This window comes from Myxocyprinus asiaticus, chromosome 33 (assembly GCF_019703515.2).
Source record: "Myxocyprinus asiaticus isolate MX2 ecotype Aquarium Trade chromosome 33, UBuf_Myxa_2, whole genome shotgun sequence".
NCBI lineage: Eukaryota > Metazoa > Chordata > Actinopteri > Cypriniformes > Catostomidae > Myxocyprinus > Myxocyprinus asiaticus.
Genome location: NC_059376.1, coordinates 2,241,719 through 2,385,897, shown reverse-complemented (window position 1 = coordinate 2,385,897; position 144,179 = coordinate 2,241,719). Strand labels below are relative to the sequence as shown.

At 40.7% G+C, this 144,179-nt stretch overlaps 2 protein-coding genes across 2 annotated transcripts; one reads left to right on the top strand and one right to left on the bottom strand.

Annotated features, from left to right (window-relative positions):
* Window positions 1-34,904: 34,904 nt before the first annotated feature.
* LOC127424027 (rhodopsin) lies at window positions 34,905-36,449 on the top strand. Its single transcript, XM_051668804.1, has one exon. The coding sequence runs from the start codon at window positions 34,994-34,996 to the stop codon at window positions 36,056-36,058; it is 1,065 nt and encodes a 354-aa protein (XP_051524764.1). The 5' UTR covers window positions 34,905-34,993; the 3' UTR covers window positions 36,059-36,449.
* A 3,347-nt stretch (window positions 36,450-39,796) lies between these two features.
* On the bottom strand, window positions 39,797-115,080 carry LOC127424521 (membrane-associated guanylate kinase, WW and PDZ domain-containing protein 1-like). Its single transcript, XM_051669826.1, has 23 exons — window positions 115,023-115,080; window positions 113,272-113,391; window positions 112,158-112,367; window positions 108,467-108,662; window positions 105,797-105,879; window positions 103,001-103,036; window positions 102,564-102,621; window positions 95,445-95,548; window positions 91,878-91,997; window positions 91,580-91,765; window positions 89,201-89,836; window positions 88,947-88,997; window positions 75,981-76,015; window positions 73,655-73,916; window positions 68,248-68,339; window positions 67,590-67,794; window positions 62,085-62,396; window positions 57,090-57,293; window positions 54,786-54,873; window positions 52,594-52,636; window positions 52,325-52,468; window positions 52,003-52,141; window positions 39,797-43,429 (listed from the first exon to the last, which is right to left on the bottom strand). Exons 1-23 carry the CDS (start codon window positions 115,078-115,080, stop codon window positions 42,474-42,476), a joined length of 4,338 nt encoding a protein of 1,445 aa, XP_051525786.1. The 3' UTR covers window positions 39,797-42,473.
* Between the last annotated feature and the right edge of the window lie 29,099 nt (window positions 115,081-144,179).

The following is a 144,179-nucleotide window of genomic DNA, read 5'->3' as shown; positions in this document are numbered from 1 at the left end:
TGGCATGAGGGTGAGTAAATATTGAGAGAATTTTAAATTTTGGGTGAACTTTTCTTTTAATAATTGCCACCAATAATAATTATTATTAATAATTGATCTCAACTCCATTCCTTTCCCTTCATACTTGCCCTTCCACTGTCTGTTCTACCACTCAGTTCACTCATCATCCATATGCAAGCCATGTCCACATCTCAGCTTTTACCTCATGTCAAACCTAATGATGCTAAACAATATGTGATTTAACTGGGATGAATACTAGTGGAGTACATGTGTAGTTGATAGTAAGTTTATAATGATGTGCCCCACTAAGTAAAGTCATGACATGATGATTCATTAACAAGTCATCAGTTGATGATAGTTCATGAGTAGTTAACAATGAGTTAATAATGATGTGCCCCACCAAGTAAAATCATGACATGACGATGCATTAACAAGTCATGGATTCATGGCTAGTTAATCCTGAGTTAGTAATGATACACATGCACTAAGGTGATCTTTACCATTTTAAACCAGCAAAATTAATATTACGAAATCTGATTTAATCCTTAATTCAGTCCAACAAAACAACCAATAATTTTAGATTAAAAATGTCAGCATTACCATAGGAAATAGTGGCAAGCAGCCAGCCAACACCTGGAGAGTGCCGCTTATAAGTGCCCCATCAGAAACAAACTGTCCACATACTGTAGTTCATGGCAGAAATGTAGCGAACTATCTGCACTTGAAATGGATGAAGTTCACACAATAAATTATTGAATGTTTACATGCACAAATGTCCACAGAATAATGGACAAAACAAATTACTATTATTAACAACGATGTTGTTGTTGTTGTTGTTGTTGTTGTTGTTGTTGTTGTTGTTGTTGTTGTTGTTGTTGTTGTTGTTGTTGTTGTTGTTGATGATGATGATCCAATCACCAACATTTTGAATTTTGATTTTGAGTGCTGATGAAACTCACAAAGTAACCATGAAAAATATAGAGAAATATATATATAACAAAAACAATGTTGATCCAGCAACATAAAGACAACCTTTCCTATTTCTATGGTCTGGAAGATGAGTGAATTGAGTGGTAGGGTAAGTATGAAACAAAAGGGACAGAGAATAAGTAAAACGGGTTGAGATCAAATTATTGTTGATCATTATTATTTTAGTGTTTTTCTAAGTTTTTTTATGTCCATTTAAAAAATGGCAGAATTATACTGCGTCATTGAATGATGTTTGTGTCAAAACTGCAGACAGTTAAAAGTATAAAATATTTTAATTATGACAATATTAAATATGAATGTTTAATTCAAGGTTAAAGTACTTAAAATTCTTTCTTATAAAGGCTGTTTGATTTAGTTTATTCCCTAATATTAATTAATGCATTAACTATCAAACATGTACTAACATGTAATAAAGGTGGCTGTTATTAAAGCATGAATTCATAAAATTCATGTTGTAGTTAATGTTAGCTCTTCATTAGTTCCTCATTAGTCCATTCTTTAACTCATCATTAATTTATGCGGAAGTAACTATTAATTCATGATTATTCATGTACTGTTATTTTAAAGTGTTACCAATTTATAAAACTACATTTCAGGGTTAACAGAACATACAGCCAACACATTTCATCTGAATATATCAAAATGATCCCTAAAGCACAGCAGTTATCAAACAGTCATGACATTTGAAACATTCTTGGATTAAATTGTGAATTCACGGGTCCGCTAATGTTTAACTGCCCCATCTTTCAATAACAGTTCCTTTGTAATGCTTGAATCATATTGTGACTGTTTCACAAGCAGTCCTCGCTTGTGAATACGCAAACATAATACAATCCACGGTGATGTTTGGTGCTTCAACATGCCAAAGCAGAGACGCTGGTCTTCACGTCTCACATCTTCCGTGTTTGTTTACACACAGGACTGCATGTGTTTCTCCCAGTCAGTGGCAGCAGCAGAATGAGATGCGTTTTTAAAAGTTGTGCTTGTACCACTCTTAAAATGCAGCGCACATTGCCGGAAATGCATCAAAACTATCAAAGATGTGCATATAGTGCATGTTTACAAAAGACCAACAATTAAAAATAGCACAGATGGGTGCAAAAACAGTCCAGGACACCTTCAAAACAACAGAAAACGGTGCAGCTGAATGAAACAGAATGGAGGTATCCTTTTTAGAGTTATAACTTGACATCGCGTCTTCTAAAAGAGGTGTATGACAGCGGTCAAAGCCTAGTGTAGAAAAACATTTCAATCCAGATGGCACATGAAGGTGTCCTGTGTAAGTCCCTTTGCTGTAGATCAGTGGTTCCCAAACTTTTTACAGTGGGGTACCCCTCCAAACATTCAACATCCATTCGTGTACCTCCTTTCTAACACACAGATAACATTCACACAAGGTATTTTGAAAATATGTATATTTAACACAATTATCTTTGTAAACCTTCTCCCTTATATTAAATATGTTACATTTGGACATGTTTTGTACATGTTTTATTAATCATAGACATACTGAATAAATAGCTTACCGATTGAGATGGATATGCTAGATATGTTATAACTGCATAACTCGAAAAGTCCCCCCTCATCGTGTCGCGGTACGCAAGAATAGCATTCAGTTACAGCATTGTCAGCCGACTTCGAGCATTGCGGGTAAGTATCTGTGCAATTGCGCGGTCAGCTAAAGGTGCTCTTTTGTCACATTTGACACTGTTAGCAAGTTTGAGCTCATATGCTGAAAAAACATCATGCAACAATGTAAAAACCAGTCTCTAACGTGCAAATAAATGTGAGTGAAAATTACTGTATGTGAATGTGAAAATGATTTGGCTACACCGGATGTCTGACACCTGTCATCAAAGCTTATGAACTTATACCATCAGACTCAAAACTACCTATGCATCTAACCTTAAATACAAATTAAGTTTTAAACTGCAAAAAAACAAAAAAAAACCAAACAGACAAACTAAAATCATGGACGACTGACATGTGCAAGTCATTGAAGTATCAATTTGACCTATCACTAAGCTATGTCACCTAGCAGTATGCTGGACTGGCGAAAAAAGGTACTTATGTGATGCATGACACATGAGTAGATGCATTTTTTAAACGCTAAAGATAGTGTTATTTCATTGCATTTTTATCTGATCTTTATGATGCAATCATTTGGTGTTTCTACACTAGAGGGCACACAAGATTATTTTTGCCAGTGAGAAATACATGAACTGGGTTTGAATGTTATTTTAGACAGTGATGAAATCAAAAGAATGGTAAATCTCAGAATTTTATTTGTGTACCCCCAGGGGTATGCGTACCCCAGTTTGGGAAACACTGCTGTAGATGAATCTCCCATGACAGACCCAGCTATCTTCTCTTCATCCTTTTAAGCACCTTATTTTCATGCTAACTTCATATAAAGCCTCTGAGAGCAACATTTTTCAGCTTTTGTATACATCCATTGATTCTCAATGTGATAATGCACAGTGAATAAAGGATTTTTAAGGAGAAAAAGAGCTAAAGTAAACTTTAGTGTACATTGTATTTAGCAGCATGGCGTTTCTCTATAAATAGCTCAAATTTTAAAAATGACAAATTGGATTAAACTAGAGACTGTAATCTTTTGACTCAAACAGGTTTCAATGTCAAAACGTATTGAGGTTTCTTACCAGATGTAGTTTTGTTGCCATTTCTCCAAAAGTCAAACTACACTGTGATCAGCGCCATGTTGTTTTGTCACATGGCTTGGTGTGTCAAAAGTTTAACCCTTTACTGACAGCCCAGAGTCTTCTGAACTAAGATCAGTCAGTTTAAATAAAATGAAATTATGCATTGTGTATAGTGAAGCCAAAATACATTGTGTATAGTGTAGGGTCACACAAGGTTAATGGCACTGTTACTGTTGGTACATAAACAGTGGCTGCTAAAAGTATTTGGATAATTTAATGCCACAATTTTAAAAAGTCTGAAAGTCTTTGCATTATATGACAAAATATCAAACCAAGTTGCACTTTTTTTTTTTTAAACAAAATCTAGTAATTGATTTATAAGAGAAAATGTGTAGCTTGGCTGACTGCTTTTCTAGTGAGATGGGACATGATGTAAGCAACCTCAGCATGATCAGTGGGAAACATGAGCACTGTCAGTCAAACCAGAACACTGGGTCACTTACCTGTGTAGCATATCATCACTTTGGGGGTGCCAGGTGTAGTTCATGGGACATCTCACAAGCTATAGAGAAGTGTTGCCATGGAAACTGGAGTCACCAGTGTCAGAGGGAACGTACACGTTGACTTTGCTTGATGTTTTTCAAACATTTATTCATGACTCCCAACTGAAACACCTAGCAGCTGCTTAGTGCAGTACAAAATCACACCCTTGTAGCACAGTCAGCTTTGTTGTTTATAACAATCATGTCACATAGTCGCTGGCATGCAGTATAGATATTGTGTAAAGCCGGTTTCACACTGTGAGGTCTGAGACAAATTTCAGGAATCATAAGAGATTAATCTTGTCCTAGGGAAAATGTTGCAGTCTTTGAGAACTATTATAAACATAACTGTCATGAAATCTAATTTACGAGGAAAGTATTGCAACTTTTTTCATTCAATGGGTGAGTAGGCAAGATCAGTAAAATATTTTATGTTGAGTCATAAAAGCCGTTATTGTAAAAGATTGTGTTGATAAATAGGTTGATAGTGCATTTTCCACTGAGTTCAGCATGTGCTGTGTGGTTAAAACAGGTGCCTCATCTTTCCTCTCACTTTGACTTAAGGGATGCAGCACTGCATGCACTGCTCACGCGGCCAGTGTAAAGACTGTAACCTGCAGACAGAGTTTGTTTAAAACAGCCCTAACAAAAGTGTAGATCTGATCCCAGAGCTAGACATTAAGCTTTGTGATGTGCTTGTCCTTCAGTCAAGTAAATTGGTCATTCACTTGTCCAAGTAAAAAAGTTCCTTGTCCGGAGATTAAAATAGGGCATTTAAGTAATTGTTACATGCTCAAGTAACATATCAAAGTTTCTGTTGTATGTTTTCTAAAATAGTGACAGTACAGTATTAGTATTCAACTTAATAGTATTATACAATCAACTCAATTTTCTGTGACAGAAATGTAAACTGCACTGGGTAGGGGCAGAGGTGGGTAGTAACACGCTATATTTACTCCGTTACATTTACTTGAGTACATTTTTGGAGAAAATTTACTTTTAAGAGTAGGTTTAATAGTGGGTATTTTTTACTCCTACTCAAGTAAATTTCTAATGGAAAAAATTACTTTTACTTCGTTAGAATGAACGACGTTCCTTTTGTTACATTAATGATTTTAATTAAATATGTTTTAATAAATGTGTATTTTATTGAGAGATTTTTGAATGGGACTTTTACGGCAGTGGAACTTTACATATGTGCACTGTCACTTGAGTCTAGTTCATCACTGCCGCAGCAGCAAGCGCTCAAAATAAACACTTTCTTTCGTCAAGCAATGCCTTCATTTTACACCAAGACAAGTGGATATTTCAAGATTAGAATTGCAGCTCCAACTTAAGAAAACTCGTTGCATCTATTGTCTATTTACTGTATAAATCCATGTAAACATCTGCGTTAAAGTGTGAATGCCTTTTGCTCTGCCTATCGCGTGCCTGCGTGACTACTGGAGGGCATCTCTGCGCGTGCACACTGCACAGCAACTTTGCGTTTCACAGATGCACAGTGTTTTTCTCATGGACAACAGAGAACAAGCTCTTAGCTTAAATAAGCCTAATACACTTCCAAATGCAGAGATGAGGTGCAGTTTACCCTTACTGTACAGAACTAATGATCTATATTCTTTCTACATTGAAAATACTGTAACTGACCTAAGAATCCATGCAGGACTTTGAAATATTGGAGGACTGTGGAATATTGTTCACATTTTTCACCGTAATAGAATGTAATAATGACTAGAAACTGGTTTGCAAACTTCTCTTCTAATTTGCAGATTCGTCAACATCTGACAAGCATCCTTAAAGTGATAGTTCAACCATAAATGAATGTTCTGTCATCATTTCACCACCCTAATGTTGTTCCAAACCTGTGTGACATTGTGTATTTTGTGGAACCCAAAAAATGATAGACAGAATGTTCTGGCAAAGAGCCTTTTGAGTATCAGCCTGGTCACCATTCCATTTTAAAATATAGAGGAAAAAACATGCAGTGAAAGTAAATGGTGACTGAGGATAACATTCTGTCTTACATCTCCTTAATTGTGTTGCATTGAAGAAAGTCATACAGGTTTGGAACAACATGATGATGAATAATGAAAGAATTTACAATAATAATAATAACTAGATAGGGTACATTTTCTGAAGAAAATGTGAGTGGTGCTTGCCATGGCAAAATTCATTACCACAATGTCCCAGCATCTGCCCCAAGTTGAAAGAGGCCAAACCCACGACAGTAGTATATTCAGTTGCAGAGATATGGGTGTTGTTTTATGGTTTCTAAGGTGTTCCATTTGGTTGCTAGGCAGTTGCCAGGGTAATAATAAAAAGGCTGCTTTTTATAATGAGTCAAATGAGTCAACCCAGAAGTCTCTACAATGTTCTGGTGCAGAGATATGTGTTTTGCTCCTTGGTTGCTAGGGTGAGCTCATTTGGTTGCTAGGCAGTTGCCAGAGTGATACTAACAAGGCTCCTTGCTAGCATGAGTCAAACGAGCCAACCTGGAAGTCTCTACGATGTTCTAGTGCAGACATAGGTGTTTTGCTACTCGGTTGCTAGGATAACACCAATTGGTGGCTAGACAGTTACCAGGGTAATTCTCAAAAGGCTCCTTAATAGCCTGAGTCAAATGAGCCAACCCGAAAGTCTCTAAAATGTTCTGGTGCCGATATATGTTTTGTGATACTCAGTTGCTAGGGTAAACCCAACTGGTTGCTAAGCAGTTACCAGGGTTATAATTAAAAGGCTCCTTGTTAGACTGAGTCAAATGAGCCAACCCAGAATTCTCTATGGTGTTCTGGTGCAGAGATATGTGTTTTGCTACTCAGTTGCTAGGGTAGCCCCATCTGGTTGCTAGGCAATTACCAGGGTGATACTCAAAAGGTTCCTTGCTACCCTGGGTCAAATCAACCAAACTAGAAGTCTCTAAAATGTTCTGGTGTAGAGATATTTGTTTTGAACTCGGTTGCTAGGGTAACCCCATTTGGTTGCTAGGCAGTTACCAGGCTAATACTAACAAGGCTCTTTGCTAGCCTGAGCCAAATGATCCCACCCGAAAGTCTCTACAATGTTCTGGTGCAGAGATTGTAATTTTGCTACTCGGTTGCTAGTGTAACACCAGCTGGTTGCTAGGCAGTTACCAGGGTGATACTCAAAAGGCTCTTTGCTACCCTAAGTCAAATGAGCCAACTCAGAAGTCTCTACAATATTCTGGTTCAGAGATATGTGTATTGCTACTTGGTTGCTAGGGTAAACCCATCTGGTTTCTAAGCAGTTACCAGGGTTATACTTAAAAGGCACCTTGTTGACTGAGTCAAATGAGCCAACCCGGAAGTCTCTACGATGTTCTGATGCAGATATATGTTTTGTGATACTCGGTGGCTAGGGTAAACCCAACTGGTTGCTAAGCAGTTACCAGGGTTATAATTAAAAGGCTCCTTGATAGACTGAGTCAAATGAGCCAACCCAGAAGTCTCTATGGTGTTCTGGTGCAGACATATATGTTTTGAACTCAGTTGCTAGGATAACACCACTTGGTTGCCAGGCAGTTACCAGGGTGATACTCAAAAGGCTCTTTGCTACCCTGAGTCAAACGAGCCAACCCAGAAGTCTCTACGATTTTCTGGTTCAGAAATATGTGTTTTGCTACTCGGTTGCTATGGTAACCCCATCTGGTTTCTAGGCAGTTACCAGGGTTATACTTGAAAGGCTCCTTGCTACCCTGAGTCAAACAAGCCAACCCGGAAGTCTCTAAAATATTCTGGTGCAGAGATATGTGTTTTGATACTCGGTTGTTAGGGTAACACCATCTGATTGCTAGGCAGTTACCAGGGTTATACTTAAAGGCTCCTTGCTAGACTGAGTCAAATGAGCCAAACCAGAATTCTCTACAATGTTGTGGTTCAGAGATATGTGTTTTGCTACTTGGTTGCTAGGGTAACCCGATGTGGTTTCTAGGCAGTTACCTGGGTGATACTCAAAAGGTTCCTTGCTAGACTGAGTCAAATGAGCCAACCCAGAAGTTTTTATGATGTTCTGGTTCAGAAATATTTTTTGCTACTCGGTTGCTAGGGTAACCCGATGTGGTTTCTAGGCAGTTACCTGGGTGATACTCAAAAGGTTCCTTGCTAGACTGAGTCAAATGAGCTTACCTGGAAGTCTCTACGATGTTTTGGTGCAGAGATATGTGTTTTACTACTTGGTTGCTAGGGTGAGGTTCATTTGGTTGCTAGGCAGTTACCAGGGTGATACTCAAAAGGTTCCTTGCTACCCTGAGTCAAATGAGCCAACCCGGAAATCTCAATGATATCAGCAGGGTTGCCCTCTTTCCCCATTATTGTTCTGTCTTGCACTGGAACCATTAGCAGCCACAATAAGAAAGGAAGATGATTTTCCAGGGGTTGTGGCGGGAGTTGTTGCGCATAAACTTTTGCTTTACGCAGATGATATTTTATTATTTGTCTCCGATTCTACTAGATCTATGCCTTGCCTCCACAGAATTATTCATTTCTTTTCTAAGTTCTCAGGATACATAGTTAATTGGTCTAAATCCAAAGCTTTGGCTCTGACAGCATACTGCCCCATAACGGCTTTTCAGCCAGGTACCTTCCAGTGGCCCAAACAGGGCATTAAGTATTTGGGTATTTTATTCCCAGCAAATCTGTGTGATTTAGTTAATTTTGACCCTTTAATAAAAAGGTTTTTGAGCGATGTGGGCAGGTGGGCTTCATTACATTTATCTATGATTGGGAATGTTAATGTTATTAAATATTAAATGTTGCCTCAAGCATATGGCTGAACCCAAAATTACGTAATAATAAGTCCCCTTTCTGCTGGACAGAGTGGATTGTGAGGGAGGTAAATATGCTTGGTGACCTATATGAGAGTGGATTGTTGGAGTGCTGACTCATTGGCCATGGCAGGTGTAAGCACTGGCTCGTAGAGCGTAGGCGGGCCTGGAATGTGGACATGGCATGTAGTTGACTCTGGCGTGGTTGTGACATGGCATGGAGCTGACTCTGGCGTGGCTGTGACATGGCATGGATCTGACTCAGGATCAGGGGCAGAAGGTCCCTTGGCTCGTCGGCCATGACATGGGATGCTGGCTTGGCGACCATGACGTGGGACCCTGGCTCGGCGGCCATGACATGGGACTCTGGCTCGGCGGCCATGACGTGGAACTCTGGCTCGGCAGCCATGATGTGGAACTCTGGCTCGGCGGCAATGACGTGGGACTCTGGCTTGGCGTCCACTTCCCCTACAGTGAACGATGAACCACATATCAGTAGGGCAAGGTTGATAAATTGAGTCAGGCTGTAGGTACTCCAGCTACCTGACATCAAGGAGGAGATTGACTCATTCAGCCCAAAGCGAAAACAGTCCTTGAGGGCAATCTCATTAAAATCAGCCCTGCTTGCCAGAGCACAAAAGTCCTCTACAAATTCCTCCAGGGGACGATTCCCCTGATGTAAATGAAGAAGCTGAACTGCTGGGTTAATTTTGCGGTCAGGTATTCTGTAATGATGCTGGCAATGACAGGCAGACAATGATGATGAAGTGAAGAACCCAGGTGCAGTTTATTTACATGAAGCGTGAAAACCAAAAACGTGACTACAAATGTGAAACAAAACATAAACATAAACTAGACTTGACTTGACTTGACTTGGCGACAACACTAACCCAACTCATCCTGGCCTCTGCTATAACTACGTTTGTTTGAGGGCTGGCCAAAGTAGCCCTTAGGCGGGCATTATGCAAATGTATTACATAGTGACGTAGATACTTTACGGAAGAAATGGCTGGACTACAATCCAGCCGTTTCTTGTAGTTCTAGAACAGTGTTGTTTGTGGGAGAGAATAACTCCCTTTTGCATGGACTTTGTGCTGTGTAACTTTGCAGAACGTTTACATGCACAAAGAGCTATGTTACACACTAAAGGAAAGGCATAATAGGGCCTCTTTAATGGATGCATTTCCTTTTTTATTTCTTTTACTTTCACTTCTGTGAATAAATATATTCTTACCTGTAAATAATTGAAAAAATGTGAATTTGGAAGCGCATACTTTTTTGCTAGGATTGAAAAGGGTCCTCATAAAATTCTTAAGTTTTCAAAAAGGCTTGGAGGACTGGAATTCCAAATGTAACAAATTATTATAAAGCTGCCCAAATTCAAACTGGTTGCCCCTATATATATATACACACACACACACACACACACACATACATACACACACACACACATACACACACACATACATACATACACAGACACACACACACACATACATACACACACACACACACACACACACACACATACATACGTATACACATACGTAGTGCAAATCTAAATACAAATCTGTTATATACAGTGCAAGGGAATGTAATGGCAGAAGATGCTGGATGTGTTGGATACATATAAAAAGACTAAACTGTGAATTGCACATAATTATTGCTCAATGGGGCAGTTTTAACTGTTCATGAGATGGATAGCGTGAGGGAAAAAACTGTTCCTGTGCCTGACGGTTCTGGTGCTCAGAGCTCTGTAGCGTCGGCCTGAAGGCAACAGTTCAAAAAGGTAGTGGGCAGGGTGAGTGGGGTCCAGAGTGATTTTTCCAGCCTTTTTCCTCAATCTGGAAGTGTATAGCTCTTGAAGGGAGTGACAGGGGCAACCAATAATCCTCTCAGCAGTCCGAACTGTCCTTTGTAGTCTTCTGATATCTGATTTCGTAGCTGAACCAAACCAGACAGTTACTGAAGTGCAGAAGACAGACTCAATGACTGCTGAGTAGAACTGAATCAGCAGCGCCTGTGGCAGGTTGAACTTCCTCAACTGGCAAAGGAAGTACAACCTCTGCTGGGCCTTTTTCACAATGGAGTCAATGAGGGTCTCCCACTTCAGGTCCTGTGAGATGGTAGTGCCCAGGAACCTGAATGACTCCACTGCTGCCACAGTGCTGTTTAGAATGGTGAGGGGGATCAATCAATGTTGGGGTGTTCCTGCTAAAGTCCACAATCATCTCCACTGTTTTGAGCGTGTTCAGCTCAAGGATGTTTTGACTGCACCAGACAGCCAGCTGTTCAACCTCCCTTCTGTATGCAGACTCATCATCATCTCGGATGAGGCCGATGACAGTGGTGTCATCTGCAAACTTCAGGAGCTTGACAGAGGGGTCCTTGGCGATGCAGTCATTGGTGTAGAGGGAGAAGAGTAGTGGGGAGAGCACACATACCTGAGGGGCACCAGTGCTGGAAGTGAATTTCCCCTGTCTCACAAGCTGCTGCCTGTCTGTCAGAAAGCTGGTAATCCACTGACAGATAGATGTGGGAACAAAATTAATTTTGTATATGTTTATTCTATTTTCTAAAAACACTTTTTGATATACTAACTGATAGATATTGAAAAGGAAAATAATCTTAGGGAGAATATTCATTTTTGTAGTCTCTATTCATTTTGTAATCAATAGTAGCCTATATTTATTTGTAATAGTTTTGAATGATATATAATGTTTTTAATTCAAATAAATGTAAAAGCTTTTATATTTTAAATAAATTTAAGCTTTTAAAATTAATAAGCCTGTGTGTTCTTGTTGTGGGCCTATATGAATTCACTTACGCACTGATATACCAGCTGTTTTATATATATATATATATATATATATTGATCACATTAAGAATGTGTTTGCAGCAATCCTCTTGAGCTCTCTTAGCAGCTGCTGTTTCATCTTGTGTAAATGTCTTTAATTGCTTCATAATTTTACAGTTATCCCTTGTACTGTGTAAATCATGTGTTTCAAGTCTTCATGATTTCATGCTGATCTCTTGAGCAGTGTAAATGCATTTTAATTTTTTTATATTTTTAAAACAATGATTTGTGCATAGTTTAAATGAATTTACTGTACATTTTTATTTTCATAATCATCAGCTTTCAGCAGAGAGGTAAATCCCGCTGAGTATCCTGTGAGAAGTGAATCGCGTTCTCTCACACAATCGGTTGTGCACTGCAAATGTCACTCATTCATGTGCACAAGCTCGTAATCTAATCTTAAAGTCAGGATCGAAGCCTGAGTTGACAGAGAAAGTTGATGAGCTGCATCATGGTACCAATTAAGCCTGATTGTATTGGTTTGAATTTGTCAACCAGAAACCAATCCTGAAACCTTGAGTTCGTTCAGCGACCTTCATGGTACAGGCCTCAGGGTTCGAATCCCGTGTTGAGACTCAAGACAAGGGAGTTATTGCGATCACATAATAAGTGACGAGCACGATTCGGACATTGCATTTTCACCTCTAACATTATGTTTTTGCTCTACTAATGGTTAGGGTTAGGCATAGATTTGGCTTGGGTAGTAGACTTTATAAAACAGGCATTTCTCTTCACTGTATTACAAACTGTACAGCTGAAAACAGCTTGCTTCACATCTTACTTTTGGTGCCCCTACGTGAACATTACACCCAGAAAATGGAGCTCACACGTACCCATACGCCCAACAACACTTACCGCTTTGGCCACGGTGGGCGGTGTTATAAATTTTGGTAAGTATATGCCAATTTTAGTTAAAGAAAAGTCGACCTACACTTTCCAATCTCACTGTGAGATCAGTCTGACATTTTAATTCAAATCCTCTTCTCAAATCAGATCCGTGCTCCACAGGAGATTAAGAGATAATTATGAAATATAAAGAATTTAAAGACATTTATACAGCAAGAAGAGACAGCACTGCTGCTGTAAGAGCTGCTGGATGTAAATGTAGCTGATATATCACTGCATAAGTACATTTACAAGTCCACAAAAAACATTCAGGCTTATTCATTTGAAAGCTTAAACACGTATGTGTTAATTTAAAATGACAAATAGGGATGTACATGAGTAATCGTGTAATTGAGTATTCCTTCAGCATTAAAGATATGACTAGTAAAAACACTACTACTACTACTACTACACCACTACTACAAATTGCTGAAAAGTCTTTAAACACAAATAACAAAAGTGCAAATAGCTCTGCAAATATTATTTCTGATAAGGTTCTCTGCATCACTCACTGAATAATAGTTAGCAATATTTACAAAAAAGTGCAAAGCAATTATATAGTTCATTTTTACTATGTGGCTTAAAATCCAGACAAAAATAATTGACTCAATCTGATGAAAATATATCTTTTGAATAATTATCACATACATAAATATGTCTCTTTGTCCACAGCTGACTGGTCCATATTATGTTTGGTGACACTAAATTACACACAGAAATTACACATTTCAGCTTTAACAGAGACAAAACACATTCTGTCAAGTGTGTCCAAACTTTTAAATGGTAGTGTACTGTAAGTTTACAAACAGTTTGTGGTTATAAAAGATGTCCTTGGCTCAAAAATATGGCTTGGTCATTTCAGCTTTTTATGGAATGATCACGTTTTGTGGCACCTCCTCTATTACAATGTCAGCTGCAGTGTCCCGGACTGCTCTAGTTCATCATCACTGTCAGTCCGACCGGGGGCAGCGTGAAAACTCACACTTGTGCAGACTGACATCACTTGTGCTGCTCTCAATGACACATATATAAGTTTTTAACTTTTGACAACAGTTACAATTTAGCGCCTGTCATTTTCTTTCTTAACTTTTGAGCCCTTTCTTTTCACTTTTAAAAAGGGGAGTTATTTCACCCCAAAATGAAAATTCTGTCATCATTCTGCCATTACCCTCATGATGTTCCAAACCTGTATGATTTACTCTCTTCCATAGAACACAAAGCCAAATATTTTGCAGAACATCCACATTGCTCTTTCTCATATACTCTAGATTTGTTCAAGGAGGTAAACAATAACAAAGGAATTAGAACGCTACTGCGCATGTCTGGTCCTAAAGCATTTCCGCTAGCATCAATTTTTAACTCATAACTGTCAAAATAAAATGAATAGCGCATACTATTAGAGTCAAACAGAAAAACTGAAAATAAACAATGGGGTGTCATTACTGGATCCTTAAAAGAAGTCAACGTATTTTCTCAAAGAACATCAAACGTTTACCTGAAGTGACTTATCCAGACGTGTTGTTGATACTGAGCGTCTACACGAAAGAGGAGATGAAAGTGTATCCATTAGACCTTGGTTAAATCCATATTCTCTGAAGTGACATGATAGATCTGGGTGAGAAACAGATCAATATTTAAACTGTAAATCCCCACTTTCTTCTTTTGTTTTTTGGCAATACGTATTCTTTGTGCATATCGCCACTAAAAGGTCAGAGCTGGTCAATGGTGGAGATTTATAGTAATAAATGACTTAAGTAAAGTTGCTTCTGAATACATGAAATTAAACACAGGAGTCATAGTAATTACTTTTATGTTTCCTTTATGTGCTTTTTGGGCCTTCTGAGTTCTAGTCACCATTCACTTGCATTGTATGGACCTACCGAGCTGAAATATTATTAATATTATATCTAAAAAATCATCATTTGTGTTCAGCAGAAGAAAGTAAGTCATACACATCTGGGATTGCATGAGGGTGAGTAAATGATGAGAGAATTTTCATTTTTGGGTGAGCTATCCCTTTAACCCCTAAATAAAGACTGTCTGACTGCTTTAGCTTCTCCACTTTTAATTTAAAAAAGATAGATATTTTTAAATCACAATAATGCAGTGGCCCAGATGGCTAATCATCACCACACACTGTTACTTTAAGGAGCTATTTCTAATTGATTTAACCTTTAAAGTTTGTTTTGTTGGTGCTACTTACGTATTCAGGTTGATTTAGTGAAGACAAATAATATTTTTGACCAGTTAATTTAGCTGTTAAAAGTCTAGGATCCATTATTTCCTTCGATATACTGTAATATCAACTTTGTAAAAGATAAAGACGCCTAATATGAAGTGGGTCCGATTTATCTACATTCAAAGTATGTATTTAATACAATGTACTTGTGTATAAGTGTGTTGTTACATTATACTTTCATTTAAAGTACCTTCATGAAAAAGACACAATATAAATTGGGATGGAAAAATCTTCTCTTTCTAGGAAAACATTAAACTCCAAAGACCAAAGAAGTAGAGAAAGCTGCAGCCTCATAACTGTTCTGCACTGTGATAAAAAAAAAAAAATTTTTTTTAAAAAAAACACAGTCTTGTAAAAAACACAGTCACTGTACCTTAAGTGCTGTCTTCTTTCCTGTTTTGATGTATTTCCTATAGAAAAAGGAAGTCTGGGACAAGCCCTTTGAAGTCAAACTTTATTTACAGTATTCATATTCATATTGTGCATTTGCATACTGTTGGTAATTATTAAGTTAAACTAATGAACTACATGTAAGTGCTGTGTAATTATTTTGTAGAGCTGCTTGTACTTGCATATTGTTATTGTTATTACTATAGTAATTAATAATAGTAACATGTAATATGTGTAAAATGGACAGTGTAAAATAAAGTGTTGATATGCCCCTCCAATTGCCTTTAATTCAGGTCAAATTCAGGCCAACAAAAGCAAACAAAGCCACTTGATTTGCACTCAATATTTGATGAAAAATAAAATAAAGTGAATAACTGAAGTATGAGTGTTGGCAGCACAACTGGAGGTGGTGGTGGAATTTGTAATTCAGTATAATCATTCTGGAGTCTATTTGATTTGTTTGGCAATTATTTGCATAAAATCTGTAGAGAAAGTGTGTCAGTTTTAAATTGTTTATTTCTTTATTTATACATTTATTCATATTTTCATTTAGTTATTAATACATTTATTTTGTTAACTTTTGGGAGTAAATTACAGTTGGCCTCAAAGCTAACAGACATGGACTAAAGTCTTCAAGACTCTAATTTTGATTTCATGGGTCTATAAGGAGTTTTTCTAACTAATCTGACACTTAAATGACTGTTGTTGATATAACCCAAAGTAATCAGGTTTATTCGGTCGTATTAAATATGTTTGATTTGAATAAGAAACAGTTAATGTTTTCACATGAAGCACATTCTTTAGATTACCTGAGAGACATTTTTTACAGTGCAGCCCTACATTATTTGTGAATTTGTGTAATAAGCATGCATGACGTGAAGAATTTATCTGTTCCATCCCACCACATTAGTGAATTGATTGAACTTTAAAGAAGCACCTGCTGGTGTGGCACATCCTGAGTGAGACTCGTTCCTGGGTCAACAAGGGAGGTGCTTAAGTTAATATTTATCAACCAGTCAGAACTGACTATGTGACATCATCCTGTTTCTGCTGAATGTGTTCCAACAGACTGCAATCAACATCTGAAATCGTTCAACTGGTGAAGGTAAGGACATTTATTTTAAATATTTACTTATATTTCTACTTTAATTTTACCATAACATAATGAATAAAGAGATTATTAGCAAACATGCTCACATGTACAGATTTTGCCAACTTGCTGTCACCCAATGCTAGCATGCTTAATGTCATTTGACAGGTATGCTACATTGTTCTTTTGTCTAATAACCATAACTATTTTCATGAAGGTAAAGTTAAGATAAAATTAAACTGGATATCCTTTTGTAGGATTTTGCTTTTTAGCCTATATGTCTGCAACAGCTAAACCTGTGATATGTTGACCTAGGGACATCATTATTTTTTTCATCTCAGGACAAACTACATTTGATTTAGAATGTCTAACTGTGTTATGTATCACATTTAATATTTTAGTTCTTCCACTGTTACAATTGGTTATACCATGGTTTAAGTCTTTTATGTGGTTAAATGTGAAGCACTCAGCAGTTTAGTCTCACACCATGTCTATGGGTACGTCCAACGCTTCAGGCTGTTTATACTGGACGCATCAAAGTGAACGTTATGAACAGGTCCATTTGTTGGACCGGTGCAGAACGGAATACAACGTTTCTTGTCTGCGCTCCGCAACACAACGCGCTGCAGTGGACGCTTCATTGATTATAATGGGGTTTTATTGCTTTTAATACAACGCAACGCTTGTGTCCGGTGTTGACAGGCTGTCAGGAACATGTGACGTTGACCTAGGGACATCATACAGTTGTGTTGTGTTATTCAGTTATGTTGACCTAGGGACATCATACAGTTATGTTGTGTTATTTAGTTATGTTGACCTAGGCACATCATACAGTTATGTTGTGTTATTCAGTTGTGTTGTATTATTCAGTTATGTTGACCTAGGGTCATCATACAGTTGTGTTGTGTTATTCAGTTGTGTTGACCTAGGGACATTATACAGCTGTGTTGTGTTATTCAGTTGTGTTGACCTAGGCACATCATACAGTTGTGTTGTGTTATTCAGTTGTGTTGACCTAGGGACATCATACAGTTATGTTGTGTTATTCAGTTATGATGACCTAGGTACATTATACAGCTGTGTTGTGTTATTCAGTTATGTTGACCTACGGACATCATACAGTTATGTTGTGTTATTCAGTTATGTTGACCAAGGGACATCATCCAGTTGTGTTGTGTTATTCAGTTATGATGACCTAGGGACATCATACAGTTGTGTTGTGTTATTCAGTTGTGTTGTATTATTCAGTTATGTTGACCTAGGGACATCATACAGTCCGATACCTGGATCAGTATCAGCTCCGATACTAACGTTTTTAAACGGATCGGGTATCAGTCCGACAAACCCGATCCAAATCCGATACTGTGTGTTAGTCATGTTCCTTACTGTCAAGCTAAAAAAAATGTAATAAAAGAACCATTAAAACACAATTAAAGAAGTTCAGATGACTTATGCATTTTATTCAAAGCCACTTGAAGACATGCGATAACTGTGTGAATCACAAAAGGCTGTATAATTAAATATATAAAATGGACACGCAGCTCCAGCGCATTACTGAATGGCGCTGCTCTGTTGACACACACGCCCCTATTTTAAGCCTTCACGCAGTGCGCAATAGATGCTCAATAGTTCGGTTCACTTATAATATGAATTTTTACCAGAATTTGAATAAGAAGCGAATTAAACTACTGTGAACCTTCCTATAAACAGACACATACAGGACTTCCTGGAGAGTTCAGAATGTCATAATAAAAGCATGAGGGTTTTAAAAGTTAAAGGTGTCATGGAGAGACTCACGGAGGCAGAGATATGAACTCAGTAGCAGGGTTTATTGAACAGATGAGTGAAACATTGATGTAAAACATTGTGAGTAAATACAGTTGAGCAGAGTGGCAAACAACATGTGAATAATATCCAGACAGTGTATAGACACGATGAACAGATAACTCACAATAGTCTTATGATACGTGCAGGCAATAATGAAGACACAGGTATGTTTGACATAGTAGAAAGGTTTGGAGTCTCAGAGATACTATTGATGAGAACAGACAAAGAGTACCTCCGTGAAGTTGGCACCCCATATAATTAAATAATTACCAAAACTATTCCTTTCGTTTGTGCTGTGTTTGTGCTGATTTGTGCCGCAAAAAAGAACGTTTGTGCTGGTTTAGTATTTGAGATGTTAAGCATTCTTTTTTGGGCTGTGTGACGTCACTCTCCACCCCATCTCGCTCAAATTGATCCAAACCGGTGCTGGTCGTTTGTGCTCGGTTTGTGCAGTTAAAACAAACGTTGTAACTATTTCCCTTGATTAGATGTAGCAAGAATGTTTTCGGGAGTGGTGTCTCTCGAAGACTCCCATTCTCCACCCCATGTTGTCTAAATCGCTCCAAACCGGTGTCATTCGTTTGTGCTCGATTTGTGCCGGTTTGTGCTGTTGAAATAAACAATCTAACTAATTCCCTTACATAGAAATAACAAAGTTATCTCCCGGACGGATCTGTGACGTCAGTCATGCATTTGCCTCATCTTGTCCAATGCTCTCATTTTCTGACTCATTCCTTTGTGCTCGCTCGGTGCAGGTTTCTTACCGTTGCTGTCATTGTTTTATTTTATTTTTTTATTTTTGTTATATTGACAGTTTGATCATTGACAGTAACTTCAAGCTTCAAATCCAAATCACATATGCCCTGTATTTGTGCGCGTGTAGCATTTGTTTGAATTCACCTTGTGTATATTGGTACTTAATATAATGTTGTTTGTGTTCTGGTTCATCGCTGAACCAAGTATTACATCTCGTTTATTACCATTATGTTTTAGGAGTTTATTCAAAGTAAAAAGTAGCCTAACTTTACCTCAGTAAATATATCGTTAAGGCCACTGCGTTATAATAACCGTTTGCTCGATTAGTTAGTGTGTAACTTGATGTAAGTGCAGTTTATGTTCAAAATGGTTATTGCATTATGCAACGACGATGATGAAATGATTTTATACGATAAACAGTTTCATAAGAAATTGAGACAGTTGAAGATTTTTATCTTCAAATTTGGGTCGTCTCTGCGTGCATTTCTGGTGAGGTGTATGTTTTTTAATGTTTCAAATATTTTAAACCTGTTTTAGTTACCTGTCAAAAGTAATAATAATAATAATAATTAGTTTGATGAAAAAACACTAACCATATGAAACCAACCTATGCTGGTTTTCTAGACTTAGCTGGTTTAACCTGGTTTCCCAGTCTGACCACTTGAAAAGTGCACAAACCCCTTTAAAGGCAGCTGAAAGACAAGGCTGGCAGACCAGTTAAGACCAAATAAACATCTTATGCTTTTGTAATTTCTTTTTTTTCAGCACGGTATCCATCTGAAATATCATTAATGCCAAATAATTTAGTTATTAGTTATGTTTAAATTCCATCATGTAATCAGTATTGAAGATTAAGGTATCAAGCAGAATGCAGCTTACAGCATTGCTATTTAAAGATGGAACAAAGAACAGACAACACCCAATGCTTGTGTATACTTTCAAATGCAAAGATGAAATAATTTACAAAGAACAGAACAGAATTGTGAAAATGAAGAGATCTATGTATAAACAGAACAGAACAATTACTGATAAGAATTGCTGTTCAAAAAACATGGAACTGTTTAAATGTGTCAATAGGCTAATAGAAATTGGTCTACGGACTATTTCTGTTATTGACTAACTTATTTCAGCAGAGGCCAGAACAAGATATTGATTAACAAAACGTTTTAGTCCTCTTTAGAGAACAATATGACAAGGGGTTGTATTTTGGTTTTTGCTGATACTGTTGTGACGCGGTCACACAGGTCATCATATTTCTCCCAGCCAACAGATGTTCTCCTGCAGTGAGCCACATAATGTCTGAGAGAATCCCTTGTGGGTCCTGGAATGAATGTGACAACACCTCGCAATGTGAACAAATGATTGTCCCGGTCCATGTTCACAGGGATTTCACACAGTGGATGGTTTGTATTAGCACTTGTTTCAACACAAAGTAGTTGTCCAGTGATGCATCTGTGTGTGACTGATCCATTGTAGAGGAATTTCATTGATGAAACATCCTTTATTTTCAAGTTATCTGGGCACTCTTGAGGAGACTTCAGTGGCTTCAGACACTTGGACCTATTGAGGTGTAGTCCATCTTCCAGTGCTGCTTGGAGTTTACCCAGTCCCATCAGTTTGGAGAATATCCACATTGACTGGTAGGAGAGAGATGGTCCTTGAAGATTTTGTATTTCGACTGCAGCATGGAGAAGAGCACTCAGTCGTAATTGTTGCACTTGGTACTTGTTTCACTGTTGATGTTACTATGTTAGCAACATTGCACTCAGCATTGATTTGCCTCACACCTGATTTAAGGTGAACACATTGAAACGTTCCCAACAGCATTTTTGCCCTCTTTGCATAAGCATCTTTTCCAACTCCTTTTGTGACAATAGTCTTCACCAAATAAAACATTTCAGTTTTTGTGTGCTCTTTAGTTAGATAATTGCAGAATGATCCACTGTCACAGAATGCAGAGCAAAGGCACTGGCAAAATGAGTCAAATGTACAAGTATTGTTGACACCTACAAGTATTTTGTCTACTCTAATAGGCATTTTAGCCTGGTAGTTTCCATTTTTTAAGAGATTAATTTTGGTCTTTTTTTCTTTTCAGGTTTGTGTCTGCATGCAGCCACTCTGCGCAAGGGGTCAGGTAGGACAGACGCTTTTTGGGAGGAACACTGAGGCCTTTCAAGTTTTCAACAGGATCTTCTTCCAGTGATTGTGGTTTAATCTCTGTATCCTGCTCAATACAGTCAGTTTTTGGCTCAGTCTTTGTCTTGGTGTGCTCACGTGGCTTCCCTGGAGCAGAAGAAAGCCTCATGTTGCCCTCGAGGAATTCAAGGTGACGTATGATAAAGCGGTCAATTCGGATAGGGAGGCTTTCATGTTTGAAGAGACCATGCTTTATGTTTTTAAATTCAGCCTCAACATTTGCAGAGCTTGCTGTATTGTGTACACTTTTGAAGTGTGGAACCATCACAGCTGTCCAGAGAGGTAGGTAGCATGCCATTCTTGTGATATTTGGGACAAGCTCTGGGAGGAAATGAAGATTGTCTCTGTTGCCATGATGTGCTGCAGTCATCTGACTCTCTGCACAGATTTCTGTTACCCATGTTTTCAGATCTGTGTGGAGTGTCTCCTCATGCTCCATCACCTCTGTGAAACTGTCATCTTCATTGACACATGGCAGCACCCCCTCTGCAATTCATCTCTTCAGTTGTGCTTTGCATGTTTCAGAAACAACAGGTATGCCTTTTTCGTCATTGCCTTCTGATTCACTGAAGGCAACAACTGTAATTGAGTGAATGAGCTCCCTTGCATCTTCCAGTGAATCAGATTGTAAAAGTTGTGCCATTGCTCTGAGGTAGAATTCTCTAACTCTGCTTCCTCTTTGTCTTAAGCATTCCAACCGGCTAATGAGCTTGATGCAGTGTGCAACATCAACCCTGATGAAGCAAGGTGGTAGCTTTGAGTCATTCCTCGTCAACAATCCAAAGCACTCATTGATGTATGTTTTCAAGTCTGAGTAAGGAGTGAAGGTCTTAACTAATGCTCCAAGCAAAGTCAGGGAGAAATCACAGACTGCCTCTTCGGACACAGCAGCACCTGCTCGTTGCCATTCTATGAGCCAGTATGCAATGGAATTGATGGTGTGGTTCTCAGAAAGCATTTGCACTACTGGAACATGGTCTCCCTGTGAACACAAAACTCCTTGGTACAGAAACACATGTCCAGAACTGCCACATGGTCTTCTCAGTTTTTTAATGACTGTACCTGTTGCATCAAAACTCACAATGGAGCCTGAGTCCTTGGATTTTCTTTTATAAATTTGCATCTGAGATGGAATCCAGTAATGGCAAAAAAAACGTATCAAGGACTATATCATGAATGCTTCCATTGTGGGGCACACTGTATTTCAGCAGATGCAATGACATTAATGGGTCCCTGTCGCCAAGCTCTTTGTCACCCATCTCCTGTTTGGCTTTTCTTAGTGTTGCCAGATTTGGTAGGTGGCTAGGCTCTGGGTCACCAACATCCATCATTTTGTAAGCCTCAGCTACTCGCCATACATGTGCTGGTTTTTGTCCTTTCCAGAGTTCTTTAGACACTTGTGTTCTCAGATTTCCAGATAACTTGCATTTTGCTTTCCCAGTATGGAGACTGTCATCAACATTCCGGATAACACACTTAAGCACTACTGGTTCGTTAGCCACTGGCATATCTTCAACTGTTATAGACAGTTGTGCGTCACACTCAGTGCAGTTCCCAATTATGTCTGTATAGTTAGATGTAACAGTTGGATAGATTTTTGCTCTCCTATATCTAAGAGTGCATGAGGTCTTGATATTTTTCCATATTTCTTCATACAAAATATGAGTCCATGCACCACATTTCTAGATGGTGTATTCTCTTTTACACGTGTTGAGTGATTTGTCGTTGTAAACAACTTTATCAGGCCAGATTTCTACCCATCTCTGATAAGAGAGACTAATCTCAAACTGAATGTCATAGCATTGACTGCTGATTTGTGACTGAGTTTGACATGGATAAATGATCTTCTGAGCTGCCTTCTGAGCTGTCACTGTTTGGATGTTCATCTTGGATTTTTTTGTCATTTTTGCAAAGGCCAAGAACTTGCCATATATTGTGCCTGTTTGTCTTGACAAAAGTGTAAAGGTTTTTTGGTGAAACATTTTTGTTGAGTTTCTGACTTAAATCTACCCACACCTTCTCTGAGGGAACTGCTATGTTCCACCCTGTAATAATCTGATCTTTTGAAGCACTGATGACTTTGATGATGTCATCACTTCCACAAGCTGGCCTCCTTGGCATCTAATCAAAACAAGAATTATTTTTAATGTAATCCCTAGGTCAAGGGCACTAACTAATTTCTAACAGCCCACATAGTAAATGCTGAGGTTGCATGCTTATTCTTAAATGGTAATATAAAAATATTTTCAAATGTAACTTTCTTTCTGCCTTGGAACACAAGGAAATTATGTGTTGAGAATGACAGCCTCAGTTACCGTTCACTTACGCTGCATCTTTTTCAAATCAATGTAAGTAAATGGTGGCTTTCAGTTCCTTACATTCTGCCTAGCATCCACTTTTGTGTTCCACATAAGAAAGAAAGTCATGTGAGTTTGGGATGTCATGAGGGTGAGTAAATGACAAAAAATACAAATTCTGTCATCATTTACTCACCCTCATGTCAGTCCAAACCAGTATGACTTTCTCTCTCCCATGGACCACAGATTAAAGTACATGTTTGAAGAATATCCTGGCCACTGTTGTCAAGTGCCAAAAAAATAAATAAAATAAATAAGCCATATATTATTATCATATATTTATTATCATATATTAACTTGTGCACTTTATTTGTGTGATAAACAGACTGAAATTTTAGTCATCATTCTCTGAAAATCTTGCCATCCGTCTAGATCACTTTGCCGTTTTCATAAGAGACATAGCAATGACTTTTTAATGAATTGGTTTATTCAGCTCACAAAACAGTCTTAATGATTTGTTCATGAACTGGACAAATTGCTCTTAACTTTCTAACTAAACGATTCAGTTCATCGGAAAGGCAGATTATCAAAAAAATAATAATTTTATGAAATTTTGAAATTCCAGTCTGTTTCTCAAAGCTATAATGTGACTTGAAATATACTGCACGAGTGGTATGGACCACATTTATGGTACTCATATATATATTGTCATTTTGAAGCTTTGCAGCACTAGTCCACATTTACGGAAGCTCTGAACCGCAAGGTGGAAAAAAAAATAATAATTTCTCTCTTCAAAAAAACTTGTTTTCTCTCTTCAAATTTTTTTTTTCTCTCTTCAAAATTGTTTTTTTTTTCTCTCATCCAAAACATTTTTTTTTCTCTCTTCAAAAAAATGCATACGGTACCAACCTTGGCCACCAGGTGCCACTATCAGTAAACATGTAATCTCATGCTTTTAATGCTTTCTCTGTTGCTATATAGCTGAATAATACATTTATTATTTATTAAAGGGTTTGCAAACCTTAAGACAAAATCAGGTTACATATGTTTGATATGGCATTTGTTGTCGTGTAACAACTGGAGTTATTGTTTTGTTTGAAATTGTTGGTCTTTCGAAACCATGCCGTTTGCTCAGTGTTACATGGTGGAAGCGAAGGAATGTATTGAGGAAAACAGGAAACATGGGGAAATAATTATTGTGTCTGTCACTTTTGAAGTGTTAGGGGTACATCTGGTAATGTTAATATTGTTGTAAGTAATCTAATTTCTAAACGAAAAGATAATTTATAAATTAAATCCTCGCGACTGAACGGGGATGTCATGTGCAGAAATTTCATGGTGGAATTTAATTATAATAATATATTTTAATATAACAAGTTGTCTATGCTTTTGAAATACACTGTCTACTGCAGAAGTGAAGAGTTCAAATAAATATCCAAATATTGTTGGTCTGTCTAAACATGAGCTAGACAGTTACGCCGATGTAAAATGCTCATCCCAAACAAATTGGTGAGGGGTGAGGAATCACCTATAGTATCACTCCCCGGGTTCCGCCGGGGGGAAGAATAGTAGGCTACACACACCTGTTTTGTATTAGCAGTATGGGCGTGAAGCTATAAAAGTATAATGATTTCTGTTGTTAGGGGGGTTTGGTACTGCTAATTTTTTTTGCCGGAGTTGCCGTGCCGGTAGGTGGGATACAGCATTCGTAGAACACATCAACAGCAGCCGCCTAAACCTCGAGTTCAAGATTACCCCGAAGTCGCAAATAACCCCCCCAAATTTACTCACGGCTTTTTCGCAATAACAGCCAGCCCACGTCCTGGCAAGGCAGCTCCGGCAAAAAATTAAGAGTACCAAAATCCCCCCTAACAACAGAAATCATTATACTTTTATAGCTGAGCAAACGGCATAGATGGTTTAGAAAGACTAACAATTTCAAACAAAACAATAACTCCAGTTGTTACACGACAACGAATGCCATATCAAACATATGTAACCTGATTTTGTCTTGATTGAGGTTTGCAAACCCTTAAATAAATAATACATGTATTATTCAGCTATATAGCAACAGAGAACGCATTAAAAACATAAGATTACACGTTTACTGATGTAATCTTATGTTTACTTGGCAACTGGTAGCCAAGATTAGTACTGCATGCATTTTTTTGAAGAGAGAAAAAAACATTTTTGAAGAGAGAAAAAAAAAATGTAAAGATAGAAAAAACATTTCCAAAGAGAGAGATTTTTTTTTTTTTTTTTTTTTTTTTGAAGAGAGAACATTTTTGGAAGAGAGAGAAAAAAAATTTTTAGGAAGAGAGAAAAAAATGTAAGACTTTTGAAGGGACTGAGACACTATTTTTATTTTATTTATTTATTTTTCCACTGTGCGGTTCAGAGCCTCCGTACACATTTACTTTAATTATATGGAAACATGTGGCTAGGATGTCCTTAAAAAATTTACCTTTTGTGATCAAAGAAAGAAAGAGGTTCAAGTTTGAAACCTCATGAGTATAAGGGGGATGGGTTTATGACTGAATAATTTGGTTTTTTTACTTTCACAAAATGTGCATCATTAATGTATTTTATGGCAGGGAACAAAGATGTCCTACCCTTATTTGTGTGACCAGTGCAGGATAATATTATTCATGAGGATGTTCATGTGAGTTTCTATTGAATTCCAAATACTAATAAAAATATTCTGAATCTCTCTGAAGTATGTGCTTAACAATTAGTTGTAATGTTTTTAATGTGCTATGTATTTTCCTACACACATGCTCTGAGTTTTTTTTTGTTTTGTTTTTTTTTTTTGTTTTTTGGAGCATTGTAACTCAAGCACATGTTAATGCTTACTTTTACCCACAGCCAGACGTTATTTCCTGTTATTTTCCGCGATGCAGTGCTTAGGGTAAATACATGTTTTTAAAGGGGCAGAAACTACATCTATAAACTGTTAAGTGTTCAGATAACTTAAGACACCACACACTGAGATGTTTAATCATTATTTATTGTAAAAATTAAATTGTTACTCCTACTACAGCAGTATCAGTACAGTTACAGTAATTACAGTACATTTTTACAGGTAAATGAGATCACAGAGTATTGTGTCGATTATCTTAAACATCAGTCATTACAAACGACAATCTGCGGCACAAATACAGGGCATATGTGATTTGGATTTAAAGCTTGAAGTTATTGTCAATGATCAAACTGTCAATATAACAAAAATAAAAAAATAAAATAAAACAGTGACAGCAACGGTAAGAAACCTGCACCAAGCGAGCACAAACGAACGAGTCAGAAAATGAGAGCATTGGACAAGATGAGGTAAATGCATGACAGACGGAGATAATTTTATGTAAGGAAATTAGTTAGATTGTTTCTTTCAACAGCACAAACCGGCACAAATCGAGCACAAATGAATGACACCTGTTTGGAGCGATTTAGACAACATGGGGTGGAGAATGGGAGTCATTCTCAAAACATTCTTGCTACATCTAATCAAGGGAAATAGTTACAACGTTTGTTTTAACGGCACAAACCAAGCACAAACGACCAGCACCGGTTTGGATTGATTTGAGTGAGATGGGGTGGAGAGTGATGTCACACAGCCCAAAAAAGAATGTTTAACATCTCAAATACTAAACCAGCAGAAACGTTCTTTTTTTGCGGCACAAATCAGCACAAATGGTGCTGATACCCGGTGCTCACGGCCGTCATCACAGCCACCGTCCACCATTCCATTTTGGCAGGTTTGGCGCTCCAGCGGCGGTCACCCCGCCCCGCGCACCCAGCTGTGGCACAAATCCGCCCCCGATGTGAAGGTCTCTACGGGTCACGAGGACAGGCCTCTTCCTCCTCCGTCCCAGGCTGTTCCGGAAGTGATCACAAGGAGCCAGGTAAGTGCTTCGATGTCCCTGAACTCAGCATGGCCACGACACGGTGTGGCACCTCAGGCTCCGCCCCGCCGTGAGGCCCCACCCACCAGTACATCTGATGAGATTGTCCCCTTGGTCCCCCTCGCACGGAGCTTGAACGCATGGCTTAAGCTTTCCAACCCATCGCGATGGCTGGTCCGGACCGTCCGACTCGGCTACGCGATTCAGTTCACCAGGCATCCGCCCAGGTTCAGCGGCATCCACTTCACCTCGGTGAAGGGCGAGAATGCCGCTACCTTGCGTGCAGAAAACGCTACCCTCCTACGGAAGGGTGCGATAGAGCCTGTCCCTCCGGCCGAGATGAAGAATGGGTTTTACAGCCCCTACTTCATTGTACCGATGAAAGGCGGTGGATTGCGGCCAATCTTGCAAAATGCAAAAACACATTCTAGCGAGCGTCCGGCATCAAGATTGGTGCGCAGCGGTAAACCTGAAGGACGTGTACTTCCACGTCTCGATTCTACCTCGACACAGACCCTTCCTGTGGTTTGCATTCGAGGGTCGGGCGTATCAGTACAAGGTCCTCCCTTTCGGCCTGTCCTTGTCCCCTCGCTTCTTCACGAAGTTCGCAGAGGCAGCCCTTGCCCCGTTAAGGGAAGTGGGCATTCGCATCCTCAACTATCTCGACGACTGGCTAATCCTAGCTCACTCTCGGGATGTGTTGTATGTGCACAGGGACCTGGTGCTCTTGCATCTCAGCCGACTAGGGCTTCGGGTCAACTGGGAAAAGAGCAAGCTCCTCCCGGTTCAGAGCATCTCTTTTCTCTTGGAGTTAGACTCAGTCTTGATGACGGTGCGCCTCACGAACGAGCGCGCACAGTCGGTGCTGACCTGTTTGAAGGTGTTCAGACAGAAGACAGCGGTTCCACTGAAACTGTTTCAGAGGCTCCTGGGGCATATGGCATCCTCAGTGGTGGCCACTCCGCTCGCGTTGATGCATATGAGACTGCTTCAGCACTGGCTCCAGACTCGAGTCCCGAGATGGGCATGGCGCCGCGGGACACATCGCATGGCCATCACGCCAGTCTGTCGCTGCCTCTTCAGCCCTTGGAACGACCTCACATTTCTACAGGCAGGCGTTCCCTTAGAGCAGGTCTCCAGGCGCATCGTGGTTACGACAGACGCCTCGAAAATGAGCTGGGGCACTATATGCAACGGGTACACAGCCGCCAGCTCCTGGATGGGCTTGCGGCTACGTTCGCACATCAACTGCCTCGAGTTTTTGGCAATTCTGCTCACCCTACGGAGGTTTTGGCCATTGATCCAGGGCAAGGATGTGTTAGTTCAGACAGACAACATGGCAATGGTGGCATACATCAACCGTCAAGGCGGTTTACGCTCCCGTTGTATGTCAAAACTCGTCCGCCATCTCCTCTGGAGTCAGCAGCACCTCAATTGCTGCGAGCCACTCACATCCCAGGCGACCTCAACACTGCATCGGACGCGCTGTCAAGACAGGTTACCCTCAGGGGAAAGCGGAGACTCCACCCTCAGGTGGTCCAGCTGATTTGGAGTCGATTCGGGCAGGCACAGGTAGACCTGTTCGCTTCCCGAGAATCCTCCCACTGCCCGCTCTGGTACACCCTGACCGAGGCACCTCTCGGAATAGACGTGCTGGCACACAGCTGGCCCCCTGAACTACGCAAATATGCGTTTCCCCCAGTGAGCCTACTTGCACAGACCCTGTAAAAGGTCAGGGAGGATGAGGAGCAGGTCGTCCTGGTAGCACCCTACTGGCCCACCCAGACATGGTTCTCAGACCTCACGCTCCTCACGACAGCCCCCCCTCTGGCGAATTCCCCTGAGGAAGGACCTTCTTTCTCAGGGACGGGGCACCATCTGGCACCCACGACCAGACCTCTGGAATCTCCATGTCTGGCCCCTGGATGGGACATGGAAGACTTAAGTGGCCTACCATCTGTGGTGGTAGACACAATCACTCAGGCTAGGGCCCCCTCTACGAGGCACCTGTATGCCTTAAGGTGCCGTCTGTTCGCTAAGTGGTGTTCTTCCTGACACGAAGACCCCCAGAGATGCGCAGTCAGGTTGGTGCTTTCCTTCCTGCAGGAGAGGTTGGAAGGGCGGCTGTCCCCCTCCACCTTGAAGGTGTATGTAGCCGCTATAGCGGCACACCACGACACAGTGGATGGTAAGTCCTTAGGGAAGCACGACCTGATCATCAGGTTCCTGAGAGGCGCCAGGAGGTTGAATCCCTTCAGACTGCACCTCATTCCCTCATGGGACCTCTCCGTAGTTCTTCAGGGACTACGGAGAGCCCCCTTTGAGCCCCTGCAGTTAGCTGAGCTTAAGGCACTTTCTTTAAAGACTGCCCTCCTAACTGCGCTCACTTCCATCAAAAGGGTAGGAGAACTGCAAGCATTCTCTGTCAGCGAAACGTGCCTGGAGTTCGGTCCGGGCTACTCTCATGTGATCCTGAGACCCCGACCGGGCTATGTGCCCAAGGTTCCCATGACCCCTTTTAGGGATCAGGTGGTGAACCTGCAAGCGCTGCCCCAGGAGGAGGCAGACCCATCCCTGATGTTGCTGTGTCCGGTGCACGCTTTATACATCTATTTAGATCGCACGCAGAGCTTTAGAGTCTCTGAGCAGCTCTTTGTCTGCTTTAGTGGACAGCAGAAAGGAAGCGCTGTCTCCAAGCAGAGGATCGCCCACTGGGTCACTGACGCAATAACAATGGCATATCACACCCAGGACGTGCCGCCCCTGGCAGGGCTATGAACCCATTCTACCAGGAGTGTGGCGGCCTCCTGGGCCTTGACCAGTGGCGCCTCCCTAACAGACATTTGCAGAGCAGCGGGCTGGGCAACACCCAACACCTTTGTGAGGTCCTACAATCTCCGGGTGGAACCGGTTTCATCCCGTGTAGTGGCAGGCACAAGCAGGTAAGTCCGGGACAGCTGGCCGGGTGTATCGCTTGCACATAGTGCCTTTCACCTCCCCTGAGCTGAAGATGTGCTGTTGACTCCCAGTATTGTTCACAAACTGTGTTCCCTGGATGATTTCCTCCGAGCTCTGTGGCAGACGAGATTGTGGAGAAACTCGCTGCTGGCTCAGTACATGTGCTAACTAAGCCCTGTACTGGGGTAGGTTCTCTGCATGTGTTGGTTCCCCATAGGTAACCCCATGTGACGTATATCTTCCGCTAATTCGTTTCCCTGTTGGTAAACTGCATCTTCCTTGGGCAGAGGCCCCTCTGCCCCAGTCACCATGTTTGTAGGAACTCCTCCCACATAGGGTAGGACCTACCATGGGACTTCTCCACATACTTCCGACAAAGCTCGGCAAGACCATGTTACGTATTTCCACTCAAAATACCCCCCCTCTTCTCTGGGCGGGGCGTGGCCTCCGCAGTGTCTTCCCCTTGGGAGGGAAACCCCCCCTGACGTAGACATGGTGGCCCCAGTCGGTTAACAAATTTCACTCTTTTTTTGGGGAGAAAAAAAAGAAAGGATAAGAGGCCACGACTGGGCTAGTCTGTCTCTATCTTTTGGACAGTCGACTTGTTCCCGAAGGGCCGTTCGACATTCATAACAGTGTTGGGGGAGGTTACGTGTCGGCCTGGTGTGCTGGCTACGAGGCACACAGTGGTCTGCCCGTCACACACCGCCAGTTCACGTAACACAGTTCAGCCAGTTGTGGCATTTTGTATAGGGACCCCTAGTGTCACTACATCGACACAACGTCCAGTGAGTGACAGATAGGGAACATCCTGGTTACTTGCGTAACCTCCATTCCCTGATGGAGGGAACGAGACATTGTGTCCCCCCTGCCACAACACTGGACTACCTGCTGAAATGGCTGGGACCTTGTCTCGGCTCCTCAGCACAAAACCTGAATGAGTGGTTGCATACTAGCTCCTTTTATACCCATATGTTCAGGGGAGTGGTATGCAAATACCACTCGCCAATTTTCATTAGCCTTTTTTCAAAGACCAGAAGTGTTTCGGGCTCCCAAGAGTCACTACATCGACACAACGTCTCAGGGAACGGAGGTTACGCAAGTAACCAGGACGTTCTTGTGTGTTGTATCCAGTGTTCTTGTATACTCTCGTCTGCCCAAATTTCCAGTAAACACTGCACCTCTGCCGTAGACCAAAATGACCCCTTTGCCAAGTCGCATCATTGACGTTATGCTTCGAGTTCCGTGCTCAGTCACGGTTAGCGATCACACTAGATGCGTACTGTGCCTGAGCCCACCTCTTCAAGCGGGCCAAGGCACAGTTCAGCGTACCGTGCCCAGGCACACTAGTCAAACGAACTGGACTTTGGGGGTCAAACGTGCTCAGGCACAGTACAGAAAGCCTAGTGTGAGTACACCCTAAGAGTGAAACCAGTGTACAATAAAAAGCTAGTGTCATTCTTGAGAATGGCAAGGGCTAATGATTCTTCTTTATAGCATTGTGTTGCCCTGAAGCATAACTGTGGTCTGTCAATGCCTGAACCATCCACTGAGTTCAGGCATCACTATGATGTGGGGAAAGCTGCACTGTCTGTGCAGTCTCTATGTCACCTTGCTCGTCATCTGCAAAATACAACACAGAACAGTAAGTTTAGCAAAACGTCTCACAATTCAAAAATTCTCACGAAAGTACTCCAATAAAATATCTACCTAGCTGGTTACACTGCATGCACTCAATAAAAAAAATTATAAATTCCCCCTACCCCCCACATATTTGAGAATGATCTAGACGGTAAGTACTAGTTGAGGTTTCACTTACAAAAAAAAGGATCAAAAAGTATTTTGGATATGGTACTATGGTACTACCACAAAGATACCATGGTACTCAAGTTTCAGTACCATAGTATTACCATCTGTTACCATCACAGTACCAACATAATACTTTTTTGTAAGGGTCAACACTGTTTGATATTGCTATCAACAACCATAGCTTAGCGTTAGCTTAATATTAGTTTGCCCGAACGAGGTGCCATTCTGAAATGCTGAAATAGCTAAAAATAATGCTGTTTGAGGATGTTTGATCTGAGCTAAAGACAACTATCTAGTTAACGTTAGAGATTATAATTGTTCACACACAGCTTAACCATAAAACTTAGCAAGATACTGTGCCTGTTTGCGCCTCTGAGTTTTTACTGGAGCATCTAGCCCAACCACTTCTTGGGGAAAGGATGATCTTCCGTGGGTCTTCCATCAATGAAGTGGAATGAGCAAACATGCTGGTGTTGTGGAGTATTTTTCAAGTTTAAAGCCTTTAATCAAAGCCGACGAGCTTCTTCACCCTTCGGAGGTGGATGCAGATTATTGGGAGCCCCACATCCAGATTCAGCTCTGGTGCATGGATTATGGTCAAAACAAGTCTTTTGCAGGTACGTTTTACATTTATACCAGTTATTATGGCAGCCCCTAACTGCACAAATGATGCCAGTCTTTCTGGATTCCATAATAAATGTAAGCTAGCCAGTCAAAACTACACACTCGTCTCAAAACTATGGGTACACAATACAACTACGATTAGCGGAAGTGACTTACCTAGCGCCCTCTCTTACGTCAAAAATGAGGTGAATAATAACACAATAATTAACATGAACCAATGATAGACAATACTTTTACAGCATTTCTTAATATGGAGAAATTTTAATTTCTACATAATAGGCTACTAATATCTTTACATATACATTTATTTACATATACAGTATGTTGACACTAGTTAATGCATTATGAACCAACATGAACTAACAATGAAAAATAATATAGTATAGTATAGTATAAATGAACATTAACCAAAATTAATAAATGCTGTAAAAAACAATTTATTGTTCATTATAAGTACATGATACCTAATGCATTAACCAATGTCAACAGACAGAACCTTATTCTAAGTTGTTATCTGGTTTATTAAGTTTTAAACATAAGACATTTTGACACAAAATTTTAACTGAGCATACTTGCAGTACACCACCACAATCACATTACTGACTAAACAAATCCTTGTTATTATACTGTATTTGAGGGTGTATAAACATTTTGTGTGGAAATAATTCAAAAGTATTACACAGGATGCTGATCATACCTATACAGAGCAATTAGGGACAATTTCAGCTACATTTCCCTACAGCCCATGCAGGGTGGATTGGACTAGCAAGCAGCTAATGTACTTAAGGCTCCTCAATGTAGAGTAACTCTCCGGTAATCTGAAAATCCTCTTCATACAACCCACCTGTGTGAAATATGCTGAGCATTGAGCATAGCCAGGTCTTTCAAAGTGTCAAGGGTAGCATTAGTCCTCCTGGTACTGCAAATAAGACATAAATGCTCAGTGTCATACTGGAAATAAGGTTTATAACAGGTGTTCTTGTGTGTAATGCACCGGTTTTAAAATACAGCTTTAAAAAAAGACATGCTGATAGAATGTTTCTTTATTCTTCAACCTATATATGCTTGCGATTTAACAATATTCAACTAGTGGAATTCACTAACTGATTTATAGTTAATTTTTGACTGATATTGTCGCAATGCCACTAAAACCACTTCCAGCATTTTGGTCCCTGTAACTCAGCTATAACTGTATTAACAATACCATGTCATGGGTCAAATTTCCAGGGAACACAAAAACTGCTCAAATGTTTTGAGCATCTTTCAAATGTCAGCATGTCTGTTCCGGCATTCTTTATTGGGACAACTGAGAATGGCAAAATTGTTACTAGTGATACATGAACAGAAACCCATTCCTGATGGCCATAGCCCTAGTTTCAATGTAATGAATGCACTAACAGTGGCACTCACTCCTGAGTTGAGTAACCTTGGCTGTGAAAGTGTGATTCAGACCAGACTGATCTTACAGTGAATTCAAAAACAGTAGGTTGACTTATCTTGTGCTAAACTCGGTCAGTGCTTACCGAAATTCAATGCACTGCCCCCAGTTGCTGAAGAGGAATGTGTTTTTTTAGATGTACAATGTATGGGAACGTGTGAGCTCCAGTTTCCTGGGTGAAATGTCCACAGAGGGGCACCTAAAGCAAGGAAAAATGTAATGTTAAAGGGACAATGGAACCTCTGAAAGTTTTAACACTATATTCATAGACTTTTCACTTGGCTTGAAAAGTGCACGTTTGCTTACTTTTTGATGTTTTGTTATTTAATTAATAGACATTCGTACATTTTAAGTGTGCCTTAAGTGTCCAAAGACTTTTTGGGGCCACTGTACTGTCGACTGTATCAGCAACCCAACAAAGGAACAGTCGAGGTACGAGTGCACCATTGTGCTGCAAATGTATTTTATCATTGAAAGTACTGGTCATCAGCTGGTCAGGTACAACCTTAATAACTGGATAAGTTGCCAGATATGCAGTGCAATAATGGCTGGGATTATTTTATTAGCTGTGGCCTAAATAGACTTGTGCTGACGGCCTGGAAACATTGGTTAATCCCAGGTGACTCTCTATAAAGCATGGTGCACACACGCCCCATCCATTCACAGCACGGCCCTGCCTCGTTCCTCCTCAGTCCTCCCAAACCAAGCAAAGACTACCACAGAAGGGGCTGACCACACCATCCAACCGCAGCCATGAACGGTACAGAGGGACCGGCATTCTACGTGCCTATGTCCAATGCCACCGGCATTGTTAGGAGCCCGTACGACTATCCCCAGTACTACCTGGTGGCACCATGGGCTTATGCCTGCCTGGCTGCTTACATGTTCTTCCTCATTCTCACCGGCTTCCCGGTCAACTTCCTCACTCTGTATGTCACCATCCAGCACAAGAAGTTACGTACGCCCCTCAACTACATTCTGCTGAACCTCGCCATTTCCGACCTCTTTATGGTTTTCGGAGGTTTCACCACGACAATGTACACCTCGTTGCACGGCTACTTCGTTTTCGGCCGCCTGGGATGCAACATCGAAGGCTTCTTTGCTACTCTGGGTGGTGAAATGGGGCTCTGGTCCCTTGTCGTGCTGGCCATCGAGAGGTGGATGGTCGTCTGCAAACCCATGGCCAACTTCCGCTTTGGAGAGAACCATGCCATCATGGGCGTTGCCTTCACCTGGATCATGGCCTGCTCTTGCGCCGTACCACCCCTCCTCGGCTGGTCCCGCTACATCCCCGAGGGCATGCAGTGCTCATGTGGAGTTGACTACTACACTCGCGCCCCCGGTTTCAATAATGAGTCCTTCGTCATCTACATGTTCATCGTCCACTTTACAATTCCGCTCATCGTCATCTTCTTCTGCTATGGTCGCCTGGTCTGCACGGTAAAAGAGGCCGCTGCCCAGCAGCAGGAGTCCGAGACCACCCAGAGAGCCGAGCGTGAGGTCACCCGCATGGTCGTCATCATGGTCATCGGCTTCTTAGTTTGCTGGCTCCCCTATGCCGGCGTTGCCTGGTACATCTTCACCCACCAGGGCAGCGAATTCGGCCCTGTCTTCATGACACTGCCGGCCTTCTTTGCCAAGACCGCTGCCGTCTACAACCCCTGCATCTACATCTGCATGAACAAGCAGTTCCGTCACTGCATGATCACCACCCTGTGCTGTGGCAAGAACCCCTTCGAGGAAGAAGAGGGTGCCTCCACCACCGCATCCAAGACCGAGGCTTCATCCGTGTCTTCCAGCTCCGTGTCCCCTGCGTAAACGTGTGCAAACAACATACTCGAAGCAGCGACGTGCACTGGGCTTCACGGCAACTGACACCACGAAGAGTTCAGCCCAGGGAACCGAGCGACCGCTACCATTTGCAGAAATAACGTCTCTGTCATTTTTTCTTTTTGTATTTTTAGAAACCCAATTGGTTCGACCTAAAGACAGTTTTGAGAGAGGACAGATCATGTCCCAGTTTCTGTACATTCAGCGAGTCCAACGTAATGGTGCATACCATTCTTTTTGTTCTCCTTTCCAAAATGCAGCAAAAGGAAAAATATGTTAACTCTCTTACTGTTGGATTCCTTCTTTTACTGGCTTTGTTGTGATTGTAGAGGCATGTATTCAAGGCAATGTAACAATAAAAAGCACTTTGCAAATTAAATCGCTCTGTTTATGTTTTAATTGAGCTGTGTTGTTCACGAAATGTCAATATAGTATTTTATATTGAATAAAAGATACTGACTTGAGATGAGAGCTTTAATGTGGTGTACTGTGTATATATTCCCACCACCACTGTTTTAATTGAAAACAATGCACTGAACATTAAGACATTAATGCCTTTTCTAATTCCTTAAACAGTTACATTAGCACAGGTTTATTCTGATTTGACATTATTCAATGCAAGTCCCACTGTCACCTTGGATTAAAGCTTTATGAAGGATTATATGACACATATGTATGCGTGAATTAGGCAGGATCAGGACTGACGTGTAAATCTTACTGCAGGTCAAAGTGGTGAAAGATGGATAAGTAGATTATGATTATGGACAGTTACCTTTCACTGGCATCTGTGTAGGGACTAACTCATGCTCACACAACAACACTTTAGTGTCTTGGGAAATTGCTACTGTAGTACTGGAGTAGGTTGACAATAGAACCAGTAACCAATGGCAACATTAATGCTTATACAGTCGTATCCTTAATAACAACATAAAGTTGGACACATTACAGTATTTAGACTGAAAAAAATATTAATTGGCAAAGAGTTTTTTTATTTTGTCGAGACGTAAAAGACGCATCATGACGATGATAAAAAAATGGTTTTAATGAAAACATAGGCCTACTTTTATTTCATTTTCATTAATTTCCCCACTGAACATCTGTACAATGAAATTTACTAATGGGTTAATTATCTCATTTAAACACATCCTATATCATGTGACATTAATCATTAAATCCACAACATAAACCTCATATTACAACTGACATCTGCACAGACAGTGAAGACAATGACCAGGCGAACTTGAACTAAGTTATGCGAGTCAGAATGACAACGCCATTTCCTTAAAAATACGCTACACGTAGCACAGAATCCGTAACCGTCTAACTGTCTTCAGTCAGAGTAAATTATATGACAAAATACTGACTAAATTTAAAGGATATTTTCATAAAAAGACAAAAAATGATGACCGTGTGAAAATTAAAACTTGTGTTGTACGTACATTGCTACTATGAAATCCAAACTGACTGTTCATACTGAAACCCCTTTTCCAAAAAATAAAGATTTTAATTGGATTTCAAAACACCTATTAATGTGGTTTGGATTGAGTTCGGTTGAACTGGTGCTGAAATACTGATACCACATACATACAGAACATGCAAAGCATCAAATCATCAAACACGCAAAGCAAAAACAAGCATTTTGGCTAAATCAAGTCTTTAAACCAAATAGCTTTTTGTTTTGTCCCAGAAGTTTCTCCTTAATGATTAAAGCAAATGTTCGAATTCATCAACAACAATGCACAGGAGCTCATTCATCTGTTTCCATGACAACCACTCTTCCATGTGAGGTGTCTCTGGATGTTTTCCAAACTGCATTTCTGTGCCCTTGAAGGGCGCTTCAGGAAGGGGACGCCACTCAATGGGTTGTTCCAAACAAAAGTAAGAAATAAAAATGTTTCACAGAGGGCCCTTTCATAAGATTTTAGTGAAGGGTACATTCAAATTGTACTGCCATGCTCCCGTCAAAGTACCTATATCAAGAGCTCTGTCCCTCATAGTAAGTAGGGCATTGGGATGATCACTTTCAATTGGAAATCGCCCTCTGTCATCCCTGGTGGAATGTTTGCTCCCAGATGATGTCATGCTCTCATGTAGCACAAACAATGTAAACCTCTTGTGTGTCGTTTGTGTCTTGTACATTCAATGTGGTCACATTCAGCACAATATGAAATCAAATCTGACTTAATGCACATTCCTGGTATTGTTGTTGACGACTGAACCTCTCCCTTTTCGCCATCCAATCAATTCCCCATAGATGAAATCAAATCTCATCATATAATTCTTGTCACCAAATATCCTGTTTTACTCAGAAATACTGTACATTACAAGTAAAATGGGTTGCAAATGTTGTTTCATGTTGACTTAATTTGTGGGGCTGTGCAATATACATAATTTATATGGTATCAGAACAGTAAACATGAGTCTTCTCGCACAAAATTCATTCTTACATCCCTGCAGCTCAATTGTTGGAGCATTGCACTAGTAATGACACAGGGTCAGCAGCAGGTCATGGCTTTGATTGCCAGGGAATACACACACTGATAAAATGCAAACCTTAAAGGGATAGTTCTCACAAAAATGAAAATTATATCATCCTTCACTCACCCTCATACCATCCCAGATGTGTATATCTTTCTTTCTATTCTATTTATTCCTCTAAAAATCTAAAGTTTTTAAAAGAATATCTCAGCTCTGTTGTTCCATACAATGCAAGTGAATGGTGACCAGAACTTTGAAGTACCAAAAGGCATCATGAAAGTAATCCATAAGACTCCAGTGTTTTAATCCATGTCTTCTGAAGTGATATGATAGGTATGGGTGAGAAACAGAACAATATTTAAGTTTTTATTTATTTATTTATTTATTTTTTTACTATCAATCTCCACCTTTGACCAACCAGTAGGTGGCTGAATGTGAAAGTCACTTAAACACCAGAATATGGAAGTGAAAGTGTATATTTACTTAAATATTGATCTGTTTCTCACCCACACCTATCATATCACTTCTGAAGATGTTGATTAAACCACTGGAGTCTTATGGATTACTTTTATACTGCCTTTTGGGCCTTCAAAGTTCTGGTCACAATTCACTTACATTGTACGGACCAACAGAGCTGAAATATCCTTTTAAAAATCTTCATTAGTGTTCTGCAGAAGAAAGTCAGTCATACACATCCGGGATGGCATGAGGGTGAGTAAATGATTAGAGAATGTTCATTTCTGGGTTAACTATCCCTTTAAAGTTGCACTTCGGAAGATTTTTTGCTTAATAATTAAAGTCAATAAAATAAAATTGAGACATTTCAGCTGAACAGTGTTTGGGGGAGTATTCATTATTATTTAATATTTAATGACATACTCCTGGGCAAGGTACAGTATGGTTGCTTATATGAAGCATAAATAGTTGTTTCTGGTAATTAATAAGGGTTGTAGTTGTGTTTACAGTTCGATTTAGTGTTTCACATGCTGTTTTGTGTTCAATTATGGTGTTTTATATGAAGTCACCATTATGGAGATTAGTGTTCCTTCTAAATGAGCTAAACCATTTTTCACCATTCCCCTACCATTAATTAGCTATAAACACTAAACAAACATGAAAGGGGCAGATAATATGTAGATTACTACAGGCACATATTCATTGCTTCGTTATTTGCCTGTTTGTTACATATAGTTTTTTTTTTTCTACTGTGTAATTTCTTAATGAACACAGAATTGTGAATTTGTATGGAAAACTTTATTTGATAATAAAAATAGCATTCACAGACTTCTTTTTTGATAGCTACATATACATTGTGATCCATCCAAACAAGGAAAAAAAGCTTTACTGGGTAAGTCCACATCTACTTTAACTTATAGACTAATGTTATGTATAGCTTCATGAGTTAAATAAAGCTATAGACAATGCAGAACTTTTATATATATGCATAGTTTCATAAAAACAAACAAACAAACAAACAAAAAACATTGGCCCATATACATGTACTGCTTTTATCAACACAGAAAAAAAGCATTTAAAGTCCAGATAACATTGCAGAGAGACCACAGACAGTATACAAGAGCTTTAGAATAAAAAGGCAGGCTATACATTACAACAGACCTCCCAAAATTACATCCAATCAGTGTCCAATTTCAATTCCCACCCACCCTGAAAAAACCCAAATATCTTTACACATGCCTGATTTTCTGAGTACAAATTACACATTATCTACAGTCCCTGTGTGCAGAGTATAAACATGTTAGCATCTTCCTCTAGGTGGACATCTTTCATAAATTCTCTTTTGTACAAAGGCAACGTTATCATTACTACACAGGTCAGAAGTACATACAGTAGTAAAAGTCTGTACAAAAGATTGCAGTTGATTCGTTCGTCATTTTGATACAGTACTATTAAGATGACTGTTAAGGAATTCCCTGTTCTTTTAACTGTTTGAGAAATTACGGCCCTGTCAAAATGGGTCATTTCAATTTACGAAGCAAATTGTGTGTAGAAACAAACATGTATTGCGTATACATATAGCTTTACCTCTGTCGCTCTCAATCGCGAGACAGAAAACATGGTACGGCTCAGTATGGCAGATTGCGGCAGGTGACATTTTTGCAAAGCTGTCTTGCAGTATTTTTAATTGCCATTGGCAACCCAAATCTTGCAGAAATCGTATGCTGCATGGACGTACCACATCATTAACACATTTCTAGAGATGATTATCTCAATCAGGCCTGCCTTTGGTTCTACACTTCATAGAGGTAAAAGTGTCCGTTTTGGGCGATAGCCAACATTTGAAAGCAACCATGATGTAAAAATACTGCGAACTGCCACTAAGAATTGCAGGTACTAAAATTAAACAGTACACTCACTTTTGAAATACTGTATTTCATTGATAAGGTTGAGTATCGTCAATGATTTTGATTTGATTGAAAAGTTTGCGATTCAGTTCAGATTTTGATTTAATTTGATTCAACAGGTCTGTTTTAATTAGTACATAGTTCCTTCTTGCCAAATGAATAAAAAAAAATATATCTGATTTTCATTCAAAAATGGCCAGAAACACACTAAACGCAAGTAAGTATGCAACACAGACTTGAATGCTTGGCTGGTGCATTGCCAGTGTGGAGTCCTGTTGTAGATATTTAACAGACAATTACAAACCTCAGTACTCAAGGGGGCGATAAGGTCACCTTCAGATCTGAGCAGTTAATCCAGATTAATCTGGTACCTTGGTATGATTCAGGTTGCTAGCTGTAAACTTGTTGACAGTTTAACTAACTTTAACTAAATTGCTCAGCAAGATTCTATTTAAAACCGTTACTCTGTTATGACATTATTTGACCAGAAAGAGACGAAACTGACCACAGAAGAAGATAGTTTCCACTATAGTGCCCCTTAAGACAGTGGCATGCTGAGAATGCAATATATACTTGCTTTGTGTTATATCTGACACATCAAAATGCAATAATGCATGAAATTGATCTTGCGTAGCTAGAAGTGCTAGCATTCACGTACTAGTGTTAAGTATATTTTTGGGCCTAAAAAATATACTAGTGCGTGAGGGTTGGTGTGTCAGGATCCGCCACTGAATCATGCTACAAATAATCTAAACTTTTTACGCATCCACTAAAAATGGCAATTTCTTAAAGACTGATCACTGGATTGTAAGAATCTTTCAATAATTCAAATGAAGATTGATATTTTTACCTGGCTCTATTAATGATCAGATGTTTGTTTAGCTAATCCTACATTATAACTGGCATTAATGCTAAAGTTGGGTCAAGTTCTCTCAGCTGTGCACAAGTCTAAATTCTAATATAGCAAACCTGCAAAATAAAACGTATTTGTGCCACAAAGGTATTATCCTCCCACTTTGTCATTTTTGCTGTTGCCCGGCCCCGTGCCGTAGTCCAGTGCAGTGTGAAGACAAATGCAGTCAGATATCGTACAGTAGACTAAGAACAAATGATAAGTTTTCATCTGAACATCCCATCAAGTTATGTTTAAATTTTTCAAAATAAATATACAGCTTAAATATATTACTTCATTAAACAGTAGCATCGCAGTTTGAGTTCAGATTTTGCAACACATAAATTTGTCCATAAAATGTACAAAGATACAAACGATGAATGCTTGTGCTCTGCTCGTCAATAATTTGAATAGGAGACACAAAGTAGTTCTGGCGCATTTGAGGAATGTAAAACTGGGGAACAAAACGAAATAGCCTTCAACAAAAAAAGCTTCTTCAACAAAACACGGATCTCACTCGTGACAACATAAAAACAAAGGAACAAATGGAAACTAGAAAGAGGGTTGTTCAGCTATGGTGAAGCTCATCCCTGTGGAGTGCTCAGATGCTGAGGTCCGCATGGTTCTCTTTGTAAATCCGTCTCTTAGACTGAGGGTTCTGGGTAAGGCCTCAGCCCAAATAGATCCCGTTTGCACTGCTGGGTTTCAATGCATTGTAATAATCCCTAAATTGTGGAGTTGCACCCTCTTCCAGGTAACTTCCATCACTGCTGCTCTCTGATTTCCTGTGGAATTGTCTTTCCGAGCTTCCATTGGCGAAATAACCTGGTCTTTTGGCCTGACCGGAAGGAGAGCTGTCGTGCAAGAGGTTCCTGTTTTTTAAACTGTGCTCGGGCGTGCATCCGAGAACGAGTGCCTGGGGTTTGAGGGATCTCTCGGGAGTGGACGTAAAGTAACCCTCTTTCCTGAAGCTCTTGCTGGGCGTTTGGGGGACCTGTTGAGTTTGGAAGTGCCTTTCTGGAGTGGACGTTTGCCAAAGCAAGTCCTGGGAAGAGGCTTGCGAGCTTCGTTCCGGTGACTGATCTTTATATGACCGCTGTGTCCGGCGGTCCATGGACTTGGCCCTGCGGCGTTCTGGAGAGGTGTTGCGCTTACGGGTGGTGGAGCGATCCAAGGATCCGCTGCGCACTTGAGATCCAGTGCTGCTTCGCGTCTCGGCAAGTTTGATGCCTCGCCCCGCTAGATCCTGACTGGACGCTTTCCTCCCAAATCCACCCTCCTTCCTCAATGTTTTGAAGAGCTTAGCGATGCCACTCTCAGACTCAGACTTCTTGACCTTGCGATGGGAGTTGTTTTTGCTGTCGGGGGAAGGGGAGGGTCTGGGATTATTGTTCCAGGTGTGAAGTTGAGCGCTGGAGTAAAGGTCTGTGTTGTCATCCTTGCCTCGGTTTCTTGCTCGCTCAGGCTCTCTGCCTTTCCGTTGGTGCTCTGTGGTTTGGGGTGGAGTGTGAAATTCTGATGTATAGTTGGACTCGGATGGACGATGAAACAGGCCACTCAGTTGGGTTCTCACTTCCGAATAATTTTGTGGCCCGGGTGAGGGAGGGTAGCTGTCATTGGACCTGTCTGAAAATGAATGACGAAAGGCATTATGTTAGACACCCCCCGAAAAAAAAAACACTTTACTAATAAAGCCCAAAGTATAGTTCGGTTTTGATGCATATGCTTAGCGTCTACGTACAGTCGAGCGCACGCCTTTCAAAGTATACTTCATTTAACTGTGCATGCATACACAGGCAGTTGGTGCATGCGTGCTATGGCTGCTAAGAAAAGCTGGACTATTTCTCTTCAGGAGTTTAGACCTATAAAGATATCTTTAAGGTCCTTCAGACTTGAGTGATACAAACGCAGATATCTCCTGACCTGCTCAAACACGTGCTCTTGACATGCACATCAACTGTGTTTGTTTTTACCTTCGTATCCTATTGTTTAGCGGTGATTACATCATCTTCTAGTGCTTCTTCATGACAGCAACGGCTCAACGGTCAGTGTTGCCACCTTGTGGTCCCTATAATTAGTGCAAATAATTCCAGGCACATACTGCACCTTCAAAGCGCAGTTAGAAAAATCAGGCCACACACGTTCAGTGCTAGAGCACTCTGCTGATGATTAAATTTGCTTCATATGTCCGTTATGCAGACACCTAGCATTAGCGTCTGACCGAAGTATACTTTGGGCTTAATGATGATGTCTTAGCATTAGACTACAACAAATATGGGCCACTTATTGATACAAAACATGAAAATGCCAAACATCTACAAATATATGACTTAAATATTAACAAGCCAACAAGTATTTGGGCTATTTAATTTGAATTTAAAGGTAAAGTGTGTAATTGTTTTATAGTGAAATACTTTCTCCTATCCAATCTTAATATGCAGGGACAACTGGGAAAAAGAAAGTACACTCTCCTTGAATTCTATGGTTTTACATATCAGGACATACTAAAAATCATCTGGTCCTTAGCAGGTCTTAAAATTACATAAATACAACCTCAGATGAACAACAACACATGACATATTACACCGTGTCATGATTTATTTAACAAAAATAAAGCCAAAATGGAGAAGCCATGTGTGAAAAACTAAGTACACCTTATGATTCAATAGCTTGTAGAACCACCTTTAGCAGAAATAACTTCAAGTAATGGTTTTCTGTATGACTTTATCAGTCTCTCACATCGTTGTGGAGGAATTTTGGCCCACTCGTCTTTACAACGTTGCTTCAGTTCATTGAGGTTTGCGGGCATTTGTTTATGCACAGCTCTCTTAAGGTCCCGCCACAGCATTTCAATCAGGTAGAGGTCTGGACTTTGACTGGGCCATTGCAACACCTTGATTCTTTTCTTTTTCAGCCATTCTGTTGTAGATTTGCTGGTGTGCTTGGGATCATTGTCCTGTTGCATGACCCAATTTCGGCCAAGCTTAAGCTGTCGGACAGATGGCCTCACATTTGACTCTAGAATACTTTGGTATACAGAGGAGTTCATGGTCGAATCAATGACTGCAAGGTGCCCAATTGCAATTTCTCTGAGCATTACACGGTCTGACCTTGGGGTGAATTTGTTGGGACATCCACTCCTGGTAAGATTGGCAACTGTCTTGAATGTTTTCCACTTGTGAATAATCTTTCTCACTGTAGAATGATGGACTTTAAATTGTTTGGAAATGGCCTTATTACCCTTCCCAGATTGATGGGCAGCAACAATTGCTTCTCTAAGATCATTGCTGATGTCTTTCCTCCTTGGCATTGTGTTAACACACACCTGAATGCTCCAGACCAGTAAACTGCTAAAACTTCAGCTTTTATAGAGGTGGTCACACTTGCTGATGATCAATTAATCAAGGGCATTTGATTAGCAGCACCTGGCTATTACTTAGCCTCTTAATTCCCATGGAAGCAATAAGGGTGTACATTTTGGCTTTATTTTTGTTAAGTAAATCATGACATGGTGTAATATGTCATGTGTTGTTGTTCATCTGAGGTTGTATTTACCTAATTTTAACACCTGCTAAGGACCAGATGATTTTTATTATGTTCTGATACATAAAACCATAGAATTCAAGGAGAGTGTACTTTCTTTTTCCCATGACTGTATATGTAAACCATTGTATGTTGATTTCTATGAACACTGAGGCACTTTGAAAACACTGCTGTTAATTTAAGCAGTAAAAATGAAAATAATAAGTATTATGGTAGTTTTCTTTTTTATGGGTCACGTTTCTCAGGCTTTAGAAGTCTGTTAAGTGTGTGAGGATGTGTATTTATCTACCTGTTAGAGGCTACGACTAAATCATAAAGGCCTATTTAACTAAGTTACAACTTATTTTGCCTTTAGTTTAGAAAGAACCTACATGTATTTCCTCATTGTAAACCATAGATAACCTTTTATGTTTTTATTAACATCAACAAACTTTATTAACTTATATAATGCTTAAAAAATTATTAAAACTTCAGTGCTGCTCATTTCTACTTTTGAAATCTGCTGCTCAAAAGAACCTGGAAACATGGTTTATAGCGTGAGTTTGGGACAGGATATTTCTTTTTACCTGACCAATGGCAGACGAGGGGAGTTTTTTGCAATTCTATTTGGTACAAGTGGCACAGAAATGACAAAGTTCACCTTTAATACAGAATGAAACACATCTAATGATGCATAAAACTAAAATCATACAGCATTACATAATGATATAATAATAAACTTTTGCACCCATTACTTAAGTATAAAGTGTATTTGGCAGCACTCTGTATAATGTTGATATTTGGTGGTAACACAATTATCAAGATTTGTTGCGGTGACCTTTTAACACAACAGTGCCAACAAAGGTTTGCAAACAATTCATGCAGTGTAGGCAAGAGTGCAGAGCAAACTTTAAACATATGCCTACAAGTAAACTTCCAAGAGGACTTTCAACCATGTTGGAATTTTAAAAATGTGTCTGAAAGTTTTTGTTCCCTATCAGTCACTCACTCAACATTGTGTCAATGTAGTGACACTAGGGGTCACCCTTGGGAGCCCCAAAAACCTCTGATCTTTGAAAAAAGGTCAATGGGAATTGGTGAGTGGAATTTGCATGCCACTCCCCCAGACATACGGGTATAAGAGGAGCTGGCTCGCAACCGCTCATTCAGATTTTCTCTTCGGAGCCGAGCCGTTGTGTTCAGCGTGCTGAATTCCTCTGCCGATCCATTCACCTCAAAAAGCTGTTGGATTTACGGTGCATTACAGTGGTTTCTCCCCCTCGTGCACCGGTGGAGTGCAGAGAATGCCCCTGGGTGCTTCAGCAGCCTAAAAGAGCATATATTATTCCATTAAAATAGTATATTTTCCTACTAAAAGAGTGGCACTGACGGAGAGCGTCTTTTTAAAGATGTCTTTCCGTCTGTGTATATTTCCTGGTTGCGGTCGTTATCTCTCCGCTTCCGATGGCCACGTTCGCTGTCTTACGTGCTTGGGCCCTGCCCTTGCGGAGACAGCGTTCATGGACGGGTCATATCCTCACTGTGAGAACATGACCATGGCAACGTTGCGGTCGCGGCTTTCCTTCCTCAGAGGGAAAGCCACCCCAGCAGCTCCCCGCCGCAGTCCTTCTACCTACGGGTTTGAGGCCACGTCAGTTAGCAATGGGGGCGATTTGGAGACCCCAATGGAAGCTGCTCCGCTGGGTAACCCCCACGGACCTCCCATTCCCCAGCATGCTCCTTCGTCCCGGTCGAGTTCTGGGATGAGACTGCCGGCTCGTCTCAGGGCGAGTTTGCAGTCTCATTCGGGGCTTGCGAAGCAGATGAGCTTTCAATAGCAGCATTGGAGAGTGGGCTGGTTCAGTCTGATGCCGAGGACTCGACTGGGCTTCCACCTTTGGGTATGGTCGCAGTCCGATGTGGAGCTGGCGGTCATGCTTGCCCAGGCGGCTGCGAGTGTCGGGCTGGAGTGGAACCCTCCGCTCCTCCCTGAACCCTCGTGGCTTGATGACTGGTTTCTGGGCTCAGAACGCCGCACACAGCTGCGCACCGCCCCGGTCCCTTTATTCCCGGAGGTGCATGAGGAGATGGCAGGCACCTTTTACTGCCCGAACCCGGTCTCTGAGCTCCTCCGCTCCACCCTCGATGGTGGGGCTGCCAGGGGGTACTCTGTGATTCTCCAGGTGGATAAGGCGGTTGCGGTGCACCTGTGCCCACAAAGCGCCACCACCTGGCGGAACCGTCTGAGACTCACGTCCAGGGCCTAGACTAAGGCTTACGGTGCCGCTGGACAGGCCGCCTTCGCCCTGCATGCCATGGCTCTCCTGCAAGTGCACCAAGCCAAGGCGCTAAGAGAACTGCACGAGGGTAGTTCTAACCCGGTCTGATGCTGGAGCTGCATTCTGTGACCGATCTCGCTCTCCGGGCGACAAAGGTCACGGCGCGGACTCTCGGGCAGGCGATGTCCACCCACGTGGTCCACGAACGCCACCTTTGGCTCAACCTGGTCGAGATGAGGGAGGCTGACAAGGTACGGTTCTTTGACGCCCCCATCTCCCAGGTTGGCCTATTCTGCGACACCGTCGAGGACTTTGACCCAGCAGTTCTCGCCAATTAAAAAGCAGACGGAGGCTATTCAGCACATCCTGCCCCGGCACGGATCAAGATCCCGCACCCCGTCTGCTCATCGCCAAGGGTGTCCCCCTGCGGCAACAACACCGGCTCCGCCGCAGTCCGCCCCAGTGGCCCGGCCCCAGCGTTGAGCCGCCCGCAGGAAGCAGACGCCCCCCCATCTCACGGACCGCCGCCAAGACCCCGAGGAAGGCTTCGAAGCACCCCTGAGATGGGCGACCCAGGGATGGGGAGACCCACTGCATTGGAGGTGGTAGACAGACCACTCCATCCCCCGGTGGAGGGCCAGGAGGAGAATCCTTGGTTTCCTTTTCATTTGATTTCGCTGCATGCCCGAAGGGCTGCGGTACCCAAATAAAAAAAAAAAAAAAAAGAGCGGTTTCCTCATTCCCTGGATCACATATCCGATGCTCACGGCCGTTGTTATCACGACCTTTACGGCAGGCACGGTGCTGCGGAGGCGGGCCCTCCACCTCTGTGCGCCCAGCTGTGGCACAAACACACCCATGCCAGGATGGTTGTGATGGACTATGAGGATGGTTTCCCTCCTCCCCTGTCCCTGACCAGTCCCTGACCGTCCCTGACCAGGTGGGTACCCGGAGCCAGGTAAGTGCTTTGATGTCCCCAGACTCAGCACGGACATGAGCTCAGGATTCAAGCCCCCTCAACGTGGTGCCACAGGCTCCGCCCCGCCGCGAAGCCCCACCCACCGGTATGTCTGACACGATTGTCCCCTTGGTGCCCCTCGCCCAGAGCTTGAAGGCGTGGCTTGCACTCTCCAACCCGTCGCGATGGCTGACCAGGACCGTCCGACTCGGCTATGCGATTCAGTTCACCAGGCGCCCGCCTGGGTTCAGTGGTGTCCGTTTTACCTCAGTGAAGGACGAGAACGCCGCTGACCTGCGTGCGGAGATCGCGACCCTTCTGCGGAAGGACGCGATACAGCCTGTCCCTCCAGCCAAGATGAAGAAGGGGTTCTACAGCCCCTACTTCATCATACCAAAGAAAGGCAGTGAATTGCGGCCAATCTTGGACCGGCGAGTACTGAACCGGGCCTTGCACAGACTCCCGTTCAAGATGCTGACGCAGAAATGCATTTTAGCGAGCGTTCGGCATCAAGATTGGTTAATGGTGGTAGACCTGAAGGACACGTACTTCCACATCTCAGTGTTACCTCGGGACAGGCCCTTTTCTGCGGTCTGGCTACGAGGCACGCAATGGTTTGCCCATCTCGCACCGCCAGTCCACGTAACACAGTTCAGCTAGTTGTGGCATTTCGTATAGGGACCCCTAGTGTCACTACATCGACACAACGTCCAGTGAGTGACAGATAGGGAACGTCCTGGTTACTTTCGTAACCTCCATTCCCTGATAGAGGAAACGAGACTTTGTGTCCCTCTTGCCACAACACTGAACAACCCGCTGAAATGGCCGGGACCTTGTCTCGGCTCCTCAGCACAAAACCCGAATGAGTGGTTGCGAGCCAGCTCCTTTTATACCCGTATGTCCGGGGGAGTGGCATGCAAATTCCACTGGCCAATTCCCATTGGCCTTTTTTCAAAGATCAGAGGTGTTTGGGGCTCCCAAGGGTGACCCCTAGTGTCACTACATCGGCACCCATGTCTCGTTCCCTCCATCAGGGAATGGAGGTTACGAAAGTATCCAGGACGTTTTCCTTTATTAAACTGGACAGAATTGTCCTGTTCTGATCTGTTCAGCCTTTCTCTGACCTCATGATGCTATAACCTGAACATATGGATTAATAACAGTTTATAGATTAATGCCTATGTGAGATCTAAAGCTAATCTAAACATTATTAAAGTTATGTCTTTATATCACAAGTTCAGCACACAAATCACACTCAGCTGCAGACATACAGTACATTGAGTCTGATTTGTGTTAATGAACATGACATATTAAGGAATTTCATTATTGTGCTTATGATCATGAGGTGAATCGCAGGAAAACAATCACGTCACATTTCACCCCAAAATTATATATCATATCATATACTGTGTATATATATATATATATATATATATATATATATATATATATATATACACACACACACACAGAATATTTCACATAAAGACAATGAAGCCTATTTTAGTCCATTAGAGCGAATGGGCCCTAATTTAAGAGCGCTGTGCCTTAAGCGCAGTGCTATGCGATACATCATACCCACAGTCAGTGGCCATTGCCATGAAGTTTTGATATTTTCATGCAAGCATATGCTTAGTCTTAGGTATTGGTTGGAAAACAGTGTTCGCAAAATGCTAGTGGGCTGGGTCAAATGCAATTTAATTCTGAGGTTCTTCTCCGGTTATTGCGCCATATGCATCCTATTATATAGTACATTTCCTGTCAAGCAACGTTGATATAAACGAAGACAGCCCATTCGCAAGAATTTACTAGTGGACTGTATGCAATGTAATTAGAAGAATGGAAATATGGACTTATGTTCTTTTGTGCATTAACTGTAGCCTTGTTGAATGTCAGGTATATCTCTATTACAGTGACACGCTCCTTGTATACACATGGAAAATGTGGTGCTCACCAGGAATAATTGGATGTGGGCTCCGTTAAATTATCAAGAATGTAAGTAATGTAACACAAATCATGTCTAGTATTAAAAAAGATCGATAGCGCTTTGATATCATCTGCTGGTGGAATCTCCAAACTGCAAATGCAGGAACTGATTTTAGACTTTGTGCTGAGATTAGACCTGATTCTCAAACGTCATAGCGCAATGAACTATTTATCAGAAAATAGCAAATTGCAATTTGCGCCTCTTCATTAACATGCGATATGCCCACAGTTTGCGTGCATACACTCACAGATAGCGCAAACACTCCCACCAACGCCCACCTGCGCATTGCGCTGGCGTGAAAACTTTGCTTTGAATTAGTGTTCTTATGAAAATTAGATAAGACACAGCGCACAGTCGTTGCACATAGCACTGGCTGCACCTAGTTAAAATTCTATCTCATCGTAATATACAGTGTCAACTATAAGTAGACTCTCATGACTGTAATACAGTTCTTGTTTATTATTTTACATATAATTACTATAATGCAATTTTTTAACTTAAGGGCAGTACAACAAAAACTATATATATTATTATTATTATTATTATTACAGTAATGAGTGAAAGTGCTTCATTATCATGAGCTGTAATGTAAAAATCTTTAAGTAAATATAAGTCTTTACTTTATTCTTTTATATTTTGGGATGAAATATTACCTGGACACATTCTTGACAGTTTTCATGATATTCACCCATCCATGTTATTAACAGTCATTAACAGCAGTAATAACTATAACAGCAGCAATGCATTAACAGTTTCAGTCCACTTCCATCACACATGCATCATAGCATTCCCGCAACATCAGCCATCAGAAATATTAAATCATTGAGCATGAAGTCAGAGGTCAGCAGGAGAATGGATTCACTGGGGTGAGATGAAAGCATGGTATAAATAAGGTACAGCACAGGGTGACGTTCAGCCAGTGAGGGTACAGCATATGAGCCTATACAGGGCTTATATAGTGTAACGGGGTGATGGGGGGGAGGGGTGACACACACAGATTGTGCTCTACAAACCGTGGCTTGGTTTTGACCCATAAGGTAGAAGCAGGGCTCGCCCAGCTTATCATTCCTCAGACAGGCTGAGAGATGGGGGCCCATCATCGCTGACGAGGTCACCCGAGAATCAGCAAGAGAGAGAAACAGACATAAAAAAACAGAGAAAGACCGATGTGTAACAGACAAAAGAAATATTTTTTTTATCTGTAGAGTTTCGCTGACTGAAGACTTCAGAAGAGCTAGAAGATCTCACTCTCTAGATGAAAAGAGCAGACTTCAGTAAAATAGAGCCTAGATGATTGCTGAGAAGTAACGAAAACAAAAAGTGAAGTAATAAAAGCAAAGCAAAACAAAAAGCAAAACAAAGGAAAACAAATCGAAGCAAAACAAAAAAGCAAAGCAAAACAAAACAAAACATAACATAACAAAAACAACTCTCTCTGTTGTTTGATACCTACCATACTCTGGGACAGATCCATCTCCTCTCTTCAGCACCAGACGAGCTTGTCTGCCTCCGTTCTTGATCAGCTCGATGGCGCGAGAATGCTTCATATTTTTTGTGCTCTCACCATTGATCTCCAAAATTTCATCACCAACCTGAAAACAAGGTGGACACCCCAATTAACGCACAGACACACACACTAGACACATTACACAACATAGATATCATCTAAAAAATTTTAGCTTGTCACAGATAATTATGTAGTCAGAAACAGTAAGATGTGGTGGTGTAGAGAATTAAAGTATGTCAGAATGTGTCTTAATGTGCTGTGGTCTTACCCTCATCTTGCCGTTTCTGGTGGCGGCTCCATCCTCAGCCAATCTGAGCACATAAAGATCCATGTTGTACTCCTTCCCTCCTCTCAGACTGAAGCCGAAACCTTTACTGTCTCTTTCCAGATCCACAGAGTAAAACTCTGCTTCCTAACAAAGCACACAAACACAAACAAATACATCAAATAAAATTACAAGCCACAAACCACAATTATAACCATAAAAAAAGTTGCATCCCATTTCAACTCTTAAAGTTAAAATGTACAAGTTCTAACCTGATTGAATGTTGCTGGTTGGATTTGTTTAGGTTTGTTGTTCCTGTTTGGAAATAAGAATGGATGAATACAAAGTGGCAAACTGAAATGAATGCAGTATTTGTTATTTGTGTTTTCAGAGCATCTTTAATCAAGCGCTCTGTTTTTATGATGCTGTGTCAAGTTAAACATAGTCTGAAGCATTGTTAAACATGTCTCAAGATCCCTGAATTCTGTTGTGTTCAGTTCAAGAGCTTGTCATCTGTGGAAGGCTGTGCTGACGAGGCATGATTTCTGTACAGGTGGAATCGCGCTGACTGCCCACTACAGCCACAGATTCACTAAAACATCAAGGTGGCACTTCAAGCTTGAATTGCTTGGTAGAAACATTCCCTATAACGGAATTTATTTACAGGTCAAGGGCATTCGATTGTTAATTTTTTAACGTGTTATTTTTCATATAATTAATTGCGCTAAATTAACATGTTAATTGACAGCCTTATTAAAGATGTATGTACATGTATGTATGTACAGTAATACATCTATAGAAATATTCTGACAATTCAAATTGAAGTCAACATGAAATCAGAATTGATCCTGTTCTTCAGTGCACAATGTTCCAAATAATTATTCTTTTTTTTTTTTTGTATTTATAATCTTTTATCAAAATGTCATAACAAAATGTAATAGCTTGCTCCTCCTCTGAACTGACTTTCCTTTCTCAGCTGATGCCATCAAGCCCTCTTATTTTTTAACACTCCCCTCCAATCACCTGTCATATTTCTTTTTTATCATTCAATAAACTTTCCATTGATTAAATCAATTCCTGGTATATACTGTTTCTAGATGAGTATCCACTGTGAATTCTGGCCTGTTAATAATACCTAGAATATCAAAATCCACAAAAGGAGGTAGATCCTTTTCCTATTTGGCTCCTAAACTATAGAATAGCCATCCTTTCATTGTATGTGACTCAGACACACTCACTCAGTTTAAGTCTAGACTAAAGACTCATCTATTCAACCAGGCATACACCTAATTTATCCATCAAATCATAGTTATGCTGCTTTAGTTAAGTCTGCCGGAACTGGAAACACTTCTATTATTCTGTAACTCTGCAATAAATTGAATGGCATCTATGCTAATTTTATTCTATTTGTTTCCCCCTGTCTCAGACTTGGGAGACATATCCTAAGGTTACCAGAGCCTGCCAGATCCATCTCTGGTCTTGCCTGTTGTCCTGACTCCCACTGCTACGTGTCACTGAGTGATGACTACTAACTCCAGTCTGTGCCAGCCAGATATCACTTCAATCTACTGCGATGGTCTTCACAGAGGATGAATTGATGCCAGCACCAACCATAAGGCATGGGATACTTCATTGGCCACTGCCTGAACCTTGGACTTAGGATAGACCTCACCGAAATGAGCTGCCAGTCGAACTGCGATGCACCTCACTGATCTCTGTCTGCATCACCTTTGTCTATTGATGGACTACACTCTTGAAATGGAATACATATACTATCATTTAATTGCCAACAAAAGTCTTCATCAGCCAACTAACAAAGGACAATGCATCTTTGTGAACTTCTGCAGTTAATCCAGGATGGACTTCAAAGACATTAGTCATTAATCTTACAGTTCATACAAAATCTTGTTGTTTAAAACAAGTGTTGGCCCTTCATAGTAAGTTTACTAATTATAAACCATGACTTGCACTACATAAGTAATATTATCATTATATTCATGATGTTTAGCCAGAGGGGAACTGGCCCCCACAGTGAGTCTGGTTTCTCCCAAGGTGATTTTTCTCCATTAATCAACATCTGATGGAGTTTTGTGTTTCTTGCCACAGTCGCCTTCGGCTTGCTCACTGGGGTTCTAAATAAAATTCGTATTTATTATTTATTTATTTTTAAACACAATTAGCACTCATATTTTTTTTTATAAAAATGTACAGTGATCACTCTAAGACTTTATAGATATTACAGTTTTAATTTTCTGTTAATGTATGATTTTCTGTAAAGATGCTTTGAAACGATGTGTGTTGTGAAAAGTTTTATACAAATAAAAATGACTTATCCTGTTTTACTCGGCTATAAGTCACATTACAAAAATAAAATCAGTTGTGAATGAAGTTTCATATTGACTTTAAGGAGCGTTTATGTGTGTTTACCAATGCTCTGTGGTGTGTGTGTGTTTGTGTGTCTCACCTGGGCTCTGTGCTGCTCTGTGGTGTGTGTGTGGTGGTGATGGTGGCGATCTTCTCAGCATTGGTCAATAGTGAGGCGTTTGACGACTCTGTTAAGCCGCAGAGACAGACAAGATGTTATTATCACTGCAAACACATCACAAAATCACAGATAATCCATTAAAGTGATCATTTCACTCATAGACAATATAAAAACGTTTCTGCAGTTTGTAGCAGTACCATGTTCAGTGATGGTATCAGACGGTAATAATAGAACACTTTGCTTTACACTACCAGTCACAAGTTTGGACTGTCATTTTGTATTATTACTATTTTCAACATTTTAGAATAATAGTAAACTGGACATTTTTGAACTTTTGTTGACAGCTTTTCCTTTATTAACCGCTCCAACTTCATCCGTAAAAATAAATAAATAAATACATTTAAAAAAACTGAAAAAAAGTACGCATTTCGGTTTTGTTGAAAAATTCATTCATAGGCACAATTTATCTTTGTCTACAAAACAAATTTCAAATCTTAAAAGGTTAATTCAGTCAAGTGTGTCCAGATTTTTAACTTCTAGTGTATACCATGGTACTGTTATCATGTCCATACACCGTCATTGTGTTTATATGGTACTCTAAGGTCTTTCAAATAATGCTATGGTCCTACCATGGTACGTCTGATAAAACAGTGGTAGTACAATGTTAAATTTTGGTACTTGGTTAAGTGTTTTTTATTGGAATCAGAGCAGTTCCTCTCTCTTCATCATCATTTATCATCATCTTGTGCTCTTTATCTGTGTGTTTCTCTGGTGATGAGGTAAAAATAGCTGCTCCTGTCATCTTAAATCAAACTTGCACCCTGTGCATGTGTGTTGCATGCGTGGGATGCATACGCACATCTTTATTTCTTTTATTGATTTACTGAGCTACAGCACCCTGCACTGTGATTGGATCATGGCTTTTTCAGCGCAACAAACCTGTATGGATGATAACTAGTGAGAGCTCGGGCTACACAATGAATGCAAAAACACGATATGGCCTTTGTGTGATTATTAAACCACAAAAGACTGCAATTAAAGTAAATAAATGCACTGAATGCTGCAGAGTGAAGGGGAGGCACTCCATCTATTCTGTCATCTACTAAACATACTCCAAGTGTGCATGAAATCTTGCTTCCTAAACTTTGTGGGGGTGAAAGAGCCTCTTTAGTTCTTCATAGGGAAAAAAATGCCCATGAGTTGGCACAGTTTCTATGGTGGACAAATGTTTAATTCAATAATTGATGGCTGTTCTGTTGCCAATTTGTTTCCCCCTGGTTTTATGCATTGACAATTCACCAACAAATGGGTGTTTGAGTTGATTTTTAGCAAAATATTTCAAGATTTCCTTTTTGTTATATAAAGGTCTCATTAAAACTGATGTGGAAACATGTTACCAGGCCTTCATCATTTCTTTTTGGTCTTTTTCAAATGTCTTTTATATGTAGATTTTTCTGTTTTAGTCTTTCAATATTAAACTACTAAAATCTATTATAAAAAAAGTTTAAAACTATGATAATCTAAACAGAGTGAAATAAACCATTTCAATATTTATTATGTAGTCACATCATCCCACTCTTGATCTCACTCCACTGTTGAGGTCTTCTCAACATTAAAAAACAGATGAAGACTGTGTTCCATAAGGAACTTGCGCTTTATTTATATACAAAAAAATGCCAAACTTTCTTCTCTGTCTTTCTTCTGCTCTAACTTCTGTACTACCCCAGCTACGATAAGACCTTAGTAGTGTGATACTGCGGATATTGTTGGCTTTTGTATGACAAATTGCTTATGTTCCTTGTTTTCTAAGTCGCTTTGGATAAAAGAGTCTGCTTAATGACTACATGTAAATATAAAAGTAATTTCCATCACAGAATTCTATTAAACAGTACAGAATTTGAGAGGTGATGGAAATGACACTGTGGGAAGAATTTTCATGACTTTCAGAAAATGACAAAAATGACATCTCCTGTGATGCATGTACACACTGTGTTGGAAATTGTTGGTAGACAAATAAGAGAAACTATCAAGTGTGAGAATTTTTTTTTTAATGAGACTCTACTTTCCAGAAATCCACAGTGATGAAAAAAACACACACCCATTTATGATATCTTAGACCTGAATTCATTTGCTTTGTATGCCATATATACTATCTTATAGCATTTCAATGATTATCATGTGCATCTGTCCATTACAAGCAACTGTAAATGATGGGCACTTTCTAAAAATATGGTCACATGACATCAATTGTGCTCTCTGCTCTTGGCTTGCCCACTAACTCACCATCCCCGGGTATGATTCGCAGCGTGACAGTGTTGCCGGCCTCTTTGATCAGGTTGACGATGTCAGAGTGAGATTTGTTGGTGATGGAGCAGCAGTTGACAGCCAGGATCCGATCACCCACCTTCAGCTTTCCACAGCGGTCCGCGGGACTGCCCTCGATGATGCGACCTATTTTATGAGGCATGGCCACACACGAGTTTCCAGCTAAGCAGTCACAGTGTGTGTGAATCAGATACGAGACAAAAAGAGAAATGAGACAAATTTGGGAGACAAAGAGAGAGAAAAGGATAAATAAGCCCCAATTTATAGAATCAACCGAATGAGAGTCAGACTGTGAACATATTCATGTGCAGATAACAGATAAAAGGAGAATAGAGGAATTAATTTATAGTGGCAGCAAGCCAGACATTCAGTCAAATTAGAACACAGAACCAGATCAATTGATAGTGACGTAACAGCTTATTGAAGATTAAAATAAAGTCATATCATTTATCATGGACAGTTTCCTCATTACAGTACTGTATTTCACAGAGTATTGAGTGTATAAAGCGTGAATGCCATTCGGATGCTGGGGTCTCGAGATGTGTTTTTCAAACTGTATTTAAATTGACAGCATCCTATAAACACTTTGTTTATGACGTGATGGAACCAAAGTGAGATGCTACAAAAGCATCTGTCTGAAGCATTTGTACATAGATGTGTCCTTAGAAGACCCCTTATAATAATTCTACCTTGAAGAGATTGATGAATTCAACTGCAAATTGAATTGCTGTGGACTGTACAGTAGGCCAATGACAGACTTGTGTTGAATGATATGGAAATAATATACTGCCTTCTAAAGCCATTTTATGTCTAATCAATGCTTTACTCGTCTGCCACGAGGAAAAATACTTTGCGGGGGCAACCATCCTCTGCTTCGCGTCGGGTGGTTCTTCGCCTCCACGTCATGCACTTAAAATCATTTAACGCACACCCAGCCGTGGATTATCCCGCTCATACCATGGCTACTTGCCAGAATTGATAAGCTACAGCTGTAATTTTGACTGGAAGAATAAAAAAACCAGTTAATTTTATCTAAGGGCTGTTAGTTCTGCAGCTCCGCCTCTTCGAAATCAGATAGAGAAAAAGTAGTGTGAACGCACTTGGTCAAAACTGTGAATTTAAATGCACAATCTAGAAATAATAACATTCACAGAATGTAGAGGGGTTGGCACTCCAGATAAAATTTATTATTTAATTTTTATTCATGGTCATTTTCACATTAATGTGGAAAAACCGACATTACAAACATGGCAGTGACAGTAAAAGTAGCACTTACTGTATAATAAGAGGAAAACAATTCAAATCATTCTGGAACCTGCAGATTTTGACCTCTGAGACATCGGTATGGTATCCATCAAGGCTGCATGATTGACTAAATTAATGAAATCGCAATTTGTCCTTTTGGGGGCTGTAATGGCTATAGGGGTCACTTCAGCACAGCAACTTAACATACTACACAACACATTGCAAGATTATTTCAACTGCATCGCCTTGCTGGTCAGTGAAAGACGCATTTAATAGGTCCTTATTTCCCTCCGAGCAAAACAAGTTGAATTCCATTATATTAGCAATGCTGATAAAAGTTGTTAGGAAATGTTTTCAATTGCTATTACTCACTCTGCTTGCTCTGTAATGTTATGTTGCTATGGTTACAAACAGCCCATTAATATCGAACTGACCGGAACTTCCTGTGCATTCAACAGTTTGAACCGCATGCATTCCAGCCAATCAGAATGAAGTATTAGAACAGACCACGGTATAAACTAATGTAATGTATTTTAATTATGTATTGTGAATGATTTTATTTATTATGTATAATATTCATAATTATTCAAGTATAATTATTTACAATTATTTAATCATTATATATTCAATTATTTTATTTGGGGGCCCTTTCTCAGCAAATATTGTTATTTGCAATTAATTCTTACTAATGTGATTAATTAATCAGCATAGTATGTCATTATTTGACTTAAAATAGTAATCAATTGACAGCCATAATTAAAACATATTCTTGAATAAAATATGACGAGAAAACAAGAATACTGCAAGTGAAATACTGTTTTTAATTTATTTATATTTTTTAAAGGATTCACAAACATCAGTGGTATTTGCTCAATGTAATTTAAGTCACGCTATCTCTGCCCACAGAAAGCTAGCAGTAAACGGAAGGGAATTTAATGTAAAAGGGAATTTATGTAAAAAGTAACTTCAGTAAATCATGAGCTAAAACAACACAGGCAGCGCATGCAAAAAACAATGAGTGGACACAACTCATTCTTCAATATCTCGGTACTCAGTTCTCTTGATGGTGGGCTATTTTATGCTTTAATATTCATAAGTGTAGGTTTCTGCAAAACAGATATAAATGTTGAATTCCCAGTTTGAGTGATTGGATTGCTATCCGTCTTGGATGGCATTTACACTGACATACACTTTTCATGATCGGATATGTGATCAATTAAAATGCAAAGTGACCAAGTGTAAATACCCCCTTAGTGAAAAATATCTGTTAGACGTTGGGGCCCGAAAAAAGCTCGATTTCACAGGTTGTAGTGTTCTGAAATGTGTCAGAATACAATTCATAACGCAACACAAGTACACGTAGCATTCGCAGCATAGTTATCGTAAACTTTCTTCTACTACGGTCAGTTTTCTATTTCAGGATCGACTACTGTCATGACAGAGGAATACTTTGAAGAGAATCTTGCTGAGCATGTTTATAGCTAACTACCAGAATAATAACACATCCGGTTCAATGGCTCAGACATTTGAAGGACACTCTATCGCCCACTTAAGTACTGAGGTTTGTTACCACCACAGTAATGCAAGAATGCACAATAAGTACAGTAGGGCTGGACGGTATGACGATCTATATCATGCCGATAATATAAAGTGTCAATCGACTGAGATTTTGCTGATGTTAGATATTAGGAAACAAACCAGCCATGTTTGCCTTCAGATATTCTTATATTCTCTATAGAGATGACTTTAATCATTAAGTGTCTATATTCACTGGATATTTTTTTTACTTATGTATTAGTTTCTTTGTTGCATTGCTTTGAGAAGATGTTGAGTTTCTTGAGGAAAGTTTATAATAATATTATTAATAAATATAGCCGCAAGCGGCAATTATCAGGGTCCAAGCACATATGGATAGGTGACAAAATAATCAAATTTGACAGAAAAGATCCTGTGGATGCCATCGACAGTTGTTTTGGTGTTGGTTAGGTAAACTTAACCCTAACCTTAATTGCCTTACAGTAGCACAAAAAGTTTTTTTTTTGTTATGTTATATCGCCCCCTAACATCACAAATTGATTACATTTTGCATGTGACCACAGAATGGTCTACTGTCCAGGTGTATTAAGTTTTGTTAAGTTTGGATACTGCGCTCACAAGATACAGGCCACACCCAAAAAACTTATTTGCTTATATCTTCAGAATGATTTGACATATCAAAAAGTTATCTTTTGATAACTTTTTGTCAGAAGGGTCTGTAGATGATTCTGTAGATGATGTATACCATGTTTCATGCAAATTAAATGATTTCGAAAAAGTAGGCTTTTCAAATAAATCGAAATTGTAGAAAACATTTCGTGCGGAAATTCATGTGACCATATAATTTGGGGGCATTGATGGTTTAAGAGAAGCGACAACATTTTAATCTAGCCTATACGGTTCCCGAGTTATTAAAAACATTTTTGAATTAGCTAATTATAGCGTCACCTTATGGACAATTCTCACACAATTTTATATACCGCATCACTCAGTTACCCTGCTTGTGTATAATACGTTTCTTGACCATCGCCCATTCACAATATGAGTTCTTAGGTGCTGAAATTTGATTGGCTGTTAGTGGCCATTTTTGTTGATTTGTCTAAATGATTTTTTTAACAGTATGTTAGCACTTGAACCAAAGAAGAGAAATATTTAATTTGAACTATGTCGATCATACGGCTGCAGCTGTAGCGCCCTCTATGGGTAGAATTGTACAAAATTTTGCGTGCATCCTCAGAATGTCCTGTAGACTACATATACTGAGTCTGGTTACAGTCTTTGCATTTAACCGGAGGAATTGTACTGCTAATATCTTCGGAACGAATTGAGATATCAAAATTATTTTGATAACTTTTTGTCAGGAGGGTCTGTAAATGATGTGTACAAAGATTCATGCGAATCAGAAAAATGGCCTAGGAGGAGTTCGAAAAAGGTGGAAAATCTGTATAGACAGAAATTAAATCAGAGATATACGTTATGTCACAGGAAAAAAAGATTTTTATTTTAGCCTTTGTGGTTGCAGAGATATATGCGAAAATGTAAAAAATGGTTTTATAGCGCCACCTACAGTTGGATGGGTGTGTTTGTGTGCACCTGAGTAGCGGTGGGGATTTGGGACCATCCTGCCAAGATCTGGATCTCTAGGAGTTACGGTTTTTGCTGCCCATACGCTTTTAGGGCAGAGAAAGAATAAGAATAATATTTTGACCCCTAAATATTGGTCAACAACATATCAAACTGAAATGTGGCATTAATGTGATATTTAGTAGTATGGAGCGGTTGATTTAAAACCAAGTTGAGTGTTGTTTTTTTGTTTTGTTGTTTTTTTACTTTAAATATGTTTTTCAAGTTCCAAATAAAGAGAAAATTATAAAAGAGGAAATAGTTATCTTTAATTCACTGACTGGATTATCATAGACATTGAAATACAGTTATTTAAAATAGAAATCAAATTTAAATAGATTTTCCAGCAAAAAATATTTTATTGTTACATATTGTTATCGTGATATAAAATTATTCATATCGTGATATAAGATTTTGGTCATATTGCCCAAGCCTAAAGTACAGTAGGACCTTACGTGTGCATTGTGTTTGCCATGCATTCACATCGAGAACGTTTCTGGCTTTTCTCACACTAACTTATTCTAAAATATTCACACACACATATCTTACCAAATGTAGTTCCAGAGTCAGGCCGCGACACGGACGACACAATGACGAAGCCGAAACCTTCGTTCTCACCACGTTGGATCTCAACATCATAGGGCTGTAGGGCGGCTGGTGCCATGGCAACCACAGTGCTCCCGCTGCCACCCCCGCCTCCACTGCCAATCCCACTGGTGCTGCCCGACCCAGAGCTGACAGTGTTGAGCGAGTTCTGGCTGCCCTGCGGTGTCCGTTTCTCCTCCGTGAGCGACGGCGCCTGTGTGCTGCTGTGATGAGACGACGCAGGAGATGGGGGGACATCAACCTCCCCCTTATAAGCTACACAAATACAATGAGAAAAAGAAGTGTTATGTGCATTTACACTGACAAATAAAAACATTAATTAATGTGTCTTCAGCTAGAGCCAAAATGTGTGTTGGGAATTTAGGGTATGATGAATAATTTAGCCGCACTGCTTAAAATTCTTACAAGTTCTTGGAAATACAACACCTTAAAACTTTGAGCATGAAATCAAAATTGGAGTTCTTAAATGGGCTCTTATTCAATGTCTGAGATAATCTTAGCAGATATCAGTCTTCTAAATGGACAGGCAATACTGACGGCATATACAAGTTTTTGTCCAGTAAAATGCTCTCTAAAATGTGAAGGCCCCTAGAGAAGTAGCCAATCATAGTCTTGTATGTCCTGTGCTTGACATCTTATGTACAGGTGCATCTCAATAAATTAGAATGTCGTGGAAAAGTTCATTTATTTCAGTAATTCAACTCAAATTGTGAAACTCGTGTATTAAATAAATTCAATGCACACAGACTGAAGTAGTTTAAGTCTTTGGTTCTTTTAATTGTGATGATTTTGGCTCACATTTAACAAAAACCCACCAATTCACCATCTCAAAAAATTAGAATATGGTGACATGCCAATCAGCTAATCAACTCAAAACACCTGCAAAGGTTTCCTGAGCCTTCAAAATGGTCTCTCAGTTTGGTTCACTAGGCTACACAATCATGGGGAAGACTGCTGATCTGACAGTTGTCCAGAAGACAATCACTGACACCCTTCACAAGGAGGGTAAGCCACAAACATTCATTGCCAAAGAAGCTGGTTGTTCACAGAGTGCTGTATCCAAGCATGTTAACAGAAAGTTGAGTGGAAGAAAAAGATGCACAACCAACCGAGAGAACCGCAGCCTTACGATTGTCAAGCAAAATCGATTCAAGAATTTGGGTGAACTTCACAAGGAATGGACTGAGGCTGGGGTCAAGGCATCAAGAGCCACCACACACAGACATGTCAAGGAATTTGGCTACAGTTGTCGTATTCCTCTTGTTAAGCCACTCCTGAAACACAGACAACATCAGAGGCGTCTTACCTGGGCTAAGGAGAAGAAGAACTGGACTGTTGCCCAGTGGTCCAAAGTCCTCTTTTCAGATGAGAGCAAGTTTTGTATTTCATTTGGAAACCAAGGTCCTAGAGTCTGGAGGAAGGGTGGAGAAGCTCATAGCCCAAGTTGCTTGAAGTCCAGTGTTAAGTTTCCACAGTCTGTGATGATTTGGGGTGCAATGTCATCTACTGGTGTTGGTCCATTGTGTTTTTTGAAAACCAAAGTCACTGCACCTGTTTACCAAGAAATTTTGGAGCACTTCATGCTTCCTTCTGCTGACCACCTTTTTAAAGATGCTGATTTCATTTTCCAGCAGGATTTGGCACCTGCCCACACTACCAAAAGCACCAAAAGTTGGTTAAATGACCATGGTGTTGGTGTGCTTGACTGGCCAGCAAACTCACCAGACCTGAACCCCATAGAGAATCTATGGGGTATTGTCAAGAGGAAAATGAGAAACAAGAGACCAAAAAATGCAGATGAGCTGAAGGCCACTGTCAAAGAAACCTGGGCTTCCATACCATCTCAGCAGTGCCACAAACTGATCACCTCCATGCCACGCCGAATTGAGGCAGTAATTAAAGCAAATGGAGTTCCTACCAAGTATTGAGTACATATACAGTAAATGAACATACTTTCCAGAAGGCCAACAATTCACTAAAAATGTTTTTTTTATTGGTCTTATGATGTATTCTAATTTTTTGAGATAGTGAATTGGTGGGTTTTTGTTAAATGTGAGCAAAATCATCACAATTAAAAGAACCAAAGACTTAAACTACTTCAGTCTGTGTGCACTGAATTTATTTAATACACGAGTTTCACAATTTGAGTTGAATTACTGAAATAAATGAACTTTTCCACGACATTCTAATTTATTGAGATGCACCTGTATATTCTATTGGTAACACTTTACAATGGTGGTTCTCTTAGTCAATATTAGTAAATGCTATAGGTATCGTAATAATGTTAATGTTAACGATTTGTGTTACGTAAATGCTTTAAATGATGTTAATATATATCCACTTTTAATTTTTAAGTATGTGGTAGTATAGAGTATGTAGAAATTAACATTAACCAACATTAATAAGTGCTGTGAAAGTATATTGTTCATTGTTCATGTTGACTAATGTAGCAAACTTATGTTAAAGGAATATTCCGGGTTCAGTACAAGTTAAGCTCAATCGACAGAATTTGTGGCAAAGTTGATTACCACAAAAATTAATTTTGACTCGTCCCTCATTTTCTTAAAAAAAAAAAAAAATGTCTGTGTTACAGTGAGACACTTACAATGAAAGTCAATGGGGTCCATTTTTGGAGGGTTTAAAGACAGAAATGTGCAGCTTATAATTTTATAAAAGCACTTGCATTCATTATTCGGTTAAAACTCATGTATTATTTGAGCTGTTCACTTGTAGCATTTTCTGATAAAGAATTGTGTCAAATGCAGATGGTACATTAGCTGGGTTTTCATCCATGTATCTTTAATATGAATCTTTGGATATCACATTAAACACCACGATGCAAATAAAATCCCCAAAATGCGCGTTAAAATGTATATGCTCATTTGAGGTAGATACATTTTTGATGTGATAAAAAGATGTGTATAAAGTATAATGATATTGGGATACTGTATTGATACACATTAAAAAAGTAATGTGAATACAATATTCCCTCTAAGAATCTCATCAATAGCATCACAAATAGCATCTCAAATGTTGTTCTGGTGATTGTGAAATGTCAAAGTCTGTCATCAAAATGATTGTCTACTATTACCTCCCAGAACTGTGACAGACAGAAGACATCTGCCACTGAACGCTAGCAAACATGAAGTTCGTCAGAGCGTTTCATCTGCACGCTCTAAACCGCAAATCATTTATTACATTTAATAAAAAAGCCACAGTGGCTGAGAATTTGGGTCATCATTTTGGAATTCCCAGATCTCAGTTTTATAGGTATTTACAGCTGCGCCACATGCTCTGTGCGGTTTTTGGGAGTAGCACACACCCCCCTAAGGCGGCAAATGCTTTGGGAGAGGTGATTACTGCTTTTGGAAAAGGTCATGAGGCATCAGTGTATTACTCCCTGTTAATTCAGAGTCTGGGGGACGGAGCTTCAACTTCTCTGAAGAGATTATGGGAGAAAGATTTATACTTGGTATTGGAGGAAGGAGTGTGGGCTAGGATTCTAAAAAATGTCAAACCTGTATCCAGAGATGCAAGGGTTCACCTTATTCAGTTCAAGATTTTACATTGATTCTATTGGACCCCCTCTAGACTGTATAGGCTTGGTCTTAAAGACACACCTACCTGCTGGCGATGGCAATCAGAGGATGGAAATACAACCCATGTTTTTTGGGGGTGTGCTAAGATCCAAGGGTTTTGGTTGAGTATTCAGAATATTGTATGTGACGTCTTGGGCACTTGGGTTTCGTTTTGCCCCAGACTCTGTATTTTGGGAGATGGGCCAGAAATCAATGTGGAGAATAAACATGTGGAGGATTGGGTCCTGACCTGTGTTATGGTCGCCAGACAGGTGATTTTGAGGGGTTGGAAGTCAGTTGGAGCACCCCCATTTCAGGAGTGGTGCTCGGAGATGGGGAGAGTGGCAGCCTTAGAGGAGGGGTATTATAGAATTCTAGGGAATCCGGATTTGTTTGTAAGAATATGGGGTGGATATTTAGCATTCTTGGAGGGTTCTCGGGTTGAATAGTGGAGAGAGAGAGGGGTAATTGTCAGTGTGTGTGATTTTTATATTTTTATATACACTATATTGCCAAAAGTATTCGCTCATCCGCCTTTAGACGCATATGAACTTAAGTGACATCCCATTCTTAATCCATAGGGTTTAATATGACGTCGGCCCACCCTTTGCAGCTATAACAGCTTCAACTCTTCTGGGAAGGCTTTCCACAAGGTTTAGGAGTGTGTTTATGAGAATTTTTGACCATTCTTCCAGAAGTGCATTTGTGAGGTCAGACACTGATGTTGGACGAGAAGGCCTGGCTCGCAGTCTTCGCTCTAATTCATCCCAAAGGTGCTCTATCAGGTTGAGGTCAGGACTCTGTACAGTGTGCACCCGCCTTTAGAGTCATCATTGTGTAGTTTGATTAAATATGATTGTAAATTGTGTATAAAAATAAATAATTAAATAATTAAATAATTGTCTTTAGAACCCTGTGAGCAAGCTGAAGATGTCTATGGCAAGGAACACAAAACTCCACAAGATGCATTCAGTAATCATTCCAGCAGACGTTGAAAAGACTGTCTATATAGTCATCTGCCTCTAGAGGGCGCACTGCCGCTTACACACTGCATGTCACGTTTTGTCAGCATCACAGGAGAAGAACTACATAGACACACAGATGAAGATGAAGCGGGCTCAATGTAATCAGCGTTGGAGCTTTCTCTATAAATTAACATTATGTTTTCTACATAAACTGTGATAGCATGTGAAAGTACACACAGTACATACAGCCGGTCTCCTTGTTTCATCCCAACCTACAATTATGTCAGCAATCATCAGAAAAGCACAAAGACACATTCAGCTGACCAGAGAAGGGGAATGTTATGTGCTGTATTCACACAGTGTGTTATGATATTACTTAATTTAAAAGAAATAAAATATGTCCAAAGGTCCGAAATATCGTAACATGAAGTTTAAATGAACTCAACTATGTATCTTGTATCCAAGTTATTATTAACTGTAATTCATTAACAGTAATTAAACAATAAACAAATTGGCACTAAACATAGCCTAAATGTATTAAAATACACTGAACTAAGAATATTTTAAGAGGAAAATGCCAATAGTTGCATTTCTTAAGTATATTAATTTAAATTATATTTAAACAGTAGGCTACATGCACATATTATTTGGAATCCTCCATGTGCACTTTGCGATATTAACGTTAACAATTAATCGATTAATTGACCTTTACTTTCCAGGATATTATGAAAATATCTGAAAATGTACTTCCTAGTGTTAAGGTATGAAAACTAAAACTATTCTAAAACAAAACAATGAACGATTAAAAGTAAGAAAAAATAAAGTGAAATTGTAAATACAAAATGAAAGAAATATTTTAACTAGCATAATATTCAAAACCATAATAATCCTAAAGTATACTGTACATGTGTGTTTACCACCATAACTAGTCTTGCGTCGCACAGTGAGGTTGACATGGCCCTGTTTAGCTGCTTGCTGCATGAGTTGAACCACCAGTTGATGAGACTTGCCCACCACAGTTGTGCCATCAACACAAATGAGCTCGTCTCCAGACCGCAGACGCCCGTCCTCATCCGCCGCCCCATACTTCACTATGTGCCCGATGTAGATCTGCAATACATATTGGGAAATTTTGAGGATGAAAGGAAAGAGGAGGAGAGTAGGGCAGAAGAACAGTTTCTGAATATTAGCATACAAAGCAGGACAGTTTCTGGATGCTGATTGGCTGGAGCAAACATCATACTCAATTTAATACAAGTGAATCAAGTCTCCTGTGTACTTCACGTGAGGAGCGCTATTAGCCAATGTTGAACTCTCCAAATCAGTCACTTATGAGGGTCCATGTTGGCTAAGATGCTGCCTATGAAGACATCAGACAGCAAGGCAGCTAACTTGGTTTTGCAATAGAGCATTTGAGGCTGTCATTGACTGTAGCAAAACTCCAGTGCATACATAACAAATGTTTCTGCACTTTTTATTTAGGTAACGATGCACAGCTCTACACTGTATAAAAGGTAGTGCTGTTTTATTTGTTGTTGGGTGTGTGTGTGTGTTCTGACTCACTGGTTCTCCAGGTTCATTTCCTCCCAGGATCCTAAAACCAAAGCCAGTGTCTTTCCTCCACAGGAAAATGTCCTGCTCTTGAGAATCCGGCACTGCATATAAAAACAACTATTAATAAGCTACAAACAATTAGTGGTACGATCAAAATACTATAACACAATATGAGTAATTTTATATTATGACAACTGTATATATCACAATTAGTGCTATCAATTTAGCATGATTAATTATATACAAATAATAATAACACTACTGTACTACTTCTAAAAGTACTGTATAGTAATACATTTGCAAATTGAAGATAACCAGAGCAGATGGGTGTGTTGTCTAACACCTCACCCATCTACTGTGCCCTCTTCCTGGCCCAGTCACATTTCATGCTGACTTAGACAGACTAACCCTTGGCCAATCAGTGAGCCTGAACAGCGCATGGCTCCCACACAGGAAACAACATAATGTTCACCACAGACGCTTAGCATGAAACATTTAACTGTCCTGCCCATGTCAGGAAGCCACACATGGATTGTTTAAAGGTCTGGCTGGCCTGTTTACTCCATGTGGAGCAATTAACAGGCCTGACTGGGAATTGGCACTATGAACGGGAGCCACCAGGAGTCACGGTTCAATCTGCCACCAAACACGCCTGTGTGCATATGCACAAGCAATCACAAGCACATAAATACCATGGTTGGGAATCTTTGGTACATCACGATTTCATTTCAGGGGGTTGCAATCATATACCAAAACAATTATCTATACATATAAATCAGGGCTTTCAATCGATTAAAAATGTTTAGCAAAATAATTGCAAGACATGTCAATTAATTCATCATTCTAATCTCATACCTGTATATGAATATTTGCATAGAAAGGACCTCAAATACAGTATATAATATTTTTTATATATATATATATATATATATATATATATATATATATATATATATATATATATAAACAGTATACATACAGTATCTACTATATTGAAATGTATGATTATTATTTTTTGCAGACGAGTAAAGCATTGATTAGACAATAAAAATGTGGCTTTAGAAGTTCATATATTGTTTGTTTTATTCCCATATCGTTGAACATAAGCTAATAGTCAACAGCAATCATTTTTGCATTAGAGTTTGTTCTGTTCTCAAATGATGCATTCTTGTGTTCTCTCTGCACTATTTTTAATTATTTTACGATTTATGTATACATATGCATCAGACGGACACTTTTGAAGCATCTCACTGGTTTTCAGCATCATAAACGCTACGTTTTTAGGACGCTGTGCCAAGATAAAAGTAGTAAAAACTATGAAAGTGGTGTCTGGAGATTGTTGTGTTTCATCCAGCTGTCAAGAACGCATCCTGTGTGAATGGCTCTCATTCTGTGGCTGCGCTGCTTGTAAGATTTGTTGAGGCGCCCTGACTGCCCCCTGCTGACACACCTCAGAAAAAATGTCTTGGTTACTGCCGTAACCTCCGTTCCCTGATGGAGGGAATGAGACGTTGTGTCGATGTAGTGACACTAGGGGTCGCTCTTGAGAGCCCCGAACACCTCTATTTTTTTGAGAAAAGGCCAATGAGAATTGCCGAGTGGAATTTGCATGCCACTCCCCCGGGCATGCAGGTATAAAAGGAGCAGGAATGCCCACTCTCATTCAGGTTTTATGCTAAGGAGCCGAGACAAGGTCCGGCCATTTCAGCGGCTAGTACAGCATTGTGGCAACAGGGACACAACGTCTCATTCCCTCCATCAGGGAACGGAGGTTACGACAGTAACCAAGATGTTCCCCTTCTGTCACTCACTCGACGTTGGAGCACCAAGGTGGACATCGCGATCAGGACTACCCACATGCAGTTCTTTTAGTGCCTTGGCCTGGTGTACCTGCAGGAGGGCCATGGCATGCAGAGCGGAGGCGGCCTGTCCAGTGGCACTGTAGGCTTTGGTTGCCAGAGACGACGTAGTCCTACAGGCTCTGGAGAGGAGCGCCGGATGATCCCGCCAGGTGGCAGCGTTTTGCGGGCACAGGTGCATCACAACTGCCTTATCCACCTGAGGGACCTCCGTGTACCCGTGAACTGCCCCGCCGTCGAGGGTAGTGAGAGTGGACGAACCCGGAAGTCTGTTTCAGGCAGCGAAAGGTGCCTTCCACGACCTCGTCAGTTCGTCGTGCACCTCCGGGAAGAAAGGAACGGGGGGGGGGGGGGGGGGATGGCGTGGCCGTGAGCGGCGCCCCAATCCCAGGAACCAATCATCAAGCCGCGAGCGCTCAGGGGAGGGTTCCAGTCCAACCAGATACTCATGGCGGCCTGGGCAAGCATGGCAGTCAGCTCTGCGTCAGCCTCAGACTGGGCGGGCAGACCCGGAGGAGGCAGCCCAGTCGAGTCCTCAGTGTCCGACATCGCCAGTGCGCTCTCCGATGCAGCGATCGAAGACTCATCCTGCTTGCAGGCCCCAAAAGAGACGTCAAGCTGGCCATGAGGCGGGCTAGTCTCATTTCGGAACCGGACGGGAGCAAACGAGCGTGCTGAGGAACGGGAGGTCCGCGGGGAATTACCTGGCGAGACCGCGCCCATTGAACTCCCTAAATCGCTTCCAGCGCCAGCCGGACCGGCCTCATACCCAGGGGTAGAAGGCACAGCGCGGGGGGCGGCTAGAGTGGCTTTCCCGCTTCGGAAGAAGGAAAGCCGCGACTGCAACGTTGCCATGGTTATATTCTCGCAATGAGAACATAAACCATCCACAAACGCTGCCTCAGTGTGATCGCTGCCCAGACACGTGAGGCAGCGCCCGTGGCCATCGGAGAGATGACGAACGCATCCAGGAATCACACAAAGACGGAAAGGCATCTTTATAAAGACGCGTCTTTAAAAAGACGTTCAACGTCAATGTGTGTGCTCTAATAGAGAAAATATACTCTTTAGGAATATACGCTCTTTTAGCGCTGTCGAAGCGCCCAGGGGCGAAATCTGCACTCGTCGTGCAGAAGGAGAGAAAGCCACTGGAAATGTTTTTCAGCGGCAGGAACTGGGAGACTAGTCAGGATCGAGGGAAAGATGAATGCAGCAATGTAAAGAGACATCCTTGATGAAAACCTACTCCAGAGCGCTCTGGACCTCAGACTGGGGTGAAGGTTCATCTTCCAACTGGACAACGACCCTAAGCACACAGCCAAGATAACAAAGGAGTGGCTATGGGACAACTCTGTGAATGTCCTTGAGTGGCCCAGCCAGAGCCCAGACTTGAACCTGATTGAACATCTCTTTAGAGATCTGAAAATTGCTGTGCACCGACGCTCCCCATCCAACCTGATGGAGCTTGAGAGGTCCTGCAAAGAAGAATGGGAGAAACTGCCCAAAAATAGGTGTGCCAAGCTTGTAGCATCATACTCAAAAAGACTTGAGGCTGTAATTGGTGCCAAAGGTGCTTCAACAAAGTATTGAGCAAAGGCTGTGAATACTTATGTACATGTGATTTGTTTTCGGTTTTTATTTTTAAAAAATATGCAGAGATTTCAAACAAACTTCTTTCACTTGTCATTATGGGGTATTGTTTGTAGAATTTAGGAAAATAATGAATTTAATCCATTTTGGAATAAGGCTGTAACATAACAAAATGTGGAAAAAGTGAAGCGCTGTGAATACTTTCCGGATGCACTGTACCTATGGGTCAGGAGTCATGATTAATAAAAAAAATTACCATGCTATTTTTTATACACTGTAATTTATCGCACCAAATTAACACGTTAAATCGACAGCCCTATCTGCAACAGTATCGTGGTGCACATCTTTGTCAAGTTGCAAAATTCTGTGACAATTCCATAATAAACAAACATGGTTGACCTGGCAATAAAAATAGGCTGAAAAATCATGAAACATAATAATTAAAAATGATTGTAAAATTCTGTTTATTAATTTTTGTGGATCGATCCAGAATCATTTCAGAAAGAATCACAATCATCCACTCCTACATTAAGCTGAAAGGTTTTTGGTATCATCTTTAGAGCGCAAGTCAAACTACAGCTTTATTTTCATACTAATGACAATAAATATAATGAAGACTGTGGGTGCAGGTAACATCTGAAGGTGGCTAACAATGCAGTGTGCTTACATCAGAGTCCTGAACAGCATCACTCTTCAAATATTCCATAACTGTGTGTAGCCAGTGAGAATGACTCAAACATAATGGATAAACGTTTAAGACCTCATCTTTTAAAGGGAACTGCACATTTGCACAATTGTTAAACATCATAATGAAATTGGTCAAATTTGTTTATATTATAACAAATGGTATGACGATCATATTTTTGAAATTAACAATTAGAGGAATACTTCAACTAAACATGCTAATTCTCTCATTGTTTACTCACTGTCATGCTGTTCCAAACTCGCATGACTATTTTTTCTGCAGAACACAACTTTCTTCTACAATGCAAGTCAACAGGGATCAAAACTTTCAAGCTCCAAAGAGCACATAAAGGCAGCATAACTGTAATCCATACATATATTTCACATCTTCTGAAGTTATATGATTGCTTTAGGTGAGAAACAGACCAAAATGTAAGCTCTTTTTCACTATAAATCTTGAAATGTGCCCAAAAGGAGCACAGTGCAGATTTCAAATGGTTGCCATGAACCAATCCCTGTTTCACTGTGTACATCAATAAGATGTTGCATTTTAATTTTCTAGTCTTTACCATCAACATTTTGGTGACCGCAGCCCATTTTACAGGAAGCAAAAAACAACTCATCCTGTGACTATTATTTCAACTCGAGTCTGCATTTTCAAAATAGCCAAACTGGGCATGGAAACCGTGAACCTGGCGACACTGTGTCTGGTTTGTGTACAGGGCTTTGCGCATATGTCAAGTATGAAAAAGTGTAATCGAGCTTTTCTCATTAATGTGAGAACAAGAGACTGCAGATGTCAAAATCTATAGTGAAAAAGGAGTAACATTTTGGTCTGTTTCTCACCCAAAACTGACGCATCGCTTCAGAAGACATGGATTGAACCACTGGAGTCATATTTGGATTACCTTTATGCTGCCTTAACATACTTTTTGGAGCTTGAAAGTTTTGGACCCCATTGACTTACATTGTATGAAAAAAAAAACACTTATACATTCTTCAAAATATCATTGTTTGTGTTCCACAGAAGAACGTCATCCGAGTATGAAACAACATGAGCATGAGCAAATTTGATTTTTGGTTTAAGAAGAAATGCACTAGGAGAGTGGCTGTAACAGCCATGTGAGAGAAGAGCTTGTTAACTCGTTACTCCTTAATGCTAAAAAAAGCAATGTTGTGAAAAATGCATGAGAGTAAGTGTCTGCTCTGATATGTAAGGCTGCCAGCTCAACTGATAAAGTTCAGGGCTGTAATCACTGTGAGAATGAAGGTGGGCTACTTACTGCGGCTCTCGTACATGCTCCTGGACTGAGCCCAGATCTTGAAGGGGTCCGGTTTCTTCTGGAGCGTCCCATTGGCCGCTGGAGGGTCAAAGGGTGGCAGCACGGGCAGAGGCTGGTTGGGAGGTGGCGGTACAGGTGGGGGGGCCACCAGCGTGTCGCTGGGCACGACAGGAACTGGACGAGCAGGCGAGTCTGTGTGTGTGCTGCGGTGACTGCACACACTGTGCTGAGAGCTGCTCTGACTGTCCTTCCTCTCCAACTGCTGAGAGACACACACAACAAATATTTTCGTCATCATTTACTTCTTATCACTGTATGGAAAAGAGCAGCGTGAATATGCTGCTAAACATCTCCCTTCGCGTTCCACAGAAGCAAGGATTTGGAATGACATAAAGGCGAGCAAATGATGACAGAATTTTCATTTTTGGTTGAACTATCCTTCAAAATTGTATGGGAGTAAGCACCATGGAATCATTGGAAAAGTGAATTATGGATATGGGATGGAGAGATACAGTCATATTTATACCACTGCCCAACATGACAATGACATGACTGTGTCGACCTAGAAACAGGGAATGACATGTGACAGAGAGAAAGGGTAAAAAGACAAATGAAGAAAGGAAAATGGAATTTAGTGCAGGATGGGGGCGGGGAGGAAAAAATGAACAAATAAAGAGGACAGAACTAAAAAAAGACAGCTTAGGGAGGGAGAGGGAAAGCGAGAGGAGGTACAATCACACAAGGTCGAATGATGAGTGTATGACTGAAATGCACACAATGCTTTGTGGTTGTTAGGGTGTTCTGGGTGGTTGCTAGGGCAGTGCGACGTGGCAATGAGTTTTGAGCGGTTATAGCACATTTCTAGATGGTTGCTAGGGTGTTCTGGGTGGTTGCTAGGGCATTGTTATGTGGTCACTAGGGTGTTCTGGGTGGTTTCAGGGGACGCTGCTATATGGCTATGAGTTCTGAGTGGTTTTAGCACCTTGCTATTTGGTTCTAGGGTGTTCTGGGAGATTACTAGTGTACTCTGGGTGGTTGCTAGGGCATTGCTACAGTATGTGGTCACTAGGGTGTTCTGCGTGGTTTCTAGGGTGTTGCTATGTGGCTATGAGTTCTGAGCAGTTTTAGCACATTGCTGTGTGGTTGCTAGGGTATGCTGTGTGGTTGCTTGGGTGTTGCTATGTGGTCACTAGGGTGTTCTGCGTGGTTTCTGGGGTGTTGCTTTGTGAGTTCTGAACGGTTTAAGCACATTAAGCATAGATGAAAATTATCCTATCACTTAGAAATGTTTAGCACATTGCTATGTGGTTCTAGGGTGTTCTGGGAGGTTGCTAAGGTACTTTGGGTGGTTGCTAGGGCGTTGCTATGTGGTCACTAGGGTGTTCTAGGTGATTTATTGGGTGTTGCTATGTGGCTATATGTTTTGAGTGGTTTTAGCACATTGCTGTGTGGTTGCTAGGGCGTTGCTATGTGGTCACTATGGTTTTCTGGGTGGTTTCTGGGATTATGCCATGTGGCTATGAGTTGTGAGTGGTTTAAGCACAATAGGCATAGATGAAAATGATCCTATCACTTAGAAATGTTTAGCACTACACCTGTTTACCTCTCCTGTGTGTTCTGTGGATTATTTTTATGGTCTCAGCTTATTATATTGCATTGTCTCATTTATATATATATAAATCATGGGTCAGAAAAGTTCTAAGCATATAAAAAGGATATATACTTTTTATTATTAATAACTCAAAAAGCATTTATTGCTAAAACTGTGAAGGATATGGTAAGGGACCATCTAAATTCATGGTCAATTTCTTGGTATTATTCATCTTCACTCTAGTATTACTGACCGGTACTCTCACTCTATTTGTATATTACGCAGACTGCATGGTGCACCTACTCCCTACGGGGACCATCTTACCCTAAGGGGGCACCAAAAACTCCACTGGCTGCCGTTCCTCGCACTACGACCCCTCCTCGCACATTATTTGAAAAATGTGTATCATCCATTTGCAATACTGTCAGTAGACACCATGTGAAATTAACACTGCTGCTACTGAGCCAATCAGACATGCTTATCGACACATGCTGATCAACTCAAAATGACCAAATATCGACCAACTAATTGGTCTGGCCTATATCACGAAACATCGGTGAGCTAGTTAGGGAAGTCAAAGGAAAAAATGTGTGAAATAGACACTGACAAGCAGAGAAAGTTCAAGACTAATATCACAAGACAGACATTCTCACGCATGAGATGCGAGGAGAGGAAATAAAGGAGCGATCGGTAAATGAGAAGAGAGAAAGACAGACACAAATGAAGTTGTCTTACCAGCACTTTAGGGCTTCTCTTGGGCTGCAGGACTCCTGTGAGACAGCGGCAGAGAGACAGAGAGATCATCACATTATACGAACACAAAACCTTTACACAACACACAGAGGAGCACAGCTTCAGTTTCTCTCCTGCATCACTCGCTGGATGCAGGTGCAGTCCCGTAGCTTGTGTGTGTGTGTCTGTGCTGGAGTGGATGTGTGATTAGCTGCTGCCTGAGGATGCTGCTCCACTCACCCGCCTGTGTGTGTGTGTGTGTGTGTGTGTGTGTGCATTTCAGTTTGTCCCGCCCCTTTCTTTCTGTGACATCCACCGCCTTCTCATGCATACAGGCACACACACACACATGCAAGTGTTGTTTTTAATCTTACACCTACTCTGCCCCTGTACACACACATTTGAGCTCATTAATACTGCAGTCAATTCAATTCACACAATCTCTTCTACATGTTGCCGTGCATGAATACAAATATAATGTTAATTTAGGGCTGTCAAGTGATTACAATTTTTAATCAAATTAATTACATGACATCTTCAAATCTGATTGGATTGGATCAGCACTCGGACGCTATACTGTTTGTATCACTCCGCTTGTGTTTGTGGTGTTCTAAATTAAAGTGTAAGAGCAGCACAGATGTGTAAAAGAGCTATAGTATGTGTGTCTTTTCCTTTATCCCTGTGACATTTAAGATTTTAGCCAGCAGGTGGTGACAGAAGACCATTTTTATGTGTTATGAGCCAGTTAAGTTTGACGTTCATTGAGTCAGCGTACGTGACAGCGAGCGGTTTCTGTGAAGTCATCGGCAGTGTCTCTCACTCCATGATCGCTCGGATTACTACTACACTACAGCTGCGAAGTAGAGTTGAACTAACAGCTTCAGCATTAAGGCTTATCACAGCTGAGAAACACACTGAACGGTGTCTTTTAACGCGCAGAATGCGCATGCACATGGAATTATTTGCACTAATTAGTGGGTCCACAAGGTGGCAAAACTCACATTTGAGCCATTGTTGTCACGAAGATGCAATAGAAGAAGATGTAATCGCCGCTAAACAACAGGAGACAAAGGTAAAAACAACAACAGTGGATGTGTACATCAAGAGCGCATATGTGAGGAGGTCAGGAGATACCTGTAATTGTATAACTTGAATCTGAAGGACTACAAAGACATCGTTATAGGTCTAAACTCCTGAAGAGAAATAGTCTGGTGTCTTGTACAGTCGTAGCGCGTATGCGCCAACCGCCTGTGTATATGCACACAGTTATATGAAGTATACTTTCACAGGCTCGCGTTTGAATGTCCACAGACGCTGAGTGTTCACATCAAAATCAATGTATACTTTGGGCTTTACTGTTCATTACTGCTTGGGAGTCGCAACAGACGCAGGTTATTGCACACGCTCAATCACTCTCTCTCTCTCTCTCTCTCTCTCTCTCTCTCACAAACACATCCTTGTTTCTCCAATAACTTGCTAGAAACAGCCTAAGCCATTGTTACTAGTTTTAAAGTTATATATTTTATTAGTAACAGGAACTTGATCGTATCTTTTAAACTAGCAATGGCAGATCCTGAACCATGGCGTAAGAAAGAAGTCCCATGCACTAGTTCGTTTTTTTGTGACAGTACTTCGTTTTCCCAATTTTTTTTATTTACTTATTCATTGAATTGTTGTATAAAAGCAATATCACACACGCAAGCTTGTTGTATGGCCCTAAATCAGCATGGTTATGATTACATATGGCACTCAATATATAGACATACAGCACTCTTGCTTGTGTGATATTGCTTTAAGTGTGTGTGTGTGTGTGTGTGTGTGTGTGTGTGTGTGTGTGTGTGTGTGTGTATATATATATATATATATATATATAGAGAGAGAGAGAGAGAGAGAGAGAGAGAGAGAGAGAGAGAGAGAGAGAGAGAGAGAGAGAGAGATACACATTCAGATAAAAATATATTGCATTATTGTGGCAGACAAGTAAAGCATTGACTAGACAATTCAAAAAGTGTCTTTAGAAGTAAATATAATGTTTTGTTTCGATACTTATGAAACATTTGTGCTTTATGCCAGTGTTCTCTTATTCAGCTGTAAAGAATATTACCATGTAGGAATTTGTGGTGCTTTTTCTTTTAGTTTGTTGTGAAGGGTTCATCAGGGTTGGGTAAGTTCCTCAAAAAAAATTATTCATTACAAATTACTAATTGACTTGTAATCAGATTAATTTAATGATAGTCTTATTTGGATACTTATTATATACTTTACTGATTTCCTCCTTGTTCACTGACTCTTGAGAGGGTGCCCACCCTTCAGCAGTCACAAAACGCAAACAGATGTACATTTTTAGGGCTGTCGATTTAATGTCTTTATTCTGTGAGATTAATTATATTTTAAAAATGCAATTAATCATGCCCCTGGACCATAATAAGGAATTTTCACCTTCACGTTTTTACGGGTCTCGTTCAGCAGGGGGCAGTCAGCACAACTCCAGCTGTACAGACAACAAACCACACTCACTGACAGCAGACACACGAGATGAGGACACGTTCTTGCGTTCAAACACAGCTGGTCAGAGCGTAAATCCGAATGCAGGAATCTCAAGACATATTTTTTAAAGTTTGAAACTTTGTTTAACTTAATACAGTGACCTAAAAACATTATGTTTATGGCGCATCGCATAGAAAGTGAGATACACCAAAAGCATCCGTGTGACGCATGTATAGACATGTCCTACCTCAGACAGATTGAAGAGAATTGCTTAATGGATTGCTGTGACTGTATGAAAAATAAACAATATATCGCCTTCTGAAACCACTTTTTGTATTGCCTAATCAATGCTTTACTCATCTGCCATGATAATGTAATGTATTTTACTTATCTGAATTACTACATTTTAATCTATTTAAAAATAAATATTAATAATAATTTTACAATTATTAAATGACTTTTTTTTATTTTATTTGGGGGCCTTTCTCTGCAAATATTGATTCATGTGATTAATACAATAATTAATCAGCACATCTAGTTATTAATTTTATTAAACATTTTAATCGTCTGACTATTATTTTAGAAAAATATGTGACCCAAGTAATTAAAAGTAACCTAATTAAAAGTCAGTAATTGTAATCTTATTAAAAAAATTTGAAAGGAAATGCACTACACTACTTTTTGTACTAAAAATAGTAATTCGATTACAGTAATTAATTACTTTGTAATTAAATTGTAACTGAATTAGAGTTTGATGTACTATGTAGACGTGGGGTATACATGTCCAAGTCATGTTTCACCCCAAAATCAAAAGAAATGTATGTTTCATACAGTAGGACCATTCAGATATTTTGCATTGTGTTTTCATCATGATTAAGAACATTTTCTCCTAAATTCAAATTCCCCAAATTTATATGGTCCCAAAAATAATTTAAAAAATACTGCTGAAAATCAGTTCCAGAGGGCAAATAATAAAAAAGTTAATATCTGACAATATCTGACACACTCAGCTACAGTACAGTACTGTAATTTCATTTCTCTCTCTCTCTGCATTTACTCTTATCTGAGTATCGTCATGGAAATAATTGAGTGGCAAGATGGAGAGATTCACAGCACTGCACACAGCTGGGAGTGTGTGTGTGTGTGTGTGTGTGTGTGTGTGTGTGTGTGTTGTTTTTCTTTTACTAATTTGTCTTTCATTTTACTTTTCAAATTTTTTTTTTTTGTTTTTTTTGGAAAAAGCATATTTTCTTTATGCCAGTTCTTTTAGCTTTTCTACTCTTTATATTTATAAGTATTTGTCTTTTATACAGGAAACATCAAAAAGTAGTTTTAGTTGTTGTTTATATTTTACATTACATTTTGCAATAACTGTTATTTAATAATTCTGTATTTTAGAGGGTTCTGATATGAGCACAGAGAAGAGATTCTCCATTAAATAGAAGATCATCACAAATGCAGCACAAGCGGTGCAGGATGAGTTATGCATTGAAGTTTAATTCTTAGGGTTAGGAATTTGTTCATCTCAGCATGAGCAACAATAACAGTGATGCTTGCCTTTGCAAACACCATTAATAATAAAAGGTGAAGTGAATATGAAGAGGAGGACAGACTGTGAAATGTGTGTTGAGGAACCTTGAACATGACGTGGAAGTGCTCAACGGCCTTTGGCTTCTTTGTAGCTCTATTCACTGGCTTCACACTCACAATCTCTCTCTCCCACACACACACACACACACACACATTTTTCATATTCTTCCTTCAGTTTAAATGTCCCTTTCCACCTCTCATAAACCCTCCATACTGCTGCTCGCAAAACATATCTACACACCCACACACATAAACGCACCCACACATGACTCTCTGAGATCTCTACACATAAAATGCGACAGAAAGTGCACTTTCAAGCAAATCTTTTACCTTTATGACACAAAAACTCATGAATGTATGTAAATGACTAAGTTCAGGCATAAAACTGAATGCAATCATGTAATCATGTAGCCAATCAATATGCGTAATCTCTCTTTGCCTAACATTTAATTGGCTCAGTTTTGCAGATAAGCCGGTTTCACTGCAGCGCACTATGGGTGTTTTCTCTGAAACTCTCCTCCACCCCAGCTCCACTTGTCTAGTTCACCAAGACCACAATCCTATCAATATGTTGTTGGGCCTCATGTATTCAGATAGAAGACAAAGGCAGGCCTAACACAGTCGTAAAACCTGACTGAGGCCCACGAACAGTCATAAATCTTACTGATAAAAACCACGCCAAAATCAAACAAAGGGAGTCCAAAACAGACTACAAATCCCATGAAGCCTTGCTCACTAAAGGATCGAACTCTCAACTCCTATTGGATGAGGCACACAACAGAACGTCCCTCAACCATGACGTCATCGGGAGTAGAAATAACTCTTATCGGAGATCCTTCCGGGCATTGCTTCCAGCAACTTTGCTCGCCGTGCATAGACGCAGCTCATCGCTGCTCTCAGGTGTATCCTTGTGGCACAAGGAAGTAACCCACGACTTGAAACTGTGGCCATACAATCTCCATCTCGCTGGACGAGTTGAGATTACTGTGTGTTCCACCGAATACTCTAACGGATCCGAAGGAGATCGCCGAGCAATCCGCATCTTCATCCGTTTGCCTGCAGAAGTGAAGAGAAAAAGATTTCTCTTCCCTCTTCAATCAAGTCGACGTCACTGATTTCTCTGCCAGCCCGCCGAGAATTGGCAGCCGTACCGCCCGCCGACAGAGCGAGGAAACGGCCTCCCGTCATCACCCGAGCCTCGAGAAAATGAGTCAGATTCAAACGACTGATGAACACACATTCTACCTGCATCCTCATGCGATTCAAGTAAGAGGTTTCCATCTGGGCAGAGATAATATATTATAGTGTGTTATTCTTGTGTATCAAGGTTATTGCTTGTACAGTTTACGGACCGCCAAGTCCACTCATTGCTGCTAATAGTACTCAAGGTATTACTGTAATGTACTGTTATCACGAATGAGATCTGCTGTGTTGTAGTCCAACCACATTGGACTGTTGTGTATTTCCGCCATCGCGGGTGAGACCGGCACACTGAGTTTATCCATTAAAGAACCAAAGACCGCGGGACGGTTTACGAGCCGTCCACCATGTCTCTGAGCGATAAACTAACAGTTGCTTTCTCTCCCACGATCGCGAATCCGGCTTTGGTGCCGCCACTTTATTCTCTCTCTCTCTCGTACTAACCACACACACACGCTTCTCTCCGCCCACATTCGCGGCCATATTCTCTGGCCGGAAATCTCACGTGACGTACTCTCCACGAGAGTCACGTCCGCCATTTTGTGCGCGTCCCTCCTTACACACACACACACACACACCCATTCTCTCTCTCTCACACACACACACACCTTCCTCTCATGTGTTATAGGATTATTTTGGTTACCATATCTAATCATGTCACTGTTTAGTTTGTAGTTGTAAGTTGGAAGTTTATTGACAGCATTGTATTGATTATTAATTGATATTACTGCATAAATAAACTGTTATATTTCAAAGAGAAGTGTTTTGGTTTGTTTTGCATACACCTGTGTCAAATGCTGACAGGGGATGTCAGTGCTCGGATTAAAGCCTTCATTGTTTCTTTTTGAAGGTCGATATCCTTCTGATGTCGATTTTCCTAAGAGAACAATCTAATATTGAGACTGTTATACTATCTGGTTATTAGTCCCTGATTCCAGGGTGGTGTCCCAGCGATATTAATCCTTATTAATATTCTATTGATTTTTGATAATTGATCATTATCTTTGATGATTGTTGAATTTGAAGGATCAATAAGCTAGTGTTAATTTTAATCAATGTTTCATTGACGTTAATAATTAATGATTATCTTTGATAATTGCCGATTTAAAGGATTAAAAAAGCTAACATTGATTCTCATCAATGTTCTATTGATTTTAATAATTAATAATAATTCATGACTGAACTGTTAAAATGAAGTTCTGAAGTCAACATGAATCTGCATGCTCAATGCATGTGAAGTCTGTTGTGTGATCTCATTAGTTTACATGAGTTTTTGTATGTAAAGTGTAGTTCTAGCCCACGTACAATTTTACGAAGAAAATTTTATGACATAAAGTGCCAAAATCATGATGAATAAGTGCTAAATATGCTTCTTATGTGGTACGTGAATGTGTGCGGGGTAACTGAAGGCTGGTATTGCTTGCAATTCGCGGAATCCATCGAGAATCTCTCGTGCAAGTGATGCGCTCTTCTCTATCCTACTACTGTATACTGGAACACGTGCACATGTGTAAACTGGGCTTCACTCGATATGTGAGCTCTGGTGACAGGATAGAGCAGAGCAGAACACATCCACGATTAAACAGGGCTTGGCTCAATATCATGGCGCATAAGCCTCATGTGACCCATTTGAATTCTACAAGAGAGTTTTCTATTTTAAAGCGCTATGGAGCAATTCAAGCATTTCAAATGGCTACAGCACATTCAGACATTCTGAACAGCACTGACGAGGGAAAGAGAAACACCTGCATCAGCATCAATAACGTCCTGGTTACTTGCATAACCTCTGTTCCCTGATGGAGGGAACGAGACATTGTGTCGATGTAGTGACACTAGGGGTCACTCTTGGGAGCCTGAAACACCTCTGGTCTTTGATAAAAGGCCAAAGAAAATTGGCGAGTGGTATTTGCATACCACTCCCCCAGACATACAGGTATAAATGGAGCTGGTATGCAACCACTCATTGAAGTTTTGTGCTGAGGAGCCGAGACAAGGTCCCGGCCATTTCAGCGGGTAGTTCAGCGTTGTGGCAGGAGGGACACAACGTCTCGTTCCCTCCATCAGGGAACGGAGGTTACGCAAGTAACCAGGACATTCCCTATCTGTCACTCACTCGACATTGTGTCAATGTAGTGACACGAGGGGTCCCTATACAAAACGCCACAACTGGCTGAACTGTGTTACGTGAACTGGTGGTGTGTGACGGGCAGACCACTGTATGCCAGTGCACCAGGCCGACACGTAACCGCCCCCAACACTGTTATGAGTGTCGAATGGCACTTCAGGGACAAATCGACTGCCCAAAAGATAGAGACAGGCTAGCCCAGTCGTGGCCTCTTATCCTCTTTTTTTTCCTCTCCCCAGAAAAAAGGAATTAACCGACTGGGGCCACCAGGTCTACATCGGGGGGGGGGGGGGGGGGGTGTCCCTCCCAAGGGGAAGACACCACAGAGACCACACCCCGCCCGGGGGGGGGGGGATTTTGAGTGGAAATACGTCACATGGTCTTGCCGAGCTTTGTTGGAAGTATGTCATGCGAAGAAGTCCCATGGTAGGTCCTACCCTAAAGGGGAGGAGTTTCAACAAGCATGGTGACTGGGGCAGAGGGGCCTCTGCCCAAGGAAGACGTAGTTCACCAACAGGGAAACTAATTAGCTGAAGAAATACGTCGCATGGCGTTTCCTATGGGGAACCAACACATGCGGAGCACCTACCCCAGTACAGGGCTTAGTTAGCACATGTACTGAGCCAGCAGCGAGTTTCTCTGCGAACTCGTCTGTTACAGGGCTCGGAGGAAATCATCCAGGGAACACAGTTTGTGAGCACTACTGGGAGTCAACAGCGCACGTCTTCAGCTCAGGGGAGGTGAAAGGCGCTATGCACAAGCGATATACCCAGCCAGCTGTCCCCGACTTACTTGCTTGTGCCTGCCACTACATGGGACGAAACTGGTTCCACCCAGAGATTGTAGAACCTCGCAAAGGTGTTGGGTGTTGCCCAGCCCGCTGCTCTGCAAATGTCTGTTAGAGAAGCGCCACTGGTCAAGGCCCAGGAGGCCGCTACACTCCTGGTAGAATGGGCTCATAGCCCTGCCGGGGGCGGCACGTCCTGGGTGTGATATGCCATTGTAATGGCGTCAATGAGCCAGTGGGCAATCCTCTGCTTGGAGACAGCGCTTCCTTTCTGCTGTCCACCAAAGCAGACAAAGAGCTGCTCAGAGATCCTCAAGCTCTGCGCGCGGTCCAAATAGATGCGTAAAGCGCGCACCGGACATAGCAATGTCAGGGCTGGGTCTGCCTCCTCCTGGGGCAGTGCATGTAGGTTCATCACCTGGTCCCTAAAAGGGGTCTTGGGAACCTTGGGCACATAGCCTGGTCAGGGTCTCAGGATCATGTGAGAGTAGCCCGGACAAAAATCCAGGCACGTTTTGCTGACAGAGAACGCTTGCAGGTCTCCTACCCTCTTGATGGAAGTAAGCGCAGTCAGGAGGGCAGTCTTCAAAGAGAGTGCCTTAAGCTCAGCTGACTGCAAGTGCTCAAAGGGGGCACTCTGTAGACCATGAAGAACTACAGAGAGGTCCCATGAGGGAACGAGGTGCGGTCTGAAGGGATTCAACCTCCTGGCGCCTCTCAGGAACCTGATGATCAGGTCGTGCTTCCCTAAGGACTTACTGTCCACTGTGTCATGGTGTGCCGCTATAGCGGCTACATACACCTTCAAGGTGGAGAGGGAAAGCCACCCTTCCAACCTCTTCTGCAGGAAGGAAAGCACCAATCTGACTGCGCATCTCTGGGAGTCTTCGCGTCGGGAAGAACACCACTTAGCGAACAGACGCCACTTCAAGGCATACAGGCACCTCGTAGAGGGGGCCCTAGCCTGAGTGATCGTGTCTACCACCATGGGTGGTAGGCCGCTAAAGTCTTCCATGTCCCATCCAGGAGCCAAACATGGAGATTCCAGAGGTCTGGTCGCGGGTGCCAGATGGTGCCCTGTCCCTGAGAAAGAAGGTCCTTCCTCAGGGGAATTAGCCAATCGTCGAGATAGTTGAGGATGCGAATGCCCACTTCCCTTAACGGGGCAAGGGCTGCCTCTGCGACCTACGTGAAGATGCGAGTGGACAAGGACAGGCCGAAAGGGAGGACCTTGTACTGATACGCCCGACCCTCGAATGCAAACCGCAGGAAGAGTCTGTGTCGAGGTAGAATCGAGACATGGAAGTACGTGTCCTTCAGGTCTACCACTGCGAACCAATCTTGACGACGGACGCTCGCTAGAATGCGTTTTTGCGCCAGCATCTTGAACGGGAGTCTGTGTAAAGCCCGGTTCAATACTCGCAGGTCCAAGATTGGCCGCAACCCATCGCCTTTCTTCGGTACAATGAAGTAGGGGCTGTAAAACCCCTTCTTCATCTCGGCCGGAGGGGCAGGCTCTATCGCACCCTTCTGTAGGAGGGTAGTGATCTCCGCGCACAAGGTAGCGGCGTTCTCACCCTTCACTGAGGTGAAGTGGACGCTGCTGAACCTGGGCGGATGCCTGGCGAACTGAATCGTATAGCCAAGTCAGACGGTCCGGACCAGCCATCGCGACGGGTTGGAAAGCACAAGCCATGCATCCAAGCACCGGGCGAGGTGAACCAAGGGGACAATCTCGTCGGATGTACCGGTGGGTGGGGCCTCGCGGCGGGGCAGAGCCTGAGGTGCCACGCCATGTTGTGGCTGTGCTGAGTTCAGGGACATCGAAGCACTTACCTGACTCCTTGTGACCACCCCCGGAACAGCCTGGGATGGGGAGGAAGAGGCCTGTCCTCGTGACCCGTGGAGACTGTCACATTGGGGGCGGATCTGTGCCACAGCTGGGCGCACAGGGGCGGGGAGACCGCCGCCGGGGCGCCAAACCTGCCAAAATGGAATGGTGGATGGTGGTTGTGATGACGGCCGTGCACACCAGGTATGTGACCCAGGGAACAAGGAAACCGTTCTTTTGCTGAACTCTTGGGTACCGCAGCCACTTGGGCATGACGAGCAGGCAGGGTGCGGGATCTTGAGCCGCGCCGGGGCAGGATGTGTCGGATAGCCTCCGTCTGCTGCTTCACCGCCAAGAACTGCTGGGCTAAGTCCTCGACGGTGTCGCTGAACAGGCCAACCTGGGAAATTGGGGCACCAAGGAACTGTGCCTTGTCGGCCTCTCCCATCTCGACCAGGTTGAGCCAAAGTGGCGCTCCTGGATCACCAAGGTGGACATCGCCCGCCCGAGAGACCGCGCCATGACCTTCGTCGCCTGGAGAGCGAGGTCAGTCGCCGAGCGCAGCTCCTGCATCAATCCCGGGGCGGAACTGCCCTCGTGCAGTTCCTTTAGCGCCTTGGCTTGGTGGACTTGCAGGAGAGCAATGGCGTGCAGGGCGGTGGCGGCTTGTCCAGCGGCACTGTAGGCTTTGGCCGTCAGGGACGACGTAAACCTACAGGCCTTGGACGGGAGCTTTGGGCGCCCGCGCCAGTTGGCGGCGCTCTGCGGGAATAGGTGCACTGCGAGCGCCTTATCCACTGGGGGAATCACCGAATAGCCCCTCCCCACCATCGAGAGTAGTGAGGGCGGGGGAGCTGAAAGATCGGGCTCGGACAGTAAAAGGTGCCTCCCACGACCTTGTCAGCTCCTCGTGCACTTCCAGGAAGAAAGGAACTGGGGCGGGGCGTAGCTGTGAGTGGCGCCGCGAGCCCAGCAACCAATCATCGAGCTGCGAGGGTTCAGGGGAGAACGGAGGGTTCCACACTAGCCCGACGCTTGCGGCTGCCCGGGAAAGCATGTCCGTCATCTCCGCGTCAGCCTGTGACTGGGCGACCATACCCGAGGGGGGGAGCCCAGCTGAGGCTTCTGCATCCGACTGGACAAGCCCGCTCTCCGATGCTACGCTTGAGAGCTCATCACCTTCGCAGGCTCCGAACAAGAGGTCGAACTCGCCATGAGATGAGCCGGCGGACTCATCCGGAAGCCCGATCGGGGCAGACGAGCGTGCTGGGGAATAGGAGGTCCGTGGGGGGATTCCCGGCGGAGTTGGTCCCATTGGGGTCCCCAAATCGCCCCCAGTGCTAGCCACGCTGGCCTCATACCCGTAGGTAGAAGGACCGAGGCAGGGAGCCGCTGGGGTGGCTTGCTTTCTTACGAAGGCAAGCCGCGACCGCAACGTTGCCATGGTCATGTTCTCGCAATGAGTACATGATCCATCCACGAACGCTGTCTCCGCGTGGGTCGCGAAAGACAGCAATCGTGACCATCAGAAGGCGAGAAATAACGACCGCAACCAGGAATAACACACAAATGGAAAGGCATCTTTAAAAAGACGCGTCTTTAAAAAGACGTTCCGTGTGTGCCGCTCTTTTAGAGAAATATACTCTTTTATTTCTGCCGAAGCACCCAGGAGCGTTCTCTGCAGTGCACCAGTGCAGAGGAGGGAGAAGCCGCTGAAATGCGCCATCAGATCCAGCAGAGGTGAATGAACAGTCGTGGAATTCAGCTCAGTGAACATCGACCGTTCGGCTCCGAAGAGAAAATCTGAATGAGTGGTTGCACACCAGCTCCTTTTATACCCGTGTGTCCAATTTTCACTGGCCTTTTATCAAAGACCAGTGGTGATTCGGGCTCCCAAGAGTGAACCCTAATGTCACTACATCAACACAACGTCGAGTGAGTGACAGATAGGGAACAAGACCTTTCACATCTACACATCAACACACCCTTACTAACATTTATCACAGTAAACTTTAATAGATTTTTTTCATTAAAACTATGGACGTTGTATTAAAGTTACGTTTTTAAATGTGTTGAGGCTATTATTTTTTCATAACAAATAAACAGTTTTTTTTTTAGAAAGACGACCTAACTAACAACTGAGGAGCCATCCATGGTCTTAACTATGGTAAACACAAGGGCAAGTAAGCTACAATGTAGAATAAAAGTCTGGACCTTTATAAATTATGAAGAAAGTCATGTGTAATACTGTAATATATTTTCTGTTCTAATGTTTGATATTAGGAAACAAACTGGCCTGGTTTGAATTCCTAAATTATTAAGAGTCTGCTAAAAAGAAAAACATTATCTGTTATGAAGTAGGAAACAACCATATTTACTATAGAAGCACCGTCCCAAATCAGTAAAGTGGTTTACTCATGAATATTATAACTAGCCCTATAGAAATAAGGTGTTAAGTTTGTTTGATTTCACACTGCACCTTGAAGTACAAAAATAATAATAATATTCATTACAAACATGAAATGCAACTACTTATCTTAATATTAATTGCAATTAAGAAAAAAAAAAAAACTGCATTGTGATGAACGTGTACGTCGACCACCACCGAAGACCATTTTTGACCCAGGAAAAACCCTGCATAAAATATCAACAGCTTTTACAACACACCACTCGCCACCACAGTAGCATGCACTGGCTGTTTGTTAAAGGAAATGCAAATAAAAATAATGTACTTGTTCTAAAATATGTCACTGCATTTATTTTGAATGCTGTCGGTAACTTGTTGAATCGAAACCATTATGTGGCCCAATGATTAAAGCAGTGAAGATGCATATTTCATGTCTTACAGTGGTCAAATCACACAGGCCCATGAAATCAGTTTTATAATAACTTTTATTAACATTAACATTATATTATGCTTAAAGAAATCATTAAAACTGCATTACTGACCATATCCACCATTAACAGCTGCTGCTCTGAAGAACCCAGAAGTGTGTTCGCCTGCAGTGTGACGTCAAAGTAATTTCATCAATATAACTGGTTAATATTATTCACTTCGCCCACACAGCCTTGGTTACATCCGCAGGAAGGCAGGTTTCAGAGGCAGAGCACGTTATTACTTAGTTTATTATTTGATTAAATATTCTGACAACAAACATGATATTTGTTCAGGAACATATGATTGAATAGGGTCATGTGCTCACCTCTCTGCACCAGCATAGTGACTTCACCTCCTTGTGGGCATTTGCTGAGGAAATCCACCACCTGGTTGTGGCTCATGCCCTGAACGCTACTCTTGTTCACCTCCATCAGGATATCTCCCTCCTTCAGCCCTCGGCATCGCGGGTAATCCACAATCTGCTTGACCTTTTGGCCGCCACCACTCAGACTGTCAGCGATGGTGAAGCCGAAGCCTTTATCGCCCTTCTCGATGTGAACTGTAATCAGCTCGGGCTGTGTCGCTATGGACGACGCTAGAGTCACGACATCATTGCTGTAACCGAGACAGCCGTCGCCCGACACTAACAGTGTGGTGTCCGCGGCGGGCTCGTGGCTGGGTGCCAAGCCAACAGTTGAAGCACCGGTTGCCATCTGAACAGGCAGGCCAGGGATGGGCTCAAACCCCTCTTGACCGTTCACTATGATGGGCTCTTTGTCGAGGATGGCCACAGAGGTGACCAGACTGGTGTTGGGGTCATCAGGGTCAAAGGGCAGCGGGTAGCCGCGGCACAGCTCCAGCTGGACCATGGAGCCGATCGGGATAAACTGAAATATCTTCACCACCTGAGCGTGAGTGTATCCCAGCACGATTGTGTCATTCACACTCACGATGACATCACCTGAGAGACACAAAACACATGAATAAAGTTCACAATTTCTTCGCCTCTGCCTTTTTCTGCTGATGTAAACAAAAACGTTCTCACATGTGCACCAGATTCGAACGGGTGATTTTCAGTGAAATAACACTTACATTTCGATCTGTTTCTCACACAGCACTATTGAATGGATTCGGAAGACTAGAACTATAGTGCACGGGTGATATGAACCAGTTTAATGGTGCTTTTATGTGCTTTTAGAGCTTGATGGTCACAATTACGATCCAATCCGACGGATGAAATATATACAGGTTTGTGACGACTTAATGGTGAATAATGATGGCAGAATTTGCCCCCGCAAGCACTAACACTTTTTTATTTATTGTATTTTTTTTATATATATATTTTTTAGTATATAATTACAATTTTCATGTATTTTTACTAGAGTTGTCGATTTAACGCATTAATTTATTTAGTGTGATTCATTCTATGAAAAATAACGTTAAAAAAAAAGAACACAATAAATGATAATCCCGACTCATACGTTATTTCCGTAAAAAGAAATTTTACTACCATTGGAGAAATTCATGTTTGATGTTGCACCTTGATGTTTTAGTGAATCTGTGTCAGTAGGGGGAGGTCAGCGTGACTCCAGCTGTACAGAAAACCAACGAGAGCAGCACAGTCTTCCACAGATGACACGCTCTTGTGCTCAAAGACAACTGGACCAAACACAACAGAATGAAGGGATCTCCAGACATGTTTTTCAACGTTTTAAACTACGTTTAACTTGACACAGCGTCCTAAAAACAAAGCGCTTATGACTAGAGACGTTGAAAACTAGTGAGATGCTCCAAACACATCCGTCTTAGGCACGAGTACAAAGACCAACAATTAAAAATAGTGCAGACAACAGTAGGCCAATAATAGGGGTAAGTTTAATAATATGAAACTAAAACAAACTATATTTTGACTTCTATAGCCATTTTTATTTGTATCGTCTGCTTTACTTGTCCGTTGCCACAATATATGTATATGAAGTAATATTTTTGAAATATCTGTGTTCTAATATTATTATACATTATATTTTAATTATTATACACAAAATCATCTTTGGGGGCCTTTTTCAGTAAATATTGATATATATTATTAATGGCATTAGTTAATGGGCACAAATTGTAATTAATTTAATTGAATTTAATTTCCTAACTGAAATGGAACCTCATAAACGGCAATGCACAACACAGGCAGCAACTCACATGAAGTGGACAGGAAACTTATATTTGATTCCAATAGAGATTGAAAGCTAGTGCCACGATGCATCCTGGGATTGTCTTCTCCATGAAGGATACATGCTGTCTTAGATTTTAGTGGAAACAAGGTAACTTAGAGGGCAGCATAATGTTGCAGCTGCCACCATTTGGAACTGCTTTCGGGTAGAGGATGTGTCTATAATGCCTTGTTGTGTTTCTTGCTGTACTTACGGGATGTCTGATGTTAAACAAATCGTCCTTTTGAACAGGTTCCTTTTAATTAAGTTCAATTAAATTCAGTTTTGATCAAACTGATTTAAAAAATGATTGAAAATAATTTTGGAACACTTTTGAGTGACAATTTGAATGAATCAGTTTTGAACCACTATATTGAAATGAGCCATCCAAACAAATCAATTAACTAAAATCCTTCAGGCTTCTAGATGCAAATGTAATTATAATGTTTAGATGTTAAATAAATTTAGTTAAAAATAATTTTCGCAGATGTTCTGACCTGTTTCCATCTTCCCATCGACTGCGGCAGGTCCGTCCAGCACCAGACTCTTGATCTGTAAGAACTCATCCGGTTCATCTCCTCCTACTACAGTAAAACCAAAACCACGCCTGCTCTTTAGCAGCTTAGTGCTTATGAACGTCCCCTTTAGCTCAGCTGGGTTACGTGTGAAGAACGGCTTTCCTCCTATGCACACACACACACACACACACATATTATGTTATTTATAATTTAAGTGTGCAATTATAAGAAAATATAAATAAAAAATAAGTAATAAAGACAGTGGTTAAAGTCTCACGTTTGGGGCCCGGGGCCAGTGGAGCCAATTGGTTGCTCTGAGGGTCTCTGTATGTCTCAAGGTGAGTGGGAATGTAAGAGCTGATGGCTGCTCCAGCAGAAGAGTGCTCCTCTATCCATTCTGACAGAAACAAGACAAAATAAGACACAAGTTTGACTATGACAACAGAACAAAAATCACATGCATTAATGTTCTGTTTGTATAATGAAACTGAATGAATAGAATAAATGAATAAATAATTTTTAACCCTCCTCTGGTATTTGGTCATTGTTGACCGAAATACATTTCCCTTGTTTAATAAAAATGGTTTCCTTTGTCTGAGTAATACAAGACTTGGTGACTTTTCCTCCATTTGCCATCTGATCATAAAAAATTTTTTTTTTAAAAATTGGGCATGATTCGATAAGTCTAAGTGGTCGTTAAAAAAAAACAAAAAACGACACCTTTGGTATTCACGGTCAAAATTTACCGACCATTGAATATGAATGGGAAAGACCAAAAAACAGCAATTGTTTTTGATCTGTCAAATAGTCAATAAATCAGCCACAATGCAGAAAAAAAAACAGACAGAAATTACAGAGTGAGACTCTAAAACATCCACAGTTCAAAACATACTCACCCACTCACACACAAACACACTTACAAAAATTAAATGGTGAGAGATTTTTTGTTATATATATATATATATATATATATTTGTCAAAAACAAAAAAAACAAAAAAAAGTCACAATGCTAAACACACCCTCTAAAATGAAGAGGTGAGACGATAACACACTCACAATGCAGAACACACACACACTCACATGTTAGCAAAAAAAATAAAAAATACTATAGAAAGTTTGAAATTGCAAAATGTTTACTCTGATTCTGTTTTATACTATAATTGAATTTTCTGAATTTTGAAGTTTTCTTGATATTATTATACATTTACTCTGAGTTATTACATTTTTATGTTTGAAATAAATTGTTGGTAGAAAAATGCTTATTCTGTATTTTCTCTTTGTAACACCATGGTCAGGTTTAATTGCAAGCATAATGACATTAACTGCAAAAAAGTGACACTTCAAATCAACTTTAAAATGCTAAACTTTGACTAATATATTTAGACATTATCAAACTATTATATCTAAATGCATATCTTGTGATCAAATATAAAATTAGGTTACAACAAGCCATCAGACTAAACAGCAGGTGGCTACAGCATCTACTGGCTGTTACTGACATGATATGGTTTTCAAATCATGTTATTTATATTTAGTTCACCAGATGGCAGCAATCTGCCTCCAATTTATGTCACATTCTCATATTTTCCTAATGTTTCAACTTATAGAAGTATTGGTTCCAAAACATTTTATTTGCCTATTTGTTTATGCAAATTAATGGTAATATTTAGAAATGTAGATGTAAATAAGATTTAAAAACAAAAAATAGCATAAAATCCTTTAAACAATACATAATTTTATTGTTCTTACCTCAGAAAAAAAAAAAAAATTGTTATCGTAAAAAACAAAAAAAGAAAAAAAAATGTATCATCATCAAAAAAGACTGTGAATACCAAAGGGAGGTGTCATTTTCAATACCATAGGAGGGTTAATGAAATCTGTCTTGATATGTTAACTTTCCAATGACCAAATAAATAAAAAGCACAAAGATCTGAATTGAAAATGTTGACAACAAAACAGTTAAAATTTCTCTTATATCACATCAACATTTTACAAATACAAAACATTATTTAAAACAAAGACAGGACTCTTCAAGATGCTTAATGGACAGAAGACATGAGAGTTTCAAACATCATACACAGTAAACAAACTCTTTGTGTTTCAATGTAACATTTATAAGATTTTGTGCTTAGTGCCTCAAAAGTTGTTTGAAAATAATTTTAGTAAAATAGTCATAAATTATTTGTAAAATTGTTTAGTAATCACAAACAAATATGTAAACAACACCATTACCCTTACAAAAAATGTACACTTGCCGCAAATTTGCCACTCATTATTTTCACATGCAAATGAGCTTGCGATTTGCCGCAAATATATGCCAGAAGTTTTCAGTTCTTCACCGGTAGTGGTGAACCTGCAGCAAACCTTTGGCAACAGTGGACAATTTGCTGCAAGTTTGCCGCAAAGCTCATTTGCATGTTGATACGTCCCAGGACGTATTTTTGTTTTATTTTATATTACATCTGTGGATGTTTTGTCTGTGTTGTTTGCCACTGTTTTGGTGTATGTTGTTTCTCATTGCCATCACGGAACCCTTACCTGTTGTGATTGGCCAGTGGGAGGAGGGTGCCAGGTTAAAGGCCCAACAGACCTCATACTCAAGGAGAGAGACCAAGAGAGATTTGCCTCCAAAGGAGTGTTTCCTTTCTCCTGCCCCAGATGGTGTTGCTGTGCGCCACCTGGATTGTTGTTTGCTGTGTGACTTGTAGCTTTATTTTGTCTGTTTGAAAATTACTGTAAGTTATGTGTGAACATTCGTAAGGAGGTGGGAGCCAGTTTTGTTTGTGAAAAGTTTTTCTCTTGTTTGTGGATAAAGGGAGGTAGGGAAGTTTTCTGTTGTTAGTTTGTTTTGTTCCTTTCTTTTACAGGAAATTTTCTTCCCCCTCAAGAGAAGACTCTTTTTGTTTGTTATTTTGGCCTAGCCCTCTCCTGAAAACTTTTTCTATTACTCCCAATTTGTTATAATAAAATCAGTTTGCTGTAATTGTTGGATTGTGGTCTTTGTAGTGCTGGGGCTGGAGATGGAAACCTTCTGATCTCTCCACTTTTAACCTTTTTGTTACTCCTCCCCAACCCTAGACTGGGGTGGGACGTAACAATGTGAAAATTATCAGTGGCAAATTTGCAGCAAATTTGCCATGAACTCCCGATTTTTGTGAGGGAAGTTTGAAACGATATATTATATATATATACACACATATATATATATATATATATATATATAAAAAATAAAATTCCTCCCCAATTTGGAATGCCCAATTCCCAATGCGCTCTAGGTCCTCGTGGTGGCGAAGTGACTCGCCTCAATCCGGGTGGTGGAGGACGAATCTCAGAGAATTGCCTCTGCGTCTGAGACCGTCAATCCGCGCATCTTATCAGGTGGCTTGTTGAGCACGTTACCGTAGAGACATAGCGTGTGTGGAGGCTTCACGCTATTCTCTGCGGCATCCATACACAACTCACCATGCGCCCCACCGAGAGCGAGAAACCACACTATAGCGACCACGAGGAGGTTACCCCATGTGACTCTACCCTCCCTAGCAACTGGGCCAATTCGGTTGCTTAGGAGACCTGGCTGGAGTCACTCAGCAAGCCCTGGATTCAAACTCGCAACTCCAGGGGTGGTAGTCAGCGTCTTTACTCGCTGAGCTACCCAGGCCCCCTGAAACGATCATTTTATCAAACTTCAAGATCATCTTGTGCCATGAAAACAAATACAGTACTATTTCAACATCAGATGAGGTATTAAAATATTTCAGTATGTGTGCTTATTGATCTTAAAATAGGTGAATACTATAATATAGAAAGAAGAGAAAGAGAGAGCGAGGGTAAACTGAGACACACCTCTGATGTATCGTCCGCCTTCAGGTGACTGCTGTGTGTCCAGCTGCTTCTTATGCCGGGCTTCTAGAACTGGGTTCTCATACTGAGTCTTACGGTTTATATGACTGACAGACAGACAGAGAGTGTAAGGGTAAAAATATTTACTATGTATCTAAAAATGACAAATGTTGCTAGTTTCTTGTAGGGGTGTAAATGTTTGCTCTGACACATGATTTGATTTAGATTATTTGCTAAATTATGTGATGCATTATGAAACCTGAAATTTGGTCATGATTTGGTTTGTGATTTGATTCAATTTAATTATTTTGATACTATTTATAATTGTTTTCAAAAAATTGCTAAAGCCACAAATGTAACTGAAGGGACAATTTTCACCACAGTGGAACACCGACAAAATCCAACATGATCACACAGGAAATTGACATGCTGCTTCTGAATGTTCATGTACCATGAAATGAACCCCATTCTGCCAAATTATTGACAAGTGGCATTACCCATCAGACATTTTTGCATCAATTCAAAAGTGTTTACCTTTCCCTGTGGTGGTACTACTGATAGCACAACCTCTGAGACACGGGTTCTAGTCACATGGAAACCAGGAAATAATCGTGTTGTGAGTCACATGGAAATTAGGAAGTAATCCCGTTCACTCCGAGACACTTGTTTGGATCCCATGGAAACCAGAAAGAAATTGTTTTTGGTCTGAGATACGGATTCGGATCCCGTGGAAACCAGGAAGTAATGGTGTGTCTAGTGAAATGGAAATCAGGAAGTGTGTTGCCTTCAAGTTAACCTGGGAAGCGTGCAACTCCGAGTCGGGCATTCATTATTACGACATGTCACGCATTCAAGTAGGAAACAAAATACGGAAGAAGCCTAACCTAAACAAATACACATTGAATGGCAGCAAAAGATCCTTTTTTGTTGTTCCAGAGAATAAACACAAGCGAATAAACCTGCATCACTTATACACAACATAAATTATTTATTAATGCATGGTATCTAACAAATTATTAATTAATTTGCTTAAAGGTGCATTCAGTAACTTTTTGCTCGTGTCATCTTGGACTTACAGTGACATCTAGTGTTATGGATTCAGCATCATTTAAAATCAATAGTTCCCTGTCTGTCACTCACTCGACGTTGTGTCGATGTAGTGACACTAGGGGTTCAATCTTGAGAGCCTCAATCACCTTTGCTTAAAATAGAAAAGGCCAATGAAAATTGGCGAGTGGAATTTGCATGCCACTCTCCGCCCCGGACATACGGGTATAAAAGGAGATGGCGTGCATCACTCATTCAGATTTTTGCTTCAGAGTCGAATGCTTGTGTGTTCGTCCTCTCACCTCTTGCTATGCTGCTGGATTTTTATGCCGTATATCAGCGGTCACCCTCGCACGGTTGAGTGCTGCGCTTCCCCTGAGCGCTTCAGCAGCCTGAGTCTGCAGGTGCTAAGAGAGTATATTTCCTTCTAAAAGAGCTTGCGCAAACTCTTGGCGTCTTTTTAAAGATGTCCTTCCACGTTTGCGCTGCTGGATGTGGTCGTTATCTCTCCCCTCCGGATACCCATGAAATCTGCCTCGAGTGCCTTGGGCGCCAGCACGCCGAGGTGGCTTTCGTGGAAGGGTTGTGTTCTCATTGCGAGAACATGCCCATGAGAACGTTGCGGTCGCGGCTCACTTCCGGCCGGGTCAGCAAGCACCGCGGGCAATCTGGAGTGGACATGGGAGTGTTTCCGCCGGCTCAGCCCCCACGGACCTCCCATCCCCCAGCATGCTCGTTCTATCCGGACGAGCTGTCGAGCGATGCAGGCGGTCTGTCTCGGGGCGGGTTTAATGTGACGTTCGCGGCTCGCGACGAGGATGAGCTTTCGGTCGCGGCATCGGAGGGTGGGCTACTGCTATCGGAAGTAGACGAATCTTCTGAGCTCCCGCCCACAGGCGGTAGAGCACAGGGTGAGGCGGACGCTGAGATGGCAGCCATGCTTGCCCGGGCGGCTGCAAACATCGGGCTGAAGTGGAACCGTCCACCCTGCCCTGAGCATTCGCGGCTGGATGATTGGTTTCTGGGCTCGGAGCGCGACTCAAGGCCGCGCCCCACCCCGGTGCCTTTCTTCCTGGAAGGGCACGAGGAGCTAACGAAGTCGTGGAAGGCACCTTTTACTGCCCCTACATGCTTCGCGGGCTCGTCCACTCTGAATATCCTCGACGGCGGAGCGGCTAAAGGATATGTCGAGCTTCCCCAGGTAGAATGCGCCATAGCGGTGCATTTATGCCCGAAGGGCGCAGCCACCTGGCGTGACTGACCAAGGCTCCCTTCCATGGCTTGTAAGTTCTCTTCCTCTATAATGATGAAGGCTTACAAGGCCGCGGGTCAGGCCGCTTCCGCCCTGCACGCCATGGCCATCCTGCAGGTCCACCAGGCCAAGGCGCTAAAAGATCTGCATGAGGGTAGGACCGACTCAGGGCTGATGCAGGAACTGTGCACTGCGACCGACCTTGCCTTACGTGCAACGAAGGTCACGGCGCGCGCCCTGGGCCGGACGATGTCCACGCTTGTGGTCCAAGAGCGGCACCTGTGGCTCAACCTTTCGGAGATGCGTGATGCCGAGAAAGTCCGCTTTCTTGATGCGCCCATCTCCCAAGAGGGGCTTTTTGGCAACACTGTAGGGGATTTCGCCCATCAGTTCTCGAAGGTGAGGAAGCAGTCCGAGGCAATTAAACACATCCTGCTGTGGCACAACCCGGCTGCCTTCAGGCCACCGAGGTCCTGCACCCCATCTGCTTCTTGCCAGAGCTGTTCCCCTGTGGTGCCGGCCCCGGCTCCTGTACCATCGGAGCCCGCCTGCCGGCCTCAGAGAAAAAGATCCTCCCGTGGGAAGTCGGCTTCACCTGCCCATCAGCCGGCCCCCAAGAACCCCAGACTGCTTCGAGGCGGTCCTGACATGGCCTGCCCAGGGATGAGGCAACTACTCCTGACCAGTCTGGCCCAGGGCATCTCTCCAGCCCCACCATCACCCCTGAGCCAGCGTGTGGTGAGTATGACATCGCCGAGTGCCCTCTGGGCCTTGGCACCCACATGGTCAATAAAAGAGCAGTTTCCTCATTCCCTGGGCCAGCGCACTCGCAACGGGCAGATGCTGGAAGTCTTTCCGGTCAATCAGGTGAAAGCGAGTGCTTCCCGTTCCCTCGTTCTCCGTCGAGACAGCTGGCGAACAGGTAAATGTGCTGGTTTCTGGGGCCGCTCACCCGCCCCAGTTATTGGCCACCGTTGCGGGCTTGCGGAGCAGCACGTCCCCCCTGGGCTGTCTTCCAGGTGGGGCGCCTGCTCTGCCTTGCCACAAACCACCCTGCCCGGGTACGGTAAGTCCTGTTGTCCCCCTGGTGCCGCTGTGACGGAGGCTGGAGGCCTGGTAAGAGTTCTCCAGCCCCTCACAGTGGCTCATCAGGACGATTCGCCTCGGCTACGTGATCCAGTTCGCCAGACGCCCGCCCCAGTTCAGTGGCATCCTCTCCACTACGGTGCAGAGCAAGGGTGCCTCCGTCCTCTCGGCAGAAGTTGCCACCCTTCTGGCGAAGGGAGCAATAGAGCCCATCCGCATAGTCGAGTTGCGCAAGGGCTTCTACAGCCCTTATTTTATCGTGCCCAAGAGAGGGGGAGGGTCGCGCCCAATCTTGGATCTGCGTGCCCTGAACAAGGCCTTACACAGGCTTCCATTCAGGATGTTAACGCAGAAGCGCATCCTGGCGTCAGTACAACATCAGGATTGGTTCGCGGCCATCAACCTGAAGGACGCGTACTTTCACGTATTGATCCTTCCTCGACACAGACCCTTTCTTCGGTTTGCCTTCGAGGGACGAGCATACCAGTACAAGGTCCTCCCCTTCAGGCAGAAGGTAGCGGCACCAGTGAAACAATTTCAGAGGCTTTTGGGGCATATGGCATCCTCGGCGACAGTTCTCCCCCTCGGATTGATGCATAGGAGACTGCTTCAGCACTGGCTACAGACTCGAGTCCCAAGGTGGGCATAGCGCCATGGCACCCAGCGTGTAACCATCACACCACAGTGCCATTAGACTTTCAGCCCTTGGTCGGACCTGGCGTTTCTACGGGCAGGTTCTTAGGGTGACGAGCAGCAAGTCCTGTTCGTTGCTCCATACTGGCCCAACCGGACTTGGTTCTCGGATCTGATGCTCCTGACAGGAGCACCTCCCTGGCACATTCCCCTGAGGCAGGACCTTCTCATTCAGGGGCAGGGCATGCTCCAGCACCCACGGCCAGACCTCTGGAATCTCCACGTCTAGCTCCTGGACGGGATGCGGAAGACCTAGCAGGGTTTTATAACCTACGCATAGACCCGGTTTCGACCTGAGTGTTATGCGGTAACAGCAGGTAGACCGGGCGGCTGGTTGGGTGTACACTTGCATTGCGCCTTTCCCCTTTTTTCAAAGATGATAATGTGCGCTTTCTGTCCACAACAGTTCCCCGTACCGGCGAACTCCGGATGCCTCTTTAATTCTTTAGCACTGTTCTGTGACGAACTCAGCAGAGGAGTACGCCACCAAGCCCAGTACTTGTAGTATTCCCGTTTTCAGGTGAGCCCGTGTGCTCAGGCACAGCGCTACATGCGTGGTGATTCCCCCTTGGTAATCCCGTATGAGTTTTCCACTGTTCTGGTTCCCCTTAGGTGAACCCTGTGTTTCCCCTCGTCAGAGCTTTCTCTGCCTCGGCCACTGTACTGCGTACCCTCTCTGTAGAAAGGGTCCCCCTGTGGTATCATTCCATATGTGAACTTCCCTGTTGGTAAGTCCATGTGAGGTATTCTCCACATGCTAACTCCCTCTGGCAGGATGTGGTCTCCGTAGTGCTCTCCTTCCTGGAGAGGGAAGGGCACTTCCCAGCGCTATTCTAGAAAGTGCTCGAAGGGACACTGCTTAACAGCAAATCAGTTAAGACACCACCTGTAGCCTCCTTGGGTAAGTGCCTCCACCCCCCTTACGGCGCTAGGGAGACGCCCTACCTAACTCGCTGGAAGGTCACGATATGGTTGAGCGCTCGTTGCGAGGCACGCAGCAGCTTGCCTGTGTCCACTCTTCCGTACCTCGTGACACGGTTTAGTGCCTGCGGCGTTTCCTACAGGAATCCCTAGTGTCACTACATCGACACAACGTCGAGTGAGTGACAGACAGGGAATGTCTTGGTTACTGATGTAACCTCTGTTCCCTGATGCAGGGAACGAGACGTTGTGTCCCTCCTGCCGCGGCGCTGAACCAGCCGCTGACATGGCCGGGACTCTCTATCAGCTCCTCAGCATAAATCTGAATGAGTGATGCACGCCATCTCCTTTTATACCCGTATGTCCGGAGTGGAGAGTGGTATGCAAATTCCACCTGCCAATTCTCATTGGCCTTTTCTATTTTAAGCAAAGGTGATTGGGGCTCTCAAGATCGAACCCCTAGTGTCACTACATCGACACAACATCTCGTTCCCTCCATATAGGGAACAGAGGTTACATCAGTAACTAAGACGTTTTCAGTCACAGATGCCACCGTTGAAATACACTATTCACAATCAGCCATGATTAATTTAATCCAAGCGTGAGTGTCAAATAACAAGATGTTTACTGAGATTGAGCGAGTCGTATTCAGCTGGTCATGTGATTCTAAAATGGCAGCCCCCATGAGGGTGCCCCTGCCCCATGTAGAATAAAACAGCTTTTATAAGGTTACTGATATGATTAGAGTCCTCAACTCATGTGAGTGCTCATGATTTTATACATATAGTATGTTTCAAAATGACAATTCATTTCTTTAGGAGTAAACTGGAGGTTAAGTCACTCACTAAATAGGGAGCAAGGGAGCGTCCTATATCTTTCTATGCAGCTAAGCGCACTCACTCCTAAAATCTGACCAAAAGTTCAGTTTCAGGCTGCAGATGATGTTTGGATCACTCAACATGTTTGGCAGACATGTGACAATGATAATCAGTACAAAGATTCAGAATTTTATAATGCAAAATTTTATTTTAACATGGTTGGCAGTGATTGGATGATGCTGGACATTATTTTGAATAATAATTATTAATTCAGCTTTACAGAAAATCAGCTTTAATGTCTGTAACATCTGAAAAACTTGAATAGTCAACACTCCTGGACACAAACTATTTGATGAAAAATCTGACTTTCTGTAGCTTGGTATTACTTAAAATTGTACAACTTAGTCCCGCTGTCCACATATGTGGACATCAATTTTTAGGAAAACTATTTGCTCTAGAATTATTATTATTATTTGTATGTTTGTTTATTAGGTGCTACTAGTTACAAGTCAAAAATGGAAACGGAAAATCCACACAGCAGCCACGTGGAGGTTTCAGGAGGTTAAAACAAACCGTGAAGGGCGTCACTGATGACTGTCATATACAGTATAACAAATTAATCATTTTGAAATAAAGTACAGAATTTAAAATCATTTTGCAAAATCATTGCATCCTATCATCTTTCATGTGACATGCCCCTTCCAAAATTCCAACTCGAAAACTTGGGTATTATCTAGAATTCTGAGTTTCCCCACTCGTAAATACAACATCGCTGTGTCATGCGTGTGCTTGAAACTCGCAATGATGATTTTTCTGACTCCACTTGAAGGGCACAGTATCAGTCAGCGATTAGTGTGATTCAGAGGTAGCATTTTCACTGTAAGATTACATTTTTACTCTACTGATGGTTAGGTTTAGGGTTAGGGTTAGGGGGTAGAGTTAAAAAATATGCATTCCTGTTGACTGCATTTTATCATTTTCAACTAAAACTACAACTTGCTTTTGGCGCCACCCTGTGGACATCTGATCCGAACACTGGGGAAATTTGGGGCATTGGTTTGAAATTGGATAAACACAGACTGATTACAGCAGCAGGACTTTCAACCTCCAGTGTGATAAGTCTGCAAAATTACCAGGTTTTACATTTAAAAGCTCAAGAATTGAGCACATAATACATTGGGTATAATAATAGTATTAAAAATTATAGTAGAATTGACTATTAAATTCCATAATTGATGCATTGAATGTAGATTGTTGCACTTTACACCCCTAATTGACTGAAACATGAAGAATACTGACACTTACTCAACATAATAAACTCCATACACTGGATCATCGATCTTCTCCCAGCCATGGGGCAGTTCTGAGCACAGAGAGAATGATTGGAGAATTATATGACACATTCAACATTCTGTCAGTATTCTGGACACCACTTTTACCATTTTTGAGTAATTAAATGTTAGATACTAAATGGTGAGTGCTTTAAAAGTTTGGTCAAAAGACTAGTGTGTATATGGTTCTACTACAGCTAGATGTATGTTAGATGGGAAATGACAACATAGAACTTGCCCATCTCTCCCTATTCAACATCTGTTTCAATATATAGAGTGAATTCATAGTGTAGATGCAGTCTTACATGGTTAGCAAATGCACAAATATCATCACAAGCAGAAATGCCTCTAATGGCTGCTTGAAAGCCTTCAATATTCAATGATAAAAACTGTGACTGTAGAAAAACGTACCGAGATCGTTGTCAAGTTCTTCTGTGTGTACACCCTCTTCTCCAAGAGAAGTGAAGAAATAGAGAAAGACAGAGAGAGAATACGAATACCATGTGAATATGGCACCTCGAATAACAACACATAATTTATAAAAGTGTAGAATCACACTGTTAAACAGTAAAAATCATAAACTTTCTGATGACGGAATAGGATTTGAGTATGTAGAAATACACCAGTATTGTGACATACTATATGGTGACCAGATGTCCCTGTTTTCTGGGGACAGTCCAGATTTTTGACAGTAATCGATTGGAGCTGTCCCTGGAAATGTCCCCGCTTTACTACACGTTCAAAACAGTCCGCAAAGTGAAAATACATGGCAAGAGAGCCCATATTGAAGCTAGCCGATTGTGTGCTGTTTATTTTGACCAACAGAGGGGGCTGCTTGCTGTAGCAGTTTTAAAGGGATAGTTCACCCAAAAATGAAATTCTCTCATCATTTACTCACCCTCATGCTATCTTTCTTTCATCTGCTGAACTCAAATGAAGAGTTTTAGAAGAATTTCTCAGCTCTTTTGGTCCATACAATGCAAGTGACTGGGTGCTTGTCCTCCCTACTGGGCAGGGAGAAGAATTTCTAGCAAAAATGGACTTAAATATTGATCTGTTTCTCACCCACACCTATCATATCGCTTCTGAAGACATGGATTAAAACACTGGAGTCATGTGGATTATTTTATGATGCCTTTATGTGATTTTGTGGAGTGTCAAAATGTTGGCACCCATTCACTTACATTGTATGGACCTGCAGAGCTGAAATATTCTTCTAAAATCTTTGTTTGTGTCTAACAGAAGAAATAAAGTCATACACATCTGGGATGGCATGAGGTTGAGCAAATGATGAGAGAATTTTCATTTTTGGGTGAACTATTCCTTTATGTCATTCATCTTCCTTTACTGATAACTTGTTCATGCCAGTTTTGCCATTAAGAACTGGACCAGGGAGCAATAAAAAAAAAAAAAAAAAAATCACAATCATCGTTATCAGCTTTGAGGTGAGGAACATACAAGCTATGTAATAGCATGGGAAAAATAGATTAAATAATCAAAATAAAAGGTACCTTTATAATTAAGAAAAACAGGTCCATGAGATGCCATATGAGATAACTGATAGGAACAGTTAGGTGAAATAGTGTTATAATTATTTTTATTATTATTATTATTATTATTATACAATATTGAATATCTTTGTGACATGAAGAGAAAAAACCCCAAACAATGAGGCATCTAAGGGGGGCAATCCCCTCTTCAGAAATTAATTTCAGGCCCTGATTTAGCACATAGTGTAAGTGTTTCATATGATTTCAGTTGTAGTGCTGAGGGAAATGGTATTCAAGTGACCTCATTTCTTTTGAATTCCTCTGCCAGTGCCTTTTTTAATTCATAGATGCATGTGAAATTTCAATGACATATATACCACTGAACTAGAAATGTCCGTTTTTCATTTCAGAAATCTGGTCACCTTAACATACTACCACGTGGTTGGAATTGTGTCTTGATAGCACAATAGACCCTCTAATTGCTGTATGTGGATGCTATACACCTAGGAGTTTGCATGTGTAACCGGTCCTGCTCGACCCTCTCCGAACGAGATTCGAACCGGCATCTCTGGCATAGGAGGCGGGCGTGCTAACAAGGAACCTAAAGGCTACAGCCTCAAGCGTCAGTCACTAGTGTGCCTCTTGAGGCCAGGGGAGTGAGGTTTTACACACTGCACAGCACGTACCAGCTGGCTACATGTTAGCATTAGAATTTTACTAAATACATTACCTTAAAATGGATCATTACTAAGCTTTTAGCTTCATATACTCAATTGTGGCAGTTTTAACCTCCACTTGCCTCACCTTAACTGACTATTCTCAACATACTACGCATTCCACATAGAACAGATGTAAACTGAGGCACAGCCACAGTTCTCAGTAAAGGCCTACAATCACCTCACAGCATCACCACCAGATGGCGAATTTCCCTACACTATAATCTCACCGGACTTTATTTTCTATTGAGATTCAGGTAACACTTGACATTAGTGTTCCCTGCCCTACAAAGCCAAAACACTGTAATTACTGAAACCCTGAAATTTAGGAGTGTTTTGATTGTCCAGCCAAATATATTAAATTTTTACACTGTTTTCTCAGAATCTGAGCATAGTTGAACAAACCCCATCTGTAACAGGACAGATCATAGTCTAAGAGACATGATTTCACTTTTAGCTCAGTAAAATAGAACATAAATTGAAACACAAAACCATAAAATTGTCAGCAACTACAGGTCAATGTTGAAGACTGCCCTCTGCTGGTGAATAAACCCTTCTCAGGAGGACTGAACAAACAGATACACATGGAGTAGCTGGTGTTTGTTGCTATAACAGCCTCCATTCTTCAGGGAAGGCTTGCCGCTGGAACGCTGCAGCAGGGATTTACTTGCATTGAGTCAAAACAGCATTAATAAGGTCAGGAACTGATGCCAGTATTAATGCACAAAGTGCATTTGAATTTCAACTTGTCAACAGTAAATGTGGCTGTGAAACCAAATTCATTCATTAGAGGGGGCATCGATGTACAGTAGTGTAAGGATTTGCTAAATGTAGCACTTGTAATGTTATTTAGGCTAGGTTTATCGAAATCTTGCAAAACATGAGAAAACACAAGGTGGTTACAGAAATGTAACCAAATACCTTATGATATCAGTACTGTGGTAAAGAGGCAAAACAAACAAAGCCACAAATCTGATGATCTGCTCTACACATGATTTTACCATCATCCTCACACTCCTCCAGTGGTTTCGGCTGTTTGTCCTGACACCTAGGGTCCATCCATGACGTCGTCTTTGTGTTGTGGCTATAAAAATATAACATAATTTACATGAGTGACAGTTTGGAATAACACTTACTCTGTCAAATAAATAGACTATCAGTTCACTTTAGTTCTTAAAATGTGAGCAGATTTTATTATGACACAGTAATCTTAATCATGTTACTATACCTCAGTTTTTGCTAAATGACTTTTACGTATTGCAGCAGTTTCCTGTTCAAAATGAACACTATTGAGACGCTACAACAACGACTTTCATTAAATTTTTACACAAATCACGAGTAAATTGTCAGATTATCAGTTCATAAACACTTACTTTATGCCCTGTTCCTCACACGATGTTATCTTATGATATCTAAACACTTTTTCTATAGCTCATGACTCATTTTAACATTTGCATTACATAATCAACTACATTTACAAGCTTGTTTGAGTGTGATCAAATTGTGCTGGAGCTCAACTGATAGATGGTTGCACTTGTGATGTAAAGGAGCGGGGTACGAGTCCTGAAGAGCACACCAGTCCACATTTGAGCATAAAGTATCATAGAAGCACCACAAAATGACATGATTGCTTCAATAATTGCATTTTTTTAGGCCGGTTTTGTTGATTTAAAACACGGTGGAGCATTGATCTTAAAAACCTCATCTGTTTGGCAGAACATTTAACTCGCTTTTAGCACTACAGATTGGATATTTCACCTCACTACTGCTGCGATATGTGTAATGAACCACATAACATTCTGCAAAAATGTCATATAATTTTCATAAGATCAGGCTGGGAATTTTTGTACAATACCATGGTATTACCATCTCATACCATCACTGTACCATGGTACCACCACAAAACTTTTGGTACCAATTATGGACATGCAAAACTACATCATTTTCAAAATCAACTAGTCAGTGGGTTGCCTAAACGACTAGTCGATTAATTCGTCTTGAAGAAGCCCTGTATAATTACGCTGGTTTTGCATTCACCTGACCTTGATCAGTGTTTTATAAAAGACGTTTACATAAGACGCAATCGACTGTGCCGACTGTGTTAACCCTATAATGCTGTATTAATCAAATATGATACACAACATTTGACAGCTCCTGTTTCACTCTCTGTTCAAGCTGAAAAGCCAGAAAACATGGTATTTGTGAAAAAAGTGGTGTCAGTGTTTATATCGATCTATTTAAAATGGTGTCAGACTTGTGCGAAAAGTGACTCTTATGTTGGGATAAATGACAGCTTATTTTAATAAAGTAAAAGTGACAGTAATGATTATATTTTTACTGATATTTTAAAATGAGCATTTGATGAATATAAGCAACTAAAGCTTGGTTAAAATTTTGTATATTGTTTTATTGAAAAAGCATGTTGAATTTACATGTATCAAATATGATACAACAGGCTTTTGAGGTATCTCTCAATCACCATTACATTCCATTCATGCCCACAATAAAACATTTTTTATTTAAATCGCAGACCGTTGAAAATTCTGACATACATTCATAAGATATATTTAAAGTGTGAGCTAATATTTCTGTGCCGTCTGCTCTGTCATTATAAAGATCTCATTATTTTACATTACAAGCTATTATTATGTCATCTAACCATAAGTTCCTGAGACACAGTGAAAAAAGTTTTACAATTTCCCTTTTTTAAATGTCAATATAGTATTTGGTGCATAAAATACATATAATAAAATTGATTATTGAAAAAACATATATTTTATTCATATAGTATTTGATGTGCTGAATTGAACTGTTATACATTTCAGTCCATATTTATAGAGCAAGGAGAGGAAGCTGTCATGGCCAAACTCTCAAACATTTGGTATCTCTGAAAAGCCCAGAGAGTCCTCTGATAATACCCCAGGATTTACCACTGTAGTATGCATGGGCTAAGAAAAATCTTAAATAACAAATGTCCTATACAAAAATGAATTGCTGTGCCTCAGGAGAATAACGACCTTTAAAGCCTAAAGAATCAAATATGATACATAAAAAAAAAAATTAAAAAAATAAAATTGTAATTTCTTTTTTTTTTTTTTTTTTACGATTTCTTTTTATTTTTTGTCTAATTGTACTAAAACAGTTAAATGCTAAAAAAAAAATAATAATAAAAAAGAATTTTCTGACAATTCTTTCATATGTCAGGCTTTTTTTGAAAAATATGCTTAAAATGATAAAACTCACATGAGAAGAAGACTCTAAAAGCTGCATATTTCTACATATAGAAACATTGGACACTTTCCCTTGTGGAATAAATTACTCATATGACTCAGAATAGCACATCGAGAAATGAGAACTTCTGTTTTTGCATGATGCTACATATGCGTTAGAAGGTGTCAGAGCAACATTAACATAAATTTTACTGAGCGACTTTTCAGAAAGGGTTTTACCATAAAAACTCTACAAAACTAACAGCTTAAGCACAGCTTTTAAAGTCGCTAAAAATATCAACAACAAAAAAAGATAATTTCATTAAAAAATACAAAATATCGGCCAATTTATCTGACCACTATCTAGCACTACTCATCCAAAGTACCAGGATAACCCATGTTATTTCAGTATGGAAGACTCCTCAAAAGTCTCAACATTTCAGTTGTTAATGTGTTTCGTACTCTATGAAGTAGATCTCTCCATTCTCAGTGAAGGCCATCTCCCAGTTGTCCGGCAGCGGTCCGAGCGGGTCCTTGTCCGGCGGCAGCGTGGGGGGGTGTTTGGAGGTGGCTGTTGGGGGCGCCGCCACGTTGTTCAGCACATAGGTGGGGGCATTCTCTCGCACCACGCCATGCACCTCCGGACAGCTCGAGTCTCCTGTACATAACAGTGGAGAAGGAAAGAGACTACGCGCTAAAAACTCTGGGTACAAATACAGGAGGACGTGGGAAGAGACACAAAACACTATTTATATTTCCATGCAAAAAATAAATCACAATCTCAAAGCAGCAAACAATTGCACATAATCTCTGGCTCTGCTCCAAAAGCTGTCTTGCTGTCTATATAGGCAGCTAAAGGCAGCATCCTGAAATGGAACCTCATAACAACTTTTTTGAAGCGCTCCACATAGAAAGCAACTATGTGTGTCAGACAAACAGGCTAGTGCGTTCACAAGAAGCACACAAGACACAAACACGATTGATTTCAATAGAGTTTGATATTAGCATGTAGCTAAGCTAACGTAGTGTAAAAATACATAGCACACATAAAAACTGGGTAAAACAGTAAATGTTTAATTGGATTAAACCATGTATTATTGATGTATCATTTATCATCATTTAGCATTTTGTTATTGAACAAAATATAAATTGATTTCAATACTGTTTGATGTTAGCATGTTGCTAAGCTAATGCCACATATCTCTAATACATATAAAAATGCATTGCTCACAAAGATTGGGTAAACAGTCAACTGAACCACTTATTATTAAATGTTGGTACTGAATAAAATATAAATTGATTTCAATACGGTTTGATGTTAGCATGTTCCTAAGCTAATGGCACATAAAAAAAAAAAGTGTAAAAATGCACTGCACAAACAAATATTGGGTAAAATAATTCATCTGAATAAGATATAACTTGTTTTTTTAAATTAAAATTGCTTGGTATAAATTAGATTTATAATAAACATTTATTTTGCTTCGTCCACCATTTTGGAGTTTTTCCACTGAGCTCATAGCAATGCAAATATGATTATCTTTGTGAAGGATACATGCAATGCTGCCAAAAAAGTACCTTAGAAGGAAGCATAATTACTGTATGTCGCCTACCTTTTTAGGTACAGATTTTGCATATGTATGATAACTTGAAATGCTGCCAACGTAGGCAGCTCACCATATTTTGGAACAGAGCCTCTGTCACATACATGTTCGCTACCAGGGCTGGCTCTTAAAGCGATTCTTTGTGGTGCTGGCCCATTGCCTGTGACTCCAACTGAGACAGGTTTCAGTGAGCAGAGATGCCAGCAGCATGCTAATACAGCTACTGCGATCTATTCACACACACACACACACACACACACACACACACTCACTCAGTGCCTTTATAGATGACATCGAATGTCTGTTCACATCAGCCAAAGAGAAGACATGTACACCCACACACACACACACCCACACACACACACCCACCCACACCCACACCCCCACACACACCCCCACACACACCCCCACACACACCCCCACACACACCCCCACACCCACACAAATGAGAATGTGGCCAAATACCTCTGAAAAATACAACATACTGCCGTTCAGGCTTATAAAAACCTTCAACATGTAATACACTGGAATACTAAATTATGAGAAATGGGAGGAAATTATTTAGATTCAAACTGACCCTTCACTAAGCCCGCCTCAAATAAGTTACTGACAAATCATATCTTAGCAACTGTTGCTGTCTGCCATATTATCAGACAAGTTTCTTTTTTTAATGTAGGTCTATGGAAGTCCTTTTTTTTATTAGGGCTGTTGATTTAATGTGTTCATTCAGTGCGATTTATTACATAACCACATTACAAAAATTAACACAATTAATCGTGCTCCCGGACCGTAATAAGGAATATTCCTACCATTGGAGCAATTAAAGCTTGAAGTTGCACCTTCATGTTTTTACGAGTCTCATTTAGCAGAGGGCAGTCAGCACAACTCCAGCTGCACAGACAACAAACCACATTCACTGACAGCAGACACACAAAATTAGGACACGTTCTTGCGTTCAAACACAGCTGGTCAGAGCGTAATTCCGAATGCAGGAATTTCAAGACATGTTTTTTTTGTATTATTATTTGAAACTTTGTACAACTTGACACAGTGACATAAAAATGCTGTGTTTAAAACGCGACACAACCAAAGTGACTGACGCATGTGTACATAGACACGTCTTTAGGAAAGCGAAGACTTAACACTCTTAGTAGCGGATTTAGGCATAGGCGATGTGCAGTTGCCCAGGGCGGCATCTTGCGGGGGGCGGCACGAGGCACCCACACAGACCCCCCCACCCAGGTCAACAACTTTGGCGCCGTGTTGAAGTGGGTTTCGCCCAAGGCGCCATACAACCACATACTGTATTAAGTTGCATTTCCTTTCAAATATTAATCAGCTTTTCATGTCATTTTTCAATCTGAGTCACTGTTTCTGCATTTTATTATTATTTTACAATTTTGTTAAAAATTACAACAGAATGCTTTGCAGTGTCACACTTCATTCCAGCCCATGTAATAATAATATCCATTAAACTTTTACTATTGTATGAGCACATTTTATGGATGTTCAGGGAAACGTTTAGTGAAGGTTCTGTAATGCTTGTCTGAGGGGCTAACTGTAATCAAGTGGGCGGAGCTTAACGAAGTGTCAATTATAAAATAGAGTTGCAGTCCTGGATGCTGACGGGTTAATCAAACGTTCCAGTTGTGCTAAACTACACAGTAAGTAACAGCTATGACCTCAAATCTAGCCACTGCACAGCACCCCTAGAGACCCACCATTAACCTTAGTATACATGTCAGGAACTAAGTGAAAAAGTCACTTCATGAATTTGTTTCATAAAACAATTTTTTTTAACAGTTCTGTCTTTTATTATTCGGGACTAATCATGCCTAACAGCATCCTTTAAGGTGCAAAGATGCTTAAAACTGAAGAGTGCTGAATTTATCAATGTTAAAATACTTTCTAATTTCACAGCTTAATGTGGATAGAAACTACAAGTGAGCCATTAGTTTAAGTATCCTGACCAGCCCGACACGGCAACATTGGCTCAACCTGTGGAGTAAGTCTGGGACAGAACTCTTTATTTATGTGACCAATGGATGACAAACGATTGTTCAGGAAGCCTGTTTGAAAACAGTGAGTATTTTTGCAGTTTTGTTTGTTGTCGTAAGAGAGGCACAGCAATTACACACTTTAATTACACCTTTAATTAGAACACCATAGTTTTTGAAATTCACACACAAAACAAAACAAAAAAAGATATAACTTACAACTATCAAATATTACTACTGTGGAACAAATTGAATTACAACTTTGAAATGTGGCAAATGGTTAACTTAAACTAGTGAATATGTGCACTCTCTCTCTCTCTCTCACACACACACACACACACACACACAAAAACACACACACACGCACGCACACACACACAGAAAAGAGGCCCCTTGATTTCAGCACATGATTTGATTATTCACACACACTCTTAGGAGCCAGCTGGGGCTGCCAAAAACTCACACAAAGAAAATCACCATTAACACACACACACACACACACACACACCACCATCAACTCTTGCATGCAGTCCGGAAGCAGATGCGTACACACACCTGTAAACGTGTTGTTCATGCCTGCGGTGGTGTGTGCATCCTCCTGCAGCTGTGTATGCGCTACTCCTGCATGGTGCATGCGACTGTAAGACAAGCTGCGCTTGGACGAGGAATTCTGGGAACCAGTGAAACTGTGTCGCAACGCATCATGGGGAATCACTGTCCTACTGAGAGACTCGTTGGGCAGCTGGGGCGGCCCATAATAGTTACCTAGGCAACCAGGAACCAGGAATTAATATGCTTCAAAAGAAAGAGTGACAGAGCAACAAAGAGAGAGAAGAGAGAGAGAGAGAGAGAGAGAGAGAGAGAGAGAGAGAGAGAGATTTGTATAAAGAAAGGCCTATTTATTTTGAATCTTTGGAAAACAGTATGATTTCAAACAAAGAACATATTGTACAAAGAAGCAGATTTTTAAATTGTTTTACATATAAACAATTACATACTTATTATAACACTGACTTTGATTCGGCAGACTAAAGCTTTCAAAAATATTATAATTCTTTTTAAAACAAAAATGCTTCACTATGTATTTTTTCAAACATAACCCAATTTTATGCCAAACTACAGTATTTCAGCTGCTTTTCCAAGAACTTATAATGAGGCTTTTTTTCCTCATGATGATGTCAGGACGGTTACACCAACATGCCATTATTTGTTTTTATGCCCTTTTCATTTAGAAATTGAAAACATAATTGAAGAGGCGTATTGAGGTCATTGTCTGTATCAGTTGCATTGCTAATGTATTTCTGAATATGTTAAGAAATCTTGAAAAAAAAGAGCATCACAACATTTGAGTTTCATCGAAACATTTGGGTGATTCTAATGAAACCTGTCAAAAAAAAAAATCATACTGTACCCCAAATCAATACAAAAACAATATGAAATTATAATTTGAATAAAGAAAATGAAGCCTAGATTAAGGACCATTAAGACTTTTTGCATTGTGACAATATTTCAGGACAATTAAGCACATAATTGCCCAAAAAGTTCTCATTCAGTTTTTTGGATTTGGTCTAATTGGAGCCCATCTCTGTAAGAGCACAGTGCAGCAGATAATATGTGAGCTTCCACTCTTAAAGTTTGTTGTGGCGTTTGAAAGAAAATGTTCCCATACCTTCATATGTTCCTGTCTCTAACAACCCCTCACTCCGTTCCAACTTCAGGAAATCCTCCACAGACAGGAAGCTGTAATCCACACCGTGAAGCTCACCGTCACGAGGAGGACGGGTCGTACCTACAAGAGCAACAAACATTACAACACAATCAAAAATGTCAAGACTATATCACAGAAACTCAACTCTAAAATTCACAGTTATTACCATGCTGGGAAAAAAACAAAAAACAAACAAACAGCTGGTTTAAGCTGGCTTAGCTCTGGTCTCCTAGACTGACCAGCTGACAGATACCCCAAAACCCCTCTAAAACCATCAAACTAGACCAGCTGGACCAGGTTTCGAGTCCAGCTAACCACCTGAGGCTGCTTAAGATGTTATTGTCAGCAGGGACATTGATTAAAAGACTAAAACGCTTTCAATGAACTCATGAATGAATCAATCAAGTAACTCTGACTGAAGAATAAAACAGAAACAGGCCTACAGTATAGTAAACCTGAGCATGTGGTCAGTGTACTGTGAGGCGCTCTGGATAAACACTTCAAGTTGTCACACATACATTAGAGAATCACAGAGCGAAAATAGTAGATGAATCAACGGATATCCGGTTCACATTAATTCCTACAAACTACAAGCAGAAAAAACAATAGCCAGTAACCTCTTTTACACATGAAAACCATTAAATTGTAGTAAAATTGCCGGATTTTCTTCTCTAAATGTACAAAATCTGCTATTTACACACGCAACGGCTTTCCATCTTTTATTTGTTTTGCTACCATTCACACATCAGCACCAAAATGCCATTGAACTCGTTGATGTAATTTGCCAGAAAATGAGCATTTAACTGTTAAGCTGATAGCCAGGCTTCTGGTTCTGTGTATACTTTGTTCCCCAAGGAGGTCAGCACATTATGTCTGATATCTCCTTGAGATGGCCACTATCTCACAAGCAAATGAAAGCTCGCAATAGCGCTCTTGTCACGAGTCAAACGCGCTCAAACCTTTTGATACAGCTGCCAACTTGCTGCGTGTCTGTCTCAAATTAAGGGGAGCTTGTGGCAAAAATGCTAAAATCATAAAATGCTCCCAAAATGTAAAATGTGGAAGTAAAAAAATGCCCTCGTAATGAATTCTTCTGTTTTTTATTTGTAACCGGTGTAGACTGACTTGTTCTGTGTAACACCCTAACCAAACTTTTACTCTCAACACACAGTGAAAGGTTCTCGCTGCTGAACTTCTCATTGAGTAAAAGATCGATCTTGGAATTTATATCTAAGTTCTGATTACCATTGTCCCATGTCTGCCAAACATGTTGAGTGGTCCAAACATCATCTGCAGCCTGAAACTGAACTTTTGGTCGGATTTTAGGAGTGAGTGCGCTTAGCTGCATTGGAAAGCTATAGGATGCTCCCTTGCTCCCTGTGTAGTGAATGACTTAACCTCCAGTGTGCTGTCTGTCTGCACTGGTCTCAGAACAGTTGGAAATGCACCTTATTTTCATCCTAACTCCATATACAGCCTCTGAAATCAACATTGTTCAGCTTTTGGATGAACCCATTGATTCGCAATATGATAATGCACAGTGAATAAAGGATTTCTAAAGAAAAAAGCGCTAAAGTAAACTTTAGTGTACATTGTGTTTAGCAGTGTGGCTATCTCGATATATCACTCAAATTTAAAAAATGGCAAATTGGATTAAACTAGAGACTCTAATCTTTTAACTCAAACAGGTTTCAATGTAAAAACGTTCTTACCAGACGTAGTTTTGTTGGTATTTCTCCGAAAGACAAACTCCGCTGTGATCAGCGCCATGTTGTTTTGTCACAACACTTTACCGACAGCCTAGAGTCTTCTGAACTGAGAGCAGTCAGTTTAAATTAAATTAAATTTTGGATTGCATAAAGCGAAGACAAAACAAAATTAACACAATGTTGCACGAGGTTAAAATAAAACCATGTTTCTGGATTATCATCTTTAGTTTACTTCAGATATTTCCTTTTATTAAATCATTGGAGATTGTCATATGACTGGCGTAATAGCTTTAACTGAGGGCTAGTTTAATGCTTTCCCATTCAAAATGCAGAACATTTCTAAATGTCTTTTGTGAATGGTGTTTTTTTTTTTTTTTTGCCCATCACCTTATATTTAAATCTGTATTTAAATATTTTTCTACACTAGATGAATGGCTTTGACCATTCTCATTCATCTCACACTGCTTTAAAAGACATGATATGAAGTTCAAACTCTATATAGGAGACCTCCATTGTGTTTCATTCAGCTGTGCCGTTTACTTTTGTTTTGAAGGTGTCCTGGACCGTTTTTGCACCCATCTGTACTATATTTAACTGTTGGTCTTTTGTAAACATGCACTATATGGATGTCTTTGATCGTTTTGATACGTTTCCGGCAATGTGCGGCGTGTTTTAAGCGGTATAAGTGCAACTTTTAAAAACACATCTCATTCTGTTGCTGCCACTGACTGGGAAAAACACATGCAGTCCTGTCTGTAAACAAACACGGAAGATGTGAGATGTGAAGACCAGCGTCTCTGCTTTGTCCTGATGAAGCACCCAACATCACCGTGGACTGCATTACATTTGCGTATTCAGAACATTTCAGCGTGGATTGTATGTTTTCGGCTCATATCAGCGAGGACTGCTTGTGAAACTGTCACAATACGATTCAAGCTTTGCAAAGGAACTGTTTTTGAAAGATGCGGCAGTTAAACACTACCGAACCCATAAGTAAACAGTTTTATTCACAAATATTTCTAATGTCATGACTGTTTTAAAGTTGCTGTGCTTGAGTGAACATTTTGATGCCTTCAGATGAAATTTGTTGGCTGTACATTATGTGTTAACCCTGAATGTAGTTTTATAAATAATGTGAAGCTTGTTCATTTTCTTCCGATTGAGTTTCAAATATGTCTGTATTTGAGGGGCTGGACAATGTTAGCCAATCAGAACAGTAGACGTTTACACTGAAGTCTTAAAGGGCCAGATAGCTCAAAACCGAGAGTTTCATACAGAGGGCCAGAGACAGGGTGGAAAACGTCTAGGTTACTGTTGTAACCCCCATTCCCTGATGGAGGGAACGAGACGTTGTGTTGATGTAGTGACACTAGGGGTCACTCTTGGGAGCCCCAAACACCTCTGATGTTTGAGAAAAGGCCAATGAAAATTGGCAAGTGGAATTTGCATGCCACTCCCCTGGACATACAGGAATAAAAGGAGCTGGTGTGCAACCACTCATTCAGGTTTGTGCTGAGGAGCCGAGACAGAGTCCCGGCGATCAAAGCAGGTAGTTCAGTGTTGTGGCAGGAGGGACACAATGTCTCGTTCCCTCCATCAGGGAACGGGGGTTACAACAGTAACCTAGACGTTTCCTATCTGTCACTCACTCGACGTTGTGTCGATGTAGTGACACTAGGGGTCCTATACGAAATGCCACAATCAGCTGAACAGTGTTACATGGATCGGTGGTGCAGGTGCAGGTGCAGGTGCAGGCAGGCCAATGCGTGGCAAGTAACAAGTGCACCGGCCCCATCGTATCCTTCCCAACACCCCATGTACGTCGTAAGGACCCTCGCCCCCCGAAAGCATAAAAGGGGGGTCAGCTGGTTCGGCCTTTTCTCTTCTTTCTTCTCCTGGAGAAAGACTCGCTTGATTCAGCTGGGGCCAAATGTATTCGAGTCAGGGTAGATGTCCTTGAAAGAGGACACTGCGGAGACCTGCATCCTGCCCGAAGGGGAGGTAATGTGAGGAGAATACGTCATATGGACTTACCAGACTGGAAGTATCACATTGGAAAAGCCCTGCGGTAGGTCCTACCCGGAGGGGCGGAGTTTCTACAGCACAGCGACGGGGCAGAGGAAGCTCTGCCCAAGGGGAGACATGGGTCTACCATCAGGGAGACCGTACAGTGGAAGATTACATCATATGGTATAAGGCCCGCCCCGCGGCACTGTAAACCTTCGCCGTTAGAGACGCTCCGACCCCAGGAACCAATCAACAAGCCGTGAGGGTTCAGGGCAGGGTGGAGGGTTCCGCTCTAGCCTGACACTCGCGGCAGCCCAGGCAAGCATGGCCGTCAGCTTGGCATCAGCCTCAGACTGGCCGACCACACCCAAAGGCGGAAGCCCAGCCGAGTCCTCCGCATCGGACTGAAGCAGCCTGCTCTCCGATGCTGCTATCAAAATCTCATCCTCTTCCTGAGCGCCGATTGAGAGGTCGAACCCGCTCTGAGGTGGGTCAACTGACTCATCCCAGAACTCAACCGGGGCAAATGAGCATGCTGGGGAATGGGAGGTCCGTGGGGATTCACCCAGCGGAGTTACTTCCATTGAAGTCCCCAAATCGCCCCAAGCACTAACCATCGCGTTCTTGTGCCCACAGGCAGAAGAACCGGGGCGGGGAGCGGCTGGAGTGGCTTTCCCTCTGAGGAAGGAAAGCCGCGAACGCAATGTGGCCATGGTCATGTTCTCGCAGTGCGGACATGAACCATCAGCGTGTCTGGAGCCCAGACACTTAAGGCAGCGATCATGACCGTCAGAAGTGGTGAGATAACGACCACAACCAGGATCTGCACATAACCGGAAAGTCATCTTTAAAAAGATGCTTTCCATCAGTGCCCACTCTTATAGGGAATATATACTCTTTTCAGGGAGAAATATACGCCCAGGGGCGTTCTCCGCACTTATCTGTGCGAGAGAGGGAGAAACCGCTGTGATGCGCCATAAAATCCAGCAGCCGTGGAGATTGCTCTTTGATTTCTACAGAGCTGAATGGATTGGCAGTGGAATACTGAATGAGTATCTGAATGAGTGGTTGCACACCAGCTCCTTTTATACCCGTATGTCCGGGGGAGTGGCATGCAAATTCCACTCGCTAATTTTCATTGGCCTTTTCACAAACATCAGAGGTGTTTGGGGCTCCCAAGAGTGATCTCTATTGTCACTACATCGACACAACATCGAGAGAATGACAGATAGGGAACTATCATATCGTCACTGTCCGATAAAGAAAAAATCATGTATCTCCACTTTTGGCAGTTTTGACTTTTTACCATAGACGGAATACACCGAATGACCTCATCCTACTGTTTGAATTGTGAATCGAAATGACCAATGGAAAGATGTTTAATCAGGCTATCTGCTTAACAAGTATGTCCACTTGCCTTGAGAAGTGTCCATCAAAACCATGCATGTCCCATCCTTATGTTTTGAAGAGCACCAAATAATTAACCTCAGCTGTCCGGCTGAAGTGTAGTGAAGAGACTGCCTACATCACATGGCTCTATTATCTCCCTGACAACCAAAGTCATTCATGCATGCACAATGTCAGGTGGCTTTAAAAAGTAGACTATACCAGCTATATACAGTTGCCAGATTTCCATCTTTGTGAAACCATGAGTGAAAGCTAATTCTGACAGACAATTTATGCGTTGGACCCAGAAAACACATCTTGAAACCGAACTGTCCACTCAACAACCGGACTAGAAACCCTAGTCATAAAACTGATTTCGACCTAAAATAGCAAGTGAAAGCTCAGATTATATCAAAAATAAATTCTCTAGTAATCGATAACCTACTGTACATAACATACCATAACATACAATAATATTAGGCAGAAACGCATGTGTAATTTTAGTTTTGTTGTTCATAGACATTTATTTAACCTTATAGGGCCCTATTTTAAGAGCGCTAGCGCTAAGTGCAGTGCTATGTTTTATGTCACAAGCTCAAAGTAGATGGGCATGACCATGAAGTTTTAGTGCTTTCGTGCAAGCACGCACTAAGTCTAGGCGCAAGTGGGTTCAGTGAAATTGCGTGCACAATGCGCTAATGGGCTGGGTCAAGTGCAATTTAATTCAGAGGTTCTTCTTCTGTTATTGCACCATCTGCGTCCTATTATATAATCCATTCCCCATCAAGCAGCAGCGATCTAAACAAAGACAGCACACTGATAACAAGTTGGTATTGTAAATGTACTGTATGCAATGAATTTGGATAACAGAAATATGGGCACACTCATTTTATATGCTTTGAAAATATTATTCTCATCAGGATTTGGATGTACACTCCGTTAAATTATAGGAAATGTAAGTATTATTAATAATTTTCATATAATGATACACAAATCATGGCTGGTATTAATAGAGATTGTGTCAGCACACACTTCACTTTTTCAGTCGATTTTGAATTCATTTATTGAAACACAAAAAATTTAAACCAAAATTATTTCTAAATTCAAATTACACTTCAAACAAAATGAAAATATAATCAAAATAACAAAATGGTAAAAAAATGTATACTATATCAAATCCAAACCTTTTACCCTCTCCAACTTCTACCAGCACCTTTTGCAGTGACTTAAAAATCACCAATACAAATTATTGGTGAAAAAATACCAATACAAATTAGATCATAAATACAATTGTAAATATAAACATAATAATAATTGAAAAATAAACCAAGACCTCTAGAAAGTTTAACACAAATCTTAAATTTTGTTTCATAAGATGGCGATTGCAAACTGCAAATGAAGAAACTTTATTTAAACTTTATGCTGAAAACAGACGTGGTTTTGATACATCTTAGTACAATTACCTATTTCTCAGGAAAATAGCAAATTGTGCTTTGCACCACTTTATTTAAATACAATACACCCACAGATAGTGCAAACACTCCCACCCATGGCCACTCGCGCTTTGCGCTGGCACAAAAATTAGAATTAACACTTTAATGAAAATAGTGCCCATAATATTTTATTGCTCAATTCAGACATTTAAAGTTAAGTTACACATTGTGTAGTGCAGTTGTAATTTCTTATAATCTAATTTAGAATACAAGACTTGTAATGATAACAACTAGTGTTGTCACGGTACCAAAATGTCAGTAGTCGGTACTGATACCAGTGAAACTTCACGGTTCTCGATACCAATTTCGATACCACCGCAAACATATGCTAATATTATGAAGTGCTATTAGTTATTTTTAATCATTTAATAATTATTTTAATAACTATAGTTTAATAATTATTATTATTTTCCAGAACCTTCCAGAACATTTTTTAAAGTTTAATTTAATTTCATCATCAAAATGGTGTCTAATCAATAAATTCTTAAAACTTTTAACAAGTGAAAATACAACTTTTCAACATTCCAAACTTTTATTCAACAGCTGTCTCGCTTGTGATATTTAGATTAATTATTATTATTATTATTACAGTGAATATTACATTTTACTATACAGATGTAATATATTTTTATTAAATTTCTTCAGTTTCAGGCATCTAGATTTTTATTATGAATTGTGCTTTTATTATGACATGTATTTTTTGCTGGAAGGTTCACTTTCCCAAATGAACAGTTCACAACATGGTCCAGTGTGATCATTGAAAACTTTTAAGTCTGAAATCTCATCTCTTTACACTGGCCTTTGAGTCTGACAATAGTGATGGGAAGATTGGATCTTTTTACTGACTTGGATCTTTGAGTCTCGTTCAGCAAAATGACCGAATCTTTATTCAAGTCATTTCGTTCATTTGTCACGTGACAGCCGTGTGGGCTCTGTACAGGAAATAGAATTGACTAGTTCACCTCCCAAGTCAGTCTTCGGATCTTCGTTCATTTGTCACGTGACCACTATTAGACTCAGCACTCGTGCACTCGTCTTTTTTCATTAATATTTTTCTTTAAAGCTCACAGTCAGTGCAGTGCAGTTGCAGTTGTTTGTATTGTGATCAGTACATGTCAGTATGGCAATAAATGACATTTGAAAATCATAAGAATTGTCACAATGAATTATGTATTTAATGCAGGGAGTGTTGACACAATATTTTCTCCCAAGTGTAAAATTAAAGTAAACTGGTCTTAGCAAACTATCAGTAAATTCAAAGGGAAATTCTGTTAAGCATATTTGATTTGGGTCTACAGTTCCCAACAAGAACATAAAAAGATATAAATAAATAATACAATGAAGGGATGCATCATGAAGGAAAAATAAAATTACAGTTTATTTAAAATCAACTCAATAAACAAGTAAATAATATGGGGTTTTCTTTTTGCTCTTGTAGTCTATGATATTTTCTGATGAGAATATAAAAGTCTTACAAAGTTTAAAACATTACTCTTTATTACCAGATTCAATGTTATGGGGAAAAAAACATCATGACAGAAATATTCACAAAGTTATTACTTGCAAGAAATAAAGAAGCTAAAATTAGAGACCAGAAACACAGTGTAACTGTAAGAGCAAAAATAAAGCATCACAAACCGCTTGTTGGGAGTATTAAGTAACTTCTGTTTGCAATACAGAGCCTATGCTGCTGTCAATGAACGACTTGTACCTGAAGACCGAGTCGGGCGGTGAACTAATCAATTTTGTTTCCTGTACAGAGCCTATTCAGCTGTCCCCGCGTCAAATGAATGAAACACAAGCAAGAATTTTGCCCACGTTTTTTTTTTTTTTTGGTTTATTCAGCATCTCGTTCCACTAGGAAAGTGGAAGGACTAGGTTTTTAGAACCTTCTATGCTTCTATGATGAACTCAGAATCCCATGCTGCATTGCAAAGTAAACAATATGGCGGTGTGCATACCCGCCAATCACGTTCACAATCGCATCTCATCTATCATAATAATTATAAACATCTAAAAATCACATTCTATGTTTGATAATATATAATCTGTCCTCCAGTGCATCTGCTGTGATGTGTACGGTGAATTTGTTTTAATTACAGTGCGCATTAAAGAACTCAAGCTGGGGGAGCCATCAGTACAGGAGAAACTAGAAAGTGTTTAGGGTTATATTCGACGAATATTCAAATTTCGAATTTTTATTTATTTAAAAAAAAATGGACAAGGGGGGCCTGGGTAGTTCAGTGGTAAAAGACGCTGGCTACCACCCCTGGAGTTCTCTAGTTCAAATCCCAGGGCGTGCTGAGTGACTCGAGCCAGGTCTCCTAATCAACCAAATTGGCCTGGTTGCTAGGGAGGGTAGAGTCACATGGAGTAACCTCCTCGTGGTCGCTATAATGTGGTTCGTTCTCATGGGGCGCGTGGTGAGTTCTGCGCGGATGCCGCGGTGGATGGTGTGAAGCCTCCACACGCACTATGTCTCCATGGCAACGCGCTCAACAAGCCATGTGATAAGATGCGTGGGTTGATGGTCTCAGACTCGGAGGCAACTGGGATTCATCCTCCACCACCCAGATTGAGGCGAATCACTACAAGACCACGAGGACTTAAAAAGCGCACTGGGAATTGGGCATTCCAAATTGGGTGGAAAAGGGGGAAAATCCACAAAAAAAACAAAAAAAATAAATTGGACACACCATTAGACTGTAACTCACTTTTTGGACTCAAGATGGCGCCGAGTATGGCTGCTGCGTTGCGAGCTCCGACACAACTTAGCAATGGTTTGTTTGTTTTGTTTACAATTCTTATGTTTCTTGTCTTGGATGTTGCCTGCCTTATTGTCTACGACAGACAAACACTTTTGGACATTGGCTCAGCGATCTCACACCGTAAACCGGACTTCACATTCCTCAATGCCGACCCGCTGTTTACAAACACGCAAGCGGAGCCCTTTGTCTGGGCAGCACGGCCGCGGAAACGCAGGAGGAAAAGGGGAAACAGAGCCGGCGTTCTCATCAGAGTAAGACGCCGCGCAAATCGACCCCCGCTACCCACTATTCTACTGGCAAATGTTCAGTCTCTGGATAACAAGCTCTGCGAGCTGAAAGCGCGGATCTCTTTCCAACGAGAGACGAGGGACTGCTGCGTTATCTGCCTTACGGAAACTTGGATGTCTGCGGAGATTCCAGACTCAGCCATTGAACCCGCGGGGTTCTCCATGCTCCGAGCGGACAGAGCGAAAGACCTCTCAGGTAAAAGCAGAGGTGGTGGAGTATGTTTTATGATCAACAAATCCTGGTGTGATCAGAGGAACATACATTCTATCAAGTCTTTCTGTTCTCCTGATCTGGAATTTCTTATGCTTCTGTGTCGACCATTCTGGCTACCGAGGGAATTCACAGCGGTCATTATCACTGCTGTGTACATCCCCCCACAAGCCGACACAGACCGGGCACTCAAGGAACTGTATGGGAGTATAAGTGAGCAGGAAACCGCGCACCCTGAGGCCGCGTTCATTGTGACCGGGGACCGGGCACCCACCCTCAGAACGATCCAGTGCTGGTCGGACCAATCAGACTCTACGCTACAATACTGTTTTGATCGCACGGACTGGGAGATGTTCCGGTCCGCCTCTGATGACGACATCGAGCTTTACGCTGATAGCGTAATGTGCTTCATCAGAACGTGTGTAGAGGAAGTGATTCCGACCAGAACTGTGCGAATCTATCCGAATCAGAAGCCGTGGATCAACAGCGATGTTCGCGCAGCACTTAATGTGCGGACCTCCGCTTTTAATTCCGGGAACGCGGAGGAGCATAAACAAGCCAGTTATGCCCTCCGAAAAACTATCAAAACAGCAAAACGCCAGTACAGGTGTAAGATTGAAGGACAGTTTAACACCACCAACTCTAGAAGCATGTGGCAGGGAATTAACATCATCACGGACTTTAAAGGGAATAAAAACTCCGCCATGAACACCGCTGCCTCTCTACCGGATGAGCTAAATACTTTTTATGCTCGTTTCGAGGGAAATAACACCGCCCTCGCGGAGAGAGCTCTCACGGCCGAAGCTACAGAGGTTAGTTCACTCTCCGTCTCTGTAGCGGATGTAACCCGATCATTCCGACGGGTGAATATCCGCAAAGCCGCGGGTCCAGACGGCATTCCGGGCCGCGTCATCAGAGCGTGCGCGAACCAGCTGGCTGGTGTTTTTACGGACATTTTCAACCTTTCCCTCTCTTTGTCTGTAGTCCCCACATGCTTTAAAACATCCACCATTGTGCCTGTTCCAAAACAATCGAAAATAACTTGTTTAAATGACTGGCGTCCTGTTGCTCTGACCCCCATCATCAGCAAATGTTTTGAGAGACTAATCAGAGATTACATCTGCTCTGTATTACCACTCAATCTTGACCCGCTGCAGTTTGCTTACCGTAACAACCGCTCCACTGATGATGCCATTGCATCTACAATACACACTGCTCTCTCCCACCTGGAAAAAAAGAACACTTATGTGAGAATGCTGTTTGTAGACTACAGCTCAGCATTCAACACCATAGTGCCCTCCAAGCTAGATGAGAAACTCCGGGCTCTGGGCTTAAACAGCTCGCTGTGCAGCTGGATCCTGGACTTCCTGTCAAGCAGACGCCAGGTGGTTAGAATAGGCAGCAACATCTCCTCATCACTGACCCTCAACACTGGAGCCCCGCAGGGCTGTGTTCTCAGCCCACTACTGTATTCCCTGTACACACATGACTGTGTGGCAACACATAACTCCAATGCCATCATTAAGTTTGCTGATGACACGACGGTGGTAGGTCTGATCACTGACAATGATGAAACAGCCTACAGAGAGGAGGTGCACACTCTGACACACTGGTGTCAGGAGCACAACCTCTCCCTCAACGTCAGTAAGACAAAGGAGCTTGTGGTGGACTTCAGGAGAAAAGACAGAGAACACAGTCCAATCACCATCAATGGAGCACCAGTGGAGAGAGTCAGCAGCTTCAAGTTCCTGGGTGTCCACATCACTGAGGAACTCACATGGTCCGTCCACACTGAAGTCGTTGTGAAGAAGGCTCATCAGCGCCTTTTCTTCCTGAGACGGCTGAGGAAGTTTGGAATGAACCGCCACATCCTCACACGGTTCTACACCTGCACTGTGGAGAGCATCCTGACTGGCTGCATCTCCGCCTGGTACGGCAATAGCACTGCCCACAACCGCAAAGCACTGCAAAGGGTGGTGCGAACTGCCAAACACATCATCGGAGGTGAGCTTCCCTCCCTCCAGGAAATATATACAAGGCGGTGTGTGAAAAAAGCTCGGAGGATCATCAGAGACTCCAGCCACCCGAGCCATGGGCTGTTCTCACTGCTACCATCAGGTAGGCGGTATCGCAGCATCAGGACACGCACCAGCCGACTCCATGATAGCTTCTTCCCCCAAGCAATCAGACTTCTGAACTCTTGATCTCCCACGATCAAAATACATCATCCCTGCACTTTATTACTCTTTTATCTCACACCGGACTGTCATAAATTATATTACTGTCATTATATTATGTCTCTCTTAACAACTGACTATCAACCGACAGCCTGAATGTCAATACAGTACAATACTGTACATTCTATATATATACTTTTTTCATATATATTTTAATTTTTATTGAATAATGTGTATCTATATAGTATCTATATAGTAAAAAACAAAAAAAAAACAAAAAACAAAAACAGCATATTGTATACTGTGCAATGTATGTTATTATTGTATATTGTTGAGTGTAATTGTGTATAACAGATGTTTAAATTGTGTTGTGTTAATTTGATGTTTTAAGTTGTGTAATTATGTATAACAGATGTTTAAATTGTGCTGTGTTAATTTGATGTTTTAAGTCGAGTTTAATTATGTATAGCAGATGTTTAAATTGTGTTGTGTTAATTTGATGTTTATTGTAGATTGGCGTATGTCTCATCACTGTCACGACTGCTATGTTGATCGGAACTGCACCCAAGAATTTCACACACCATTGCACTTGTGTATATGGCTGTGTGACAATAAAGTGATTTGATTTGATTTTGATTTGACTAGCCAATGAGGACCCTTCTCTGGAGCCGCTTGATCATTTGCAATTTAATGAGCTGATCAGTGTCTTCGTCCGACAGTGAGAGCAAAGTAGTTTATCTTTACTGCGTTCAAACAAACTTACGTAGCGTTTAATGTTGTTTTATGTTGTAAAACATGATGAAGTGGAGGTGCGCCGTCAGTCTCATTACCATGTTTGTAGTTTTTCACCTATGACAATTGTAGTTCTGAAGTGAACGGCCAACTCCTCTACCACTGAGCAAGGGATTGTGAGCAATATTAGCTGAAAGAGTGTTCATGGTTCACACTTTGAAAAACTACCGGAAATAGTAGAGGCAACATCAGGGCAAATTTGGGACACTCATTTCCACAAACCATGATTTGTGACACTCTAATTCTTATTCTTTGGGTACTGTTTAGGGTAGATATGGTCCAGACTAGGATGCAGGGGTTTGTTTAATACTAATTCTGACACAAATCTAACCCTATACTCCTGCAGCCCCGCCTCCAAAACGCAGCAAAAAAGTCAAATGAGATTTACACACCTATCATATCGCTTCTAAAGACATTGATTTATCCACTGGAGTCCTGTGGATTACTTTTATGCTGATTTATGTGATTTTTTTTTTTGAGCTTCAAAATTTTGGCACCCATTCACTTGCATTATATGGACCAAAAGAGCTGAGATATTCTTCTAAAAATCTTCATTTGTGTTCTGCATAAGAAAGTAAGTCATACACATCTGGGATGGCATGAGGGTGAGTAAATGATGAGTGAATTTTCATTTCAATTTTCAACTATTCCTTTAATGGGTCAAAATAAAAAGTTATATTTTCAAGAAGGTTTCCCTTGAGGAAAAGTGAATTTCTGTCAAATTTATTATCCAGCATTAAAAAAATTCAAATAAAAACAAAGGGTAAATTCACAATTAACATGTGCAAAATGACATCACAAGATAAACAAGCTATGGGGAGAACGGAGCATTGGCATTTCCCCCCGCTTTCTGCATTCCAACATAATCTTTTCTCATATTGCTTATTTATGTGTACTTATATTTTATCTGAAAAAGCAGGCCTCCTATACAAAGTAGGCTTTAGGCTTAGCATACGCCTGATGACACAAAAGCCTTATTTTATTGACAAAACATTATTTTCCAATCTGTCCTGATGTTCTTCTGCACTGTGCAAAATAAAACATTTATTGGGAGTTATACTAGCATCATAAAATCCTGCACCCCTGACACAAATGTTAAAATTTTAAGGCATCTTCCTCAAGAGGGTGCTTAATGGCCGAAGTAGCAGAATCCTCCATTGGGCTGCATGAAAATTTCAACAGGAAACATTTGTACACAAAAAGTATGCTTGTTTAAATCTATTAGGCATAAAGTTTATATTCCAGTATTAACTAATTTTTTGTTGTCCATCTGTCAGTTTGCACACACCCCAATGACCCCTCATTAAACAAACAGATGACCCCTCACCCATAACACTTGAATCACTGTGTCTGTGTCTCTCTAGTTCATATTCAAATTAATACTGTACAAACACACACACACACTGTCTAGATAACGTGTGGCTTACTACACAGCCTGATCTCATTAAAATGACATGACTGGCAATATTTTGGCAAAATGATATTGCATTTATATATATATATATATATATATATATATATATGGCATTTCTGAGGTGAAATGTCCACTGTGTGGCACTAAAAGCGAGTTAAATGTTCTCCCAAAGATTAATGCTCTATGGTGTTTTAAATCAACAAAACTGACCCCCTACCCTAAACCTTAAACCTAAACCTAACCGTTAGTGTCATTAAAGCAAATGAGAGATGAAAAACACAAGCACATCATTTTGTGGTGCTTCTATGACACTTTGAGTTCACGTGTGGACTCACGTGCTCTTCAAGAATGCTTTACATCACAAGTGCAACCATCTATCAGTTGAGCTACCGAACATTTTGATCACACTCAAACAAGCTTGCAAATGTAGTTGATTATGTAAACGTTAAAATGAGTCATGAGCTATAGTTAAAGTGTTTAGATGTCATAAAATAACATTGTGTGAGGAACAGGGTGAAAAGTACGTGTTTATGAACTGATAATCTGACGATTTACAGCCCGATAACGTCGTGTAATCAAAGAATGAATAAGTGTGATGATATTTCGAAGTAAATCTGGCCAAAATGAAGGTGTTTTTAGAGAAACAGTTTGCCAGTGCAAACTCTAAGGAAAATGTTGTACTGACTGGTAAACACCTTCTTACTGCCATTTGTGCTTGACATCGGTGGGAGTGACCTGGTGCTCCACCTACCTGCTCAAGATCATTTTCCCCAGTCATGAACACACTGGTGTGCAGCATTGCAGAGCTGGTACACACATACTGTACCTACATCTGTACCATCTTTCACATAGGGACGTTTTCCAATAACATGTCATTTAATTTTAATTTGTTTACAAAGGGAATCAAAATCTACTCAAATACTCAAGTGCCCATTCACTCTTTTGTTTGACATGCCGCTTCACTCATGTGCCGTCTTCAGCCGTTTATACAACTGCCCAAAGTAAGATATACTTTTAATCATCATTCTTTTTAAACAAAAAAAATGTTATCCCTTTTTCTCCCAATTTGGAATGCCCAATTTCCACTACTTAGTAGGTCCTCGTGGTGCCGTGGTTACTCACCTCAATCCGGGTGGCGGAGGACAAGTCTCAGTTGCCTCCGCTTCCGAGACCAATCCGCGCATCTTATCACGTGACTTGTTGTGCGTGACACCGCGGAGACTCACTGCACGTGGAGGCTCATGCTATTCTCCGTGATCCATGCACAACTTACCACATGCCCCATTGAGAGTGAGAACCACTAATCATGACCACGAGGAGGTTACCCCATGTGACCCTACCCTCCCAAGCAACCGGGCCAATTTGGTTGCTTAGGAGACCTGGCTGGAGTCACTCGGCACACCCTGGATTCAAACTCACGACTCCAGGGGTGGTAGTCAGTGTCAGTACTCGCTGAGCTACCTCTAATCATCATTCTTTTGTCTGCATTCTACCCATTAACACTCTTTTATACACCCATCTTTGCAGTAGTTTCAGTGTTATTAAATTACAATAACAAATGGTAACAGAAGCATATTATGGCCATGCAAAGTGTGTTAGCATATAAGCATCATAAATACAGAATGCAAACGAGACAAATGATGCATTTTCTACTGCATATATAGTTCTTTAAATCATCATTGATTGGTTAAAACAACTTCTTTAACTGATCTTGTGTGAATTCTACTCATAGAATGAGGCATGAAGTCAATAGGACAGATCGATCGGCACCGGACTTGAAGCAGTGCATGCCGGTTAGAAATTGTGTCCGACTTGAGACGCCATGTCACCGTGACGTATGCCATCAAAGTACCATGAGAACGATTCGAGAACAGCCGTATGACAACACAGCTTATTCACAACTGGCCAGACTCGAAACGTGACAATGGTGACATGTTTTTCATGGGCTGTGTTTACAGTTGCATACTTCACATCTTACCACATCTGCTATATCAATCTATGGAAGAAATAAGAGTAGTATGGTAGTATGCCATAACCATGGTGTTTATTTTGACACCTCCAGTTTGGTGAAAACTCTCATAAATCCATGTGTTTATGACAGTACATCATGTTTATATCATTTTATACAATGTTTGTCATAGTAATAGCATGTTTATTCACAAACAATTCAAAATGATTACAAATATTGACTCCTTTAACTCCTTTAAAATAATACAGGCTTTTATTGGACTCTTCTTGTACACACAGCAGATAGCCTACTGTATTAAGCAGCACATAACCCTTTCAAATAAATAATGTTTCTGGTTGTTATATGTAAAATCTGAATTCCACTTCATCTGCAATAAAAAAAGCAAACATCACGTGATCTTCTGTGACTGATGTGCATTCTGCCTGCGACGGGAAGCGCAAATTGTCTGGCTTATAGGTACAATAATGTGATTCTTTGAGACCAGGTTGTTTCTAGCACAAGTCAGACCTACATTCTAAAATGTATAAAGCAATAATCTATGTGAGGCAGTGCACTACAGTGATATTACCATGGTAAAGGCCAAAGTATACTTTGGATGTGCATGTTGCGTATTGCTCCACGCACAGCATGTATGGCGCAAATTTCGTTATCAGCACAACCGTGCTTAACCACGCACAACCTGGATTTTCTTGCCTCGGCTGCGCATGCGCTGGCCATTGACTGTACTAAAAGAGTGTCACAAAGCAGTTGTAATGCGTATACGTCGAACGTGTTCCTATTCGTTTGCGGTCAGAAAAGTATACTCAGAAAGGCACTGCGGTCAGCTGGGCGCGATCTGATCCGGAAAGTGCAAAAACGAAGTATACCTGGGCCTTAAGGTGTGTTCTTGGGTATAACACAAAGTGGAGTGCCTAAAACCTCCTTAACCATGGCAATACTGTAAGGCACGGCCTCTTGTGTTTTACTGCTTTTAAAAAATGGCAGCAACAGCAATGTGATAAGAAACACTAATGTTGAATAAATGGTTACAATTTAATAATACCAGAAAATCGGTAATGTTGCCAAGCAACGTAGTAATGTTTCGTATTAATACAGAATGTCGTCACAGGTGAGCATTTATTGGTATTGGCTAAAGTTAGAACTATTCATTTCATAACAATATATTTTTACCAGAGGTTGACCAATCAATCGGTTTTGCCGATTAATCGGCACCAGTGGTGAATTCTCAGGGCCAGCAAAGCCTTCTCTGCTGGCGTAACATGCCAAAGAAATAAATATTTTTCATCCTTTCATTCTCAGTCACCTTTTTGCCTATGTATTTTTAAATCGCTTTCCACTCTTAATTAATCTACAAACAAATAGAGAAAAACAAAAAGTTTATCCAGTCAGAATTTATTCCTTGATGCTTACAAGCAAAGTGTGATAACTGTTTCACAAATCACATGCCCGAAGCAGCGCCTGAGTCTGAGCTCCACCCCCTCAGGACTTCAGAATTTCTTCAGAATCCCACAACAGTCCAAATGAATGAGCAAATAAAGTCACATTGTCAGATTCATCAGCCAATCAGATTGATTTATTTGTTCTTGGTGGGTGTGATCTTTAGGATATGCCCCGGTTGAGGCCTTCTAGCTGGCCTTGAGTGACACAATCACGCTTTAAGTGATGTACGTAATTTGAAAGGGAAGAGCGCGAGATCTTGCTGACGAGTCGGCTGTCATCACTGCTGTTATTGCCGTTGAGAAAGAGATCCTTACGGATTTACAAGCATGAGATGTTCTGCATGACCGTGTGAACATTGCATTGAACGTGGCATTGATTAATTAAACAGGAAAGGAGGACTGATTATCACTTCAAGTAAATTGGTAAGTGCTTTTCGCATTGTTATAGCAACATCAGGAGTTTTCTAAGTGTAAATTAGGCTGCTGGAGCATTCAGTGTCAGATCAAGTTTTGAAAAGTAGTGCTGTGTTCCATTCAACTCGGAAAGTCAGATTTTACAAATTCCTACTAAGAAAAGTGGAATGGAATGCATCTTGAAGTCAGAATTACAACTTGTAGGCTCGTGCAGAAATTCTCAACTCCGAATTTCGGTGGGATGCAGGGGCATGATGTCACACAAACATGTCGACACGCAGGGAGATATTCAAAGTAAGTGATAAATATTCACTTTATTAAGTAATATCAATAAATATGTTTGTTTCCACATTACATGATATTAAAGCTTGTTTAACAAACGCCTGCGGAAACAGATGTATAAAACATTATAATCTCTTTTGATAATCGTACACCTGAAGCACAAATGCTAGCGCTGCAGCATTGTTTATCAGTTAGGTTGCTAGGAGACATCTCTAATGAGAGTCAAACCCCTGCTAAGCTAACGGGAGCGTTGCAATTCTGAATATCGGGGAATGGAATGCATTTATGGTCGGAGATATCAAGTAGGAATATCCCACATCCAACATGAATGGAACGCAGCATAACCCTGATGAAACGAAATTTATTGCAAGCAACATTTAAATCACAAATATTATTAGATAGATTTTTCCAGGTATTACAGACCTCCTTGGCAGATACAAAATTATGATTTTTGAATGTCTGTTCGGGAGACGTTCATTTCACAAAACAGTCATGCTGCAGTTAAAATCAGGCTTGCTTGAGCATTAAGTGTCGTTTCAAGTTTTGGCTGTGTTTTTAAAATGTCAATTGGTATTACTAGTTAGCTGCGACATAATGTATGATGCCCAAAGGCATAGGGTGTCTCAATCACTTCACGATTGCCTACAGCGCTCGGCCTGTGGCCGAATCACAGCAGTGCTGATATAGGGCCACATCACACTCTTGCTCGTGTAATATTGCTTAATTATAATTTATTAATATAATATATTACTGATTTATTGAACACATGCTAAAACCGGTACTGTTTCTTTAACAAAAAACAGCATTTCTGTAAACAACGCCTTTAAATAAGCACATTAACTAGTGAGGACTCTAATGGCTTTACCTCATCTATGCGATGCAATGATTAGAATTAAATGTTTTTTTGTAGTTGCATTTGATCAAAAACTGATTGTAAAGAACAGAAAGTGTATTTAAAGAGACAGTATTCAATGACAAATGGGTCGTGTGGATCTCGTCCTTGAACACACATTACACAGAACAACTTTTACTCTCAACACGCTGTGAAAGGATCTCGCTGCTGAACACTTCACGAATAAACTACACAATTACTGGTGAGTGAAATGTAAACATTTACCAGCCAGTTGCCAAATATATTCACTTTAGTTGCATAGAGTGAAATTTGGTTGCAAATGCGAGTGATTTCCTCTTATTGTATTGGAGGGTTGCGCATTGAGTGAAAGATCGATCTTGGGATTTAAGAATCAATAATGAGATCGTTCAAATGAAGATTGTGATGCATCGGAAAAACAATATTTTACCCATCCTTATTGCCATTACTGTATGTTCCTGCAACAAGTGACTCCTGAATAGAGAGGATAAAATGCATAGCGAGCAAATGAATGATATTTTGGACAATGGTGTCATGAATCATCCTTCACTGTGACGCGTGCTTTTCCTTTGCACTACAAACACACAGCACACATTATAAACAATGCACACTGAGTGTGAGCGTATTTGCACTGATCGTTGAAGTCTGGTGTGACCTACATACACACGTCACAGCACACTATAAACACGTTTGATCCGTATACTGAGTCTATCCAATAAGTTTTAGATTTCAGGATAATGAAACTGATGCTAATCAAAAGAATGATGATGCAATGTTACTTTACAATAATGCTATGCTGTTTTCTGCTGAATGTTGCTGGCTCTCTGTGTCTTAACTTATTTAACACTACAGAAATAAATCAGTCCATTATCAGATAAAATACATCAACTTTACTCCTCACAAACAAAACTACAGAAGCATCCAGAAGTTTGGGAGCACAAAGACAACAAAGAAAATGTGGTACATAACAACTGTTGCCATTTGTAATGCAATCATTGAAGCAACTCAGAGTAAAATTCCACTGCCCTGCATTTGCATCATTACGGAAGTGAACTCTGTTATACTTGCTTATAGCGCAGGAATAGTAGATTTATCCAATTTATATCTGCTTTGCAGAGATACATTTGTGTGATCAAGTGTAAATGAAATGTGCATACACAATCTGATCCATCAATATGCAAGAAGTGACTAAATAGAAACAGGCCCCAGATGCTCAGCTGTCTTAAGGATAGTTCAGATGTGAATGGTTTAATCAGTCTGCTGAGTGTGTGTCTAAATTCATTAGCAATATGTGAGAAGTTCGTTCACATGGCTTTTCTCGCATGAACTGGCTTCTTTATAGCACTCATGAAGGCACAGCGGACATTAACATTTCTACTGAAAAATGACTTTCAGAAATGAAATCCATCGTATGCCTTCAGAAGACTTGAAACTTGATGGATTGGAATAAAAATATATAAAACCAAAATAAATAATGTGACTCATTCCTACAATTCAGTAACATTTGAGCTTTAAAACTTTTGAAGAATGAAACAAACTTTTATTAGTATCTTTGTGTTTCATCATTAAAGGGACATTTTAAAGATTGTATAAGTCGCACCGGTCAAGCTAAATGACTAGAAAATTTCCCATATCCATCCGGTTAAATCAGGGTCAGGGTGGACATTCAGTGGATAAATTAGCCACTACTGTACATGGTCTGTGAATGATGTCTAGAAAACATATTTGTACAATTATATTGATGATTTTATTTCTGTTAAAAATAAATGTATTTACAAAAACATTTCATTTACATTTAAAATCACATTCATTTTCTCTATATCTTCCCATAATGGGGTGGATATGTTTGACTGCATTTGAATAACATCATAAAATAAATTAAAACATGAATTAGACAAAAATGTGCACTTTAAAATATTCAAAATAATTGTATACATGTTAACATTAACATTAGTTAACATTAATGCATTAGGTGTCATGAACAAACAACGAACGATACATTTTTACAACATTTATTAATCTTTGTTAGTTAATAAAAATACATTTGTTCATTGTTAGTTCATGTTAGTTCATAGTGCATTAACTAATGTTAACAAATGCAACTTTTGATTGAAAAAATGCATTGGTGTACACATACAGCATGTTGAAATGAGCATTAACCAGGATTAATAAATGCTGTAAAAGTATTGTTCCTTGTTAGTTCATGTTAACATATGTTTACAAATGTAACCTTATTGTAAAGTGTTACCCTGACAGCTCTCTGAAATATACTTCACTCTCTGATCTCTATTTTGCCTTTCTATTTGCATCCATACACACACACACACACACACACACACACACTTGCAGGATATCATAATAAGTTACATATAACTCTCTTTTTAGTGGAGTTCACGCAGACAAGCATTACTGTTACTATACAGATCATACTTAGGGTTAGTTATTTGAAATAACCTCTAACCATACATATAAGCTGCACTACATAACTTTGTGATCTCTAGCTACATCTGTGGTTTAAACTTAAAATTGCAAGCAATTTGCGGAAGAACACTTTAAGCGAGTTGTGCTTCAGCACTGCACTTCTGCACGAATGAATCTCATGGTTTGAGCCTGGACATCACCAGTGAGTGCTCTTAACTGGGGGATATGTCAGATGATGTTGATCTTCAAATCTAGTGACGTGTACAGGTTTGTGTGATGGTTAGGTTTAGTGGTAGAGTTTTAAATCAATGGAAGTCAATGAGAGATCTACACTCTCTCTTCACTCAAAGCACTTTTACATAGAGAACAAGAGACTCTCAACCACATCAGTTACCAGTGTATAATAATATGATTATTCAAGTGTTTTATCTCTATTAATGTTTGTATTGTACTACACTTATCAACTGAAGAGGTGAAACTTGTGATATAGCTCATATGGAGTTCAATGGAAGACTTCATTATTTTTATATTATATTGTGCAGTCTCAAGTTGATAATGCAAGTGAACCGTAATACTACAATAGTACGTCTATGCACTGCACACAATAACATAAAATGAGGATTCAGTAATGATGGTGATAAAATATACTTTATTAAACATGAAAATAATATGCTTAAATATACAATATAGCAATTAAAAGAAGTCAATTTCAGAAGTCATACATATTAGTAAACGTGTCATAGTAACTTCACCGAACAAAGTAGATACATCACTATCAGTCAACACACAAGTAAATGTACGATTCATACAAGCATGCCAACCATTATAAGCTTCAGCAACCCTACCAGAAAACATGTCCAAGCATTATAGCAGGTGAACAACTTCACCAAACAATTCACAGATAAACATCCATCCAGATGGCAGCCATGTTGAACTGTGTGAGTGTTACTGAACTGAAGTGAAGAGCGTAGTTTCTCCTGCTGGAACACGTGACAGCCGGTACTTCTTTCCAGCGTTTACAGACATGACATAATTACGTAAGGAGGAACGACATAAGCCAGTGATTCCACACCAAATCTGACCTGACAGCTCAAAATACAAATAATTTGTATAGGTTTACTGTAGTGAATCGGGGTAAGGACATTGTTTTGAACACTGATCGTTCATGTACTTAATCAATAATGCCAAGTTATTAATTTTTAACAAAAAAATCTTACGTAGAGTAGCTTTAATAAAGAAGTAAATTACCCCTTTACAGTATATATACTGTATATAAAAAAGTTGTTATTGTGGGAATATTCTGGGTTCAATACAAGTTAAGCTCAATCATCAGCATTTATGGCATAATATTGATACCACAAAAATGTATTTCATTAAAAAAAGCAAAAATCTGGGTTCCAGTGTGACACTTACAATGGAAGTCAATGGGGTCAATTTTTGGAGGCAGAAATGTAAAGCTTATAATTTTATAAAAGCACTTACATGAATTCTTCTGTTAAAATTAATGTATTATTTGAGCTTTAAAGTTGCTTTGATTATTACGGTTGTTTTAGGGTATACAGCGTTAAGTCGTCATGGCAACACAGTTGTAAAACTGGCTATAACTTTCCACAGATGTGGTTAGTAAGTGATTTTATCACAGTAAAATCATGTTAACACACATATTGTTTATGTCTTTTGTTTATACTTTTGAAACAGTGAGTATTTTAAAGTTTATAGATTGACCCCATTGACTTCCATTGTAAGCGTCTCACTGGAACACAGATTTGTGCTTTTTTAAAATAAATCCTTTCAAAATTAATTTTTGGAATTGAAAACGTCAGATTTCTGCTGCTCAATAAACAGATCTATCACATTATGAACAAAATCAGATGTGTTGTTCTAGAGACCTGAGGGTGGCTCTTTTGACTTAGCAACCTCAGTGACTTCTCCACAGGCAAACACCACTCATATTTTCTTCCGATAATATACAAAAAAAAAAAAAAAAACATTACACTTGTGAATTAACATTATACACACGACTAATTTGTTTGCTACCTGAGATAACTCGCCATAGAAATTAAATACGAGACAGGAAAAACACACACACACACACACACACACACACACACACACACACGCACTGTGAGTGTGAAAGGGGAGGGATGTGATATGTGAAACCCTGCCGTCTGCCTGCTGTCATTGGCTCTGGTAAGTTGCAGCTCATTGTCCAAACGGAGCCAAACATCTGTTGTTGGAAACCCCATAATGTTTAAACACACCACTGTGTGTGTGTGCAACCCTAAAAGCAACCTTTCTCTTGCTGTTTTGAATGATATTTTTATTGTTATTGAACAAATGATTGAATGCTCCTTTCAGCCGTCCTCTACATTGATGCTTAGGTATTTTTGCGTTTCTTGGTTACAGCGATTGATCATTTCACCTTGTCGCTGTAACCGTCCTGTCCACAGCTGTTCCTAATGGCCATTCTTTTTCAAATAATGAAAGTGAAAAGGGACAGACAAGCACCAAAATGACAAACAAGCACCATAAAAGTCCCTTCTAACTGTCATTAAAATAGTCCATACGACACATGTACTATATTACAAGTCATCTGATATCATACAATAGATTTGTGTAAGGAACAGGCCCAAATTTAAGTCATGTAGGACTATGATTTTCACGATGCAGAAAACATGGACGGAAACGCGGAATCCAGTCATAAAAATGGAATTAACTATAAAATGTGGAATGTCACAGAACTGTATTTATGGAGGCACAATTAATCAAATTTAAATTGTGATAATCGTGACAAGTCTGCGTGTGCTGTGCACTTCAAAGTGAATGTGTGAAGCCGGCAACTCATACATAAACATGCATAATGAGCATCAATCGTGCTGTGTGTGTGTAATAAATGACAGAGAGCAGAGCACTTTTTTACTGTAAAGTGCCCAGCACATGCAGACTATACAGTTTATTTGTAAGAGAGAATAAACAGTCTGATGGTGTGATAAAAGCAGTGGTGGCTCAGTGGTTAAGGCTCTGGGTTACTGATCAGAAGGTCGGGGGTTCAAGCCCCAGCACTGCCAAGATGCCACTGTTGGGCCCTTGAGCAAGGCCCTTGACCCTATCTGCTCCAGGGGTGCTGTAACATGGCTGACCCTGCACTCTGACCCCAGCTTAGCTGGGATATGTGAAAAAAGAATTTCACTGTATATGTGCAAATGTATAACATGTGATAAATAAATACAATTATAATTATTAATTACAGTCACCCAGTTATTGCAAAATGAACCCTGACAGGGTAATCAGGACCCAAACATGAAGTGGAGGACCCCTGTATCACCCTCAAGGGGGGTTATTACTGGCTGACTGTACATTATACCACTTATTACATGGCTACTAAACAATAAAATAAATACATGTACATAAAATATTGATTTGCATTGAAATAATGTAATTATGTGAGAAAACAAATTAATCAACCTCCGGATTGCATCAGAGTTCTGTTGGTGTTCATTTTGTAATTATTGACCGTCTGACTCCTCATTATCCAGCTTATTACAAGACTGATTGCCAAATAAATAAATGCACATGAAACATTGATTTGAGTTTAAATTATTTTATTAGCTTACTTGTAGAGATCGCACAGTGAGCCGAGAAGCAGGAAGATAATTTCCGCATGAGCGATCTGACATGTGAATGTTCGGTTGCTACTGAGAAATATTAGACCACTAGAGGGCACCATTGACCAATAAGAATCTACTATTCCAGAGAGTTGAGTCACAAATAGAAATTAATCGAAGCCTTTTTGCGGTTTCATAAGCACATTAAGCGATATAGCGAACTGCTTATCCGAAAGTAAGAAGTTGTCATTAAAAACATACAAACTGAGAAGAGTTCCATCTGGTTTTCCACCAAAATAAAAGCTTAATGTAAGCAGATGTGAGAAATTGATTAAAAAATAAAAATAAATAAAAAAATGCTACATAAATGTATTACTACTTTATAGTGAAATGTAATATTTAATGTAGTGGTAATAATAATAATAATAATAATAGTAATGATGATGATAATAATAATATTCTATCAACAATAACTACATTATATTTAAGCAATATCTTACAAGTAGGAGTGCAATAGTACTGAATAAAAGTTTTAATTCATTATTTCATTAATAATGTGATGCTCTGCTGTGCAGCACTGTATTTGACAAAAATAACTCCAATGTTGTGTTTTAGATTATGTTGTGAGGATCTGTATAGAAGCAGCTCATTTGATCAAAATAATGCAATGGTATGTTGAAAAGTAATTGTTCTGTATAAATGTGATTAAAAGTCTACAAATTCAGTATTTTAAATATAAATTGTAATTAAACTTTAAAACACAATGTGACGAAGAGGAGGGTGTGGCCAGGCTGTGAGGGTGCACGGTCAGCGCTGAGTCACCTAATCAGCCGGGAGGGGGATAAAGACGAGCGGGGGGCGCCAGTTCGAGAGAGAGAGAAACACATGCGGCCGCTGTGTGTGTGTGTGTGTGCGCGTCTATGTGTTTTATGTTATGTTTCAGTTCTTTTATGTCATTAAAGGTTATGTTGACTGTTCTGCTGGTTCCCGCATCCTCCTTGCTCATCCTGAACCCGTTACACTGGTGCCAAAACCAGGGAAGGAGGAGGGATGCGCTGTTGTGGAGTCCTTGCCACTGCCGTCCGCCGGAGAGGAGCCGCGGCTGGCCGCCAGGATTCGGAGGAACCGCTGCCATCCGCTAGGAAGGGGAGCAGCCATTCCGTCTGCCAGGGGTCGGAGGACTCGCTGCCGTCTGCCAGGGAAGGAGCGGCTGTCGTCCGCCAGAGGACAGAGGAGTGGTTGAGGACCCCAGTCCGGGGACCAGTGAGTGAGTTTTTCTCTCTCTCCCCCCCCTCACTCTTTCCCTCTCCCCTCTCCCCTCTCCCTCCCCTCGTCCTGCCGGCAGAAGAATGGAAGGGAGGGGAGTACGTCATGCAGGAGGTTTCCCCGGCCTGAATCGGGCGGTGGAGGAGTGTGACAAGGAGGAGGGCGTGTCCGGGCCGTGAGGATGCACGCCCGGTGCCGAGTCACCTAATCAGCCAGGAGGGTAATAAAGACGAGCCAGGGGCGCCAGTTCGAGAGAGAGAGAGAGAGAGAGACACACAGGAAGTAGACGTGTGATTCTACAGCAACAATCAGAGTTCACATCTGAACACATCTCACATTATTAAAGTCAACATGACATCAAAATTCACCCTGCATTCAATGGTAATTATAGAGTATTTGAATCTGAATGTTGTTCATTTAAATTCTATGCAAAAATCAAAGTAATCGTAGTCCTTTTCTTTCTTAGCTGCTTTGTGTTTCTTGACCTGTTTATAGCAACTACACAACACAACTGGTCACCATATACAAATCAAAACAACTGTCCAGTTTATGTAGTAAATACTTGATTGCTTATACCAAACTTTAAATATTACACTCCACTTTATCAGGTATTGAGTAATACTCTTTCTCCCATTGCACTGCCAGACTAATGGTTTTGATCAATGTGTCCCTACAATATGTGTCGTGACTTCATCAGAATACTATCTGTCCTCAGGATTGGGGAGTAATGTAATACATGTAACGGGATTACGTATTTAAAATACAAAATATAATAACTGTATTCTGCTACAGTTACAGTTTAAATCATTGGTAATTAGAATACAGTTACATTCAAAAAGTATTTTGATTACTGAAGAAATTACTTTGCATTTTATTGTTATTTGATTCATTTAATATTTAGTCCTTTCAGATGGAAAACATTTATACATATAAATGATGCGATCCAAAGTGCATTTGAACAGCGGCGAAACACTTTCTTATGATGTGTTACATTCATACGAGCAGACAGATAAGTACGTTTGAAGTAAGTTTGGAGCAGAAGAAATAGAAATAAACCTTGTGTAAATTGTCAGCTTTACGCTAAGCTAAAATGCTATTTCTAGCCATTTTACATGCACATGTTACCAGACACGATCTTATTTTTTTATCAAGAAAATTCATGTTAGATCATAATTTCTTTTTTGTCTAGTAAGACCTTTGATATTAGGGCAAAAATCATATTCTTGATCATTTTTGCATTGTTTTCCTGTAAAAATATCTAAAAATCCAATTTGATTGATCTTGTTTTAGAAACAACACTGCATAAGATATTTAAGTTTTTCAGAGAATGTATTTTTAACATGTGTATTTTGTCTTACTGTACTGGCAGAGTTTTTATAGACAAAACAAGTGAAAAAAATCTACCAGTGCTGAAGAAGTAATCCAAAGTATTTAGAATATGTTACTGACCTCGAGTAATCTAACGGAATACGTTACAAATAACATTTTACAGCATGTATTCTGTAATCTGTAGTGGAATACATTTCAAAAGTAACCCTCCCAAACCTGTCTGTCCTTCATCAAACCGCGCAAGTAAATTGTGATTATTCTGATAGCCTCTTCTTTTCCCAGAGGAACATGCAGGGGCACCGTAAGGATTTTTGGCCCCACCTGACAATTGGACTCTGGGCCCCCTTTCTTATCGCAGCCCATACAACATTTTTATTTTTTTCATTAAGAATTATCATTAAAAACAAACGTGAACATAATCATGATTGCACATTCAATAAAAGGTACTAAAAACAAATTTGAGTTTGAAAAGTTCATTAAAATAACATGCATTTAATAATTTATTAAATAGTCATTTTAGTGAGTTGGGATTTTGTTATGTTTTAAACTTTGATTCAACCCTAAAATGCATAAATGTGTAGAAAAATGACTCAGTATCTAGATTTTAATACACGAAGTGAACATTTACATAAAGTGGTCTTTTGGTCTTTTGTGGAATATGTTAACTGTGGTTTCTCCTGTATTTCTGACATTTTTAGTTTATGTCTGTGCATGTTATTATATATTATATGTTAACAATGTTGTACTGAAGGCACAAGGTGTCAGCCGCACATTTTGCAGCGAATATTAAATACAAATACAAACATTAAAATCATTATTGCCTATAAACAGGTGAAAGCACCATAAGTCTATCAGGAATTTTTACGATACACTCGAGGCTGATTTTGTGCGCACATATTTTAACATAATGTGGAGGACATAATTATTTAGTTAAATTACATGTGGACTAAATGGCAAGAGCGAGCCTCTATATATTTCTAGAAGAGAAAAGCAATCAGTTTCTCTTCAGTGTAAAATCTGTTCTAGAATCTGCTCTTTGATTGTAGGAAAAAGTAACTGTCGTTGTTTGCCTTCAGAAAATCAAAGAGATGACTGTACTTAATCAGTAGGATCGCACACAGAATATTTCAATTTTTATAGATCAATGCTATACTGTCTAATGTGCATTTCAGCGCAAAATAATATAAAATATACAATAATGTCACTATTTTTATTCGTTTCTATCATTAAAAAAATATTTATTTTTCCACTGTTGATACCAAATCAGGTGCTGGTGCCACCATCTGTAGAACTTACTCTCATGTTAGTCTGGAGCCCTGTGGTGACATGCATGTTCTGATAGATAGGTTTATATTTTCTATTAGGGTTTATGTTTAATAAAAATAGTGAAAGTGATTTTCTGAGCGCTTCAAGTGTCAAAAGCTCCCAGTAAATAATAAACACACACATGACAAGGTGAAGATGAATAACACACCCATGTGTAAATATGGGTCCGGCCTTGCAGGCTTGTGGACGCGCGTGCAGCAGCACCCCTGCTGAATAAAAATCAGACGAGCTCCGCTATAAAATCATCACTTCTCTGGTCAGGAATTCAACAGGTTGGTTTAGAAATCCTTACGTGTGAATAGAGTAAAACATTTAGTGTTAATGTGTTAAAGGGATAGTTCACCTGCAAATCAAAATTCTCTCATTATTTACTCACCCTCATGATATCCCAGATGTGTATGACTTACTTTCTTCTGCAGAACACATTTGAAGAAAATTAGAAAAATATCTAAGCTCAGTTGGTTCTTAAAATACAAGTAAATGGTGATCAGACTTTTAAGGTGATAAGGTCGCATTTGGTGCGAAAAAGATCAACATATAAGAGCTTTTTTTTGTTTTTGTTTTTTTTAACTCTAAATCATCGCTTCCGGTCAGCAGCGGTCAGCTTAGATTTATGAGACGCACACAATAAACAGTGATTGCAAACGGAGTCGAGACCATCCGATCTGAACTTGAAATCACACTGTGTGCATTTTCATTCATAAGGTGTACACTGTAGTAATATTGGCATCACAGACTCATCATTGCTTAGTCATTTTGGATATGTTTATTTAAAATATTGCTTTATACCTGTGCTCATTAGATAATCATTCAAATATTTTTTCTATTATTAGGATGAATTCATTATTCGTTTTGACAAATCTATTTTATTTCCTCATTCTTTGTTACTCAAGCAGTATGAAATCAAAATGGACCCAATGTACTTTCTTAATACATGTTCCTGGTCTTATAGAGCTGTTCCCCCAGGAATGTCCTGTGGGTTTTTTTTACAGTAAAATAAGGTCTGTATCAAACATTACTTGAAAATGCTTGGACATTTTGTTCTTTTGTTCAGAATTTTGAAGCCATCATGTTTTAAAAGATTTTTTTAGAATAAGGACTATAACTACCACAAGCATGTAGGTGCATGTGCCTGATGAAACGGAAAGCAATTATAGTCCTTATTTAGCAACTTGTTGGCAACATACACCTCTAAAAAAAAAAAAAAAAAACACCAGCTTCACAATTCACGTTTGGGGTATGACGGTGTGTAATTTATCACAGACCTTATTTTATCATAAATCCAAAACTGCTATCATAAAAACCCATAGGAAAATCCAGAGGGAACCCATGGCTCCAAAATGCTAATTCTGTTCCGGGTTTTTGGACTACAACCTGAGCAGCTCTATTGTGATTGATTAATCAGTGCACGCTATTCCCGCCTCTGAAACGACTTTTCAGCTGATGTCATCAAGCCTTTTCTAACCACCTGTCATATTGAGACACTCTGCAATCCAATCAATTTCCCATTGATAAAATTAAGTTCCTTCCCACTATTTTGTATTTTTTTTAATTAAATATCCTGTTTCTCTCAGAAGTACGTCACATAACAGAAGTGAAATAAGACTTAGTTCACTTAAAAATATCAGACTCACACTTATGCTGTCTCAAACACGTAGGACTTTCTTTCTTATGCGGAACACAAATCAAGATATTTTCAAGGA

Bases quoted from the DNA above. Each gene is read 5' to 3' on its own strand.
- LOC127424027 (XM_051668804.1), top strand. From the start codon at position 34,994: ATGAACGGTACAGAGGGACCGGCATTCTACGTGCCTATGTCCAATGCC.
- LOC127424521 (XM_051669826.1), bottom strand. From the start codon at position 115,080: ATGGCGCTGATCACAGCGGAGTTTGTCTTTCGGAGAAATACCAACAAA. The intron at 102,622-103,000 runs GTACGTTTTTCT...CTCTGTGCTCAG, and splicing joins AGAACTTGACAACGATCTCG to AACTGCCCCATGGCTGGGAG. The intron at 95,549-102,563 runs GTAAGTGTCAGT...TCTGTCTGTCAG, and splicing joins TATGGAGTTTATTATGTTGA to TCATATAAACCGTAAGACTC.